At 46.5% G+C, this 104,042-nt stretch overlaps 1 protein-coding gene across 1 annotated transcript; it reads right to left on the bottom strand.

Moving 5' to 3' along the window:
• Positions 1-23,974: 23,974 nt before the first annotated feature.
• EHF (ETS homologous factor) lies at positions 23,975-103,439 on the bottom strand. The gene is made up of 9 exons (XM_048483256.1): positions 103,330-103,439; positions 50,149-50,248; positions 47,755-48,000; positions 46,215-46,274; positions 42,829-42,897; positions 42,666-42,734; positions 28,670-28,732; positions 26,654-26,849; positions 23,975-25,065 (listed from the first exon to the last, which is right to left on the bottom strand). Exons 2-9 carry the CDS (start codon positions 50,243-50,245, stop codon positions 24,966-24,968), a joined length of 900 nt encoding a protein of 299 aa, XP_048339213.1. The 5' UTR covers positions 50,246-50,248; positions 103,330-103,439; the 3' UTR covers positions 23,975-24,965.
• Between the last annotated feature and the right edge of the window lie 603 nt (positions 103,440-104,042).

Here is a 104,042-nt window from a genome sequence, read left to right as displayed (position 1 = left end):
GCTTATCTGTGTCTCTAATCCTGGATTAATTAATGTGAAATATTTGCAGAATATACAGTATGGATTGCTAATTCTAGTTCACAATAGATGATGTTCTGGTTTATTTTTTACTTTAAACAGAAGAAGAAGAAGAGTTTGGATTTATATCCCCCCTTTCTCTCCTGCAGGAGACTCAAAGGGGCTTACAATCTCCTTGCCCTTCCCCCCTCACAACAAACACCCTGTGAGGAGGGTGGGGCTGAAAGCTGTGACTAGCCCAAGATCACCCAGGAATAAAAAGGGAGTGTTAATGACTGATTTTAGGTATTTATGGCGCTAAAGGATTACAAAGCATTTTGTATAAGTGAAAGGTTAAAGGTACTAACTACTAATGCTTACTCAATTTTTTAAAAAGTCATGACCTGTGTATCCTGGCAGTAGCCTTGATATCTAGCTCTTGAATATGCCTATGCAGTAGGAATGGTCCATCGGATCCATGTTTAATGAATTTGTGTCTTAATCTAAAGTGAAAATTATTTTGAGTATTGAATGTATTAGCCCTTCAGAATATAGTTAACAAACAGTGGTGATGGTGAATCTTCATTAAACTGTAGTGACCACTCATGATTTCACAGTTAGCATAAAGTCCTGTTGTTTCCTATGTGGCTGGTTAGCGAAGGTAGGAAACGGGATAATTCTCCCTGTTGGGCTGTTTTAAAAACATGTTTTAGAAATATGGTAAAGTTCCTTGTTTAAGGAAAGTATCTTTCTTTTGATTTCAAGAAACAAAATTAAGTATTTGAAAGTATTAAGTATTTGACAGGCAGTCAATTAGAGGAGAAGTAGTTGTTTCTGTTGGCAGTAGACGATAGGACTTGCTATAATGAGTTTAAATTATGGACAGAAAGATACCAGCTGGAAATTAGGAACTTTTTTCACAGTAAGAGTTTTTTACAATAACAGAGAAATTATTAATTCCCTGCCCCCGGAATGCCCGGCCACGCCCCCGTCGTGCCCTGCCCAGCCCCATTGGCGCTACGCCACTGTTTGAATCCCACCACCATGGGAACCTGTTACTAAAATTTTTGGATCCCACCACTGGCTACACCCCTAAGGCACTTGTAGATACTTTCTGTTGCTGCATGTGTTTTTGTTTTGCCTTTCTGCAGATGAATAGCCAGCAGGGTGAAATCTAGGCCAGACCAGGATATGGCCGTTTTTAAATGGTTAAAATATCCTGGGGTGAGCTCGGAAAATATTCCTCCTCTGACAGCAAAATCTTATTTTAAACCATTAAAACACAGATCAATTTTTCCATTCCCACAGCACATACACAAAAACACCAATCGAGAGCAGACTAAGTGTATTGTTTCTGCCCAGTTGGCTGATCTCCCTTTCTAACGTCCATTCAAGCTGCCACACAAAAGCAACAGCCAATCAGAACATGGGACACTGGGCATGCTTAGAAATGCTTCCAAATACAGAAGTCTGGGTCGTGTGGAGAAAACTGGAGCATTACTAACTCTGCTCCTGGGCAGAAGCAGGGAACCATGTGAACACAGAAATATATGATCCTGGCTCTACCCCGGTGTAATTGGGCTGTGCAAAAACAGCCCTGGGACTTCCCCTGCTCCCATTCTGCTCAGGCTGCTGTCACGGCCTGCCTTATGAAGTTGTTCTGAGCTTGCTGCTTCTAGATAGAGATGCTGCTTTTATTATTTTGGGCAGATAATATCCCCTTTTTAAAAAGTTTACAGATGTTTCTGCACACCTGGTTTGTTTTTCAAAAGGATCTTCAGATTTAGCCCTGATTGAAGAGGAGACCGTGTGTGTGTGTGTGTGTGTGTGTGTGTGTGTGTGTGTGTGTTGTCATCTAAGTAATGCAATTAGTATAAGGCAGTATAGAAAGTGACATGGGCCATTTTTGCACGATCATAATGCCTCGGGGATCTTACACACCGAGGTGCTTTTTTCTCAGTTTTGGACTCTGCACGGATCCCAGTTCTTTTTGGGAGTTGAGGCAGGGCCAGTACATAATGCCCCTGCATGTCCCCAGGGCATGAGGCAGAAACCATGGATTTTATACTGGGGGGGGGGGGGTTGAAAGTGCCCCGAACGGGAGGGAAGCGATTCTCTCAAACGCACATGGATTTGAAACAGGTCTCTCTCTCTCTCTCTCTCTCTCTCTCTCTCTCTCTGTGTGTGTGCGTGTGTGTGTGTGTGTGTGTGTGGAAGTGCTCTGAGGGAAGTGTCCTGAGGAAAAGTGCCAGGAGGGAAGCAATTCTCTCAAACACACATGGATTTTAAACGAGGGAGGGGGCAGTGTTGAAACTGCCCCGAACAGGAGGGAAACGATTCTCTCAAATGCACATGTTTTTTAGACGGGGGTGGGGGTGGAGGGTGCCGATTCTGCCAAACATCCAGCACCTGTTGATTGGTGGGGTGTGCCAGAGTGACGAGGTGGGGGAAATGGCCCTGGTTCTGCTGCCGTGGAAGCACACAGAGGCAAGCAGAGTCACACAAGGGCATTTTAAAAAAAAACCTCAGTTTTTTAAAGCTGCGAGGAAAAGGGAAAATGGCAGTGCAATGGAGGGGCAGATCCAACACAGCTTCGAGAACTGTGAAGAATTCCAGGCTGCACAGGGATATTCCACGTGCTAACAACGGTGCAATTTGGCTGTGAAAAAACGGACGTAGTTTGCTAGATGTGACAATTTCAATCTGTTAAGGGTTTTAGGTATAAGAATCAGCATGTTGAATTGAAATTGGAAGCAAATAGGTAATGATTTGTTGAAGTCCATATATTATATTTTCAGTTGGCTAACTCTTAACAGTAGTCTGGCTGCTGCATTTTGTAGCAGTTGAAGTTTTCTGGGTTGTCTTTAAGTTTAGCTCCATGTAGATTGTGTTACAGTAATTCATTTAGTTTGGGCAGACACTTGTCTAGATATACACATTGGTCTAGAGTAGACAGATGAGCCGCACTGAATGGACACAGCAGGATAACTTATGAGCAAGATTACACTGAAAGGGGCATTCTTAGCAACAGCACCAACCTGTTCTTCTATCAACAAAGCTTTCCTCACATGGCTTTCTTCACATGAGGCAGCAATACCTTCTTAATAAAAATGTTCAATAATACATTGAAGGAACTTAGTGTACCTTTGCTATTTAATTCTAGCACCTGGACAAAAATATTCTGTAAAAAAATGACTAGGATAATTCTTCAAAAATTGAGAGTAAGCTCAAATAGTCCTGGTTACTACATAAACAGTGCCAAATAGTGTTGCAAACAAGGTGGTCAGATCATGAAATATGAAGCAGGGAAGGCTGAAACTCTCAGGTCATGAAACGAGTCAATTACCAATCAAACAACTTATTTGTTCTTTTTTAATCCCATGACAGGGCAAACACTTCATTCATTTTTTGCCATGATATTGTTTTGCTGTATTCATATTGTTAAAATAATTACAGGGTGTTAGATGGTCAAATAATCCTAAATCCAAATCTTTATAATAGTTCTTGTCCCATAGAGTTTATGATGAGAAAATAGAATCGTCCAGAGGGCAACTGCATTCCTCACCAGATTGAACCTGCAGGGGGGCCTATAACCTCATGTGAATTGAGGAAGAGCATGATGGGAAATGATCTTTCAGACACACTACAGGCATTTTGAGTATTCATTTGGAAAGTACAACTGAAACTTTAATCGTTGTTATCCACCTGAAACTAAGCAGAGCAAATTATTTGGAGTATAAGCCTATCCACAATCAAACTTGCACATGGAGTAGTCAGACAAGCTTCCTAGTCTGACAGCTATTCAGGAACTTTGTTGGCTAGTTTCATTTTCTAGGTGGTAGAAGGCCAGAGGGGCAGCAAGGAGCATGAGTTATTCAGCAGCTGTAGGACTGCCAATTCCAGGTTGTTTTTTGAGAAAGTATATCAAGTTTACTTGCCATAGTCAAAGCTAAGAAAAACAACACAAAACAAAATAACTGTGAAGTGCATAGATTTTTCAAAAAATCCAGTAGCCAATGAGGTTAAAAGCCTTTCAAGGAGAATACATAAAATTTGGATTTTAATTAGGCACGATGCTTTAAATAATCGTTTAAAATTTCTGTTTGCATCAACTCCCTAACAAGTTAAACAATTGTTTTCTGATAAAATTACGTGGGGTTTTTTTTAGCAGCTACTATTTGATCTCTGTGGCTTTCTTTGATATTTTAACTTTTCTTGTTACCCCACCTTGCCTCTTCCAGTCCTTTGATCACAAAAAAGCTGTAGCAATTCTTTTATTTTAGGCAGCTGCTATTTAAAAAAAATTAGTTGGCCTCTGTGCATTAATGGTATGTTAGTCAATGATGAGCAGAGTCTGGGCTTTTATAAAGCAAAACACCAAATGCAAACTTAGGTGGCTTCAGATGAATTCGATATGCTCAGGGCTGGGTTTAATTCCGGAACAGACACACATTTTCAGAACGGCTGTTCAACAGCAATATTTTTTAAATTGACATTTAAATGTTTATTCTAGCCACAACAGACAGTTCCACAGTGGAACTGGAACAGTGTCACAAGACCAGAGCAACCTCTTCCCAAAAAGTTCCACAACAGACAGTTCCACAGTGGTTGTCTCACAGTAATACTGGAAGAAAGTCTGCTATTGAGCCAGTAAGAGAACTAAGCAAGGACCCTTAACATATTTATTGGAGCCCAATGCAGCCCAAAGCAATCATTTATAGCATGATATCTTTATTAACCCTATATATTGATTTCAATCTTTCAGTACTTCATTTATTCAGTATCTTTAATGGTTCTGGATGTTTTTCTATTACATGTGAACTGAGGTTTTGGAGGATTGTTCTGTTTGATAAAACTTGCATTCTCTATGGTTCCTGCAGATTTCTGGAACATAGATTATAGGTAGGCAGCTTCTAGGTCTGTGTCTGCAGTCAAGTTAAATACAACAAAATCATTTACAGAATTTAGAACATATCATATTTCCCTATCCTTGTTTCAAGGACAAGAAATTCGATAAAACTTGTTCTGCACCCAATATTCTTCAGCTCTCATGCTCAATTCTATTTGTCACCTTTAAAAGGAACAAAGAATATTTGTATCCTTCCAGACATTTTTTCATTTCTCAATTTGGAAGGAAAAATGTAATGGAAGTTAGTGTCAAACGAGGACTGAAGAAATTCAGGTTCAAATCCTTGCTTAACCATAAAACTTAGTGGATGATGTATTGTCGAAGGTTTTCACTGCCAGATTCAACTGGTTCTGGTGGGTTTTTCCAGGTTGTGTGGCCGTGGTCTGGTGGATCTTGTTCCTAATGTTTCACCTGCATCTGTGGCTGGCATCTTCAGAGGTGTATCACAGATGTTACACACTGTGTCTAGAGAGAAGGTAATGTTTTGGGTATATATTGTCCATGTCTCAGGGTGGGAAACCAATCAATAAGTGTTTGGGTGGAACTTGTTATGCAAAGATGTGGTTGATAGTTTTGTATTGCGGTTGGGGCTTATCAATCCAGGGAGTGATAAGACCAAGAGAAACCCAGAGGACTGAGGAGAAACAGCCCACCACAGGAAAAATATTTCTACCAGACATCAAGGGAATCACTGATCAGATAGGGAACTGATGAGAAAACATAACCTACAAACCATCTTCAAACCTACCAGGAAAATACAGCAGATGCTACGCTCAGCAAAGAACAAGAAAGACCCCCTCACTTCTGCAGGAGTCTATTGCATACCCTGCAGCTGTGTAAAGGTCTACATAGGAACCACAAAACACAGCATTCAGACTTGTATTAAGGAGCATGAAAGACACTGTCGGCTTAACCATCCTGCAGTTGCAGAACATGTCTTAAACAAAACTGCAGTTGCAGAACATGTCTTAAACAAAACTGGAAATTACATTTTATTTGAAAACACTGAAATTCTGGACATTTCAGCAGGTTACTTTGTCAGACTGCACAGGGAGGCCATTGAAATTCACAAACACCAAGACAAGTTCAACAGGAAAGAAGAGACTCTGAGAATTAACAAAGGTGCTTTCCGCACACGTGCGGAAACGCACCTCCACCGGCATGAATTATGCTGTTGGAGGCTCAGGGACCGTTCGCATGCTAGCGTGTGAGCGGCCCCGACTTTCCCCTCAGCCAGAGAGGTGGCTCCATTTGGTCACCCCCCTCCACTCACCGTCCCGTCCAGCATCACTCTGGAGAGCTGCAGGACCTGCCCATGCTGCCCTCCGACCTCCAGGGGTCGGAGGGCAGTATGGGCGGGTCTCTGCAGCCCTCCACACTGGACGGGATGGTGAGTGGAGGGGAGGGGGAAAGCGGCGTCTTCCACCCAACTCCACCCAAACACAGGATTTACATTCACCAATACTGCTGCTGCTACAGGGCATGAAAAGGTGATGAAAAGGGCATGAAAAGCCCCACCCGCAATACAAAACTATCAACCACATCTTTGCATAACAAGTTCCATCCAAACACTTACTGATTGGTTCCCCACCCTGGGACATGGACAATACACCGCCCTGAGCCCTTTGGGGGTAGGGCGGTTTACCAAATCGAATGAATGAATGAATGAATGAATGAATGAATGAATGAATAAATAAATAAATATACACTGAAAACATTACCTTCTCTCTAGACACAGTGTGTAACAGACTTCCCTCTGTGATACACCTCTGAAGATGCCAGCAACAGATGCAGGTGAAACGTTAGGAACAAGATCCACTAGATCAGGGGTAGGGAACCTGCGGCTCTCCAGATGTTCAGGAACTACAATTCCCATCAGCCTCTGTCAGCATGGCCAATTGGCCATGCTGACAGAGGCTGATGGGAATTGTAGTTCCTGAACATCTGGAGAGCCGCAGGTTCCCTACCCCTGCACTAGATCATGGCAATATAGCCTGGAAAACCCACCAGAACCAGTTAGTGGATGATTTGGGAGCAGCAACTGTCTCTCAAGCCTAACCTTCCTTGCAAGTTTGTTGTGAAGAGAAAATATGGAGAATCAACCATATTTGCCACACTTCATTGTCTGAAGAAAGGAAAGGGTAAAAATGTTTGGCCTGAACACTCAGAATTTTTCGATTTTTTAAAAGGCTGACTTATGTAAACTTTTGTTTGGTCTGCTAAAATTCTATTCTTTTTCTTTCAATTTGAGGAAGGAAAAAAGGAAGTTAACCTGAACTTCAGGAAGCAAGAAGATGAAAAAAGTACTGAATTAATGAACTAACATTTCTTCCAAATGTTTGTGCCCATCCCTGTTCTTAATATGTAATGAGGGGGAAATCTGCTTTTTACCTCTGGCTTTTTCTGTTTTACAAAGTTCATACTAAAATAAGGATCTTAATCCCCTAGAAGCAGCAATATTTTTGCTGGAGAAAGTTGCACAACTTGTGGTATGGACCAATGCCATGTATTAGCTATGAAGCAAGGTTTGACGTAGCTAAAGAACACCAAGTACAATACTACATTTTATCAAAACCAAACAGCATAACAATGCACACAAGGCCCTTGCAAATATATCAGACCTTTCAGATTTCAACCAGATAAAGACAATATAGCGGAGAATTATCAGGTACACTGAGTGTTCCTAAAAGGCCTAGCAGTTCTATTTTGCCTCTCCACTAAAGTCTTGGTTCATTTGACAGAATTTCCCTCTTCTGAGGGAAAAGTAAATTTTGAAACATCTCCAAGATCTAGGGATTCAAACTCTGTATGTTTCTCCAAAATGGTGCAACTTAATCTCTGATTAGATGCAACTAGGCCTGAAGGAAGGTAGAATCTGTAGTACTACTTTTTAAAGTATCTAGAAACCCAAACCATTACTGTCTATTTCCCTTAATAACAAAGGACATATGAACAATACATATGTTTACATGCTTACATATGCTCTAAAAGCCCTCCCATATGCCACCTTTCCCTTGACCTTGTCCCACTTGCTGCCACTAAAACTGAGGGCAGACAACAAGACAACAGAATAATGGTTCTGGTTGTTATTCAGTGTTAGAAATTATTTCATTTAGATTAGTAATATTAAAAATGGATGTGACTTGGATCAGATTTTTATTATTATCCAACTGAAAATCCTTATATTACATGACAAGTAGTATCAATCTGTGATTTACATGGAACTTTATATATTCCAAATAGTCAAGACTACATTATCTAATACATGCAGTGTGGGTTGGGATACGACTGAATATGAATATGTTGACTGAAATCTCTAGCTCTCGTTTCCTTCCAAAGATCTCAGTGCAGCATGCATGTTTACCTATTCAGTCAAAAGTCACAAACATTGCATCATCAGAGGACTGACAAAGGGGTGTCACGACTTGAATTATGGGAGGAGAGGTAGCTTATACTCGATTAAAGCTACTAGCCCTGTACCCTGTCCCCTTACCAATTTTGTCCCCTTGGTAATTTCTAAAAATATTGAAAAAAAGTAATCACTTCCTCAATTAAATGACAAAAAACAACAGATTAATGCAGATTATGTGTTTGGTAGCATTTTCCATTTTATCACTCTATGCTTATTTTGTTTGTTCATGTCATACCCACTCACCAAAACGTCACTGCTATCTTGCATTAACTACATAAAAATATGACTATTCAGCCTGTACTTCTATAGGATTATGAAAAAAAATGGAGCTGTAAGTATGAATTACAATTCTGTGATAGTTTGGTTGGCCCTGGTACTACTTAATTGTGGATTTTGGATTTAGTCTGCCAACCAACAGAACCATTTGCACTGCAGCTTTTACTTATTTGGGGAATATTGAATTTGGCCACCAAACAGAAGGATGACTCAGCTGGAAGAAGATTGATCTTCATATGGATTTTGATTACGAGGATGGCTTGCCTCACAAGGCAATGTAACCCCCATTTGGCTCAAACTAACTCCATCTTTTAAAATACACAGGCAACCACATTTTTATATTGCTTTTTGCTTTACAACAGACCTGTGTTACTTATTTAGTACTGGAGAAAGATTTGACTGACTGCCACATTTTAATTTTCAAAAGGGAAATGTTATGGGTTTCCTTAGTCTCTGCAAGCTGGTGTCATTTGTAAAGCTATTTTGTACTCACCACTAATTCGATCCAATTTACAATGCAATCCTAAACAATGCAATCCTGCTAAGATCACTTAGTTCAATCACTTCAGAAATATGAAACTGTGTCTAGGGTTGCATTACTAGTCTTCCATGTGTAAACAAATCTAAGCAAGTCTATTCAGCAATAAGGTATCTGTTATCCAATGAAGCTTGCTTTTAAGAAAATGTCCTTAGGATGGCCTGTTTTCCATTTTAACACAAGTACTGACTTTGAATTTTTCCATGATGCCTCGAAACACATTCTTCCTCCTTTAAAAAATAAATATCCAACCCGAGGAACAGTTCTAGAGAACATGAAACTTTCATATTTGTGCTAATTATGTTGGTTCTGATAAAAATAATTACATAACTTTTTTTCTATCTATAACTATGTTCAACTGCCCACAAAGCTGCTCTATACTGAAGCAGATCATTCAAGGTCAGTACTGTCTACTCTGATTGGCAGGAGCTCTCCAAGTTCTCATACAGAAAACCTACTACCTTGTCCATTTAACTAAAGATGCTGGGAACTGAAACTGGGACCCTCTCCATGCAAATCAAATGTCCTACCAGTGAGTCATGGCTATTCCCAAATACCACAACATGAATGACAGCTTTCTGTATTTTTAGTAACACAATTCTATTACAAAGGTTGGCACACTTTTATAAGAATGTGAAGGTCTCTGTTGTGTGTACATATTCCATTTTCTATATTATGATCATGTGCTGTTGACAGAGTCCGGTTTGGGGACAGGATCAGAGAACCAGGTCTGAGGTGGTTCCAGTGCCACACCACCACCCTAGTCACTGAATAGAAGAAATAAATACTACAAACAGTCTTTGTTTGCCAAGATGGCAACACTGACTTGCAGCATATAATTAATGTTTGGGTTATTTTTTTTTACTTTTCATGGGAAAATGTTCATTCATGACCACTTAGCAAACCTGCATATGCTTGAATGTGGTATCATTGATGGAATCAAGACAACCATAATTAGACTAGTAAGTATAAAACACAAACACATTTGTTTTCATTTATTTATATATGGCATGACTAAATACAGAGAATAAGTGTAGCATAGAGACCTCAGTTCAAACTCCACTCCGCCATGTAGCTTGCTGGCTGCACTTTGGCCTCTCTCTCCATCTAGCCTATCCCATAAGGTTGTTGTGAGGACAAAATGAAGAAGGGAAAATACCATATGCTTATCTGAGCATCATGGAGGTACAGTGAAATAAAAATAGACGGAAGAAGAAAAGTTTGGATTTATACCCCCCACCCATCCTGTAAGGAGTCTCAAAGTGGCTAACAAATTCCTTTCCTTCCTCTCCCCACAAGAGACATCATGTAGGTGCAGTTGAGAGAGTTCAGAGGAATCTGATTAGCCCAAGGTCATGTACAGGCTTCAAGTATAGGAGGAGGAAAACAAATTCAGTTTACCAGAAAAGACTCTGCCGCTCATGTGGAGGAGTGGGGAATCACCTGCTTTTAACCACTACATCACGCTGGCTGCATACAATAAATAGATCTTACCATACAAACATATTATTTTACATGAAAGAATAAATCAAGCATACAAGTCATGCATGAAACTTGTGAAATGTGTAAACTTGTGAAACTTGTAAAACAGAAAGTGTTTAAAAACTGAACAAACAGAAAGGGCACAAAAATATTCCTTACTCTGGGGTGCCAGTTGGTCCTGCTAGGTCCAGTGTCAAACTAGGTCATCCCAGAAGGATTTAAAAAAGCTTTTCTCTTAGTCATACAGTGTTTTTTAATGGTTTGGTTTCTATCTACAGTTTGAAATGCTCGAAACTGGCTTGTTTCCCCCTCATCGTTCATTAGAAGCTTCTGCCTAACATTGATTCAATAAGCCTTTCACTGTTCAAAACAATACTCTTTTGCGATGAAAAGGAGAACTTGGGAAAAGGGTAGTGGAGGAGTGGCTCCAGTTTCTTTCTTCACAGTACGTTTGTGCACAAGTGTGCAGTTCAGTAGAATTCTCTGGCAGATTAAGAATTAATCCTATTAGCACATAAACTGCAAATTCACCTTTGATTCAAGGAGTGGTTTGCCCCCCCCCCCCTTCTTTCTCCGTCTATCCTCCTCTTCTTTGCTGTTCTGCAAACATCATTGCTCTGGAGTGGATGGCTTAGCTCCAAAGATCTGAGGGCCTTAGGTAGCAAAACTAAAATAAATCTTCAGATGAATGCAAAAGTGTTCCAGCTTTTATCAAAGAACGTTGTTAGTCTTATTGAAAATATGCAAATATGATGTTTATTTTGCTTACGTTATATTTGGAATATGTATGCTTTAATTACCAACTGAGTAATAGAGCACAGATTAATGGAATAGGCCATATGGGAAAATCTGCAAATCCAAACCAGCCCACACAAATGGTGACTGAAACTCATCAGACAGCAGAACATTATCTGTTTTGTAAACCAGGACCTGGTGACCAACCCAGCAATTTTCTTCACCATTTAATTCACTGTCAAAAGGAATGATCAACTGATTAGTCTGAGTGATATCTTTAAATTAAATATACATCACAAGCAACAGATCATGCTGCAAATATATTAAGACATTTGTCTGGGAATTCTTTTATAGTCATACTCTGGCCAGAACAAGAACATAACTTTCAGGTATCAAATGCTGTAATCATATGATCATGGATTCTCAGGCTGTGCTCTGGAAGTATTGCCTGCAGAACCAACAAAGCACAACAAACAGAACAACAGAGAGTGAGAATAGAGGTGAAACCTTCACAGGTTCTGTTTTAGGACATCAGGGAAAAAGCAATAAAGACCAGGACCTATGTGTAGTTCTGATTCTGCAGAATAAGGAATCCTGGAAAACAAAGGATCACCATAGTATATTCAGTGGAAACTCTGCATAGAGCCAACAACATACATACAAAATTTTGAACTTCAACTGAATGCATGGAACCTGTCCTCCCCCGATCTATAACGTGTTGAAATAAATTCCTTATAGAACTGTTCCTTCTGGGTTGGATCCAAAGCTGCTCTTCTGCTGGTCTAATGGTATTTACAGCTGTGGAATAGTACTTCCATTGGCAAAAGATTCTCCCCTTTCCAACAGACCTTCACTTTGCACCCCTGTTCCATTCTTATAGCTTCTAGAGCTCCTTGCAGCAAAATTGCAAAGGGTTCACTCCAGTGGGCTGAAGATGGACTTAAGGAGTATAGCTATAGTGCTTGCTGTTCCTTTTGTTCAAAGATAAATAGATGTTAGATGAGTCCAACTTGATTATCTACGCCAATCTGTAGCACAATAAACATATAGCTGTAAATCTGCCTGTACTAAGGGACAGAGAAACACATGCAAGTCGATCCATTTCAGCAGGGCTACTGAGCCAAAGTGGGCAATGTTTGTGTACATGAATATATTGCAGTTTCATTTGGCTCAGTTTGCAGCACTTACCAACACAAGCTAGCTAATATTACATAAACTGAGCCACAGCTCAACAACTCCTTTTGTGTTTTGGTTTCAGATGGTAAGCATTTCATGGAAATTATAGGAGTTTATGAGGGTAGGCCTCCAGAGAATATTCCTTCTACTCCTCAAGTCATTAGTATTATTTACAGTTCCAAATACTTCTGCTTAAAAGCTTTGACCTGTTTTAATTGCTAGTGCAAGCTGGAGAAAGTAAATCAAAGCACGTTCATCAAACTAGTTATATGGGTTTGGTGCAATACAGGAGAGGAGCCAATAAGAGATTCTATTTGTGTTCTTTTGGAGTCCTGTGGGATTTTGAATATATAACGATTCAAATGGGCTATTATCAAGAAAATCATGGTAGGCTATAGAACATGGTTTGAATGGTTTCAGCATTTTGTTGTGGATAGAAGGAAAACCAGAATGTTTTCTAATTTATAGAATCTGGTCTGCCTTTAGTAGAATCTTCCTTATTAGTTAGTTTGTTTATAGCCTGCCTTTGTCACTGACTCAGGGTGGCTTATGAAATACAGAAAACCTTTCAGATAGCAAAAGACATCCAGAAATAATGCAACAGGGCTAGGATTGCAGAAACCAGGAAACAATGCAAATAATCATAATGGGATGTCTAAGGCATGACATACCATAAACCAGGTAGAGAATGTATTAGAAAGACATTGCAATTAAAGCAAGATGATACATACAATACCCTTTGAAACAGACTTCAATCCTATTCCTTTATAAAACTCCCTCTTGGACTGAGCCATTATACTGCAATTCTGATCCTTTTAAAAAATGCCTGATGGTACATTTCTGTTATGCACATTCTGAAGAATGATAGAAGTACTTATGCCTTCCTGACCTTCTCAGGCAGGCTGTTCCACAAAGTTGGAGCCACAACAGTGAATAGATGTATTGGCAGCTAGATTGAAGTCCAGTAGCACCTTACAGACTGATGGGTTTTTCAGGGGATGAGCTTTCAAAGGTCAAAGCTCCCTTCATCAGATTTTTCTTTGTTGCTATTATTTATTTGACTTCTCAGCTTTCCCTCCCCACAGGGACTCAGGCCGACTTGCCACAATCCAATATTCAACATATTGAAACAATAACTCTATCAGATACATCATTTCTATAAACTCATCAAATACAATAAGTTAAATACCTTTAAAATCTAATGTAGATCGCAATAACAACTATTCCTCACTGAGGTTGGTTGGAATGGGGCGGCCAGGATGGAACCGTAGCTGCCTCAACCATATGCCTGATAGAACAGCTCTGTCTTATAAGCCCTGTGGAATTGCATCAGGCAGCTGCCAGTCATACCTGTTCTCAGGGTGGGACCCTCAGAAAGATTTTCTTAGAAGAGTGAAGCTATCATGGCAGCATTTAATGGAAGAGGTGGTGTTGAAAATATGTGGGACCAAGGACATTCAGAATTTTGAAGGTGATACCTAATGCTTTAGATCAGTGAGGGCAAACGTTTTCGAGACCGAGTACCCAGATTGCAATCCTAAACCCACTTATTTATCGCAAAGTGCCAATACAGCAATTTAACCTGAATACTGAGATTTTAGTTTAGAAAAAACGGTTGGCTCTGAGGCGTGCGTTACTCAGGAGTAAGCTTGGTGGTAGTCGTGGCTTTGCTTTGAAGCAACCATACAACTCTTCCAATGGATGAATCACGACCCTAAGAGGGTTTACTCAGAAGCAAGCCCCATTGCCAGCAACTGAGCTTACTCCCAGGTAAAGCATTGCGCTTTAGTTCTTCGCATGAAAATCAGTGGGGTTTAACAGCGCTTAACAGGATTACTTATATTGCTTCCCCAAAACTAGGTCTTAGGTTTAATGCTAATAATCAAGCCCAATGGCCCAAGCCAGCCTAGATGTGTGGAGGGGGGGCACTCTGTTTGTGCGTGCCCACAGAGAGGGCTCTGAGTGCCACCTCTGGCACCCGTGCCATAGGTTCGCCACCACTGATTTAGATTACTCAGGTGAGATGAATGACCAGAAATACTTCCACTCATAAGAAATACTCTGCTTGCAAAAAGTTAGAATGCTGGTTATAAAAGTACAGCGAAACCTCTTTTCTGCTATGTTTAAATATCTGGGTAGATATTTTTTAAGGGGGTAGCTGAGCAGTGAGGTCTTATGTAAGCTGTAAAATATTAATAATTTTCATCACCAACATGCTCTAGATTTGAACAGGTAACCTAGGGTGAATAGCTTCACAGATCATTAACTTTGAATAATCTAGTCCTTTGCTGATATTTTTCTTTGAAAGAAATTAAGCTTTACTCTTACCTGTGCACAATCAAATAAAAATAATATTATGTGAAAACAAAAGAGCCAGAACTGAATGTACTGGAAAAAGTCAAAAGCAGAATGAATTATACATAATTCAGTCATTATATAGATACTCATTGATTGACTAAATTTATTTAGCATGATTTATTGGATTGTTGTCAATTCCATGATTTCTGGAATGACCCCCTGATTTTTGGATTTTGGAAATTTATTCCTTATTTTGTAGGAGGAACCCTTGGTTATTTCACCTGGCTAGCTGTACTATGAGGTAGAGCTCACCCTGTGCATTGGAGCTGTCCTATTATGAATTACATTGTCTGTGCCAGAGTAGCCACGACTACCACCAAGCTTACTCCTGAGTAACTGTCATTTTCTAAGCTCCCCAGGTTCATGATTGTTTGTCTCTTGATGTGCTATAAACCCAAGTGTTAAGACCAATGGGCTTTTTCTGCTGTGGTCTGGAATCACTGATTGCTTGTGTATACAAGGCTGGAGATATCCCTGTTTGTTGAGCAAATGCAGGGGCAAATCAGGTATTTGGACTGGTTGACTAGTCTTATTATTTATTTTTTTAAAAAAATTAGTATTAGTATTGATTTATCAATCTGTCGATATGGTTATTCAGTTTTTTTAAATCTAAAGATTTAAAAATATGCAGGCCACTGGCCATAGAAGTGATATGGCAGGACAAGAAGTAGGAAGCAGTTGGCAACACTGAGGAGGGTGAGAGGAAGTATGCAAAGCAATGTGAGGGAGTGTGGGAGGGGGTAAGACCAATTGGACAGGCTGTGGGCAGAGGGAAGAAGTCTGGATCAAAGCTATGCCTGCTGGCAAATCTGTCTTGCTGTGGCAGCAAAGCAAAATTTAAATCGTGTTAAAAGTGGATTTGCTTGCTGTAGAGAGAGTAGAAAGTGAAAGCAAGGCTAGAGGAAATACGTCCATACAAGAAATATTGCCACAGTGGACATTTGCCATCACCACACAGAAACCTCCATGTGTGTAATCAGCCAATGTCTTTTAAGAACCCTGTCAAGTCCTTTTTTATTTGCCCAGCCATTTTCAAACTTTTTTTTTGTTTGTTTTGATACGTTTGACCAGAACTTTGCTACTGATGAATGTTGGTTGTGATTTTATTTTAAACTGATGATTGGATTCTACAGCTCTGGAAGGTTATGATTTCATAAGATATTATCGCTTTAATCTTACAAACATCTAAACAAATAAGGAGAGTGCATGTAAAGCAGGTAGCAAAATGAGATTTTAGTAATCCTTGATGCTAGTTGAATTTGGAGCAGTCTGCAAGCATATGATATTATAGAAACGGATAAATGTTACCCAAGTTTATCAGTTCTAATTAGGTGTATTAATTAGTGTGGGAAACAATAAGCCTTAAGTAGCTCTGGGCACCCAATAATAGGGTGAGATATGTGAATCAGACATTCCTTTACATAGTCTACAGCAATTACTATGATTATGTCTGCTGCTCAGCCTAGGTTATGCTTTCTAGTTTCTCCACGGGTGTTCAATTTGTACTGAGCTGGAGAATTGGAGCAAGGTACAGAAAGTCGATTGTGACATATACAGAATGTTGAGATCTCAACAGATAAACAATGTATCTGTTGGTAGATAGCACTGCTTCAGCTGGTACATTAGATGTTCCCTTGGACCACACAATTTAAAGCTTTTGTGACAAGGATAAAGTTAGGATAAAAATCTTTTTTCATATTATGCTAGGAAGAGTACTTTTTTTTTTACTGCTTTGTACTTTTCCAGTACAAATAATGATTATACAATGAAAGTAGGTGACTTTTAACATTCTTGTCCTTCATGGTTTTTTCCATTTGAAAGCAGCCCTTTGCATTTTGATAAGTTTTTAAATGGAAAAAAGACAAGTATTTATCTTCTGCCTGTGCTTTGTTCTTTAAAGGGGTGTAGTGCTTGGGCACAACTGTGCAGGAGTGAGAGTTAACTCTGCATATGGTTATAACTGGCCCTCTTCACACAAATCACTTAAAATGTTTGGAAAATGTTTTCAATACCCCCCTTTGTCACAATGTATGTCCATACACAACCCCTCGAAACGATTCATTGTTGCCATTACATGTTTTTCCCTTTACTTAGTTGAATGAATCAATGTTTCAAGTTTGATGTTATAGTTCTCCATACCCTGCATAATTCTGCCTTAAAGATTATCCCTCCAAAAAATAAAGAAACTCACAGAAATTATGGCAATAAACAGGCAAGAGGGAAAAGAGAATGAACTCAAAAATGGCACCAAGGAGGAAGTTTGGGAATGGCAGAGGCATGGGAAACAAAGATTGGATAGGAAGTGAAGCTGTTTTGAAAACGTTTCAGCCTAAATAATCATTTTTAAAGGGGATTCACCAAAAATGTTTTGATGCTGGAAATAAAATAATGTCAGTATCAAAGGTGACCGGGGGGGCAGAACTCCATGGAGGAAACATTTCCTGCCTCAAAACATTTAAAAAGATTTGTGAGGAAAGGGCCACAAAGTTGTACAAGCTGCTGGATAGCTCCAGTTACAGTGCTCCCAAAGTCTTATCTGTTTTGACCCTGAGATCTTTCAAGTTGCTGAGATTTGCTCTTTCAGAAGCCTTGTGTTGTACACATCATCCCTCTCTCCCCTTTCCCAATTTGTTAGTGTTTCATTCATTAGACAGCTGTAAAATAACAAGCCTTTCAGGAATTATGGCTGGAAGGAGGGAATCAATAAACAGTTTAGAAATTTCACTAGGTGCATATCCTTATCCAGAATTCCACAAACTCTCAAAGGCTTCATCATGGCATCTCCTTTCATTTTCATTCCCTTTTCTTGACTCGCAGATGCTTTCAACATTCTGTGCTCATCTGGCCACCCTCCCCCATTATTAATTTACATCATTCTCAACTTATCTGAATAATCTCTTGAGTATGTAGAAACCCTTGCATTGCCTATGGGTGACTGGTAGCCCCATCCAAGCAGTGAGGGAGGCAGTGGCATCACTGTGACTGTGCTGCCCCACCACTCCCATAAGCCACTTACCATATATCTCCTTTTGATGTCCAAAAGAAAAAACTATTATGAATACTGTCAATTTGGGATCTTCTCAAATAATTTTGGCAAAAGCAGTTGAAATTTTTTTGGGAAAAAAGAATTTTTATAGCTGCCAAAGGAATGATCCCAGTATGTCAGCTCTCCCAAGATAGTCCATATCATCCAAAACAAACCTGCTGAAAATGCTGAGGAATTTCTGGATTGGCCATCCATCCATCCATCCATCCATCCATCCATCCATCCATCCATCCATCCATCCATCCATCCATCCATCCATCCATCCATCCATCCATCCATCCATCCATCCATCCATCCATCCATCCATCCATCCATCCATCCATCCATCCATCCATCCATCCATCCATCCATCCATCCATCCATCCATCCATCCATCCATCCATCCATCCATCCATCCCAAAATTCTGCAACCAAAGTTCTAGAACACAGCTGTTTGAAATTATTCCTACTGTTTTTCAAATCACATGGAAGCTCCATGGAAATAATATATTTAGAATTATTATGTTTGTCATACTCAGTGACGTACTGGGCCTATAGGGCGCCCAGGGGCATGACCACTGCCCATGCACACACCCCTGCTGGCTGCCCTACTTTTTCTGTTCTGCCATATCTTTGAGGCAACTGTCTCTTTCATGAATATGTAACTGCCTTAGACATTTTCTTCCCCATTTGTTTCGCCTGTAATCCCTTATGTATTTCCCAAAAGCTTATGCTGAGGGTTGTGGAGACTCTTGTGAACAAAATATAATGTTCAGTAAAAAGGGGAAATTGGGCAAAACCATGCTAGTGGAGCAACCTTTTGCTGAAGGCCTTGTGTTCATGAAGTTTCATTAGCAAACACTTTTTAGGGCATATAGGAGGCTGCTGGAAAAAGGATGAGAAAATCCACTAACAGCACAGGTTCCAATCCCAAAATCTTATTCCTTTTAGACTTTTATTTTGGATGATGATACTGAGATAGATTGATCCACCAATTATGCCTTCCATTTTAGATTACAAATATGGAGGTTGAAAGTGAAGTACAGATGGCACACCATCCCCTCTTACATGCTCACTTGTATACTTCCTAGTTTTTCTTTTCTTTTCCATAAAGAGCACAAGGCATATGTTGCCGGAAAGGAATACAAACAGGACTCTGTTTTTAAAATACAGTCAGATTTCTATTAAACCTTCCCAAATGTCCTGCATGTAAAATGTCCTCAACTTACTGTATCTTCTATTTCTTACTTATCATGCCTTGTAATGTTTGTATCACTTTATTCTTGAGCAGGTGCTGGTGAGGGGATCCAGATTATTTAAAAAGCATACTGAAACCATTGTTTTAACTGACATTTATAGAACAAAAATAAACATAACGAGTATTTGGAATTTAGGGGCACCTCTGTGATGGTCTTCATTTTGAAATATTTATTTATTTAGTACACCACAAAATATCCCACAACATTTTGTATTGTGAAAAAAAGTAAAACACCAGAGATGCAGGAACAACCTGACATTATCCAATTTCAAACAACAATAAAGCTGACATGTAAGCAGACAGCTCTGGGGGAAAACCGAAGGGTGCAATCCTATGTATATTTACCAAGGCGGGAGTTCATTGAAATCAATGTGACTTACCTCTGGGTAAGCATGCATAGACGTGGGCTGTACTGCATATGTTAAAGAAATTGCATAGTATATCAACATATTCTTTTACACCATGATTTTGCTTGCAACTATATACCCATATAAATACAGGACAGTCTTTTATATAGGTTGTTTCTGCATGGTCCAAATATCCTGGGTTGAACAAGGGAAATATCCCGGTTTGGCCAAGAAGTTCGCATGGTCCCCAGTCCTAAAATGGAATTTTCAAAAATTGCCAATTTGGCAATTCTCTTCAAAAATCCTGGGTTGAATGCACTAACGTGCAAACACCACAGGAGCAGAACCAGTGTATTTTCCCCACCCAGCTGCCTGATCTCCCTGCCCCCCTGATCTCCACACCTCATGTCATGTCAGTTTTCAGCTCTGCTGAGACACCGACTGCTGCAGCTTGCCCTTCCTGAAACATTCCCCTAAGCACATTTTCTGCTCATGGTATCAACTGGGTGCTATTTTGCCTGGGTTAATCAGAAGTGGAGTCCCAAAATGTACCCGTTTTATTTTCTGTACATATACATGTTGCTCAGAGCACATAGCTAGGAAGACTTTGGGTCAAATGTTAGTGGACATATCATGGCGGGGAGGGGGAGTCTCTTGCTTTCCACAAAAATATGAGAATGTGAGTGGGAATGTGATGTGATGCTCCATTGCTTTTTGCTACTGCTTGCCATGGTGAGGCCTGCATCGGGCCCTGTCCAGAACGGGAAAGGTAGGGGGCTTTGTTTTCCCCTGCTAGCTGTGGGTCAACCAAACAGAAGCACCAAACAGAAGTGGGGGTGGCAACAGCCCAAAATAGACCTTGGGCGGGAAATGGCCAGTTTGAGTTCAGTGTTAAGGAAGGGTCGGCAGCAACTCCTGGTGTCGTTTTGAGCTATTAGCGTGCATGGACAACAATGGCTGGCACAAATGGCGATGCTGTTGCTTGGGTCTACAGCGGGAGCTCTGCAAAGGGACTAAGAAGAGGTGTTGCCTCAATAGGTTCAGATCTCCTTGCTCACAAAACGTGGTCCTATCCAAAAACCACCAAGCAGGTGTAAAGGCAGGTGCCAGCAATTCAAAAGGCAGGGTGGATACTTCATTCAAGCTGTCAGCCCAAAACAACAGCCTATCAGAATATGGGACACTGGGGATGTTTGAGTATGCGCAGATACGCTTGTGGTTTAAATACAAAAGACCACGGCTCGGGTCAAACAAACTGGAGTATTTTCTCCTGGTCTTCACTCGATTCCTTCACAGAAACAGGCAGCTATGCGAAGGGAGAAACTGGGATAAAATAGACCCGGATTGTAAGATACCAATTGTAACCCAGTATAATTGTGCCATGTGGAAACGGCCATACAACTTTATACATAAGAAAAAGTATACTACAATAAAAATCTATATAATCCTACCTGTGTAAAAAAAACACCTCAATTTTCTCAAACACATTAAAAGAACACTCAGAAATGCCTTTACATTTACACATCAATCTGATATAAACATTCATGTCTTCATTATATCCTGTTGGTTAGCACTGGTATAAGATTCACCTTTGGCTGAGACTCAAATGTGCTTTGGCAAGACCCACAGCAGTAACTAAATCTACTGTCTGTTTAAGGCAAAGTAAATGTTACCTGGCCTCTGTTAAAAAACCTGTGAAACTATGAAATTATATGACAAACTCACTGGAAAATACTTCACTGAAAAATATCTGAAGCTACAATCTGTAGACTTTGATTAACAAATAATTCATCAAAAGTTGAAACTGACTTTAAAAGAGAAATTATTTCCCAGATACTAAATATACACATTTTAAAACCATGCACACTTATATTGGTTTTACAACATTTCAACAGTTATGGCTTCCCCCAAATAAATATAGTAGGATAAAGTTGCAGAGAATTCCTAGGTCCTCTCCCAGCATTTTCTGGGGAAAAATAACAGTATTTGTTTAAAAACATACTATCTGCTTTTAAGGCTCTAGTGCTGATATGTTCTTAATGTTCACACAAGCTTTACAATGCAGAATCCTTACACTCTTCCAAAATAGAGAATTGCTGGTGATAGTTTACATATTGTAATATTGTCATTTCTGATGAGATTCCACAAAAAATAGCTTTTGCAGAAAAGTAAGAAGTTACCCCTCTTATCTATGTAACCTTGTCTGATAGTAAGTGAAATAGCAGCATCGTTCAATCAATGTAGACTACATCCATACTTTCTAAAGCAAAAAAAGATGTGGGCCAAAAAAAGGAAGGACTGCAGCTAATTCAGCCACTTGGGTGGATCCTAACCCTATCATCTTGCCCCAAAGATCAAAGTTTGAAGCCTTCCTGTATCTTAAGGGGCCTTCCTCCTAGTTAAGTGACTCTTTTGTTGGCAAAAAAAGCCATTTAAGGTAAAGGAAGGCCCCTTAGGATGGAAGAAGACTCTTTGGAGGATGGCTGGATCCTTAAATACTAATACAACTGCCTATCTTCATTTTCTATATTGTAAAGTCATTTTAATTATCTTTTCAGGCTTACAAAGAAGGCCCTATCAAGCTCTACTCTTTGATCCCCAGGAGCTGATTCATTAAAAATTTTTTAATGTAGCTCCATACTCAGAACAGCCTAGGCACAAGGCAATGATGGATTTCCCATTATTAACAGAGTTAATAATTAATTAGATGCCATGGTTTTCAGAAAGTTATAAATTGATGTGGGGGAAAGACACATTTTACAGATAACAGAAATGTCCAATCTAGAAAAAGATTCAAGAAGTAACTTGCTTGGAACTTTGGAGCTTTATGACTTCATCTGTAAATAAGATGAACCTGCCTCCACCCACCTTATGTAAAGTTAAAAATGTCACATAACTATAATGGATGGTGACAGCTTTGGTAGGAGCTGTACAACAGAAGGTGTTGCCTCCATGACATGCCTATATGTGTTTTTCAAAAGGGGGAGGGAGGAGTGGTAACTCTGTGTTTATGCTGTACCATTTTAAATTGCCAGTCAGAGTTCAGTGATTGTTCTTCCAAAAACATATTTCCTTGTTAACACAAAACTAGATGTCAGACAGAAGCTTTCTCTTCAATATGATAGATTTCTAACTGGATGGTTTTTTCCTATACATTGAACAGCATTTAATTTCATTACATTAAGTGGTACAGATTAAATATGTGATGACTACTTCAGTGAAACTAGGCCAATGTTAATGTGACTCACCCTTTGTATCAGACCATTGTTTTTTCTTCTGTATCTGGATTGTCATATTTGTCATACTGCTCTTTGTTCAAAGGGCTCAGAGTTCCATTTTACAGTTCAATCCTAAGGAGAATTACTACAGGCTAAGGCCACTGAATTAGATTGAAGTAACTCTCATTAGACTTGCACGGTTTCACAATGGTCATTTCTGCACGGTCCAAATATCCTGGGTTAAGAAGGGAAATATCCTGATTTGGCCAAGAATTTTGCTCAGTTCCCAATCGTGAAGCGGGTTTGTCCTGTGATATTTTCCATCATGTTTTTTTCAAAAATGGCTAAAATCAAGATCTTTTTCTGGGCTTTTCCAAAATCCCACCTTGAACCTGCTACCATGCAAACACCGTGGGAGCAAAACCATTTTATTTTTCCCACCCTGCCGCCTGATCTCCCTACCCCGCCACCCTGCCTGATCCCCCCATCTGATGTCATGTCATTTTTCATCTCTGCTGAGCTGCCAACTGGTGTGGCAGACCGAGTGCCATTTTGCCTGGGTTAATCAAGAGTTAATTGGGAGCAGAGTCCCCAAAACGTCCCCTTTTTCTTTTCTGTACATGTACTGGTTGCTTGGAGTGTGTAGCTAGGGAGATGCACAACTTCAGTTGAATGTTACTGGGCAGTGTCTCATTTTATGTAAAATAAGAGAATGAGAGTAGAAACGTGATGCTCTGCCCCATTGTTGCTTTATGATTTTGGCTACCACTTGCTGTTTCGTAGGCTGCACTGGCCCCTATCCAAAACTGGAAAAAGGCGGGGGGGGGGGAGGGCTTGGTTTTCGTGCAGTTGCTGTGGGTTGACCAATCAGAGGCACTGCTTTTGTGGGCATGAGAATGCCCTGAATCGACAAGAATTGCAGAGCATTCAAGTTGCCACCCAAAAAGAACAGCCAATCAGAACTTAGGGCACCGGGGATGTTTGCACATGAGCGGGTATGCTTGTGGTGTAAATACAAAAAACCTGGGCTAATGAGAAACAAACTGGAGCATTTCCTCCGGATCTTAACTTGATTCTTCCATGAAAACAGGCACCCATGCAAAGGGAAAAACCAGGATAAAATAGACCTGGATTTTACAATACCAAATGTAACCCGGTATAATTATGTCGTGCAGAATCGGCCAATGATCATGCAATTGTTAGCTTGTGAGATAGTGTGCTGATCTTTGTAATGGAACAGGAATTTAAAGCTGGCCTTACCACAACCTTTATTTTAGACTTATATCCTGCACCCACCCTGAGTCACAGGATTCAGTGTGGCTTACAACAGTTCAATAAATATCAATAAACACCCAAACCCTCAATAAATCTCCCCATATAATAGTTACAACATTGATTTCACCATAAAATTGACCTTCCCTGATATTTTTGGCACTATGTCTACTACTGATCTAACACACTGACAGTGACCATGACTGCAAAACTATATTGTGAACCAAAGCTTAGCGAAATATGGTTTCAAAAAGCCCTAAAAAGGTCCCTTTCATTAAAGTCATGGATCTCTAAGCGCACATGATAGCTACTTTAATGAGTCTTCCTTTCAAGAATCGAAAGATTCTGCCCATCCATAAATCACATTTGTGTGGGAGGGGGCGGGGAAGGCATAAATCAAGAAGCAGTATAGTACTATGTAGCCAACAAAAAACACAGTCCATACATTTCATTTGCTTCCTTCCTATACCTACTCAGTTATCCCTGAAAAGACAAATCTTTTGAACTAAGCCATTCTCTTCAAGCAAGCCTTGTAAAGAAATAAAAGAAACATGCTCATTTTTCTCATTTGATGAAACAATAGGCCTTATTTGTAAGCTCCTTAGTAAAAAATAATGCCCTTTGATTTCTTTCCATTATATCACATCATATATCCCATCTCTCACAGCATTGTTAAAAATCACATTTCTCCTGGAATACAACGTCTTCACAAGAAAGCAAAACCAAACACAATCATATAGCTCTATCATAAGTCACAGAAAACTGTGTACTCTTCCCAACAAAAGGACATATCAAATATAATAATTTTAACACCAATAAACTATAACATTCCTTTTCCCCTCTAGATGTAGATCCCTTCCATTCTTGTACATAAATAGAAGAAAAGAGTCTTTGAAATATTTACATCCACAAGCAATTCCTGTTTGTCATGATGTGGAGAGGGCTTTTTTAAAAAGATGTCTCTAGTTCTCATTTTCTCTCCATCCACGGGCATTCTTTCCAAACTTATATACCAATCTTCGACCATCAACTCGTTCTAGAATTTCTCTTTTGTAATAATATCTGTTAAACAAAATTCATGGTGTCAGACGTGTAAAAACAATCCAACTGGTTTAAATGAGGTTGACCCATCCCTAATACAGATCTCTAATATACCACACAGAGAGACAGTGTGATGTAATGGTTAAGAGTGTCATAACTAGCATCTGTGAGACTCATGTTCAAATCCCCACTCAAGCAATAACAGCTAGCTGTGTGACCTTGGGCAAGTCACACTGTCTCAGCCAACTTAACTCACAGTGTAGTTGTGAAGATAAAATGGAGAAGATGAGAATGACTGTAATGATTGTAAGCTTTGGGTCCCCAACAGGGAGAAAGATGGGGTTTAGTTAGTTAGTTAGATCCTCCCATGCTAAGTAGCATATCAGGCAACAAGTGACCTCCAGCTTTTCTGGGTGAGGGTTTCAGCTTCCTCTCAGGTAAATTAATTAAATGAATTAAAGACATAAATAAACAATATTTTCAGGGGTGCACACATTTAGCGTTTAGTCACAGAACCAGTTCCCAAGTATCATTTCACAGGGTTATATAGACTGCAACGCCACTATTCTCCACACTGGCACTTCATTAGAATTCCTTTGTGGTGGTGGAAAGTGCCATCAAGTCATAACTGACCCCGAAGGGTTTTCAAGGGAAGAGTGGTTCAGAGGTGGTTTGCCAGTGCCTGCATCTGCATCACAACCATGGTGTGATGGGGACTTCAAATAACAAACAACTTTATGTGCTGCAGGGGAACATAAGAGAGTGACACTCAGAGGTGGGGGGGCCTTCCATCAACAGAATTGCTTTGGCTGAATCCAGCCCTTAGATTTTTCATCTTATAATGTTATGCTGCCCTGACCTGCATGACCCAGGGTAGCCTGATCTTATCAGATCTCAGACACAGGCAGGGTTGGCCCTGGTTAATACTTGAATGGGAGGCCATCATGGAAGTACAGGGTGTTGTGCAGTGGAGGCAATGGCAGCGTGGTGCAGTGGTTAAGAGCAAGTGCACTCTAATCTGGGAACCGGGTTTGATTCCCCACTCTGCCACTTGAACTGTGGAGGCTTATCTGGTGAACTAGATTAGCTTGTGCACATGCCAGCTGCATGACCTTGGGCTAGTCACAGTTCTTAGCCCCACCCACCTCACAGGTGTGAGGGGAAAAGGAAAATGAGATTGTGAGTGGGGAAGGGAAAGGAGATTGTAAGGGGGGAAGGGAAAGGAGATTGTAAGCCCCTTTGAGTCTCCTTACAGGAGAGAAAGGGGAAATATAAATCCAAACTACTACTCCTCCTCCTCTTCTTCTTCAAATCATGTCTGAACATCCCTTACCTTTGGAAATCCCATCAAGGGCTGCCATAAGTCAGCAGTGGTTTGACAGCACTTTACACACACAATGTTACTCCTCATATGACTTTCATGTGGGACAGAAAACTTCAGGAAAATGAACCATATAAAAATACCTTTTGGTTTATTACATTTTAAACTTTTCAAGTTTACAGTATTTGATAATCCATCTGTGGTTATTATAGTTCAGTGGTCTTTTTACTGTATCAAACATCACACACTGAAGATTTTTAAACTAAGTAAAAAAAATTATCTTGTTACCTCATGGCACGGCTAAGTTTCTCATATGTCATGCTGCTATTGTTTTTCTTCTTCCCCCACAGTTGAGCCACCGCCTCTGATTTTAGGAATCTGAAGACACCTTCAGTCCGATCTTCCCATTTTATTAACCCTGGGTTCTTCTCTGGATGCAGGAGAATGTCTCGGATAAATTCCCACAAGTGAGTTCCTCGAGGAGCTAATATAAAATTATGTTAAAAGAAAACTTTACTCAGAAAAAAAAACCCAGTTCCATGTATGAAGGGAATTTTTGATACAATTTTAAAAAGGGAACAGTGTCTGCACAATTTTATAAAGATGTCTCTATAAAAGACTGGAAGAAAATGATCTTCCTAGTTTATGAGCATAACTATATATTCAACACAGAATCCAAATAGTTTATTTCAACAGCGCCATGACCCAGAACCATATCTTTCAAATCCCTCACTTGGCTGCTTTTTGATGCTTATTCCTTTGTACAGGAAACATGACTGTTGTGACTTCATTAAAATGGCTGCAAGATCACATGCAGGGGTTCCATATAGTGCTATTAGAGACTGCTTAAATAGTGGAAGAATGAGACCTTAAATTTTGTGAATTTTGGGTAAGTCGTCATTCCCTTATTTAGAACTATATGAGCAACACTGCAAGTAAAAACAAATTTTATCTTATTTGTTGCATTTCAACTGCTCTTTTCTGCTTTGAGATAATAAAAAACTATAAAACTGAGGGACTATTCAAATAGTATATTGTAGGAATAACTCTGTGATTGGTAAGATTTCCTTTTCATAGAAAAGAAGAAAAGAAGTAGGATGTACTATGTTAGTGTTTTAAATTGTTAGTTGGTTGCAGTAGAAGGATGGTGAAACAAAATGTAGTAAATAAAAAATCCTTTAGAATACAGATGATAGAAACCTGGAATCAAGGGTGTTAAAATTGACTGGCCAGGAAGCTGTTGCTTTCAGATAAATATGATCTAACTTAGTTCATTAGTTACTTTCTCACCATAGTGAGCAGAAAGAGCATATGCAAGCCCAGGACTAATACTATCTGCAATATAATGACTGAACAACAACAAAGTGTAATGGAGAGTAATTTAGTTTTGGGCATCATTTGAGTCCATAGACTTTACATTAAACTGTTTATGTTGTATTTCTCTTCTACTGCTGCCTTTGGTCAATTCCCCACCGGAAAAATGAATGTACATACTAACTGGTTTGGGAAAAAACGGGACCTTTTGAGCATGGTTTCAGTGTCCCCACTGCAGCTTCTGCCTCACAAACGATCCTTGTTCCCAGAAACGCAGCAGCAACGAAGGATTCCCCACTGAGGCAGACTGAACACGCGATCCGCTCAGGGACTATCCTGATTGACTGCTGCATTGTGTTGGGGAGGAATTTTTTTTTTATTTTTAACCTTGTGGATACACATCTGCACGAGCATGCGCAGAATGACTCTACGCGGAGATGAAGAAACGGGCAATTAAAGCAAAGCCTTGTTTCCGCACACCTCCATGTAGTCAGATCCACATGGATACGATGTGTAGCACTGCTTTGTATTGCCTTCTACTCAGTCAATCAGTCCAAATCAGTTGCTTCGTATCCATGTGGCACTCCAGTCTGCAAAAAAAAAAAAAAAAGGCTGCGTGTGCATCGCGCACAACCCAGTGCATTTTCATTGGATGGGAGGTTCCACGTCACTACTAGCAGCGGGAAAAATGAATCCGGATTCACCCCCACAACTTTCCCACCACTCCAGATTGCCCACACATTTTTTGAAAAGGTCTACTTTCTTCCAGGTTCTAAAATAACACGTGCGGGGGGGGGGGGGGGGGCACCAGAAACGGGATGAAAGCGTGTTCGGTGCTGGTGCAGTGGGGAGTTCTGCTGGAACCTGGATATTTTGTGTGACGAGCATGCATCTAATCTTCAGTGGGGAATCAACCTTTGTGTTCCATTCACTTTTTTCTGTACTGTTTGTAATCAGCCTCCCTGTAGGGACAACTCTGTATATACTTACTGTGCTTCTTGTTGTGGGATTTTGGAAGATGGTCTTGTGTTTTTTTAATATCGGCAGAACCTTCTGTAACAGAAAAAGGGGTCACCTTGTGTTAATTCTTCAACTCATAGTCTTGTAACCATTTCAGTGATTGTTTGTACAATATTAAACCGAAGGAACATTTTGCACCCAAAAGTGCATTTTATCAGGCTGTAATAAAAGAAAACTGAAGATCAAATTGATGATACAGATCTAATTGTCAGATTTTTGTACAAATCTATCATGACTGATGTGTATAAAATGACAGAGGATTTATTTATACTGGAAGATTTTTCATACATTAGAAGAAGAAGAAGAAGAAGAAGAAGAAGAAGAAGAAGAAGAAGAAGAAGAAGAAGAAGAAGAAGAGTTTGGATTTATATCCCCCCTTTCTCTCCTGCAGGAGACTCAAAGGGGCTTACAATCTCCTTGCCCTTCCCCCTCACAACAAACACCCTGTGAGGTGGGTGGGGCTGAGAGAGCTCAGAAGAGCTGTGACTAGCCCAAGGTCACCCAGCTGGCGTGTGTGGGAGTGTACAGGCTAATCTGAATTCCCCAGATAAGCCTCCACAGCTCAGGCAGCAGAGCTGGGAATCAAACCTGGTTCCTCCAGATTAGATACACAAGCTCTTAACCTCCTACGCCACTGCTGCTCCTGAATGATATCCATGGACAGACTTCAGGAAGGAAATCTCCTGCTACTCACTGCCACTCAGATAAGCAGCAGGAAGAAACTGGCCAGCAAAATAGTGGGAGGGGAACCGTCATCCCCTCATGATGATATAATATCTGGTAACAATGCTCTAGCTTTGGCCAAAACTTCTATAGTTTCCATAGTGCTTTCAGCAAGTGCTAGAGTAGTGGTTCCAATGTGGTGCCCCAGGGCATCATGGTACCCGTTAAAGCAAAGATATATCTTGGGGAGGCAGAAGGGTCACATGGGGGCACACTGGGTCGTTCCTCCTGCCCAGGAGCAAGAAGCAGCTCACCCACTGGCCACCTGCTTGCTCCCTGCCGCTTCTTCTGCCCACGCACGTTGTTCACACACATGCCACCCACCCACCCACTTCCCCCATCCTTTGCATGCCACTTGCATGCCAGCCAGCTGCCCACTTGCTCCCACTGTTGCTTCCCTCGTTCTCCCCATTCCCCTTATTTTGCTGGCTTTTCTCTCTATCACCCTTTTTCTCCCTTACCCTCATTCTGTCCCCCCTCACACACACACACTTCTGCCATTGGCCACTCATTCTCAGCCTAACCTACTTTGCCGGGCTATTATGAAGGTAAAATGGAGGAGAGGAGCATGATGTAAGTCACTTTGGTTCCTACTGGAGAGAAAGGTGGGTTGGGAAGTTCCAGAAGATTCAGATAATAAGTGGTGTAAGTGTGTGTTAGGGACAGGAAGGAAGCTGACCAGGAAAGCACTGTCATAGAGTTCATCCTCCAAAGCAGTCATATTCTCCAGGGTAACAGATCTCTGTAATTCGTGGTCCACCTGGAGGTTGGCAACCCTAATTTAATGTAATTTCTCTGAGTATAGGTAGCTTGTCCCAAGAGTGAAAGGACCTTCCAGAATCACTGCTGCTTTTGTGGATGCTTGTCAGGGTGGTGGGGGAGAGACAAAATTAGTTCTTGCCCTGGACTTCATTTTCTGTAGATACACCACTGCAGTTAACTGTTTTTAGGAACTGGGTGTGCCCAGATAGGGCTTTCATTCAGCAAGGCTTCTGAATGGCCATGCAGAATTTTTTACATGTTGTTTTGGAAGCAGTTGCCACCACAGTACAAGGATATGTGCTGTGTTATTCAAGTTAAACTGTGGCAATCATTTTGTGGTTGGTTCTGCCTCCTGTGACAGCCATTTTGTTTTTGTGGCAGTCATTTTGTTGCTGCATCCACCATGCCATGTCCAAATTCCAAATGGGACTGCAAGCTCAAAAATGTTGGGGACCCTTGTGCTGCAATATTGCATCCTGCACGGTAGAGGCATGCCGGGGGGAAATGGCGCCCAAAGACATCTGTTCTCCTGGTACCCTCCACCCCTGAGCTCCCTATTCATAGGAAAAAAACTGTACAACCAGCATGACATCCCACGATTTGTTACCATTTTAATATTCTGGGGTTTTAAAACAAATAACATTATTATTAAAATTTCTAGTCCACTTTTCAACTATATGTTCTTAAACAGGCTTATCAAAATTCAGACTTATCAAAACTCAGTAACAAAAATCAGTAACAAAAATCAGTAGCAGAAGCTCAACATTCTTGTCCATTAAAGCAGTACAAACTTTCTGCCTCTCTTCTGAGTGACTGTTTTGGCCTAATTTCATTATCAGAACATGTAATGTTGCCACCCGAGGATGGGACCACCCCTTCTCTGAGCCCTTTATTCAATAAACACACAACACTCATGGCTGGGGAAATTACTTGGCCATAGTCAATCATTTTATTACAATATGAAGCGTGAGGCGAAGCATGGGATTCTGATCTGCTTTGTAACACTGGGCAACCTCTCCGCAGGGGTGCCTTCTGGGCAAGTTGCTCTTCCTGCTGCCCTGCTGGCTGACGGATGCCCTTGCTGCTGCCACGGAACTCCAGTGGGCCATCGACCTCTTACTGGAGTTTTGCTGCGATGCTCAGCTGGGCGGTCAGCCTCTTGCCATAGCATTCATACGACAGTGGGGGGGGGGAGGTAGTTCCCTAATTTCTTTCCCCCCAGCCCCCTCAGATCAATTCCCATGTGCTAAACCACAGAATGGCTTTGACAAAGAAGCATGCATTAACACAACACCGAAGTATGCAAAAAAGGGGGAGAGATGGGTGGGCGAGTTGTTGGCCGGCCAGGGCGTGTGGTTGGAGAACAACGGCTGGCTTGGCCTTATGTAAGCTCCGGCCGGCCTCCCCTGCCCGGTGATGCGCCCTGCCCTTATGGGGTATGGCTGAGAGGCCCTTATTCGCCCTTACAAGAGTAGGTGCCAAAGGCCTCTTCATGCCCATCCTGGGCAGCAATTGCGGCTGCAGTGATTCCTGGCCGCTCTTTTTTTGTTACTCTGAATTAGCAATCCTGGGAAAGTATATATTTTAAAATGTCTTGTGGTTAGTACCATGCAAACATATGGACAGTGTAAATAGGAAATCTGCCTTGTAGGATGCCAGATAACTATTCATTTAAAATATTTCAATCTTATAGTCCTTCTGAGACTAACACAAACTACAAGCTGTAATAAAAATTAAAACAATGTAGCAGAGTTAAAAACATGCATAGACAGCCATAGCCAAGACATCTCAGCATCTTCTTTTCTACAGTTACTTTATTCTTCTCAAACTGCTATAAATGCATAACCAGAGCATGAATGTGATACTGCAAGATTTACTACCTCTGATGAGAAGGTGCCACTTAATGATGCCCTGTATACATTGCTCTGCATACAACTATTCATTTCTTCATGAATTTGTCTAATCCTTTTTAAAGCCTTCTAAGCCTGGGGCCATCACAATATCTTAACATATATTCCAGAAGTAAATCACATAGTAGTAGTAGTAGTAGTAGTAGTAGTAGTAGTAGTAGTAGTAGTAGTAGTAGTAGTAGTAGTAGTAGTAGTATGAGGAGGAGGAGGAGGAGGAGGAGGAGTTTGGATTTATAACTCCCCCTTTATCTCCTGAAGGAGACTCAAAGGGGATTACAAACTCCTTTCCCTTCCTCTCCCCACACTTTGTGAGGTAGGTGGGGCTGAGAGAGTTCCGAAGAATTGTGACTAGCCCAAGGTCATCCAGCAAGAAGTGGGGAAACAAATCTGGTTCACCAGAAAAGACTCTGATGCTCATGTGCAGGAGTGGGGATCCAAACCCAGTTCTCCAGATTAGAGTCCCCCTGCTCTCAACCATTATACCACACTAGCTCTCCACATGAATAAATTAATCTTTTTGTCAGTCCTACTTCCAATGGGCTTTACTAGGTAACCTCAAAACTCTAATATTACACATAGAGAACCTGAAAGGACTTATGGGGAGGGCATTTCATTTTCCCTTCCTACTACTTCCACTTCCCCTTCCCTGAAAGCCTCCATAGCCTCCCCCCTTTCCTGCTTCCTTCTCTCCTTCCCATCCACAAGCCAAGCTACCTTAGTTGCCTCCCATACAACTTTCTCTTCTTCCCTTCCCCTGGCAGGTTCTCCCTGGCTCAGATTTACTGTGCCAATTACCAGGCCTAGTTGTGCCACAGAATTTATGGGCGCCACCTCACTTTTCCATGTATGCTCCTTATCACACTATTGCTTCTTTCCATCCTCCTGGAAGCCTTTATATTCTCTCCCCTTTCTCCACTTCATTTTCTCTTCCCACCCATAAACTTACCTACATTTTACCTGCCCTAGATCTTCAGCTATTTCTCCACAACTAGGACCCAAAATAGCTTCCATAATTCTCCTCTCCTCTATTTTGTCATCACAACAACCCTGTGAAATAGATTAAGCTGAGGCTAGCCTAAGGTCACCTAGCAAGCTTCCATAGCAGACTGGGACTTGAACTTAGGTGTCCCAGTTCATATTTCAACATTCCAATAACTACCCCACACCACATTGACTTTTCTGCAGTGACTGCTATTGAACAGGACTAAACAGCTGTGCCTAAATCATGCAGATCTTGTAACAACCCACAGGCGGCCTAGCCCGAGTGAGTCCTCTCTGAAAGGCCAAAATAGCTCTGGAAAGGGTCTTGTTTTTTATCAAGGCTTCAAAGGTAATAATACTATTGTGGATGTTTAGCAACAACCACTGAGAGGGCACTGAAGCTACACTGCTGCTTCTATTAGTTTGGGAGTCTTTAACACTCCATTCTTTCTTTTTTTAAAGATCTGATTATTTTGCAGACCTCAGGCTTTTCATGGTCTTAATCTCTGAATCTACAGATGGGGCAATGTTGAGAATAAGATATATTGACAGGAGAAGGTGAAGGTGCTTGTGTTAGAACTAAATTCTTTGGATGGAAATGGTGGCCATTATGTTGTAAAAGGCAATAGACTATAAGATTATTGGCTCCCCGTATTTTTTTACTGAGCTATGTAGCTTCTATCCCAAAGACATTTAGAACATTTTTCTCATATGTTATAACAGCAGCCAGGTTGCTATTTGCTAAACTTCTAAATAGTAATGAATACCAACATGTAGTTTTTAAAAATAAAATTAAATAATGTTATTGACAAATAAAGTTATTGGCATTACAAAAAGCACAACACAAATAAGACTTCCTAGGGACACCTTAAAGAATGCCTCCTTCTAATTTTTTGTCCAGACAGCACAGACAAAAAAGGTATAAAAAGAGAAAGAGGCTTCCCCCCCCCCCGCCCACCATTTCTGCCTGAGTTTAAAGCTCTCATGGCCAACATTTTATGGTGCTGCAAGGATTCTCTGTGCCTCCAGCTATTTGTCCGATGTTTACTTCGAACTTTTGCTCTGCAGGCTCTGCTGCTGGGTGCCTTTTCAGCCCAAAAAGTACATGGTTGTACTCAGCTCCTCTTGCTGATTCCAGCAAAGTATAGTTTTCCCCTTTTTTATTTTCAGTGAGCTGTCTTCAAAGACATAATATGAAAACTGGCATGGATTCTGACATTGTGTCTGCATGCCATCGAAAATAAAAAAGGGGGAAACTATATATTACCAGAACTATATATTACCAGAATCTGCAGCAGAGCCTGCAGAGCAAACATTCGAAGTAAACATCAGCTAATAGAAGAAGAGTTTGGATTTATATCCTCCCTTTCTCTCCTGTAAGGAGACTCAAAGGGACTTACAATCTCCTTTCCCTCCCCCCCCCTCACAACAAACACCCTGTCAGTTAGGTTGGGCTGATGAGCTCCGAAGAACTGTGACTCGCCCAACGTCACCCAGCTGTGTTGGAGTGCACAAACAAATCTAGTTCACCAGATAAGTGCAGGCACAGAGAATCCCTGCAGCACCATACAATCTTGGGTGTGAGAAGTGAAGGAAACTGACAAGAGAGCTTTAATGGTCAGGTGAGAAAAATAAGATGTCAGCTTCTAAGCTCTGCACAGCAAAAAGAGAAAACTTGCAGATGACTTGGGAAAAATAGTTTGCTAGTTTTGCATCTTCAAGCTGAAATAAGGAGTCCTGAGGACATCTTGGAGGAAAAGCTGTGCAGAATTCCTCCCCAAGATGCCTTCCCCCCGCCCCAGACATCTTATTTGCACTGTCCATAATGGACCTGTGATTTTATTTAATCATCTGGTTTTAATCAAAGTTAATTATATCTATAATTTGCTTTAGAATTTTATTTAGTAATTAAGCTGTCTGGATTTATATATATCATTACTTGACTTTGTGCTACTAAAAACTGTGGGACTTTATGTACCATATTTACAAATGTTAAAATGAAACTAAAAAAATGAAATTAAGTGTTGCAACAGTGCTAGCCCTGCTACAATGAACACAAACTCCTGTATTGGCCCTTTATTTTTCATAGATTTTTTGAAGACTCTTATTCTCTTGGAACAGATATAATGCACACTGTTATGTAGTGGTATTGTGCTGATGTATATCCACCTGTCAGAACACATAACAATTTGGCAGGGGCTGTTTCTGAGAAAATGAAAATGCCAAATAATTCCAGGGAAAAAAGCCAACGTTGTCATAAAATCTTGGCAGTTGGGACTACCTGTTTTCTTGCCAGACTTATACTGTTCAATCCTAAACAGAGTCACACCCTTCTAAACCCACTAAATTAACTTGACTCAGAAGGGTGTAACTCTGTTTAGGATTGCACTGTTAGGGACATACTATTTTTTTTCACCTGATGCAAAAGCCGTGAAAAAATATCCAGTTTCAGAGTGATGGTAATTCTAAGCTTATGAAAGAAAATGCCCTCCTGTCATTGCTTATCCACTATGCTGAATTCTCACTTCTTTAGAACAAGCAAAAGACCCATTTGTCTAATCTACAGCAGGCAATCAGTTTTTCTTTATCTGTGGGACATCCAATTTCCAGGAACTCCTGCTGTGTCTGCCCTACAGGATATTTAATGCCAGGGAATCTTGAAGCCCACACACATACTTCCACCTACATACATGAATAAACCGTTACCACAGCTTGCTTTCCATGCAAATTACTTATTTGCATGTGCAAATGGCTTATAGTAAATGCCAAACTGTGTACAAACTTGCCTGAGGTGGGGTTTTTTTGAACTTTCAAAAATCAGTCCAGCAAATTAGTATAAACAAGAGCAGTCTTCCATTAGTTCCTGCTGAAAAACAGAAAGCATGTGGGTACTTTACTCACATCAGGAAAAATTATCTCATTATACCTGTACCATTTTCTTGTATTGCCAAATTCAGAGAGCACTATCCGGTGTCATAAGCCAGTCCCTGGACACTGAGGACTCCGATGCAAAGCCTGAAGATACTGTGGAGTCAGAGCTGGCTCCTTGCAAGGAGATGCAAGCAACAGAACCAGCTCCAAGCCCTTTCCTGTAAGCCAAAGCAGAGCCTGATGCAGTGCAGCTGGGAGAGCCATCAGGAATCTCAGTAGAGTGAAGGTAAGAGCCAGCTGCTCAAAGGAGGCAGAAGCTACAGTTGCAGGGTAAAAGGAAAAGTGCTCGCATTGCTGGTAGGTATGGCACAGGGGTCTGTAAAATGAAGGTATCTGCATCTGAAGAGGCCTGAGTCCTTGCAGGATCCTAGCCTCATTAGCCAAGACTTCCTATATAAAACCTATCTTGGACTTGGGTCTGTCTGGGTGCAATGAGTGTATTTCCTGGTAAGTTTCACATGCCTAGTCTTCCTCTGATTTTCAGCCTGCTTGCCTGACCTCCTGCCTGCACCTTTACTCTGGAATGCCTTGACCAAGCCTTTGCTTGCTGCCTGCTCTCACTCTGAATTGTTGTGATTACACCTTTGCTTGCTGACTGCCTTGACTCTGGGGCCACATTCTAGCTACCACCTGCCAACAGCACATTCTGTTGTATAATTAGCTGAGCTAGTGGGAAAGCCATGAAAACCAATTAAGGCCCTTATTGAAACAATAATTTAAAACCTCAAAATATTTAAGAATGAGAATTTCAGGAATTCAAAGTCCATTTTCCAGGAACGAATACCTTAAAGCCTAGATTAAAACAACACTTTTCTTGACTGTCTTGTCATTTTAATTTAAATCTGCCAAAATCACATCTTTTCTACTGAGGTACTGATTCCTGCTCATTTGTGTAAACAAGAGTTTATTACTTTTACAGAGTTGTTTTGGTCATGAGGAGTTCGTGAAGACAAGGTTTTGATAAATGATAATATCCCAATATATCAACATAAGTGTCCTGCAAAACTTAAGAGGAAAAAAGTCATAATATTTTAATATGATTCAGGAATAAGCCACTTCTTTTTACAAAATATAAGTAATTTCCACATGGCAAAATTATACCTGTATGCCACCAGGTTTTTTAAACCTGGCTCCATTTTATCCTAGTTTCTCCCTTCGCACTGCTGCCCATTTCTTTCCAGAAGCTGAGTTAGGACTAGGAGGTAATACTCCAGTTTCTTCCACACGAGCCGGAGTCTTTTGTATTTACACCACAAGTGCATCTACGCATGCACAAACCTCTCAATTGGTTGAGAGCGGTGAGGCGGGAAAAATAAACCATTTTATTCTGCTCCCATGGTGTTTGCATGGCAGCAGGGTCACTCAGGGATATTTAAAAAGAATAGCCAATTTGGCATTTTTTTTTTAATCCCAAGGGAAATATCGCAGGGCAACACTGGGGCAGGCCCACTTTAGCACCGGAAATCGTGTGGAAAACTTGCATGAACCAGGATATTTCACTTGCCCATCCTGGGATGTTTGGACAGTGAAGAAAGAGCTGTACATACTTAGGCCCCTTCTGCCAGGGGCATGGGGGGATGGCACCCAGGGCAAAATTGCACCCACCCCCATGCCCCCATTTACATTAGAGCAGCCCCAACCCCCTGGGGCCCCACCCCTGCTTCCCCCCCACTTACCTTAGTTCAGCCGGCTGCCACTGGTTGAACTTAGGTAACTGGGGGGCAAGCACCCCCATGTCCCCCCACCCACACTCTTCCCTCTGCCCCCCACTCCCGCTGTCCCCCACTTACCTTAGTTCAGCCAGACGCAAAGAGCAGTCGGCTGACAAAGCAGCCTGGCTAGGCAACTGCCCAGCCCAGTCCCGTGGCCCAGTCCCGCCAGGCTGCTCTGGGCCACGGGGCCTGGCTGGTGGGGTGGGGCTGGGCAGGGGTGCCTAGCAGCAGCTTCTGCCTGGCCTGCAACGGGGGAAGGATGTGGCGGCAATTTTCCGCCCCATCTGATCCTCCCCACCCTTTTGTAGCTATGTGATTGCCTTCCGCACATGCAGAATAATGCACTTTCAATCCACTTTAATAATGGTTTGCAAATGGATTTTGCTATTCCTCACAGTAAAATCCAGCAGCAAAGGAGATTGAAAGTGGATTGAAAGTTCATTATTCTGCATGTGTGGAAAGGGCCTTAGTTTGAATAACAGACGGTACCCTTAAGCACGCCATGTTCCCTCTATGCCCAATAATTAAGAAAATAAACACATCACAACAGGGCGTTTGATTGAACAGCACTATTGTCAGGATGATCTGAAGAGCTAATGGTCATTTCACAAAAATTAGGTGGAAAGAGGAATTAATACATACTATCAGGACTAAGAATAACATTTCTATTTGTTAAAGATTTTCTGTTACTTGGATCCTAAAGTGTAAGGATATGTTGCTGGCAACCAAAATAAAGATAATTCTTATTATAGCATTCCCCAGTGTGTAAGTTGGACAATGAAGAAAGCAGACAGGAAGAAATGATTCATTTGAAATGGGGTATTGGTGGAGAGTTTTATGAATACCATGGACAGTCAAAAAGACAAATAAGTGGGTTCAAGATCAAATCAAGTCTGAACTCTCCCTAGATGCTAAAATGGCAAATTGAGGCTATTGTACTTTGCTCACATTATATATATATAAAAAAACTTTCAGGTGAAAAAAGAGAAAAATGAAAGTCACTGGAAAAGACAAGAATGCTAAGAAAAGCAGAAGGCAACAGGAAAAGAGGAAGACCCAACATGTGATGAATTGATGTAGTCACAGACGCCATGGTCCTCACTTTGCAAGACTTGAACAAGGTTGTTAATGATAGGATGCTTGGAAGTCTTGAATTCATAGAGTTACCCTAGGTCAAAAGAGACATGATGGCACATGGCATGCGCGCACGCACACACACAGCTCCTGTGCCTTGACCAACTACAGAAAGAGGCTGAAATTAAAAAGTGTAGTATTCTCCAACATGGTAGAGTAGAATGGAGAAATCTTTGTCTTTGAACTGTAACCTTTCAACTGTAGAAATGTGAATGTGATTTAATGCTACATTCAAGAGGCACTTGTATAGCAATACCACATTACTAACTCTTCATCCTGGAAGAAAACAAACTTCTTGAATTTTTCCTAACATGGAGGCATTAAAAGGAAATATTTAAAACAACATTACAGTAGCAAGCTGTTTTGCATTTTAATAGCTACCTTATATTTCCCCCTCAGGTGTCTATCTTTGATAAGTATCTTTGCACATCAACATAATGAAATTAACTAAAGGAATTACAAGTAGTCTATTATCTTTTTTAGTTTATTCTCATCATTTTCTTAATCATCATCATTTTTTCAATTCTCTATTTATTTCCTTTATCATTGGTCCAGAATGGCTTGAATACTGGTACACTTCCACTGATGGAGGCATTTTTACCAGTTTCTCATTCCCACTGCGGACTTCTGATTGCCCTCTAATTCTGGTCTCAAGGGTCCACTATGTTCAAAAATGTGGGGATCATTTTGTGCTGCAATGGGTAGATGCTATTAAAGTCCTTTTTTTCAGTGCAGATTTATCATTAGATCAAAGACCTGTGTTCCATTGTCAACAGATAACACGAGGCCCATTCATACTTTTATATGAAATCTACCACAATCTCTCCAAATGCAATAAGGAGTCCAAGAACGACTTACTAGTGAACTTGCTTATATAAAAGACAGCAGCTTCTAGGTCACAAAATGGTTGCTAGAGAAATTATGTCATATAATGGCAATTAATGAAAAATAAATTGTTTAAGTATGCCACATTCTGAAAAGTGTCTTATTTTTATTCAGTGGCAACATACTATTGTCCTTAGTTTATGTTTGGCTAATCTGTTTATTAAATAAGTAAAACTAATTCAAACTAGTTTAAGGGGGAAAATTGTGCCAGCCAGGTATTAGCAGATAACAGGTTTCCTGATTTTTCCTAAGTAATAAGGCCAATTTTCACAAATGGGAATCAACTAGAGACTTTCAATTTGAATTATGTGCAGCTGATTGATGTGCAAGCTAAGTTTTACATAACTGCTGACAACGTGTTAGCCACAGCCTCACAATATTTCCAAGGTTCTAGCAAAATGCTAATGAGAAATGTTGTGTGGTGGCAGGGAGAATCTGCATAATGCAGCCTTTAAACTACTGATTCTTTCCAAGCAGCAGCCACCATGCAGAATAAATTGGAAACAAAGCTAAATCTTCCCATCAGCTACAGCTTGATGCAAAATATTTGCATATATAGCCTGTTTTATTTATTTTATTTTATTCAAGCAACAACTAGATGGAAAACTTCTGGTGTCCTTTTACCGCTGTGCTATAGAGAGTGTCCTAACCTACTGCATCTGTGTATGGTTCTCCAGTTGCACAGTGGCGAATAGGAAGGCGCTCCAAAGGGTGATCAATACTGCACAAAGGATTATCGGCTGCCCTCTCCCCTCCTTGGAAGAAATCTATAATGCCCGAAGTCTAAATAAAGCCCAAAATATTCTAAGGGACCCGTCTCATCCAGCACACTCTCTTTTTAAACTGCTACCATCTGGCAGACGATACAGGGCCCTCAGAACTAGGACAAAGAGGCTTAGAGACAGCTTCTACTCTAGAGCTGTGGCTATGCTAAACTCCGCTGCTTCATATTGATGTATTTGGGGCTATGTAGGGATGGGTGGAGGATGATGATGTATGAGTCTGAAATTGCATGAGTCTGAAATTGTATGAGTCTGAAATTGTGTGCATCGAGGAATGCTGCTGTAAATTTCGTTGTGCGTGCACAATGACAATAAAATGCTTATGCTTATGCTTATGCTTATGCTTATTTAGTATACCGCCCTATCCCCGAGGGGCTCATATCTACTTCACATATATATGCATGATTATGGTTGAGTATATGAACTGACTCTTCTGCAACACATTTGGTTTGAATGGTGTAAGGATATATAAAAGCTCTATCTCTGGTATTTTACCCATGATCTGTTTATTCAAGTAGGCTTGATACTGCAATCATCAGTAATGAAAAGCACCTGAGAATGAATGTCTCAAGAGTGTTGATACCTGAACCTGTGAAGCTGATAAAAGTGAATATTCATGGAATATTCCCATCAATGTCCACATTTTGATATCTAACCATTCTCCAAAATTAAATGAATCTACACATCTACAGAAGCAGAAGGCACCCACTTATAAGGGGAAATTGTTTTAGCAGCAGCATCAATCTTTATTAGGCATATAAAATAAACTCTAATGGATACTGTGACCAGGAAAAAAGAACAGAAGAATAATGATAACCAGAAAGATTAGATACAACATTCAATCACTTGTAAAATATGTTCTGCTACTTTTCCCAACCCTGCAACATCTGAATTATTTAACAGGAGCCCCACAGTGAAGCTGTCAGAGCAGCCTGCAGTTTTGTCTAAAAACAGACAATGAAAGAAATTTCTAATATTCACATATCTCAGACAATCGAGTATAATATGCACAAGAATCTCCGCTTGATTCTTGCAATGTGGACAAACCCATTCCTGGAAAGGGATAAATAGCGACCCTTCGTCACAGCAGATGGTAAAGTATTGCATCTAGCCTTTGTGATAATCCATCTCTGTTGGGGTTCAGCCAATAATCCAAGATATTTAGCTGTTCACCCCTGTTCAGGTATTATTACAAAAGAAAGGGGTGAGCAGGTTTTATTAGCTTGCCCCAATAAGAGATGGTATTCTTGTTCTAAGAGTCTGCTTTTTAAGGTTCTTGTTTGAAGTCTGCTTTTTAAGGTTTGGAATATCTCATTAGGTGAAAACATACATAGAACTTCAAATGATAAACCTAGACAGTGTATTTTGGATTTTAATAATTGACACCATTCGAATGCAAACAAGTCTGGAAATATATGTTAAACTACGCAGTATATGTTAAACTGCGATCATCACTGTTGAAACATAGTTTGATCCGGTACTACATTCAAGTGTTCAACCATACACTAGTTTCAAGTAGGTTCTGGCCGGATTCAAAGCATAGTGCGGCATATGGGACACAATGCGGTATCCCAAAGTTTTTGTAGAGGAAACCAGACTGAATTCTTTCAACAGATTTGTTCCAAGTGACTATCCATAAAGGAACCCCATATAGAAGTTGCTGAACTACCTTAGAATTAAAAATCTTTAAAGCCACTGGAACATATCCCTATCCCTTAATATACATTTTTTTACCACAGCAGCCAGTGTGATGACTTCCTTTTATAGCAATGTCTCTGTGCCTGGCCCAAGTGGCTTTATGATGAAAATTTAGGCCTAAATATTTAATGGATTTTGATTGCTCAATGTTAACCCCATTTATAAGCCATCTAGTGGTCTTAAATATGTTGGAGAAAACTACACTTTTAGATTTCTCAGGATTTAAGGTTAGGAAGTTAGATGTACAATACTCCATGCATTGTCTAAGAAGCCTTTTAAGGCCCACTATGGACCTAGAAATCAGTATCACGCATAATGACATGATTTGCTTAAGCAACTCCAAACATTTCTGTCCTGCCTCTCACAAAATATCTAAGAGGGGTTACAATACAATCTAATTATATGATTCAGAGAGGAATTTTCCCCATATCTAGAGAGACATTCTTACCAGCAGCTTGGTGAGTAGAAGCATTGATTGAAATCTGTGCTCGACAGTAGGCCTTGCTGTCCAGTAATTCTGATAATTCAAAAAGAAAGAATTTAATATAACAGCCACTTAAAAAGGACCCCAAAATTATTTTAAATGCTTCAATGCTTGTCAAGTTAGTTACCTACTGTGCCACCATATCCATTATCATAGAAATAATTATCTCCTTTCCATGACGACATTACAGATGAATCTTAAATCAAAATGTGAAAAAACAACAAATGTCAATTTTGCTTAGGAAAAAAACAGTTTTAATATGATTAGATAATGCGTATTATTGCTTTGCGAACATTTGAGCTAACTATAGTTTTTGGAATAACAATTCAAATCTATGTTGGTGCCAATTCATTGAAAATAAAACAGTTTAGTAGTGATCCTAACCAAGTCTATTCAGAAATATGTCCCAAGTCATTCAACGGTGCTTACTTGTAGAAAAGTGTCCCTACGATTGAAGCATTAATGTTTCTTTGATTGTAGTAAATCAATAACTGAACTCGATGAGTCCACAGAGATAAACTTTTAAAAAGTCCTGGTTGTTGTGGGCTTCCCGGGCTGTGTGACCATGGTCCAGAAAGTCCACAACAACCAGTTGAGTCTGGCCGTGAAAGCCTTTGACAATACATTTTAAAAGTCCTATTCTGGTTACGTCATGGGCCCCTTCTGCACATGCAGACTAATGCACATTCAATCCACTTTCACAATTGTTTGCAATTGGATTTTGCTATTCCGTTCAGTAAATCCAGCTTCAAAGTGGATTGAAAGTGCATTATTCTGCATGTGTGGTAGGGGCCTTGGATAAATGCCAGCAACCCCTTACCCTCTCTTTCTAGAGTCAAGCCAGTAATGGACAGACTGGGCTGTTTAGCTTTGGATGGCAATTCATCAAGGTGAAAATAATTTTGCACAGATCACATCTGCATCAGCTCAAAACATCTTTTCGGCTACTGTGCCAATGCCTATTTCTCAACTCCATTTTTGGTTCTTTTCATACAGTGCAAATGGCTGTACCTTCATTCCTTGTAGTAATAAGGGAAAAAAACTGTGATAGGAGTGTTAGACACATAGCATTCAATTGAATTCTGCAAAAAGTTATTAACTGTGACTCTTGATCTTTTATTTATAAAATCTTGGGCTCATTCCGCACATGCAGAATAATGCACTTTCAAACTGCTTTCAGTCCTCTTTGAAGCTGTGCGGAATAGCAAAATCCACTTGCAAACAGTTGTGAAAGTGGTTTGAAAATACATTATTTTGCATGTGCGGAAGGGGCCTTGATCTCCCAGCCTTCAGTAGGATTGGAAAAGGTGGAACATATTGTAAAAATAAAAATAAACGGAGATATCTGTCCTTTGGAACCATATGGGTCAGATAGAACCAAGCTCTCTCACTTTTTTGGCAACTGGTAATTTGGTTTCTGTTGCTTTTTCAGAATCCAAGGTTACTTTGGGGATCTATTTCTTCTTCTTAGTAATGGATGTGATTATAGCTAAAAATGACTTACTTGCTAAGTTGCCATGCTTGGCTAGTTTAAGAATTAGGGCATTTTAGCTGATCTTTTACTTACTGCCTATGTGTTTGGGCATCCAAACCAATGTCCTTACAATAGTACACACCCTCTAGTTATTTAGACACCTGATCTACTCATTGCTTTTTCTAAAAACAAGCCTCGCCCAAATGTTGTTTGGAATAGTTTTCATTTTTGCAGTCCCACAGAATAGAATCCACTGCAATAGCAATCTTGCTTAGCACAGCAGAATCTTAACACAGATTCAGGTTAGTATTTTTTTAGGCTACAAGAAAGATATACATAATTTGTCAGATGGAGGGAAATCCATATCTTATTGAAATCAATCAGCCACCTGCTGAAGATTTCAGGACATATTGCTTATAACTCAGAAAATCAGCATGAACATCCTAATACATGAGTATTTCTACCTAGATTATCAAAACCACTATAATCTTCACTTTAAAATGATACTGAACTGAAAGCCAGTGCAGTGTAGTGGTTAAAGTGTCAGGTTCAAGTTGCACTCTCAGCCTGACCAACTTGACAGGATTGTTGTAAGGATAAAACAAAGATGGGGAGGAGGATGTAAGCCACTTTGTGTGAAAGGCTGGATAAAATAAATAAATGAATATCTCTATCAATAATGGTAAAAAAGTGGAATCCCTTTGCACAGTTAAGACCACTCTGGTGATTGAAAGTGCCAGCAAGTCACGAACAACTTAAAGTGAACCCAAAGGGTTTTCAAGGCAAGAGATGCTTGGAAGTGGTTTGCCATTGCCTGCCTTTGAGACTGTTCTGAGAGAACTGTGACTGGCATGCAGTCAGTCAGCATGTGGAGAAGTGGGGAATCGAACCTAGTTCTCCAGATTAGAGTCTTCCACTCTTAACCACTACACTGTGCCAGTCTAAGCCCACTGACATCAGTATGGTCACTGGAATCAGTGGGCTTAGACTGGAGCAATTGCAATGTAAATTAGAGAAAGACAAGGAGGATGTTTTTCATTCTGCTTCAGAAAATAGCTATTTTCCTTGAGGTGATGACAAAAATACCTTTATAGAAACCTCTTTCATTTAAGAAGCAAGTACTTTTCTACTATTTTCTTTTAGATATTATGAATTTCTAAATAAAACAATAAAATAAAACAAATGCCATTTTAAAGACAGATTTTTAACTTGATCAGTTGTATAGCTCAAAACCAAACAATACACAGTTTGAGCACCAGGGAGCCAACAGCTGGCTTTGGGCAGCCAACACAAGTCCTTGGCGAGCAAGGTCAGGACCGCAACCCTGCCACTATGCCACCTCCAGAGGGTTTTCAGGCAGCGAGGGGAGGCAGCAGAAACAAATAAACACAACCCCCAGCTGTCTGAAAGGTCACTTTTGGGCTACATGGAGTTAACACCACTCTTTTGGGGTGGCATAAGTCTGAGAACCTGGCTGCACCATCCCTGGTTTGAAGGTCCAGGTGAAAGCCGACTACAGGCAGCTCCACCCCTGGGAATGCCCCAGCACGCCTCCCCATGTCTGCATTCTAGCATAGCTCCATGGCAGCACCCATTTCTGGGTTTTGTTGCCAGGAAGTTGTGGGGCACATGGATGCAGGCATTCTTGCTGTCTCAATCAGAGGAAGGGGCAAATGCACCAGGGTGGCACCACACTGCATCCAAGCAGCGATTCAGTCTCTCCTAAGCACTGGGCCGTTAGTCTCAGCGTTTTCAAAGCCATAAAGCTCCCTCAGTTGGGCTATATAGTAACAAGATTCACGGTGTAGTTTCTAATTTTTATTTAGATGTTATGGCTTAAAATATATTTATTGTTAGCCCCCTTGAAATGAAACGTGAAATATAAATTTCTAGAATAATTTTAAATTTATACAGAAAATCTAACTTGTTAAAATATAAATGTGGTTCTTTTTCTTCTCCAAGTCCTCTCCATTTTGTTACAAACATTCCCTTTGTTCATTGCTGTGGCTTGCCACATCATAATTGTTCTTATCACCCACCTGCTTGTTCTGTCTTAACAATGACATTGTGTGATGGGTACATTTCACTTCCACATTGACCTGCAAAAGAACATGCAGTGTACAATTCAGTATAGAGAAAGGAAAGATTTTAAGCAAAGACCTGCCTAACCAAACTAACATTGACAAACCATATTCAAATCAATGTGAGATCTAATAAAGATGTAGCAGAATGAAACAGAAAACTAGTTGTATGAAATACAGCTTCTAATTAAAAATGACTTTCCATATTGTTGTTTCTCCTGGCCGCTCAGCATACCCATATCTATCTTGTAAATAAAACTCCTTATCATATTAAAATATTACTCAACAGAGCTCTTTGGGAACACGCTGGTGAATGTAACTTTCAAAAAACCCCACTCTCTTATCAAGAATCCTAAGTCATTGTCATTTTCTCAGAGAAGAAAGTTTTACTTTAACCAGGGTTATGCAAATTTTTTTTGCAAAGTTATGGGTCAATAAACTGAAATATTCCAATGTCCTCTTCATCCATCCTACTTCTAGATATAGAGGAAACTTATTGGGGTGGGGAATTCTGGCAGTGGAACTCCCCAGGGAATTTGGTAAGTGCCCCTCCTTTTGTTAGTAATTTGGCTTCCTTTCCTGCTGAGGCTGGCATGTGCCTATTGCAGAGGTCTGGATTTTACCTAGGATGGCACTGGCTGAAAAAGGATTAATGCCTCTTCCCCCCCAAAAGAGATCTCTATCAGCTATTAGAAGATTTACCAAGTGGTTGGGAGCTTCCTCAAAGAATGAAAAGTAAAGAAAATAGGGAAACTAAGCAAAAATAGGAAAATTCATAATAAATCCAGAGGATTCACAAGATTCATTATACTGGATCTAAATGTATTTTATGGTAATTGGTAAAGTGACCGTTATGATTGTCAGAATGGCAATTTTTGTCAATACAAACTGCACCATATTAAAGAGGTGATATCTCTGCCTGCCACATGAAAGAGATGTTTTCACATACACAGCTGCTATTTCTGTCACCCTGAAGACAAGGCTGTGAGAAGCTGTCACATGTTAACCTGTCCATACTTTGCTAACTTGATGTGCTCTATGATGATTATGAAGAAGAAAAAGAGGAGTAGTAGTTTGGATTTATACCCTGCCTTTCTTTTTTGTAAGGAGCTTCAAAGTGGCTTCCAAGCTCTGTCCCTCCCCCCCCCAACAGGCACCTTGTGAGGTAGGTAGGGCTGAGAGAGTTCTGAGAGAACTGTGACTAGCCTGAAGTGACCCAGCAAGCTTCATGTGGAGGAGCAGGGCAACAAATCCAGTTCACCAGATTGAAGTCTACCACTCATACGGAAGAGTGGGGAATCAAACTGGGTTCTCCAGATTAGAGTCCACTGGTGTTTACTACACCATGCTTTAAAGGGATTTTATTAGATCATGAAGTTTCTTCCCACACACTAATTCTAAATTTCCCAGGTGTAGTGCTTTGGTCGATGCAAGAAATCTGTCATTTATGCTACAGTGCATCCTGTCCCAAGTTCTTTGCATATTAGGATGCATTTACCATTCCACTTCAGATGCTGAAGGTTGCTATAAAGAAGCTGTCCAGCTGTGCCAGCGGCTCGAGTGAAATCTTGCAAATTCATATTGCACAAGTGTTCTCCATTGATATCAAACTCCTGGAAAGGAATACAGGAGGCATCCAACTGATTGGTGTCCAAGAGATGCTGGAGCCATTCCCAGACCTGGTACTTCGTCCAATATTGAGGATGTATTTCATGCCACTGAGTTCCAAAAAAACTGCCTGCTACTGTAAAGAAAAAAAGGTTGAGGGATTTTTTTCTTTATCACCTAACACTAAACAAAACAGGTTATTTTCTTTCAAATGATGTGGTAAGATGATATCTGGATCTCTCGCCAAGATAATAAATCTATATTTTTGGATCATCATTCCTTTCTGACCTTTATGATTCCCATCCTGACAATCACAAACCATCCATATACATGTACAAAATCTAGACAGAACAGATTCTCTTTAAGGAGCATCAAACATTTAGGCACACTGGAAAAACCTATTTCAATTTCAAGACAAGCTTTCTATTGGTGAGCTTGGTGGGGGATAGAAAAAGAGCATGGAGTAAGCCCAGTTTCTGCCTGGTACTGTAACTGAAATTATGTATGTGCTTATCAATGAACTGACCACTGACTCAGAATCAGATGTGTCTCTCCTTTTGTGACGGTTCATTTTTAAAAAATAGAAACCGATATGTAGCAGTTAATGCATCAATCAATTCATTTACTGATACTTTTATCTGCCTCACTGGTTTAAAGTACGGGGTGTCTCTGGGTGACATCTCTGGGAAACAGCCAATCAGTGCTAAGCACTGCTAGCTTATTCAAACCTGCAGAACGAGCTGTGTATACCTTCATTTTAAAAACCGTGTGGGATAAGGTCCAATGGGGGGAAGTGTTTCATTATGGTTTTGTGTTTGTTTTTTGCAGACCCCCAGAATTGCCAGCTGCAGACTGGGAAACCCCTGGAGATTTGGTGGTGGAGCCTGGAGAAGGTGGAGCTGGGGACAGGAAGGCAGCTTGGCATAGATGTGATGTTACAGTTTGCCCTCCAAAAATGATGATTCCTTCAGGGAAACTGAGCTTTGTAGTCTGGAGACTAGTTGTAATTTTGGGAGAATTCCAGGCCTCATCTGGAGGATGGCACCTTCTCCTCATACCACCTCACACCTCATATAAAAGGAAACAACCATTTCTGATAAAACCTCACAGTCTATATAAAATTTATCAGTAAGAACTAATGTCACAATAAATACTTTGTATAGGTATTTTAAGATAAAGAGTTAAATTTTTCTAAAGTAATAATCAAGAGTTCTTTTAGAGAATGCAAAGCTGAAGACACAACTAAAGGACAACAGTTTGGACAATTTTTCAAAAAACGAAACTTTTCATAGAATATCTTTTGAAAATGTATTCACACAGAAAGTAATAGCATGGTTTGAAAATAAAGAAAACAGTAGATTGTAAACAGTAGAAAATACTTATAAATAACTACTGAACTAATGTTTTATCTATATGCATGAACCTAGAGTTAACTTTCAATCAAAGATGAGAGAGCTGAAAGTCAATATATGATGTGTAATCGGTTGTATTTTGTTTTTGCTTTTATATTTTTTGTTTGTGGTTGTGTTTGATTTATGTGTGAGAAAATAAAAAATAGATAGATAGATAGATAGATAGATAGATAGATAGATAGATAGATAGATAGATAGATTTTTTTTCACACATAAATCACACAACCCTAAAATACACACACACACACACACACACAAACCCAGAATGTTGGTTTGTGGAAAAATAACACCATGCTGTAAATTGTAGGAAGAAACTGATAAATAGAGACATTATGTGTTAACCAGATTTTAACTCAATGCTACAAAATTCTTTAAAATTGGGAAAATAATTTTTAATTGAGCATCTTTATAAGTTTATAGCCTTCATTCTGTCACAGTTCTACACTGAAAAATTGAGACTGACTTTAATTGCTTATTCTTTAATAAGGAGAGAGTCTATTATGAGGTTTCAATTACCTAATAGTTCAGTGGATATTTTGTTCAAGTGCCAAATGAAAAGGTTTTACACCTAATTCTACTTCTGGCAATAAGCAACATCCTTATTTTTGAATGTACTGACAATCAACAACGAGAACTGGAACAGAGAATTTCTAGTTACAGAGGTGATCTCCCAGATATCCAGAGTCAAATTAGAATATGCTATGCATTTGGGTGCAATTTATTTATTTATTTATTTATTTGTTACACTTTTATACTGCCCTCCCCCGGAGGGCTTATGTAATCATTACCTAACAGTATAATCTTAAAAATCAAGAGAAAAACATACAACTTCCAGATATAGCCACATATTACTGTTGGTAAATTCTTCCTACCATTACATGTGGGATACCCATCTGTCCAGGACGGTTGTTCATGGAGAAGACTTGTAACAGAATTAAGACTCATTCTGCCAGTTCCTTCTAAAATCATGATCTATAAATAAATCAGAGAACTTACTTAGCTTGCACTTGTTTTTTTTCCAGAAAAGTCAAAAATATCCCATTAACACTGAAGCAAACAATGCAAAATGTTTTCTAAGTAGACACAGCCCAGGTTAAGAAGACGTCACCACAGTCCCTTTTTGGCTGAAATAAAATCCTGTATTGCATGCATTACCATGCTTGATTTTCATAAGCACAAGACGTATTATTGTCACTCGTTCATAAAAAAAATCTGCAGTTGAGAATGAAGTAGAATAAAATGCTTGTTTCATAAATCTCTAGCATTTGAAATCTTTAAAAAGTTTGCTTTTTCATTACTTCTTTGGCTTAATAGTATAAATGAAAATGCTCTTCTGTTTTATTTCCCCTTTGTATTTAAAAAATCCTAGAACTATCTCTTTTTTAACTAATAAGGCACATATAACATTGTTCATCCATTTTAAATTCTCATAGAATCCTTATTGCTCCAGAAAACATAAAAACAAAAATACTACAACACTGGAATAAACAGTCATTAAATGGACAAGAACAACAGAGGGGAATGTTGGAAATGTAAAGCAGTGGATGGTATTTTTTACCATGTGTTGTGGATGCCCAAAAATATAAGCAAATGGGGAAATAAATACATGTAGAAATTCAGAAATTCCGAAAATAAGATATACAAACATTTAAATATAGATGATAATTGATTAGATTGCAAACTTGGCTGGATCAAACTAAAATCATTGGACATGAGCAAGCAGGATTTTGTAGAAATAAGTCAACCTTGGATCACTGTTTAATACTCTCCCATCTGGTAAATAAGTATACTACTACAAAGGCTTCTAAATTATTTGCTGCTTTTATTGACCTAAAAGGAGCCTTTGATACTGTGACAAGAAATCTCCTGTGGGACAAGATGAGGTCATTGAATGTTGACCCCAGACTTCTATTCCTGATCAAACAGTTGTATACCAACACTGTTTGTCAAGTTAGATGCTCCGGGGAAGGTCAGTTAACCAGCAGAATTAGTACTCCTCGTGGGGTTAAACAAGGTTGCATACTGGCTCCTACTTTATTCAATTTATTCCTCAATGATTTACCTCATGCTTTGGTATCTGTGAATGGGCATAGTCCTAAATTACATCTTACCCATGTTCCTTTAATGTTGTATGCAGACGATGCAGTATTATTGTCCTTGTCCAGTATGAATATGTTTTATGATTTCTGCTGGATTATAAGCATTATTTCATGTTTATGTCATTTGCTATTTGCAATAACAGCTATTATAATTAACTGTCCATTGTTTATCAGATTAGTGTGTGTGTGTGTGTGTGTGTATGTGTGTGTATATACACACACACACACATACATACATACACATTTACATGCACATTTACATACACATTTACATATACACATACACATATGTATGTGTGTGTGTGTGTGTATAAAACACGCAATTATATATATATATATAAAACACAATTTCCTTTTTTCTTAATCTTCCGAAAACACTGTAATATTTGTTTTGATTCTTTTTGTCTTTCAGTACTGTTTATATTTATAATTTAAAAAAATTAATTAAAAAGGAATAAACAGCCATTATAGAAGATTCTCTCTGGAATGTATTCACTTAAATATTTTATTATTCTTGAAATATCTAACTATGGAAAACATAAGCCAATTCAGGCTTCCAGAAATTGTTAAAGATTAACAATGAACAAAATCTAAGAATTCAGATGAATAAAGGAACCAGGTAAAAAACACTTTTTTTGTTTCAGGCTGCTAATATTCATACAGATTTCTAAAATTACAAGATTTTATCTCATATTCCAAAAGAGAAGGGATCAACAGTGCAATCTGGATGGGGGTGTGGAATGCACTGTGGGAGTGGTGTGGTTCCACTCCTACACATTTGCCCACCCTACCAACATAAGTGCCACAAAAACAGGGCAGCTGGTAGGCACTGCAGAGCTCCACAGCACCCAACTCATAAGAGACTTCCACCTCCAAAGCTGTGTCACTGTAAAGGAAGCTGCGGCCTTGCTGTGGGTGGACTAGGAGTATTCCCAGGGGTGGAGCAGGCACCGGCCACAAAAACACATGGAATAAGTCCCTTATTTCAACATAGTCTTCCCAACGGCAGTGGCGGGGGGGGAGTTCTGGTGGGCTGCCCAGAGCTCCATTGGAGGTAGCACATCGCCACCTCCCCCTTGCCATTTCCAGCCAATGCAGAGACCCCCCCCCATCTGAACTGAGCTGCCCTTCATATAATGGATGGATCTTTTAAGGTACAAAATTAAGGCCCTTTGCACACGGGCCATTTACAGCAGCCCAGGGATGGCAAAAACGCCATCCCTGGGCAGCTGTTCACACAGGAGGCCACCCAGGAGCAGCGTGAAGTGCAAACCGCACCGTCCTGGCCACCCAGGAGTGGCGTGAAGTGCAATCCGCACCGCTGGAAAGACGGCGCTTTCCCCGTCCCCTCCACTCACCTCGTCCTCCAGTGTGCTCTGGAGGCCGTCAGGGACCCGCCCACGCTGCCCTCCGTCCTCCAGGGGTCGGAGGGCAGCATGGGTGGGTCCCTGACGGCCTCCAGAGTGACGCTGGAGGACGAGGTGAGTGGGGGGGGATGTAGAAGAGGCGGCTCCATGCGAAGCCAACTCTTCTGCACCAGCTTCTGCAGGGCCGCTCCCATGCTAATGGCTCCCACCCCTCCATCGGCATAATTTCTGCTGGTGGAGAGGCGCCCTTTCTGCTGTGTGGAAAGGGCCTTTAAGAAAAGCTTCAAAAATTCCATGCAATAAGAAAATAAACCAAGCTAAGGATCACATGAGAGCCAGCATGGTATAGTGCAGTGGTGGCAAACCTTTGGCACTCCAGATGTTATGGACTCCCCCCCCCCCCCCACCCCCCCCCCCCCCCACCCCCCCCCCCCCCCACCCCCCCCCCCCCCCACCCCCCCCCCCCCCCACCCCCCCCCCCCCCCACCCCCCCCCCCCCCCACCCCCCCCCCCCCCCACCCCCCCCCCCCCCCACCCCCCCCCCCCCCCACCCCCCCCCCCCCCCACCCCCCCCCCCCCCCACCCCCCCCCCCCCCCACCCCCCCCCCCCCCCACCCCCCCCCCCCCCCACCCCCCCCCCCCCCCACCCCCCCCCCCCCCCACCCCCCCCCCCCCCCACCCCCCCCCCCCCCCACCCCCCCCCCCCCCCACCCCCCCCCCCCCCCACCCCCCCCCCCCCCCACCCCCCCCCCCCCCCACCCCCCCCCCCCCCCACCCCCCCCCCCCCCCACCCCCCCCCCCCCCCACCCCCCCCCCCCCCCACCCCCCCCCCCCCCCACCCCCCCCCCCCCCCACCCCCCCCCCCCCCCACCCCCCCCCCCCCCCACCCCCCCCCCCCCCCACCCCCCCCCCCCCCCACCCCCCCCCCCCCCCACCCCCCCCCCCCCCCACCCCCCCCCCCCCCCACCCCCCCCCCCCCCCACCCCCCCCCCCCCCCACCCCCCCCCCCCCCCACCCCCCCCCCCCCCCACCCCCCCCCCCCCCCACCCCCCCCCCCCCCCACCCCCCCCCCCCCCCACCCCCCCCCCCCCCCACCCCCCCCCCCCCCCACCCCCCCCCCCCCCCACCCCCCCCCCCCCCCACCCCCCCCCCCCCCCACCCCCCCCCCCCCCCACCCCCCCCCCCCCCCACCCCCCCCCCCCCCCACCCCCCCCCCCCCCCACCCCCCCCCCCCCCCACCCCCCCCCCCCCCCACCCCCCCCCCCCCCCACCCCCCCCCCCCCCCACCCCCCCCCCCCCCCACCCCCCCCCCCCCCCACCCCCCCCCCCCCCCACCCCCCCCCCCCCCCACCCCCCCCCCCCCCCACCCCCCCCCCCCCCCACCCCCCCCCCCCCCCACCCCCCCCCCCCCCCACCCCCCCCCCCCCCCACCCCCCCCCCCCCCCACCCCCCCCCCCCCCCACCCCCCCCCCCCCCCACCCCCCCCCCCCCCCACCCCCCCCCCCCCCCACCCCCCCCCCCCCCCACCCCCCCCCCCCCCCACCCCCCCCCCCCCCCACCCCCCCCCCCCCCCACCCCCCCCCCCCCCCACCCCCCCCCCCCCCCACCCCCCCCCCCCCCCACCCCCCCCCCCCCCCACCCCCCCCCCCCCCCACCCCCCCCCCCCCCCACCCCCCCCCCCCCCCACCCCCCCCCCCCCCCACCCCCCCCCCCCCCCACCCCCCCCCCCCCCCACCCCCCCCCCCCCCCACCCCCCCCCCCCCCCACCCCCCCCCCCCCCCACCCCCCCCCCCCCCCACCCCCCCCCCCCCCCACCCCCCCCCCCCCCCACCCCCCCCCCCCCCCACCCCCCCCCCCCCCCACCCCCCCCCCCCCCCACCCCCCCCCCCCCCCACCCCCCCCCCCCCCCACCCCCCCCCCCCCCCACCCCCCCCCCCCCCCACCCCCCCCCCCCCCCACCCCCCCCCCCCCCCACCCCCCCCCCCCCCCACCCCCCCCCCCCCCCACCCCCCCCCCCCCCCACCCCCCCCCCCCCCCACCCCCCCCCCCCCCCACCCCCCCCCCCCCCCACCCCCCCCCCCCCCCACCCCCCCCCCCCCCCACCCCCCCCCCCCCCCACCCCCCCCCCCCCCCACCCCCCCCCCCCCCCACCCCCCCCCCCCCCCACCCCCCCCCCCCCCCACCCCCCCCCCCCCCCACCCCCCCCCCCCCCCACCCCCCCCCCCCCCCACCCCCCCCCCCCCCCACCCCCCCCCCCCCCCACCCCCCCCCCCCCCCACCCCCCCCCCCCCCCACCCCCCCCCCCCCCCACCCCCCCCCCCCCCCACCCCCCCCCCCCCCCACCCCCCCCCCCCCCCACCCCCCCCCCCCCCCACCCCCCCCCCCCCCCACCCCCCCCCCCCCCCACCCCCCCCCCCCCCCACCCCCCCCCCCCCCCACCCCCCCCCCCCCCCACCCCCCCCCCCCCCCACCCCCCCCCCCCCCCACCCCCCCCCCCCCCCACCCCCCCCCCCCCCCACCCCCCCCCCCCCCCACCCCCCCCCCCCCCCACCCCCCCCCCCCCCCACCCCCCCCCCCCCCCACCCCCCCCCCCCCCCACCCCCCCCCCCCCCCACCCCCCCCCCCCCCCACCCCCCCCCCCCCCCACCCCCCCCCCCCCCCACCCCCCCCCCCCCCCACCCCCCCCCCCCCCCACCCCCCCCCCCCCCCACCCCCCCCCCCCCCCACCCCCCCCCCCCCCCACCCCCCCCCCCCCCCACCCCCCCCCCCCCCCACCCCCCCCCCCCCCCACCCCCCCCCCCCCCCACCCCCCCCCCCCCCCACCCCCCCCCCCCCCCACCCCCCCCCCCCCCCACCCCCCCCCCCCCCCACCCCCCCCCCCCCCCACCCCCCCCCCCCCCCACCCCCCCCCCCCCCCACCCCCCCCCCCCCCCACCCCCCCCCCCCCCCACCCCCCCCCCCCCCCACCCCCCCCCCCCCCCACCCCCCCCCCCCCCCACCCCCCCCCCCCCCCACCCCCCCCCCCCCCCACCCCCCCCCCCCCCCACCCCCCCCCCCCCCCACCCCCCCCCCCCCCCACCCCCCCCCCCCCCCACCCCCCCCCCCCCCCACCCCCCCCCCCCCCCACCCCCCCCCCCCCCCACCCCCCCCCCCCCCCACCCCCCCCCCCCCCCACCCCCCCCCCCCCCCACCCCCCCCCCCCCCCACCCCCCCCCCCCCCCACCCCCCCCCCCCCCCACCCCCCCCCCCCCCCACCCCCCCCCCCCCCCACCCCCCCCCCCCCCCACCCCCCCCCCCCCCCACCCCCCCCCCCCCCCACCCCCCCCCCCCCCCACCCCCCCCCCCCCCCACCCCCCCCCCCCCCCACCCCCCCCCCCCCCCACCCCCCCCCCCCCCCACCCCCCCCCCCCCCCACCCCCCCCCCCCCCCACCCCCCCCCCCCCCCACCCCCCCCCCCCCCCACCCCCCCCCCCCCCCACCCCCCCCCCCCCCCACCCCCCCCCCCCCCCACCCCCCCCCCCCCCCACCCCCCCCCCCCCCCACCCCCCCCCCCCCCCACCCCCCCCCCCCCCCACCCCCCCCCCCCCCCACCCCCCCCCCCCCCCACCCCCCCCCCCCCCCACCCCCCCCCCCCCCCACCCCCCCCCCCCCCCACCCCCCCCCCCCCCCACCCCCCCCCCCCCCCACCCCCCCCCCCCCCCACCCCCCCCCCCCCCCACCCCCCCCCCCCCCCACCCCCCCCCCCCCCCACCCCCCCCCCCCCCCACCCCCCCCCCCCCCCACCCCCCCCCCCCCCCACCCCCCCCCCCCCCCACCCCCCCCCCCCCCCACCCCCCCCCCCCCCCACCCCCCCCCCCCCCCACCCCCCCCCCCCCCCACCCCCCCCCCCCCCCACCCCCCCCCCCCCCCACCCCCCCCCCCCCCCACCCCCCCCCCCCCCCACCCCCCCCCCCCCCCACCCCCCCCCCCCCCCACCCCCCCCCCCCCCCACCCCCCCCCCCCCCCACCCCCCCCCCCCCCCACCCCCCCCCCCCCCCACCCCCCCCCCCCCCCACCCCCCCCCCCCCCCACCCCCCCCCCCCCCCACCCCCCCCCCCCCCCACCCCCCCCCCCCCCCACCCCCCCCCCCCCCCACCCCCCCCCCCCCCCACCCCCCCCCCCCCCCACCCCCCCCCCCCCCCACCCCCCCCCCCCCCCACCCCCCCCCCCCCCCACCCCCCCCCCCCCCCACCCCCCCCCCCCCCCACCCCCCCCCCCCCCCACCCCCCCCCCCCCCCACCCCCCCCCCCCCCCACCCCCCCCCCCCCCCACCCCCCCCCCCCCCCACCCCCCCCCCCCCCCACCCCCCCCCCCCCCCACCCCCCCCCCCCCCCACCCCCCCCCCCCCCCACCCCCCCCCCCCCCCACCCCCCCCCCCCCCCACCCCCCCCCCCCCCCACCCCCCCCCCCCCCCACCCCCCCCCCCCCCCACCCCCCCCCCCCCCCACCCCCCCCCCCCCCCACCCCCCCCCCCCCCCACCCCCCCCCCCCCCCACCCCCCCCCCCCCCCACCCCCCCCCCCCCCCACCCCCCCCCCCCCCCACCCCCCCCCCCCCCCACCCCCCCCCCCCCCCACCCCCCCCCCCCCCCACCCCCCCCCCCCCCCACCCCCCCCCCCCCCCACCCCCCCCCCCCCCCACCCCCCCCCCCCCCCACCCCCCCCCCCCCCCACCCCCCCCCCCCCCCACCCCCCCCCCCCCCCACCCCCCCCCCCCCCCACCCCCCCCCCCCCCCACCCCCCCCCCCCCCCACCCCCCCCCCCCCCCACCCCCCCCCCCCCCCACCCCCCCCCCCCCCCACCCCCCCCCCCCCCCACCCCCCCCCCCCCCCACCCCCCCCCCCCCCCACCCCCCCCCCCCCCCACCCCCCCCCCCCCCCACCCCCCCCCCCCCCCACCCCCCCCCCCCCCCACCCCCCCCCCCCCCCACCCCCCCCCCCCCCCACCCCCCCCCCCCCCCACCCCCCCCCCCCCCCACCCCCCCCCCCCCCCACCCCCCCCCCCCCCCACCCCCCCCCCCCCCCACCCCCCCCCCCCCCCACCCCCCCCCCCCCCCACCCCCCCCCCCCCCCACCCCCCCCCCCCCCCACCCCCCCCCCCCCCCACCCCCCCCCCCCCCCACCCCCCCCCCCCCCCACCCCCCCCCCCCCCCACCCCCCCCCCCCCCCACCCCCCCCCCCCCCCACCCCCCCCCCCCCCCACCCCCCCCCCCCCCCACCCCCCCCCCCCCCCACCCCCCCCCCCCCCCACCCCCCCCCCCCCCCACCCCCCCCCCCCCCCACCCCCCCCCCCCCCCACCCCCCCCCCCCCCCACCCCCCCCCCCCCCCACCCCCCCCCCCCCCCACCCCCCCCCCCCCCCACCCCCCCCCCCCCCCACCCCCCCCCCCCCCCACCCCCCCCCCCCCCCACCCCCCCCCCCCCCCACCCCCCCCCCCCCCCACCCCCCCCCCCCCCCACCCCCCCCCCCCCCCACCCCCCCCCCCCCCCACCCCCCCCCCCCCCCACCCCCCCCCCCCCCCACCCCCCCCCCCCCCCACCCCCCCCCCCCCCCACCCCCCCCCCCCCCCACCCCCCCCCCCCCCCACCCCCCCCCCCCCCCACCCCCCCCCCCCCCCACCCCCCCCCCCCCCCACCCCCCCCCCCCCCCACCCCCCCCCCCCCCCACCCCCCCCCCCCCCCACCCCCCCCCCCCCCCACCCCCCCCCCCCCCCACCCCCCCCCCCCCCCACCCCCCCCCCCCCCCACCCCCCCCCCCCCCCACCCCCCCCCCCCCCCACCCCCCCCCCCCCCCACCCCCCCCCCCCCCCACCCCCCCCCCCCCCCACCCCCCCCCCCCCCCACCCCCCCCCCCCCCCACCCCCCCCCCCCCCCACCCCCCCCCCCCCCCACCCCCCCCCCCCCCCACCCCCCCCCCCCCCCACCCCCCCCCCCCCCCACCCCCCCCCCCCCCCACCCCCCCCCCCCCCCACCCCCCCCCCCCCCCACCCCCCCCCCCCCCCACCCCCCCCCCCCCCCACCCCCCCCCCCCCCCACCCCCCCCCCCCCCCACCCCCCCCCCCCCCCACCCCCCCCCCCCCCCACCCCCCCCCCCCCCCACCCCCCCCCCCCCCCACCCCCCCCCCCCCCCACCCCCCCCCCCCCCCACCCCCCCCCCCCCCCACCCCCCCCCCCCCCCACCCCCCCCCCCCCCCACCCCCCCCCCCCCCCACCCCCCCCCCCCCCCACCCCCCCCCCCCCCCACCCCCCCCCCCCCCCACCCCCCCCCCCCCCCACCCCCCCCCCCCCCCACCCCCCCCCCCCCCCACCCCCCCCCCCCCCCACCCCCCCCCCCCCCCACCCCCCCCCCCCCCCACCCCCCCCCCCCCCCACCCCCCCCCCCCCCCACCCCCCCCCCCCCCCACCCCCCCCCCCCCCCACCCCCCCCCCCCCCCACCCCCCCCCCCCCCCACCCCCCCCCCCCCCCACCCCCCCCCCCCCCCACCCCCCCCCCCCCCCACCCCCCCCCCCCCCCACCCCCCCCCCCCCCCACCCCCCCCCCCCCCCACCCCCCCCCCCCCCCACCCCCCCCCCCCCCCACCCCCCCCCCCCCCCACCCCCCCCCCCCCCCACCCCCCCCCCCCCCCACCCCCCCCCCCCCCCACCCCCCCCCCCCCCCACCCCCCCCCCCCCCCACCCCCCCCCCCCCCCACCCCCCCCCCCCCCCACCCCCCCCCCCCCCCACCCCCCCCCCCCCCCACCCCCCCCCCCCCCCACCCCCCCCCCCCCCCACCCCCCCCCCCCCCCACCCCCCCCCCCCCCCACCCCCCCCCCCCCCCACCCCCCCCCCCCCCCACCCCCCCCCCCCCCCACCCCCCCCCCCCCCCACCCCCCCCCCCCCCCACCCCCCCCCCCCCCCACCCCCCCCCCCCCCCACCCCCCCCCCCCCCCACCCCCCCCCCCCCCCACCCCCCCCCCCCCCCACCCCCCCCCCCCCCCACCCCCCCCCCCCCCCACCCCCCCCCCCCCCCACCCCCCCCCCCCCCCACCCCCCCCCCCCCCCACCCCCCCCCCCCCCCACCCCCCCCCCCCCCCACCCCCCCCCCCCCCCACCCCCCCCCCCCCCCACCCCCCCCCCCCCCCACCCCCCCCCCCCCCCACCCCCCCCCCCCCCCACCCCCCCCCCCCCCCACCCCCCCCCCCCCCCACCCCCCCCCCCCCCCACCCCCCCCCCCCCCCACCCCCCCCCCCCCCCACCCCCCCCCCCCCCCACCCCCCCCCCCCCCCACCCCCCCCCCCCCCCACCCCCCCCCCCCCCCACCCCCCCCCCCCCCCACCCCCCCCCCCCCCCACCCCCCCCCCCCCCCACCCCCCCCCCCCCCCACCCCCCCCCCCCCCCACCCCCCCCCCCCCCCACCCCCCCCCCCCCCCACCCCCCCCCCCCCCCACCCCCCCCCCCCCCCACCCCCCCCCCCCCCCACCCCCCCCCCCCCCCACCCCCCCCCCCCCCCACCCCCCCCCCCCCCCACCCCCCCCCCCCCCCACCCCCCCCCCCCCCCACCCCCCCCCCCCCCCACCCCCCCCCCCCCCCACCCCCCCCCCCCCCCACCCCCCCCCCCCCCCACCCCCCCCCCCCCCCACCCCCCCCCCCCCCCACCCCCCCCCCCCCCCACCCCCCCCCCCCCCCACCCCCCCCCCCCCCCACCCCCCCCCCCCCCCACCCCCCCCCCCCCCCACCCCCCCCCCCCCCCACCCCCCCCCCCCCCCACCCCCCCCCCCCCCCACCCCCCCCCCCCCCCACCCCCCCCCCCCCCCACCCCCCCCCCCCCCCACCCCCCCCCCCCCCCACCCCCCCCCCCCCCCACCCCCCCCCCCCCCCACCCCCCCCCCCCCCCACCCCCCCCCCCCCCCACCCCCCCCCCCCCCCACCCCCCCCCCCCCCCACCCCCCCCCCCCCCCACCCCCCCCCCCCCCCACCCCCCCCCCCCCCCACCCCCCCCCCCCCCCACCCCCCCCCCCCCCCACCCCCCCCCCCCCCCACCCCCCCCCCCCCCCACCCCCCCCCCCCCCCACCCCCCCCCCCCCCCACCCCCCCCCCCCCCCACCCCCCCCCCCCCCCACCCCCCCCCCCCCCCACCCCCCCCCCCCCCCACCCCCCCCCCCCCCCACCCCCCCCCCCCCCCACCCCCCCCCCCCCCCACCCCCCCCCCCCCCCACCCCCCCCCCCCCCCACCCCCCCCCCCCCCCACCCCCCCCCCCCCCCACCCCCCCCCCCCCCCACCCCCCCCCCCCCCCACCCCCCCCCCCCCCCACCCCCCCCCCCCCCCACCCCCCCCCCCCCCCACCCCCCCCCCCCCCCACCCCCCCCCCCCCCCACCCCCCCCCCCCCCCACCCCCCCCCCCCCCCACCCCCCCCCCCCCCCACCCCCCCCCCCCCCCACCCCCCCCCCCCCCCACCCCCCCCCCCCCCCACCCCCCCCCCCCCCCACCCCCCCCCCCCCCCACCCCCCCCCCCCCCCACCCCCCCCCCCCCCCACCCCCCCCCCCCCCCACCCCCCCCCCCCCCCACCCCCCCCCCCCCCCACCCCCCCCCCCCCCCACCCCCCCCCCCCCCCACCCCCCCCCCCCCCCACCCCCCCCCCCCCCCACCCCCCCCCCCCCCCACCCCCCCCCCCCCCCACCCCCCCCCCCCCCCACCCCCCCCCCCCCCCACCCCCCCCCCCCCCCACCCCCCCCCCCCCCCACCCCCCCCCCCCCCCACCCCCCCCCCCCCCCACCCCCCCCCCCCCCCACCCCCCCCCCCCCCCACCCCCCCCCCCCCCCACCCCCCCCCCCCCCCACCCCCCCCCCCCCCCACCCCCCCCCCCCCCCACCCCCCCCCCCCCCCACCCCCCCCCCCCCCCACCCCCCCCCCCCCCCACCCCCCCCCCCCCCCACCCCCCCCCCCCCCCACCCCCCCCCCCCCCCACCCCCCCCCCCCCCCACCCCCCCCCCCCCCCACCCCCCCCCCCCCCCACCCCCCCCCCCCCCCACCCCCCCCCCCCCCCACCCCCCCCCCCCCCCACCCCCCCCCCCCCCCACCCCCCCCCCCCCCCACCCCCCCCCCCCCCCACCCCCCCCCCCCCCCACCCCCCCCCCCCCCCACCCCCCCCCCCCCCCACCCCCCCCCCCCCCCACCCCCCCCCCCCCCCACCCCCCCCCCCCCCCACCCCCCCCCCCCCCCACCCCCCCCCCCCCCCACCCCCCCCCCCCCCCACCCCCCCCCCCCCCCACCCCCCCCCCCCCCCACCCCCCCCCCCCCCCACCCCCCCCCCCCCCCACCCCCCCCCCCCCCCACCCCCCCCCCCCCCCACCCCCCCCCCCCCCCACCCCCCCCCCCCCCCACCCCCCCCCCCCCCCACCCCCCCCCCCCCCCACCCCCCCCCCCCCCCACCCCCCCCCCCCCCCACCCCCCCCCCCCCCCACCCCCCCCCCCCCCCACCCCCCCCCCCCCCCACCCCCCCCCCCCCCCACCCCCCCCCCCCCCCACCCCCCCCCCCCCCCACCCCCCCCCCCCCCCACCCCCCCCCCCCCCCACCCCCCCCCCCCCCCACCCCCCCCCCCCCCCACCCCCCCCCCCCCCCACCCCCCCCCCCCCCCACCCCCCCCCCCCCCCACCCCCCCCCCCCCCCACCCCCCCCCCCCCCCACCCCCCCCCCCCCCCACCCCCCCCCCCCCCCACCCCCCCCCCCCCCCACCCCCCCCCCCCCCCACCCCCCCCCCCCCCCACCCCCCCCCCCCCCCACCCCCCCCCCCCCCCACCCCCCCCCCCCCCCACCCCCCCCCCCCCCCACCCCCCCCCCCCCCCACCCCCCCCCCCCCCCACCCCCCCCCCCCCCCACCCCCCCCCCCCCCCACCCCCCCCCCCCCCCACCCCCCCCCCCCCCCACCCCCCCCCCCCCCCACCCCCCCCCCCCCCCACCCCCCCCCCCCCCCACCCCCCCCCCCCCCCACCCCCCCCCCCCCCCACCCCCCCCCCCCCCCACCCCCCCCCCCCCCCACCCCCCCCCCCCCCCACCCCCCCCCCCCCCCACCCCCCCCCCCCCCCACCCCCCCCCCCCCCCACCCCCCCCCCCCCCCACCCCCCCCCCCCCCCCCCCCCCCCCCCCCCCACCCCCCCCCCCCCCACCCTCGCCCCACCCCACGCCCCCCCCCCCCCCCCCCCCCCCCCCCCCACCACCACCCCCCCCCCACCCCCCCCCCCCCCCCCCCCCCCCCACCCCCCCCCCCCCCCCCCCCCCCACCCCCCCCCCCCCCCACCCCCCCCCCCGTCCCTCACCCCCCGCCCCCCACCCCCCCCCTCCCCCCCCCCCCCCCCCCCCCCGCCCCCCCCCCCCCCCACATTCCTTAACTGGTGATCAGCTATCCTCTCGCACTGAGGGGATTACCCTCCCGGGAGGTGGGGGCTCCTTGTAGGTGGGTGATTTGATCATCAGCAGGAATATAAGAAGGAGTTGGGTTTGTGACAGGCGTGATGACCGGGTGATGGTGACTTTGCCTGCCTGGTGCGAAGGTTGGCGGATGTCCACGCTACCGCCTTCTAGATAGGCTGTTAGACAGTGCTGGGAGATTGGTAGTCAGCAGTTGTGGTCCCACATTGGTACCAATGACATTGGGAAATGCTTGAAGGAGGTTCTGGGAAGCTAACGATTTAGGCTGCTAGGAAACAGGTTAAAATCCAGGACCCCCCAGGTGGCATTCTCTGAAATGCTACCTGTTCCACGCAGCAAGCCTGGGGCCGAAGGCTAGGCAAGCTGGAGAGGTTACAGGGTCTCAATGCGTGGATGAGAAGGTGGTGCAAGGCAGAGGGTTTCAGATTTGTCAGGAACTGGGGGAACCTTTTGGGATAAGGCAGGCCTGTACAAAAGCGGGACGGAGCTTCATCTTAACCAAAGAGGGAACCAGGCTGCTAAGGCGCTCAACATTAAAAAAAAGGTGGCAGAACAGCTTTTAAAGCTGATTCCTGGGGGAAAGCCCGACCCAGGAACTGGAGGTGACTTCGGTTCGGAATACAGAGTCAGCATGGGGATGCAGACAGAGAAGGAGGTTTTTTAAATCAACCACATACAGAGTGAGGAACATAGCAATGTGGATGAAAGTGATAGTGTTGTCTACAAAAGGCTAGGAGGAGCCAAAACACATAAACTTCCAGGTTAGGGTACAGAGACAGAGTATACAAGTGTCTCTATGCTAATAGTAAGAAGCATTCATTTGACCCTAAAAATGGGGAGCTAGAGTACAGAGTTTTGAAGGAGGACATTGATATAGTGGGCATCACAGAGGAACATGGTGGAATGAGGAGGGAACCAGTGGGATGCTGTTATCCCAGGTTACAGGCTCTACAGTGAAGGATAGGGGACAGAGAGGCGTGTGGGGTGGGGTGGCCCTCACCATCAAAGAGAGCATAGTGTCACATAAAATATAGACAATGCAGGGGAGCTGATTCCTCTACAGAAGCACTGTGGATATCAATACCAGGGTTGAAGCATAGTTTAACATTAGGAATATATTATACGTCCCCCTGACCAAAGCGCACAAGAGGATTCTGAGATGGAAAAGAAATTAGAGAGGCCAACAAAAGCAAAAATGTGCACCGTGGGAATGGGCGATTTTAACTATCCCCATATAAACTGGAAAAACGCATGTTCAAGGTCAAGTAGTAAGGAGAGAGCATTCCTGGATATGCTAAATGACTGTGGCTTAGAGCAGATGGTTGTAGAACCAACCAGGGGAGATGTGATCCTAGGATCTAATTCTATGTGGGACCTATAGGACCTGAGATGCGAGGAAGTCCCAGTGTTGTTGAGCCGATAGGGAACAGCGACCACAATGCTGTCCAGATTCAGTATCTCTGCATGCGAGACAAGTGACAACTACTAATGTAGTTACATTAAGCCTTCAGAAAGGGAAATTTCTCAAAGATGAGGGGGATAGTGCGCAGGAAGCTGAAAGGGAAAATAAAAGAGGAGTCAAAAAATGTCCAAAGATGCTTGGAGGTTATTTAAAAACTTACAGTCTTAAAAGCTCAACTGGAAATGTGTTCCACCCAGGTTAGGAAAGGCAGCGCATGACAGTCCAAAAGAAAGCCACCATGGTTAACAAAGGGACGTTGAGGGAAATTCATTAGGGAGAAAAAAAAGATGTCTTTTAGAAAATGGAAGTCCAACTTAACTGATAAAGAATACCAGAGAGAACACAAATGGTGGCAAAAAGAGAAGCAAGTTAGCTGTAAGGGAGGCAAAAAAGGATTATGAGGAACGCATGGCTGTGAAACATCAAGGTAACCAGCAACAAACAGTTCTTCTCCAAAGTACATCAAAAAGCAGGAAGCCAAGCAAGGGTGCGGTAGGCCCAAGTTAGATGAGACAAAGGAACAAAGGGTGTGCTAAAAGATGACAGGGAGATTGCAGAAAAGCTGAATGAATTCCTTTGCATCTGTCTTCACTCCAAGAGGAGGTGAGGAACATTCCTGCACCTAGAACCAAGCTTCTTAGGGAGGCAAATCCGAGGAACTAACTAAGATAGTGGTAGATAAGGAAGAAGTTCTGGCAGCCATTGATAAACTAAATGCTACCAAATCCCACAAGCCCAGATTGCATTCACCCAAGAGTTCTTTAAAAAAAGAGCTCAAGCATGAAATTGCTGATGTTCTCACTTTAATATGCAACTTATCGCTTGAAATCAGGCTCCATCCCTGAAGGAGCTGGTAAGATGGCCAATGTCACACCCAATCTTTAAGAAAGGATCTAGGGGGGACCGGGGAACCATTACAGGCCAGTCAGTTTGACATCTGTTGTTCCTGGTAAATTAGTTTGAGAATCTGTCAATTTAAAGATAAAATTATAAAACATGTACAAAAGCAAAACCTGCTGAGAAAGTCAGTCAGCATGGCTTTTGCAGAGGCAAATCCTGTCTTACAAACTTACTAGAGTTCTTTGAGGATGTAAATAGGCATGTGTGGATAAGGGGAACCAGTGGACATTGTCTACTTGGATTTCCAAAAGGCTTTTGACAAAGTTCCTCACCAGAGACTATTGAGAAAACTCAGCAATGAAGGAATAAGAGGGGAAGTCCTCCTATGGATTAAAAACTGGTTGAGAAACAGGAAGCAAAGAGCGGGTGTAAATGGGAAATTCTCCCACAATGGAGAGATGTGGGGGAGTAGGTGTCCCCCAAGGATCCGCTTTGCGGACCAGTGCTCTTTGACCTATTCATAAATGACCTGGAAGTAGGAGTGGGTAGCGTGGTGGCCGGGTTTACATATGATACCAAATTATGTAGGGAATTGGTGAGAACCACACAAAGGATTATGCAGGAGCTCCAAGCCGACCTTGATAAATTAGGGTGAAGGTGGGCTTAAGAAATGGCAAATGCACAGTTCAATGCTTAGCAAAATGCAAAGTGATGCACATAGGGGCAAAAAATCCAAACTTCACATACACGCAGCTACAGGGGTCCAGTGCTTTACTCTCAGTCACAGACCAGGAAAGGGATTTGGGCGTCTTAATTGATAGTTCCATGGGAATGTCAACTCAATGTATGGCAGCTGTGAAAAAGGCAAACTCTATGCTGGGGATAATCAGGAAAGGAATTGATAATAAAACTGCAAAGATTGTCATTTGCCCATACTAACAGCCGTGGTGCGAATTCACACTTGGAAGCATCTATGTTCAGTTCTTGGTCACCACATCTCAAAAAAAGGATATTGGAAGAGATAGAAAAGAGGTGCAGAGAAGGCAACTATAGGATGATTGAGGGACTGGAGCACCTTCCTTATGAGGAAAGGCTGCAGTGTTTGGGACTCTTTAGTTTGGAGAGGAGACGTCTGAGGGGGGATATGATTGAAGTCTATAAAATTATGCATGGGATAGAAAATGTTGACAGAGAGAAATTTTTCTCTCTTTCTCACAATACTAGAACCAGGGGGCATTCATTGAAAATGCTGGGGGGAAGAATTAGAACTAATAAAAGGAAACACTTCTTCACGCAACGTGTGATTGGTGTTTGGAATATGCTGCCACAGGAGGTGGTGATGGCCACTAACCGGGATAGCTTTAAAAGGGGCTTGGACAGATTTATGGAGGAGAAGTCAATTTATGGCTACCAATCTTGATCCTCTTTGATCTGAGATTGCAAATGCCTTAACAGTCCTGGTGCTCGGGAGCAACAGCCGCAGAAGGCCATTGCTTTCACATCCTACATGTGAACTCCCAAAGGCACCTGGTGGGCCACTGCGAGTAGCAGAGAGCTGGACTAGATGGACTCTGGTCTGATCCAGCTGGCTTGTTCTTATGTTCTTATGTTCTTATAAAGTACTGGCGCACAACACACCAGACATTGCCATCGCCGAGAACAATAAAGTGTGGATTATTGACATTGCAATACCCAATGACATCCGGGTTGAAGAAAAACAACTAGAAAAAAGGACAAAATATCAAGATTTAAAAACTGAATTGCAGCGTCCAAGGCACAAACCAGCAATGGTGCAGCGTCCAAGGCACAAACCCAATGGTGATTGGCGCACTCGGTGCTGTCCTAAAATCTCTGGGACAGTACTTGCAACAACTTAATATTAATATAATCACTGTCTGCCAAATGCAGAATGCTGCTCTACTCGGCTCTGCAAACATTTTATGCCGATACATCACGTCTTCCTAAGTTCCAGGGCGGGACTCGAAGCGGATAAAAGGCCAACACCAACCAGTGATCTGGCAACCAGAACTGAACACAGTACTCCAAGTGTGGTCGCACCACTGCTCTATATAAGGGCATGACAACCTTTGCAGTTTTATTATCAATTCCTTTCCTAATTATGCCCAGCATAGAGTTTGCCTTTTTCATAGCTGCCATGCATTGAGTTGACATTCCCATGGAACTATCAACTAAGATGCCCAAAGAATGATCAAAATAACATGTTGACATATTTTCTATTTATTTTTAAAGTTGAACAATATTACCTATAGCATAAAATGTATTCATATTTATAAATCCACCCAACCACCTAAAGCATTGTCATGATCCAGCCGCAAAGTTCATTATAAACCCACCACAATATATCATGATATCAAAGATAAACCAAAACAGAAGTAAAGCGATAATGTATGGTGGAATGAAAAAGAACCCAAGTCCAGTCAATAATCGCCAAAGTATCAGGAATCATACACATCGGTAAGCAAAAGTGCCACTACTTTTTAATATATCCCCCATTCTTGGCCAACACTCCCAGGAATTAAGACAAAATGTGCAATTGACAGTTAACTTTTACTAGGGACAATTTTATTAGCAGCTGATTGCTAATAAATACACTAATAAAATCCTAAATATGAGCTTCCATCAATATGATATTTCCTCTCCAATTTGAAGTATGAAAAATCTTCAGGTCAGTTTAGAGGTAAACTGTCATATGACTTCAAATGTAACCTCAACTTGGCTCAAAACTCAGCAGAATGGATTATTTATCTTTTTTTCAACCACTCATCAAATTAATGAGAGGGGCACAGAGGCATGCCAACATCCATGCTGATCAACCTTAGAATGCAATTATGTAATTTTGCCAGCTCCAAGAGAGGCTCCCATACCATTTCTCCTCAGACTTGTTAGCCAGGAGAGGATGATGTGGATACCTCCTTCATTCCTTTGGTGCCCCGGAGTTCTTGTCATGGCACCCTACAGGTTTATCCACAACCTACATCAGTGATGGCAAACCAATGGCACGGGTGCCAGAGGTGGCACTCGGAGTCCTCTCCATGGGCACGCGCACACAGAGTTCATTATGTGGGGGTGGAAAATCACCCCCCCACACACACACACACATCTAGGCTGGCCTGGGCCACTGAGCACGATGTGTGCACACCGCAGTAAGCAGGGAGGACTCGGCTGGCGGGCCTGGTACCTGTGCTCCGGGTGGCTGCTGCCCAAGGGGATGGGGCACAGAGGAGGCAGAGATGCTAGAGAGGTGCTGAGCGGTGTGATGGGGCTTGCTGGAGGCTAGAGCAGGCTGGCCCCTGCTCGAGCGGGTGGGATGGAGGAAGAGGGAGCCAACCAGTTTTTTCTAAACTAAAACCTCAACATTCAGGTTAAATTGCCGGGTTGGCACTTTGCGATAAATAAGTGGGGTTTGGGTTGCAATTTGGGCACTCAGTCTCAAAAAGGTTCACCATCACTGACCTACATCATTCCTGCCATTAGAAAGCATTAGTACCCCTTGCGCCACTGCCAACTAAAAAGTCCTGCAGGCCCTGCTGCAGATCATCTAGCAAAACAGTGAGCCTGAATCTAAGGGACTTGTATTTCTAAAGGGGCAAACAGTACTTGATGGCAGGGTGGAGGTTATTCTCCACTCACTTGCTATCAAGTTAAACCAATAGTAGTCTCAATAATTCCACTGGTGGAAGACAAAAAAACCCTAAACCATTAACAGTATTATTGTTAAATCAATATGGGCTTACTTTATTTTACATGCGTTTATTTTATATTTGAAATACTTCTACATCATAAATGTATTCAAAATGTTGAACAGTACTTTAAAGTCCAAATGCTGAACAGTTCTATTAACAGAAAATTTTACCATCTTCTGAATTGATATTACAATCCATAGAAAACCCTATTGTTTATGTTGTTTCAACTTAGATTGCTGGTTCATACTACCAATGAAGTCTAGGTTTTATTTAACTAGGGAGGCTTGAAGATCTGCTGGTTTGACTCATTTATTTATTTATTATATTTTGTACCCTGCCTCATACTAGCGTCTCTAGGCAGCTTACATGTCTTTTTCATTGGTTATAAACAGGTAGTTGATTTTCAGCTGTCTGTCCACCTGCTCCTGCTGTTGGGCAGGTCACTTCACTGTATTTCTCCCCATGCAATACAACAGAATTGACATTTCATGCACGTGCATTCTTAAACAGCCTAATTGAGTACTAGTACTTCCTGTTTCCTTGCTGCACAACTGCTTTGCTCAGCAGGCAATTGTTTAAATAGACAACAAAATCAATTAGAAATCATATAAATCAGGGATAAACAAATACTGCATTTTAATAAAATTCTACCCCTTCATGTTTGACTAAGTAGTCCCCAGTGATGTAAATGACTATTGATTGATTTGATCTGGCAGCATCCGTGCACATGTGCAAATCTGTTTTGCAGGCATTTTGTTCAGCAGGAACCAAACAGGTTTGGTGATCAGCTCAAGTGTGATTGATATCTCCAAACATGGTAAGTTTGACAGTGAAATACATTCATGATGAAATTTTAAAGCACACCGAGTTTAAATAAGTGAATTTCATTACATACTGATTCAGTTCATAGAGTTTGTAAGATAGTAGTATGAAAATATAAATAAAAAATGTCGCACACTTATGGATTTGGGTGCACTGAGATATACACTGAGGATAATATTCTACATGTATAATAATCAATATATATCTTATATATAATTGTAGGCAAGATTTTTTCTTTTTGGTCACATTAAAAATAGATTATAATCATTTGTGTCCCAGATAAAAGAAATTAATAAAGGTATGTGCTACATATTTTTGATAGCTATGAAATAGCCAGGGTCTTACTTTGTATTTTGTTTGTTAAAATTTGTTAAAATTTGCGTGCACAAAGTGTAGTCATGATGATCTCTTTTCAAATTAGTATAGTTGATGCACAAGAGCAATGAAGTGATTTTAGATGGCTACTAAAAAGAACATGAGAGGCATTGAAAGTTCATCCACCAGGTAAAAGAGGGTGTGTTCCATCTTATCGCAGATTGGGGACAGGAGAAGAAAGCACAATTCTCCTTTCTTCCCCATCTCCCCCAGGTTGGCATTGATCATGGACAAGCAGAAATGCTGCCTGGCTTCTTTATTGGACGGGCTGGTTGGTGTGTGATAGGAAATCTATCTAGGGGTTCTTTATGTTTCATAGGAATTAGACCTTGTACCTATAAATCATATATTCTTGTCTCTCTTGAAGCAAATTGCAAAAGCTTGCTATTTTTGCACATTGCATTTCACGCAGTTCCAACCAAACTTGCCAACCGGAAGCTAGAACAACAGACTGGTCTGCTGGACCGGGCAGGAAGGCTAAACTGCAAGATCTGCAAGATCTGGTGCTTGTGCCAAACTATGGCCCCTTCTGCACATGCAGAATAAAGCACTGTCAATCCACTTTCACAATGGTTTGCAAGTGGATTTTGCTATTCCGCGCAGTAAAATCCAGCTGCAAAGTATATTGAAAGTGGATTGAAAGTGCATTATTCTGCATGTGCGGAAGGGGCCTATGCCTGGGAAAGGTGTGTCACAAGTAATTATTGTTGTATTAACAAATTTGTAACTGATAAATTATCTTGCCCAGGGGAAAACCCACTGAAGAAAAGGACCTAGAAAGGGGACATAAGGCACAGCAGTGGGTGACCACATCCAAGTAGGTGAATCTAAGGGAAATGGGCATCTCCAAACTGGTTAAGAGACAGACCACCACCACCATCCTTCCCAAAGCTGGAAGAAGACGTGGAAAGTAGGGCAAAAGAGTCTGGGTGTCAGCACTGTTCCCAAGAAGGAATACTGTGGCAGAAGATGGGAGATGAATCCACTCCATGAGGACAAGTCACAAGTTCCCCTTGACTGTCCCATGGAACAGTGATGTACCCACAAGATGGGTAAAAAGATCAGAGTCTTCAGAAGCAGGGCAGACATCTCTTGTGTTAGTTTACTCCTGACTGGGCAGTTTTGTTCCTAAATTAGCAAAGCCTTGAGGCTTCTGAGTGTAAGGAAGTTGATTTGCAATGCACTGTATTTAATAAAACTCCAGCTTTGCATACTTGATCACATGGTCTCTGTCTTATTTCTCTGTCAGTAAACATGAAGTCTGATAAGGTGAACTGTGTGCTAAATTGTTGGGATTTCAACTGCAAAGTCTGATCAACTTACCTTTGATCACCAGAATCCTTACATTTTATTCTTCACAGGTATGTTTGAAGAGGCATATTTTTGCTTGGGTTAAATATCCTCACCTGTCTGCTAGAATTTAGCAAATGGGGCAAATGCATGTTACTCAGAAACAGCTCCAGAGCACAATATGGCAACTCGAGCAGAACTTTCCAAAACCAAGCCCACCCCCATCTCACACACACAGGCTGAGGGAGGAGTGAGTGCTGAGGTGAATTTAGTGCTGGAGTAAATCTGGTCCTCTAAGGCCCACTGAGAAATTAAAGGCGGATACAACCAGATTTCAAAAGAAACAGCATCTTTTCATCGCGGTTTCTCCCTCTCCACTGCAGCATGTGTCTAGTGCAGACCTCGATGTCTATCACGGTTTCAAACAACACAACATTCCACACAATTGCGTGTTTGCTCAGTGACTCTGTTCTTCCTCATCCTGATTGGCTGTTGCACTGTGTTGGGGTGGGAATTTTTTTAAACTTTTTTTGTGCAGCTTCATCACCACTGTAAGGAATTCCATAGAAGCAGAAATAAAAGGCTTTTTGGATGTAAAAGTCCGTTTATTAAGACATCTTAGAAAGCTCACGTACACGTAGTGGCAGGAATGACACTTCCCGCCAGAAGCACAGGTTATAACACCATTCACCCCATCCCTCCCGCTTCCCCATAGAACGGAGCCCTCATCTCCAAGAAAGATAAGGCCTCCTCACGATGCAGCTGGCCCATCACCCGGCTGTGGAACGACTAAGGTTACTTCACCATCAACACCATTGAATCCTTTTACACTCTGCCTCTTAAGAAGACCCTCCCCAGGTTTATGGAAAGGCGTGGAAAAGTAGAAATAAGGGTGGGGGCGCTTACTATTTTCGGAATAAACCCATTGATTATGTACCCAGAGGAATATCCCACCCAAGAGACTAACATTGCAAGCTGCCAAGGAATAAAGGAGTCCAGGATAGCGCCAATTGAAAGGCGCTTGTGGCCATCAATAATAGTCGGGCCTCTCCGCTATCGCAGGCATCGGAAGCGGAGCCTCCTTGAGCAAGCTGGAAATGGAAGACAGGATGAATGTTACTAAGAGAGTTAGGCAAATCTAAGCGGCAGTGACATCATTAATCACTTTGGTAATCTGAAAAGGTCCTACCTAATCTTTTGCCAAGTTTGGAAAATTCTATGCACGCCCCTGAGATTTTTTTGTAGATAAATACACCTAAGAGCCCACACGCAGAGGGAAATCCGAAATGTTTATCCGGCTGCAGCTTTTGGGAGTCCTTAGCTTGTTGTAAGGTCTGATCCGCTTTTCCATCCTCGCTAGGGATGAAATCCATTATTGAAACTCTGAGGGTCCAACGCTGTCATGGGTAGTTGTGGCAAACGGGCGGGAAGGAGCCACCAGACACAATTTCAAAGGGGGGTTTTCTTTGCACCGCTATGAACTGGCATTGTTATAGGCGACTGCTAAACGAATAAGCTCGCACTAATTGTCTTGGTGGTAGTTGTAACAACGTGAAATACTCGCTCTAGGGTTCTGTTCGCCCTCCGCTCCTCACTTTGAACGTGGTAGGCGGCGAGGAACAAGGCCCCAACAACCCCAAAACGCCTTCCAGAACTTTGAAATGAATTAAATAAGGGTCGAGACCACCTTAACGGGGCAGAAATGGAATTGCAAACATGTTGAATGAACAGCCGCTAACTCTAGGGAGCCGAGGGACAGCACATGGAATAAAAAAATGGGCTTGTTTAGAAAATAAGTCTACCACCACCTACAAAGTCCTAAGGCTGGGCGACTTCAAAATCGCAATAAAATCCATGGAGATGACTTCCCAAGGGGCGTGGAGGCCACCGAGGTTTCAATAGCCCATGGCTTCTCGATGGTTTTACTTGCACAAACCAGCAGCCCTTAATGTATGCCTCTAATGTCCTTGCAGACATGCCACCAGAACTGCCGGGCGGCTCAAATGCAGAGTTTTCTAGAAAGCCAAAATGTCCAGCCGAAGGCATCGTGGCAAGCTTCAAGAACTTGCTTGGCGGGGAGGCATCATCACTCAACATTCCCTCCGCCAAACCCATTCTCCAAACGCACTGGGAGTCGCCTCCGCTGAGGTTCTCGTGTGGCAGCCCCGCCTCCTCAAGTTCCCCGCAGGAAAGGAGAGACGAGACTAGGAATGGGGGGTGGAGGAGGAGTGGGATTGAGATCGGGTAGACAGCAGCCTAACTGGGAGGGGAGAGAACAAAGGAATGCTCGTAAGGCAGCTCCACCCTCCTCGGTAGGCTGTAGAGCTGGCCAGCCAGTTTATTGGCTTTCCGGGAAAAAAATGGACTGTAAAGAGAAACGAGAAAAGAAATCGCCCAACGGGTTGTTTTATGGACATCTGAGGGGTGGAAAGAGCTGCCAGGTTTTTTTGGTGGATCCCACCAAACCTGGAGGTGTTTAGGCCCTCCAGCCAGTGGCGGGAGAGGCACTTGATGGCCGCAGTCTCTTTATCCCCCTACAGTCCAGTTGAGTCTCAGCGGCACCAGAGAGAATTTCTAGACAAATAAGCACACGGAACCAGCCTACCATCTTTATTTTTCAGTAACAGGCTGCCCCAAGTGCTTTGGTCCGAGGCATCCACGAACCACAAACGGAGATCTGGGTCAGGGTGCTTTAGGATAGGTTCGTGGTAAACGCAGACTTTAAGAGTTGAAAGGTTGTCACACCTCCTTCAGACCAGGAAAGGGGCCCCGGCTTGGCGGACAGTGGATCTTTACCCTAGTGCTGCAGAGTCTGCAGAGGGAGAGCTCGTCTTCAGCTTAATTGGGGTATAAAGTCACGAAGTAGAAATTAGCAAAACCAAGAAAAGATTGGAGTTCTTTGCGATTGGTGGGGGCAGGCTATTGAGGACTGCGCCAATCTTAGCAGGATCCATTTTAAGCCCCTCACATGGTGATCCGTAAACCCAAATAGTCAATGGATATCTCAGGAAACAGCATTTGGAGAGTTTAAAGAGAGAATTGTTGAGCAAGCTGCTTCAATACCTCAACCAATGTTTCATGCTCTTCTATGGTTTGTGAGTAACTGAACGCCATCTAAGTATACCACAACCCTTGTACAATAAATCATGGAGAACTTCTGCTGATACAGGGCTATAAAAGCCCCGGGCCCCACTTAACCCGAATGGCATTATCAAGCATTCAAACTGTCCAAACTTTGTGTTAAACGTAGTCAAGTGTTCATAGCCTCTGCAATTCTGACTCTGTAGTGTTTTCTCTCAAGTCCAATTCTAGTGAAATGCCTTTGCCGAGTGCATCTAAAAGGTCCTTTGATCAAAGGCAAAGGATATTTATTGGACAGGGAGACCGCATTGAGACCTCGGGAGAATCTGTGCAAAGTCAGAAGACCCATCTTTCTTTTACAAACAAAACGGAGCAGCGCAGTGTGTTTGGTATTCATTGCATGAACCCGCTACGAGCCAGGTTCCGTCCAAGGCACGCACTCTCCTCATTGGACTCGCGCGTAGATTCTACCTTTGGGCAGTTGCCTGGTTGCATAAATCCATTTTGCAGTCAGTGTCTCTGGGCAGGGTGGGTAACTGATCGCGATTCTTGCTCCTGAAAGACTCTGGGCTGTGACTGGGCGATACGCAGGTGGGATGCCAATAGAATCGAGCAATCGCTGAAGAAGCCAGGGAGGGGTGTGTCAGGAGAAGTTGGGTTTCCCCAATTCATGTGTTCACCGCAGGGAGGGTCAGTGAATTTAAGATCCGCTTTTCCAAATGAACTTTGGTTCATGTAACAATAACCATGGTACCTTAAAACTATGGAGGTTTGGCCACTGTTAAAATAAACTAATTTTCTCCCAATGGTCGGCGAACAGAGGAGAACCGCTGTGTTTTGAACTGGCCGTCCTTCGCTCCCAGGGGCTGCCGGCCCATTTGGGTGAATGGTATGGGCTTAGCTAGGGGAATTTGGTCCATTCCAGCTCCTCCGCCACCTGGGCCGCGATTACAGTGGGAGCGTTTTGTGAATCCACAAGGGCCGCAGGCTATACGCGAAAGTGTGTTTAGCTGGGCCGGGCCAGTAGAAACGCTTGACAGTAATAACAATAACAATGGGAGCCGCCACTTCACCAAGGCCAGAGTCGGGCCCAGGTCCATGGGGGCTGAAGAAAGGCAACAGCCGTTTCCCTCCTCTGGTCGCCGATGATCAGCTTTAGACGAGTCCGGCTGAGGCGCCCGATTCATGGTGGCTTGGCAGATGGAGTGCGCCGTAGCTGAGCTGCTGGTTTTGCTCTAGGACAGCGCTAGATGACCTGGCCTCCTATAAAGACACAATCCCAGTCGGCACGGCGCGCTCAGAGGTGGTTTCTTCGTAGGTGGCTAGCTTGGCTTGGTGGGCGAAAGGGTGGTTTTGGCGCATGGCCTCGCACGAAGCGATTCCAAACGACGCTTCACCTGGGGACCCTAACTGGATCCAATCCGCATTAGGCACGAGGAACCAATTAAAAAATACCGCCGTTTTGTTTGCCGGCCCACAGCATCCGAGAGCGCATTCGTGATTTGGCGCGCTCAGGCCACTCAGGAGGAAGCCCGAGCAGCCGCCGCATGAAATTCACGGCAATTCTGCAAAACGGGCGGGTTGCCTTGCTGGATAGTTTTGATGGTGCGGATAGCTTCCATTCTCGGGCGCCTGGATCTTGGAAGGCCTTAAGGTTTGGAGGAACAAGGGCACCGCGGCGAGAGTCTTCATCTTGCAAATCCAAAAGAGTCACGAACTGTCGGGCTGCTGCCCACCAGACTGGAGCCGGTCCCGTATTTTTCGCTGGGCCAGAGCTGCATAAATCATCATAGTCTTCCAAGTGGGCATTGAGTTGCAAAATGAAGTAGGGAAGTTTGGAAGCGGGTCCCATCAAACGGCTGGTATCGGGGTCGAGAAAGCCCTGCCCACGGTTCCTGGCGCCTGCTGGGCGGTGGTTGCGAGGCGAGCAGGCTGGGCAGGCAGCTGTAAATGGGGTGCCGGACTGGGCGCCATGCAGTACGCTGGCGCTAGTGGTGGTAATCGCAGGTACGCGTCTCTGGCCAGCCGCGATCAGTACCGCATAGACTTCCAACTTGGGGCTTCCTGGTCTGCTCTTAGCTCCCCTCCAACGCAGCCAGCCCCCTCTCCCGCGGTCAATGCATCCTGCGCGCATGCAGAGCAGCTTTTCTCGCTCCACCAGCCAGTTCGTCCCGCTTTAAGAGCTTCAGTGAGCTCGCTTTATGCAGAGGGCCTGAACGCTGCCGCTGTAAATCCAGTCTGAGTGTTCCAGGACTTTATCATGACTGACAGATTCTGGGCATATTGTTGTTGGAGCTTATCTTTGCACGGTCCAACTCGAAGCCACTTTTATGCTGCCGCTCCCGGTCCCTCTGCAGGTTTCGCCTTAAGCTGCAACTGTGCCTGCTCCTCCTCCCATAGCTGACGCTCCCGGTCCAGTTTTGGGCATCTCGGGTGAGTTGCCCCACTTCCTCATCCCAGGTCCTTCACATGGGAGAGGGAATAGATCCGCTGGGAGTGCAGGCTTTCTTCGACTCTTCACCGTTCGGGAAGCGTAGACATCGGAGACACCGTGAGCCACCGCGGTTCCTGGCACCTCTGTAGGTGCGCTGGTCTGACTGGGGTCCGATTGAAGACAGTGCACGATACCCCCCCAATCCCAGGTTTAGTCCCAGTATCCTTCGGACGGCCCCAGTACAGCACGGTGGTTCTTGGGAGCATCACCAAATACGAGTCCAGGAATCGCTCAATGATTCCTGGGTTGCCGCGATGAAAGGTGATCAGGCCCGCCTCCATGACAGGTTGCATCTGAGGTTTGTAATCCACACGAAACGGTAGAGATCCGGATCCACAGGCCGATCCATAGACAGCGCCTTAAACGGGCTCATGGAAGTCCCCATGGTCACTGCCACGCCCCTCGCTCCAACGGAGTAGGAAGACTCGTATGATACGACGGAAAGAGCCACCAGCCAGGCCCGCTCTCCCGCCGGGTTCCTCCAGATCCAGAAGGGAAAGGCCTGGAGCTCCTCTTTGGGGCTACCGACCTCGCGAGTAACATTCAACCTTCCATGTCAAGACACCCAGAGGTCCACTGTACCAGGAATTTAGATGAATTAGGATCCCTGCCACAATGTAAGGGAATTTATAGAAGCAGAAATAAAAGGCTTTTTTTGGATGTAAAAGTCCGTTTATTAAGACATCTTAGAAAGCTCATCGACACGAAAGTGGCAGGAATGACACTTCCCGCCAGAAGCACAGGTTATAAATAATTCATTCACCCTATCCTCCTGCTTCCCATGGGAACGGAGTCTTCATCTCCCGCGCAAAGATAAGGCCTCCGCCGATGCAGCTGGCCCATCGCCCGGGCTGTGGAACGCACTCAAGGTTACTTCACCATCAACACCATTGAATCCTTTACACAGCTGCTTTTTGCGCTAAGCTATGTTTATGCATGGCTTCGACATTTTCGGCACTCTTTACCTATGCAGCTGCGCTGGCATGAAAATCTAATTTTAGTTTACAGTTGGCACAGAAATCATGTTCCACACAGCCATGTTTCAACGTAACCACCACCTTCACGAAACAAAAAAAAGGGCTGTGCACACATTGCGCGCAGCCCACTGCACTCTGATTGGCTGGAAGGCTCCAAGTCGCTTCCTATGGTGGGAAAATAAACCTAGATTCTGTCCCCTGATCCTCCCCACTGATCCAGCTTCGGCGCATGTTTTTTTAAAAAGGTCACTTCTATGCAGGTTGTTTTAAAAACACATGATAAGGGAGAGAGGAAGCACCAGAACTGGGGTGAATCTGTGTTCGGCAGTTAAGCAGTGGGGAGTTCTTGCTGAAACCTTGATATTTCGCGTGAGCATCACGCGATTAATTGACCGTAGGGAATCGACCTAAGAAGTTGGCTCCTTTTTCCCCTTTATCCAAAAAGAATCAATCCTTTGACAAAGACTTGTAACTAAAATAAATTAAACAAACATAAGTCTTGTGGTACCTGAAAGCTTATCAAGTTTTTGCCAGTGTAAACCTTTGTGAAGCTTTTAAGGTGCTACAAAAATCATGTTCAATTTTACCAGCAACATTATTTACCTCAGTTCTGTGTAACAGGTATTCCCATGTACACAGCAAAATCCTTGTACTCCTACAACCTATCTTTGTCACTCTTCACTCCCCTCTTCATTTAAAAGTAAATAAAAGAAAACATTCATTCTAGACTTCTCACTTTTCTCTCTGTGGAATGGAGGAGAGAGCACCACAGTTATAGTGCCCAAAGTAGGGTCTTTCTGTGATTTCCCACTCCTATTGAGAAGGAGGTAAATTTATGGACCGCTGACTTGTGAAAAACGTATTGGTGCCATCATTCTTGCTTTCTCTTTAAATCAAATATCAGCAGAAAGTTCTGTTTGGTTATCTTGGAGTGCTGCTCACTTCAGAATTTCCTGAAGAGCAGCTCTGTATAATTTAAAAGCTTGTACATCTTTTGAAGGCACTGGTTAGCCTCATGAAAGCTACTATATTGTCATTATGGATTCACAGAGGTGTGTGTCTCTTTCTGCTCCCAGAAACAATACACTAAATGTGCTTGGACTGCACAGATGGGAGAGGGAATCTCTTTTATCCTTTCCTGTTTTCTGCCACTAGAGCATAAAAATATTATATAAACATACTTAACTTTTACTGCTTTTATATCTACACAATAACAGGTTTAGGGGTGAATTTATATTGCTGTGTGTGATTGATACCCTTGAAGCATATGATTCCCAAAGTGGGCACCACTGCCCCCTGGTGGGTGCTGCAGCAATCCAGGGGGGCGGTGATGGCCACAGGTAGAAACATTAATTCATATATCTTTCTGTTTAATTGCTATTAAAAATTTTAAAAAAATTAATTTTTCAGGGGGCGCTAAGTGATATTTTTTCTGGAAAGGGGGCGGTAGGCCAAATAAGTTTGGGAACCACTGATATAACATATGCTTAAAGTCAAATATATTTTTATTAGTTCTGCAATCCTTTGGATGTATCTAATTATTTGTGCTAGTTTGTAAGAGATATTTAGCAGCACCATAAGAGCACACAAAGGAATTAAGTTCAACTGAGTGAAACCTGAAATCAATACAATTTTCTAGGTTTTATTTTATTTAAAACATTTTATGCCACCTTTCCACCCAACTTATGATTCTAAGATTTAAAATACATACATATGAACAATTAAGCAATAATTATAACATATAAACAGGAAAGAGGGTCAGTGAGAGAATGCCAAGCAACACAGAAAAGTTTTCACTCACTGACAGAAAACAATGATGGAGAGATACAGTTGAAGGCATTCCATAGCTTTGGGATCCCAACAAGAATCTTTTCTCAGGTTGCTTACCCATCTGGCCTCAGATGACAGGGTCACCCAAAACATGGCTCCCAAAGATGACAGTAGTGTGGTGGCGAACCTATGGCACTCCAGATGGCCATGCTGGCAGGGGCTGATGGGAATTGTAGTCCATGAACATCTGGAGTGCCATAGGTTCGCCACCACGGGATCATGTGGGAATACACAGTCCTTGTTAAAAGGAGGAGATAAGCAAGCATAGCCAGACAGTGAATAGGAATGGCAACATTACCACAAGTATCAGAAAAATGTGCTTAGAAAAAAGAAGAGTGAGGACAACAGAGATACATGTTGTAGGCTGGCATAAATTAATAGACAGTTGATGGAAACAGGAAGTGAATTTTGACAAGAGAAAAAGCTAATTTTGGAAAGAAGTTTAAGTTGCAATCAGACATGACACTGACTATGAGCTGGTTGCTACCAACCCATGTAGCTATCATAAACAATAAACACTTTGTTCCATTTGAAAAGATTAGCATTTTCAATGGAAATATCAATCTACTTTTATTCTTATGAGAACATCTGAAAGATGACTTGGAATGAATACTGTGACTAAACATTTACGAGAAGTATTATGAAAGTAGTTGAAAATAAAACAGTAGCATGCATGTGTTTTTGTTTTGTTTGGTGATTCCTTCTTCTTGTTTGTGTATTTACAGGTGCTTATATGTTTTAATGTTTTTAAAATTTAAAAGGTGCTTTAATTGTTGCTGCCTTGGGGAGCCTGACTTGGGTGGAAAGATGGCATAGAAATGTTTTAAGTAAATAATAATAATGTGTATATGTAAATTATGAGGCACCCACATTTCAAAAAATATATAGTACAGCTGGAGGGCATACAGAAAAAGAAGACTAAAATTATTATGACTGGATCACAAGGTATGAAGAAAGGTTTAAGATGACATTTTAGTTTAGAAAAAGATGAGAATGTAGAATCATTCAGTTGGAAGAGATCACAAGGGTAATCAAATCTAACCCCCTGCCATGCAGGAATATACAATCAAAGAACCCTTGACAAATGGCCAGCCAGTCTCAAAGTCTCAGCCCAAAGAAGGAGACTCCACCATACTCTGAGACAGTGTACTCCACTGTCAAACAACCCTTACTGCCAAGAAGTTCTTCCTTATGTTTAGGTGGAATCTCTTTTCTTGCACCTTGAATCCATTATTCCTTGTCCTAGTAGTCTTTGGAGCAGCAGAAAAGAAACTTGCTTTATCATCAACACAATATCACTTCAAATAACTGCTGACTCATGTTCAGTTTGTGGTATACTAAGACCCTCAGATCCCTTTCACATGCTATGTTATCAAGCCAATTGCCTACATCCTATATCTGTGCATTTCACTTTTTCTGCATAAGTGTAGTATTTTACATTTATCTCTGTTGAAATTCATTTTGTTAGTTTTTGCCCAGCTCTCTAATCTGCCCAGGTCATTTTGAATTCTGACCCTGTCCTCTAGGGTATTAGCTACCCCTCCAAATTTGGTGTCATCTGCAAATTTGATTAGCATGCCCTCTATTCAATCATCCAAGTCACGGATAAAAAAACATGGCAGAACATGGCAAAAAAATTCATAAAATTATGAACACTGGGAATAGAGTGAAAACAGACAAATTATTCTCTTGGAGAAACAGAGAAAATTGGGAATATCCACTGGAAGTGATGGTCAATGATGGTTGGTCACACCTAAAGATGTCCACTAGTCAAGACTGCCTTACAAAGGATTAGACAAATTGATGTTGGAAAGGGTTCTATTGAAAGCCAACAGACCAACTTGCAAGTTTCTAATCATGTGCCTACCACAAAAGATTCCCTTCCTGTTTACACAGGTCAATTGCCCACCAATGCTGGGGCACGCGGTGGGAACAGAGACACATTGGGGCAAGAAATCTTGTCCTGATGCACTTCCTCTTTGGGGCACATCGAGAGACATGTTGGGGCAAAAAATCTTGTCCCGATGCGCTTTCTCTTTGAAGCACACTAAAAGAGGAGGCATGTTGGGGCAAGATTTCTTGTTCCCTGTTGCCCCATGCATGCTTCTTCCTTTCCAGAGGCGGAGCAAGGGGAAACCCTCCAGGGCCCTCCAGGATGGGCGGTATATTAAACAAACAAACAAACAAACAAACAAACAAACAAACAAACAAACAAACAAACAAACAAACTGCACCTGGTGCCCAAACATGCCCTGTACCCCTGCTGTGGTGCCGCCTGCCCCTACCCTGCACCAGAACACCCCCGCCATGGCCCGGCCATGCCTCTGCTGCAGCTCCACCTGGGGCATTGTGTCCCCACTGGCACTACGCCACTGTCGCTTTCCACAGGGAAAGCAAGAGCACTTCTGGTGTGACTCCAGATATATCTCCATATTGTATTAAACTGAAATAAAATATTTAGATATTATCTCCTGTAGGTATCCTTACTGGAAGCAAAATTTAATTTAATTTGTATGTCTCTTTATCATTTTGGTTGAAATGCATGAGGTGGAACACAGAGAATACCCTGAGAAACTCCAGTGCCTCTGCTGTAGCAGGCTTGTTTCTTGATAGGATTTCCATACTGGTAGTCCTGACATAGGGTTACCGGCTCTGGGTTGAGAAATACCTGAAGAATTTGGGGGGTGGATCCTGGAAAGGGTGGGACTTGGGGAGAGAAGGGATTTTAGAAGTGTATGTTATAGGGTCCATCCTCCATTTGCTCCTGGGAAACTTTGGCCATCTGGAGATCAACTGTAATAGCAGAAGATCTCCAGGTGCTGGTAGATCACATCCTGATGCTACCTATATATGTTTATAGTTTGGCAACATGGATTTAAGAATTGATTGAGAGATGAGTTGCACACTGTTTATCCAAGTACTCTTCTCACATGAGCAGTATACCACCATACACTACCAGCTGAATCTCAGGCACAGAAAGCCTTTCCAGAACCTGCTACTTGAGATCCTTTAACTGGATCCTTTGAAAAGAATGAGGGTTTATTCCCGATGGTAATGTTGAGGGGTACTCTTATTTCTTTTAGAATGATTGAATTCCTTCAAGAAAATCTTTACTCAATTAACATGTACAGTATGAAAAAACTGAGTTTCCCAGGTTTTCTGATATTAAAAAAATCAGTAACTTCTGGGGGAACTGAAAAATGAATAGATTCTTTTGGAATAGACATTTTTTAAAGTTAAGGTTTTATTCAGAATGTAAAACATGAAAAAGTCTAAGAGCTCTGGTTGTGGTGGGTTTTCCAGGCTGTGTGGCAGTGGTCTGGTAGATCTTGTTCCTAATGTTTCGCCTGCATCTGTAATTGGCATCTTGAGGGGTGTATCACAGAGAGAAGTCTGTTACACACTGTGTCCAGAGAGAAGGGAATGTTTAGTGGGGTATATATTGTCCATGTCCCAGGGTGGGGAACCAATCAGTAAGTGTTTGGGTGGAACTTGCTATGTAAAGGTGTGGTTGAGTGCACTGTATTGTGGGTGGGGTTATCAGTCCATTTATATTTGTATTCACATTTGCATTTCCTGCAGCAGCAGCAGTATTGGTGAATGCAAATCCTGTGGGTGGAGTCCATTGTCCATGAATTTAGCATGCCCTTGGTCTTTGCTTCTGGTGTTTTTAAGTACTGGTAGCCAAACTTTGCTAATTCTCAGAGTCTCTTCTTTCCTGTTGAAGTTGTCTTGGTGTTTGTGAATTTCAATTTTCGCGGCCTCCCTGTGCAGTCTGACTTGTCCAGAATTTCAGTGTTTTCAAATAAAATGTTATGTCCAGTTTTGTTTAGGACATGTTCTGCTACTACAGATTTTTCAGGATGGTTAAGTTTCGTACGGTGTTCCTTTTCATGCTCCTTAATAATGAGTCTTGAATGCTTTGCAAGTTTTGTAGGTCTCCTATACAAACCTTTCCACAGTTAGCAGGGTATCATGCGATAGACTCCATGCAGAAGTGAGGGGGTCTCTCTTGTCCTTTACTGGGAGCTTAGCACATCTGCTGTATTATTTTTTCCTGGTAGGTTTGAAGATGGTTTGTAGGTTATGTTTTTTTCATCAGTTTCCCTATTTGATCTGTGATTCCCTTGATGTATGATAGAAATATTTTTTCTCCAGTGGGATGTTTCCCCTCAGTCCTCTGGGTTTCTCTTGGTCTTAAAGCTCTTCTGATTTCTGTTGTGGAGTAGCCATTAGCCTGCAGAGCCCAGTCTAGATTACTGATTTCATCAGGGAGGCGGTGAGGTTCACAAATTTGTTTTGCATGATCTGTCAGAGTTTTGATTATACCCCTTTTTTGTTCTGGGTGGAGATTTATGTAGATAGCGGTCTCTGTGTGTTGGTTTTCTGTATACTGTGTGGCCCAATTGATGATTGGGTCTGCGAAAGATTAAGACATCTTAAAAAGGCAATTTTCCTTCTTTTTCAGTTTCTGTGGTAAATTGGATGTTTGGGTGGATGCTGTTAAAGTGGTTCAGAAAATTCAGCAGTTCCTCCTCACCCTGGCTCCAGATTGTAAAAGTGTCATCCACAAATCAGAACCAAGTTGCGGGTTTCCTGGATGCTGTTTTGAGGGCTTTTTTCTCAAAATGTTCCATGTAAAAATTGGCTATCACTGGGTTGAGGGCCCTTCCCACGGCTACCCTATCTGTCTGCTCATAGTAATCATTGTCCCATTGGAAGTAGCTGGTTGTTACACAGGTTGTTTTCAGGTTTTTTTGCTGAAAGCATCAAAACATTTTCAGGAGCTCTGAATGAGTGAAATCTACTCAGGCAGTGTAGGTTGCAGCAATTTGCAGCTTTCACTTACTTTAGTATTGGGTACATTTACTGATTTGCTTGTAGAAAACTAAGGTGCTTGCACATTTAAATTCCATAAGTATGTTGATTAGCTGATACAGTTCTGGGAGCATGCTGTCTTCCGGGTCGGGTAACACTGCCACGTAGCACCCCTGCTGACCCACCCACCCACCCCCATCCAAGTTTGCCCTTCCTGCTGGTATAAGTGATACTTATGTTGGCAGAGAGGGCCAAAGCACCAGTGCAACTTTTGGTCAGCTACAACAGCCCATCCCCACTCCCCACAGGTTTGAGCTTCCCGGATAGTATTGCATATATTTCAATTTATCCCAAAACCTTTGATTTTTTTCTCAGTGAAAAACCAAAAAGGTGTTTCAAAATTTCCAGAAATGTTACATCTTTACCTTTAAACTCCTAAATAACCATTTAAAGATTGCCTGCCCTCACAAGAATCCTTAACTCAATAATTAATCATTAATTCAATCAGCTTCACAGACCTTTCTCTGTGTGTCCCTCCAACTCTGTACTGCCTTACTTGTAGAACTCTCTTCCCACAGAAGTTTGCTAGATTGTTCGTCTTCTTAAATATTTTGGCATCTTACAAAAACTCTCAATGAAATAGATTTACAAATAATTAATTCAATATAAAAATCCAATCCCCTAAAAAAGGAGAAAACATATAATGAATCAGCCTGAACAAAGAAACTACACGTTCTATCTTATAAAATAATGCAGAAGTTCTGTCATATAGGAATGACTTGGGGTGCTTCCGCATTGTCGTTCTCACCCAGACTACCAGTCCCACCCCAGTCCTCCGCGACAGACGTGAAGGCCGACTCCGGGTGGTTCGACTCGACTCACCTCCCTCTCGCCATTGAATTTCTCGACTCTACTGGGGAGTTGAGTCGACTGGCGGACTCGGGTTGCACTCGGTCGGGTCGCATCGGAAAAGCGGAATCTCCTCACACTGACTCTGCCATGTAGCCAATCACAACTAAGTATTTCTGCCTACGCAGAAGGGGAGACTCGCGGGCGCAAGCCGGTGCTTTGGCACAGTGCAGAACGGGGACACAGCAACCAATCGGAACGAAAGCATTGCGGGAGGTGGTCCCGCCCCTCTGAGCTCGCCTCCGGAGACACGGTGAAATGGGTTGCTGTGCGGAGGAACGGGAGGACTCGAAGGCTTCAAGGTAAGATCTACCGGCTGTAATGTTCTGAGTCGACTCGTGTGTCCGGAAGGGCTCTTGGGGTACTTCCGCATTTAATAGTACTTTCGACGAGATCGACTGAAGTCCGAACCAAAGAGTCCTCGCTGGGCGTGGCGTCGGACTTTCATTATGCGGCACAAATCACCTCCCTCTGCGCCATTGAATTTCATCTACTGGGGAGTTGGAAATTAGAGCTGGCTTCGGGTTGCACTCGAACCCGAAACCCGGCAGATCGCGGAATCTCCGTCACTCGGCTCTGCCATGTAATAATCACAACTAAGTATTTTAAGCCCCATGCGCGGAGACTGCATTAGCCAGCCTTGCGAAAGCTTTGGGCATGCGCAGAACGGGGACACAGCAGTAATAATCGGGCATGGCACAGGAGGTGGTCCCGCCCTCTAGGCTTTCGGCTCCGGAGACAGTCGGCTGCTGTGCGGAGGAGCAGGAAGGACTCGAGTCAGGTAAGACTCCGCCCATTTCTGAAGTCAAGCCTGAGTGACTCATTGTGTCCCGGAACTCTTAGGAAAGATGCTTATGAAGGCTTGTGGGGATGAAGTTTTTTTCACTTAGATAAGGAACCAATTCTACAAAATAGGGCTAGAAACAGAGAAGGCTCTTGAATGTATTGATACCAAGTGAGCCTACAACAGAGAGGGCTCCATCAGTGGAAACAGTTCCACTGACTGGAGCTGGTCCTATGTTTACAGGCCAGCCAGTCAGGTCTGGAGCAGTGCTCTGAGGTCTAAATAGCAAGGCTTGGGAGCATCAGTAGATGCTGGCAGATAGGAGCTAAAGGCAAGGAATTGGAGACAAGGAGCAGCAACTGGAGGCATGGAACGAGAGCTGGCATACAGGCTTGAACCTAGTGGACCAGTTGATCCAGTAAGGCTGCCTTCCCAAGCCTCAGCCTAAATAGGCTAGGTAGTAATCAGGTTCAGCTGTACTGCTGGGAGGAGCTGAAGCACCTGTGGCTGTGCTGTGACCAAGGTCTTGTGAATAAGTGTCATCCTCTTTGATTGGCTCTGAGACCATGTTGTACACAGCTAGTCTGGCACTTTGTCTCTTTGGGCTGATTTGGCCCAGGACTTCTCTCACTGCCATTTCTGTATACAAGGGGACAGGTCCTGGGGAATGGAGTACAGTGGAGGCATGGTAGCTATCTCAGAGGCTAGTGGAAAAGTTTCACTTGCAGGTTTTGAAAGGGTGGCTTTTGACACATGGTCTTCTGGCATCTGTCATGTCAGGCCCTTTCTGCCCCCAACTGTCCTCCTCAACCAGTAACCTTGGTTCTTCAGTCTCTTCCACTGAGGACTCTGTGTCTGAGTTCCTGGGCTGGTTGGAGATGGTACCAGGCCTTGTAGAGCTTTAGGTAATTACCAGGACTTTGAACAGGGCCTGGAAGCAAACTGGCATCAAAATTAGCTGTTCAGCATTGGTCTGTTATTAATGTATCAGCTGGACCCAATTAACAATAGGATGTCAAGTTTTTCTTAATAGAAGCTTATGAGTTTTCTTCAAGCGACGCCTCAAATGGAATACATTAGAGTCATCTAGCTGAGAAATTACAGTTTAGAAGGCAATTTCTGAGTAAGATGAATATCAAAGAAAGTCAGTTCTGATCTGTGGTTCCACCAACAATGCTAGGTCCAGACCCTTCAACTGATTATCTACAAAATCTGAACACTATCTAAAATTAGTAGATCAATGACATCTGGGACATTGGCTTTCCCCACAAGCATCACCTTCCCATTGTCTGGTTTAGATAAAGCTTGTCTATCCTCATTCACTTGACAACAATCTTCAGAAACTGATTCAGGCCAAAGATAACTGCTTCTGGAGGCTTGAACTTAAAAGTTTGGAGATCTCATCCATTATCTTGAAAAAATATTTAAAGATAATTGAGCAGAGCCCTTGGAAACTCTACATTTTAAATTCCAAACTAGTAACTAGAATGTGCAAGAGATAGAAGGTTCAGTCCACAGAATGGCCCCTGCAAAACATCAGAGGAGATGTGTAGTCATGGTTGGGGACTCCCTGCTGAGGAAAAAAGAAGCAGCAATTTGCAGGCCTGATAAGACGTCATGAGAGGTATGCTGTCTCCATGGGGGGAAAATCCGTGATGTCACTGACAGGCTGACAAGGCTTGTTAAGCCCACTGACCATTATCCTTCCTTTTGATCTACATGGGAACAAATGATAGAGCAAGACATAGCTTTCAGGACATCAGAAGGGATTTTGAGGCTTTGGGAAGGAAGCTGAAGGATCTGGATGTAAAGTTGTCATTTCATCTCTACTCCTGGTTGAAGGACGTGGCCCATAGAAAGAAGAATAGTGGAGATGAATAACTGGTTTTGCAAATGGTGCCACCAGAAATGATTTGGGTTCTTGGACCATGGTCTGTGGTTTCATTAAGAGGAACTGCTGGCAATGGATGGGTTACACCTCACACCTGTAGGAAGAAACATCCTTGCTAGGAGGCTCACAAACCTGATTAGAAAGACTTTAAACTGAGATATGTGGGGGAGGGCAACAGTATTCAAACAGATAGGAGTTCAACAAATGGTAGTGATGGTAGTCCAAAGGTTATAAAGAGAACTGAGAGAATAGGTAAAGAAGGGAACAGGGGAGGGGAAAAGCCTTAAAGAAGGAGCCAGAGGAAATGCACCATGGCCAGTGGTGGGATCCAAAAATTTTAGTAACAGGTTCCCATGGTGGTGGGATTCAAATTGTGGCGTAGCGCCAATGGAGATGGGCGGGGCATGACGGGGGCATGGCCGGGCATTCCAGGGGCGGGGCATTCCTGGGTGGGGCTGTGGCAAGGATGCAGCCGCTGCGCTGGTCCTTGGGTGGGAAACAAATGCACGCAGGCGCAGGCTGCCACGCACACCGGTGCACCTCCTGTTAGACTGCTTCAAGTTCTGTGCACTACTGCTGAGAGGAGGGGCGTAACTAAGGCTAAAATCACGTGGCAAAATCACCAATTAGTAACCCCCTCTCGGCACACACAAATAATTAGTAACCTACTCTCGGGAACCTGTGAGAACCTGCTGGATCCCACCTCTGACCATGGCCTTCAATGTCTTTACACCAATGCACAGAGTATGGGAAATAAACAAGATGAACTGGAAATCTTAACATAGCAAAACAAATACGATATTATAGGCATCATTGAAACCTGGTGAGATGAGTGTCATGATTGGAACATAAGAATTGAAGGGTTTAACCTATTTCAGAGAAACAGATCAAATAGGAAAGGAGGAGGAGTAGCATTATACGTAAAAGATTATTACAGCTGTGAGCAGGTCCATGACTTAAATCCTGCAAGCCAGGTTGAGAGCATTTGAGTAAAACACTGAGAGAAACACACTGATCTCAGTCTGAAAAGATGGATGATGCATTCTTGGAACAGATGACCAAAATTGCACAAAGAAGAGAAATAGTAGTAGTGGGAAATTTCAATTATCCAGATATTTGCTGGGAGACAAACTCTTCCATGGTCCAACAAATGTCTCACTTGCCTTGCGGACAGTTTCATGGTCCAGAAGGTGGAAGAAGCAACAAGGAGAACAGCTATTTTAGATCTGCTCCTAACCAATAATGATGACCTGATTATTGGAGTGGAAGTGGTAGGATCCTTAGGTGGGAGTGATCATGTTCTTATGGAGTTTGTTATACAGTGGAAAGGGGATGCTAAGCACAGTCATATACGCATTCTAGATTTTAAGAAAGAAGATTTCAGTAAGCTTAGGAATCTACTGGGTGCAATCCCTGTAGTCAAAAATACTAAAAGAGAAAGGAGTGCATGATGGCTGGGAGTTTCTTAAAAGTGAGATCTTGAGGGGACAATTTCAAACAGCTCCAATGAGGAGGAAAAATGGGAAATGTCTCAGGAAACCAGGATGACTGTCTAAAGAACTTTCAATCAAGCTAAGATTTAAAAAGGACATGTACAAGAAATGGAAAAGGGAGGAAATCACCAAAGAGGAATTCAAACAAATATGCAGGATGAATAGGGAGAAAGTCAGAAAAGTTAAAGCTCACAATGAGCTGAGGCTTGCCAGAGAGATTAAAAACAACAAAAAGGGCTTTTTTGGTTATGTTCGTAGCAGCAGGAAGAAAAATGATAAGATAGAGTCACTGCATGGAGGAGATGGCAAAATACTTACAGGGAATGGAGAAAAGGCAGAACTACTCATCACCTTTTTTGCCTCAGTCTTTCCCCAAAAAGGAAATGGTGTTCATCCAGGGGAAAATGAAACAGAAGATACAGCAGGAAAAATTCAGCACAAAATAAATAAAGAGGTAGTGCAGGAATACCTGGCTACTTTAAATGAATTCAAATCTCCAGGGCCTGATGAGCTACATCCCAGAATATTAAAAGAACTGGCAGAAATAATCTCAGAACCACTTTCTATAATCTTTGAGAACTCCTGGAGAACAGGAGAAGTCCCTGAGTGGACTGGAGGAGGGCTAATGTTATCCCCATCTACAAAAAGGGGGAAAAGGAGGACCCTAATAATTACCGTACAGTCTGCCTGACATCAATATCAGGGAAGATTCTGGAGCAAATCATTAGATAGTCCGTCTGCCAGAACTTTGAAGGGAATCCTGTGATCGCAAAAAGTCTGCATGGGTTTCTGAAAAACAAGTCATGCCAGACTAATCATAGAGTGACTAGCTTGGTAGATGAAGGGAATGCTGTGGACGTAGCATACGTCCTTTTTAGTAAAGCTTTTGACAAGGTGCCCCATAATATTCTCACAAGTAAGCAAGTGGAATGAGGACTAAACAATCCTACTATTAGATGGATTTCTAATTGGTTGACTGATTGAACTCAAAGGGTGCTCATCAATGGCTCATCTTCATCCTGGAAATAAATGATTAGAGGGGTGCCACAGGGTTCTGTCCTGGGCCCAGTGCGATTCTATATTTTTATCAACGACTTGGATGATGGAATAGAGGGCATGCTAATTAAATTTGCAGTTGACACTAAATTAGGAGGGGTAGCTAGTATTTTATTAATAATTTACAGTTCACAAAATTAAATACTACTGGTATATTTGACTGTTAGCAGTTCCATTGACCCTTTCTGCTTGCAAATCAATAAAGTACCAGGACAACCAATGCTGTCTCAAGTTCCTAACTAGATCTGAAATCAGATTGGAAAGGGTCAAGCCAAGCTGAGTCATCCAAGAAACTCTGAAGTTGCTCACTCAGTTCCTTCCTTAATCATCTTGCCCAAGAATGGGAGAAACAGGTTTGTAATTGACAAGATCGTCCTTCCTTTGACGAACCCAGCCTTTTCAATAATGGCCTCACAACAGCTTCTTTCAGTGCTCTTAGGAAATTCCCTTCCACAAAAGATGGGCTTATTATTTTGACAAGTTGAGCAGCTAGTTTATTCCTGCAAGATTTAATAATCCAAGAAAGGAAAAGATCCAGCTAGCAAGTGGTGACCATCATTTCTCTCAGAATCCTATCTACACAACATATCAGCAAGTGCTTCTTGCAGGTTCCCTAATTTCTTAGTGTATGTGTCTCCAATAGTATCCATGACAGCCACTGACACCTTTCCTGGTGCCAGCCAAGGATTTTTCAAAGGTGGGTGGGTACCCAGCTCCTGTTTTCAGCTGCTGCTTTACTGACTGGCGGAAGAAAAAAATGTAAAGAAAAAAACACCAGCATGATGTCACTTCCAGGGGAAACCCAGAAGTTATGCCAATCACTAGAAATGACCAAAGAGCACTTGGAGTGGGGAATGTCCTCACCAGGGTCTTGGCAACCCTATGTCCAAACAAGTGGATTCATCTTCAACACCTATTCTGTCCAGCCACCATACCTTTCATGCACATGCACTACCAAGATGTTAGAATAAGCTCCATTATGCTTGGTTCTGCATGTTACACTCAAGTCAGCTAACTAGTGGGATCTTTATATGGCCCATTTATATGTCAAACTAAAGTACAGCAAACAGCTCAAAAAACCCCACCAACAAACACCTTCCCTTCACAACTGGGAATATTAGTCCAGATGTTATGAAGAATATAACTTTCATTCATTATAATGGAACAATATTGTTCAAGTGAAATGCCTTTACATGGCTCAACCATGGGTGCATGATTTCTTCCAACTGAGGGTAACATGACATAAATCTGATTGTAGGCTCTGGCTCACACAAGTGTTTGCTAGTCTTTAAGATGCCACAAGGATCTTCCTCATTTTACCCTGTAAAAGAAGTTCTACAAACATACACGCAAAATGTGAACCAGCAGTGCCCTTCTCACATAATGAAAGAAGATCTGCTTCCTTATCAGCTCAACAAGGACAGGTAGCATCTCTCACCCCAAAATGTTTCTCCTCATTTCCGCAGCAGGGAATAGCTCCCTCTCCTGCCTAAGAATACTGTAAGTGGGAACTGCTGCTCAAAAATACAATGGACCATTTATATGTCAAAGCACTGGAAGTAGATTGTCAACATAAAACATACCGTAAATAGAGCTGTTAATTCAGTTGTTGGCATGCCTTTATGTTATCTTCTCAATGCCTTCCAGAGGGTATTTTTGTTTGAGTTGGCAGCAGGCTATTTAAAAAAAAATTTCAAAAGAAAATCCACCTGCTGTTCAGTTCCAATAACAGGTCAGGCCAAGCTGGGATATTAGCAAAGAATGCATCTGTCTCAACAGTCTGAGCTAGTTTGATGTTAAGAGTGTTTCCAGTGAACTTTCTTGGGGAAATGAAGGTTTACCATCAGTGCTGTTGATTCTCACAAAGACTCCTTGCACAAAAGCCCACTGAAAATTAGTGCCAAACTGCCAACAGTTGATATTTGAGGTTGAACTTTTGATATAACCAAAACTGAAGCAGCACATTTGGGTTGGAGAATACAGTCTGGTAAATAGTCCTGATAGGAGCAGTGCTGTGCTGGGAGTGTGAAAGAGTGCAAAGAAGGGTAACATCACAATATGGCACACGTGCAGTTGCAAGCAGTACTTGAATTGTGGAAGCCACTTCCCTTCCTCTTTCCCCTTTGTTCTGGTGCCTTTGAGCAACAATAAAGTAAAGCCTCTTGAAGGAAAGTACTGGAGTGGCAGTAGTTATGCTTTGAAAATACCTGTTCTACAGTTCAAGCACAGGCTACCACAGGGTTTGCAAACAGTGGCAGAAAAAGTGCCTGTCACTCACAACTAGAAGTCTTGTCTAGGCATCATTTGGTAGCTAACAGCAAGTACCAGCAAAGATTGCCACCCACACAATAGGAAGAATTCCACTTTGAGGTCAGCAGCTGCATCTAACAGGCCCTGTACAAATACAAATTGCCCTTGTGAACTCCTTTGAAATCATGTCTTTTATATTTGCCTCCCATAATTCTCAATATAGAGAACAAAGGGAGGAAAAAAGAGAGCCAATATGGCATAGTGGTTAAGAGTGGCAGACTCAGATCTGGAGAACCAGATTTGATTCGCCACTCCTCCAACTTGGGCTAAACACAGTTCTCTCAGAATTCTCTCAGTCCCACTTACCGCATAAAATGTGTATTGTGGGGAAGGGAAGGGAAGGGAAAGGAAGGCAACTGTATGCTGTTGAGGCTTCTTAAAGGTAAAGTGGGATATAACAGCCAATTTTTCCACTTTTTCACATGAAGCCTGCTTTAGGCCAGTCAGAATTCTCTCAGAACTCTCTCAGCCCATGTGGAGGCAGGCAGTGGTAAAGCACCTTTGAACATCTCTTGACTTGAAAATTCTAGGGGGTCACCATAAGTCAGCTGTGACTTGATGGCGCCTTCTTCCACTGAAGTGAGGAAAAATATGTTTTTGGGACAGTGAGAGAAGGGTGAATTAAACTTCTCAGTCATTTCAACTAATAAAAATGATAATAGATAATTTGAATAATGACTAAATTGAATAAGAACAATGTATTGTCGAAGACTTTGAATAAGAACAAACTCCCCCCCCCCCCCACATGAGGTTTATCAATGGTGCCCTGGAATCTCACAATGGCTGCTTCCAGATGGGGATTTTTCTCCACATGGGCACCAAGAATTCCTCACAGGAAATGGAACCATTCAGATGACACTATGCCCAACTCATAGCTGGGCATAAGGAAGGAGAAATGGAAGGGAAGGCAGGTCTCTGGCTGTGGTGGTAGGGCCCAATCACCACTGTGGCTGTGTTTTTCAACAGGTGCAACAGAGTAAAAGGAGAGGAATAGGGTGGTGGTGGTAATGGCAGCAGTTTAGAGTGGCATATGCATGCTGAGGCATACGCACATTGTTTCAGCCCCATTCCTGTACCACATTTTCACACAGTGTGAGACTTTTTGCCACCTGTTTTTACTCCCACATCCTATAAGTAGAGCTTGTGGATGGCAGACTCTTTTTAAATATCCAAAAGGTAGTTTTTAACTTTAACATAAGGTAGCAATTTCAATTAATACTGTCTCCATATCTATATAAATGTAGCTGTTCAGCTTTATCAACATTTTCTGGGGGTATATCAAAAAATGAAATGGATTAGTTTTGGATCACTTTGTGTTGTTGTGTAATAATGATTATGTGTTTTTGGTCAAATTCATTAAGAAAATTTTCTAACCTGATTTTTATATAGTCCTTATATAACATAAGAGAGTAATTAAACTGTGTAACAACATTATGTTATAAAATAGTTACTTAATTCAAGTTAGTTTTAAATAAAAGTTAACTATTTTGGAAGGCATGAAAATGCAAAGTTGTATCTAATAGCAGAAAAGTCAATTTTACATTCAGTTGTAGTTCTCCAGGTATCATTAAGATTATAAGAGGCAGGATCTAAAGCACTCTGCAACCATATGCCAGTATCTAGCTATCAGGACACACTAAATTAATAGCCTATTCAAATCTCTTGCTTGCTGAGAACATTATTGGTTTATTTTTTAAAAACATGTTAATACCACATTTCCACCTGATCAGGGTTTCCAAGGTGGCAAACAAAAACAATCAAAACATTTGAACATTATAAACAGCATCTAAAATTATAAAATACTTCAATAAAATACAGAAACATACAACAAAAATCAGGAAGGAGGGGCAGTTATAGCTGTTGGGTTTTATGCCAAGTGAAACAAAAAAGTCTTCACCCATTAATGGAAGACATCAATAGAAAGAGGCATATTAATCTCCCTGGGAGGGAATTCCAAAGTTTCAGTGCCACACCTGAGAATGTCCTTTCTTGGGTTGCCACTTGTCTAGCCTCAGGTGGTGAAGGCACCCAAAGCAGGCTGTCAAAGATAACCAGAGTGGGACAGCATAAAGTCCACCCTGTATTTGGAGACCTATAGTTCCTGCAGTTTGGAGATCAGTAATTCCAGGAAAACCTCAGGTTCCAAATGGAAGTTGGCAACCCTACCTGAGAATGATTCTTCCACTGATGCCTTTGATTGACTGAAGGCCCTTTGCAGAGCCCCACATGAGAGATTCCATGTGATCTTCAGCTAATCAGAAGCATCTGTGATATAGCTGAAACATGACAGATGCTGCTGTTTCGCACTTGGTCTCTGTTCCTTTATGAGGAGGGAGCTGGCAAGAACTGCCAACAGGTCAATATTCAGTAGCAGTGATCGGAGAAGGGATGTTGATGTCTGTGAAAATTTCCATGTCTGGTTTGGTCTTGAGGGAGGCAGAAAGAGCAATTTCTAATATCAACTCTGACGTGTTTTTAAAACCTGAAAATATTTTATATGTGCAACACAGCTTAGATTCCCATAATGCTATTTTTATTTTCAATCCCTTTCGGAGAAGTTATTTTGTATTTTCCTTTTTTTTAAAAAACTGATTGTGTAATAGTGGTTTGGAGAACCTTTTCCTCATTGAATTTTTCACTGTCACAACATAATCAATATTTTCGGTGGGATTTCCACAGTGACTTCAAGGTCCCTTCTCCTGTTGTTAAAGCCAATTTAGATTCCATCAGAACCTACTCCTTGACCAATGTTTTGCATTCACCCACATTTCCAGGAACTGTCTGTATTTGCTCCGTATACATTTTCTTAGATCATGTTTGTTAAACATTCTCTGAATAAAAGTCAATTTGTTCTTATTGATAATTCTTGTTCCTGTTCCTCCTCTCAGTACTCTGATTGGGGCTATCTTCCCCCTTATGTAAAAAAAAAACCTCATTGCCCCACTAGCCTCCATTTTCTCCCCTCTTGTTTGTGCACTGTTTTTTCTATGCTTCTCCATCCTGTTGATCTCTGCATCTCTGTCAACACCACTTCTTCTCCCCAACCCTCTTTTCACACTTCTCTCTTCCCTCCAACCCATCCATCTCCACTTTTTTCTCTCCCCTTCAGTTCTGCTTTCACCTCTCAGTCACTCAGTTTTTAGGAAAAGTAAATGTTTTTGCTGTTATATCCTGCCTTTTTCCCCAGTGCGAACCCAGCATGGCTTACATCATTCTGCATTCCTCCATTTCATTCTCACAACAAATCTGTATGGTAGGTTAGGTCAAGAATGAATGTCTGGCCCTATAGCATCCAGAAAGCTTCCAGGACAGAGTGAAGATTCAAACCTGGCTGTCTCAGATCCTATTCCAGCACTCTAACCTCTACAAATCATATATACTCAGTTTATACCCCACTTCTCTTCCAAAGTGGCTTGCAACATTTTCCTCTTTATTTTATTCCTTATCTGCCACTTAAATTTGCTGGAAAAGGGCTGTTTCTCCACAGCACAATTATCCCGGATTACAATCGGTATTTTATAATCTGGGTCTATTTTATCCTGGTTCCTCCCTTTGCATGGCTGCCTGTTCCTGTGAAGGAATCGAGTGAAGATTGGGAGGAAATACTCCTGTTTGTTTCGCACAAGCCAGGGTCTTTTGTATTTACACTGCAAGCGTATCCGCACATGCGCAAACATCCCCGGTGTCCCACATTCTGATTGGCTGTTTTTGGAGGCAGCATTGGGGGGAAACGAAGACCCCCTTTTCCAGTTCTGGATAGGGCCTGGCGCAGGCCTCAACACAGCAAGCGGCAGTAAAAAACAATGGGGCACAGCATCACATCACATTCCCACTCATGTTCTCATATTTTTGTGGAAAACGAGACTCCCCCTCCCGTGATATGCCCACTAACGTTCAGCCCAAAGTGCATATCTCCCTAGCTATGTGCTCTGAGCAACCAGTACATGTACAGAAAAGAAAACAGACATTTTGGGATTCCACTCCTGATTAACCCAGTTTTGCTGATCATAAATTTCACTGATTATATATTAAAGCAAATTAAAATCCCATTTACGCAGTCTACTGCTATGGTATCTAAGATATCATAGTACGGTGAAAATGAGTAAGGAGAAGTTATTAAATAGCAAGGATACTGGAGTTTTGTGAATAATATTGTCCAAGTTTGCAAGTTGTATACTTCTTTTAAAATACACTGTATCAAAAATACTGTATTTTTCAGATAAAAAGTGAGAATATTCTGCAATACCGTATAACATAGAAGTTTCAGTTCTGTTCATTATAAACCGTGACAACATTAAATTCCTTGAAATTGCCTTTGGCTCCCTATCAATGAAATTCTACATAAGCAGCTTTCCTACCAAACCAAACTTTTTTAATATAGATCTTTAGATTGTTTTAGACGATATGGAAGATTACACTGCACATTTCCACTAGCAACTGAAATATTAGTGCTGTATTATACACAGACAGCGCAAATAAACAAGCTCGTAGAACTGCTGACCAGAGGCGTATGGGAATGAAATGGTGCCCAGGGGCAAGGCCTTGTTTTTGAGCCTTCCCCACTGTGCTCCTCCCCCAGGTTCTGATAGAGGTGGGGGGCAGCAATGGCCAGCACTGTGCCAGGACCTGCTGCAGGCCTGCCAGGCAGGGCTGCCCCACCTCCATCGGGTACCCCCCCCCCATGGCCTGTACACCTCTGCTGCTAATCCAGGAGATCTACAAAAACCAGTGGTCAATTTGCTATTATGAGCAAAGTACACCCAAGTCCATAGAAAACAATAGGTTTAAACATTCCCACACCTACATAGGACTGCAGCCTTACATATATTTCATTCTTATACCACTAGCTGGCACATCAGACCTCAGCCTTTCAGAGCTGAAAAAAGTGACCCTAGTCAGTCTTTGAAAGCACTCCACAATGACATGTTTCTCTGTGGCTGAAGCATCCTAAACAGTATTATAGAATTTTTATATTTCTTCTTGAGCGTATCAATATTTTTCAAGTCTATTTATTTGCTATTTTTTCACAGTGGAAAAATTCCCACCTCATATAAGTGCCTAAGAACAGATCTGTCACCTCAGTCAAGATGATGTTAAGTGTGTATGTTTCACATGTATTTTCAAAGAGACAAATTTGTGAATAATAAAATCTATGGTCCTTTATTTCAACTGAGTTTAGGGATGATGGCTATGAATGAAATCAAAGAAAGAACTAAGTAGTGGGAAATAAACAATTGAACATACATCATTTACAGCCTTCAAACCCATAGACAAACCCATAGACAAAACAAAATGAAAACCGAGGCTTCAGGAAGTTTATATTCATTTACATTGTGTACAGAAAGAATTTTATTTGTTTTTAAGCACAGTCTTCAGCAACAAAGTTGTATAACTTTGAGATTTACTGTAACATTTCAACTTCATATCTATTATGTTTAATGTTGTTTACTTTCTGCTTTCAAAGACTGACTGCATCAACTGACTACTTAGAGAAAATCTACACTATTCTGGAACTGGAGACACAATGTCTCATAATATTTATTTATCAATACCTGATATATAGAATGCCTGTTGATGTAAATGGAGAGAGCGGCTTAGTATATGAAAGGGAAGTTCACTAATTTTGAAATAAACGAAGACTTTCTTCCAGAAAATTCCAGGAGATTCTGTGTCAAGAGATACCTATTGATTAGAGCTTAATACTGCAACCCATGAGCCAGTTACAGGTGCTTAGAGTATATTTGTTTCTATGAAACTTAAACTTGCATAACTGGGAACAGGAATAGAGCTTTACAGAATTATCCTAAGTATGTCTACTCAAAAGAAAATTGCACTGAGCTCAATGCTTCCTAAATTGCAACTTAATTCTTTCTAATTCCTCTTGACCTCATACACTCAACCCACATATGTCAATGTGTCCTAGTAGGTAAAGATTTAGATGTGGAAAGCTCAGGGTGAAATCCTAACCCATCTATGGTTACTAAGCAGCCTTGGGCAATTTGATGTCTGTCAGCTCATCTTTCCTTCTCCAGTCCCCAGAAAGAAGGATGAGATAAAAAAATACAATAATCATCAATATATCTCTCAATAAGGCCCCACCTGTGGAAACTTAAATCCAGAGATTAGGGTCATGGTCAAATGAGACATATATTTCTATAAAGCTGAGAAAAGCTCCAAATGTGCAGGCAAATCTGATTTAAAAAAACAACAACACTGAGGGTTCAGCAGCACAATCCTGATCACCACAGCAGATGGAGGCAACATGGCAAAGGAAGCATCACACCACTTCCCAAGGGCCTTTTGAGTGGTGCAGCAAGGAGAGAAATGTGAAATCCCTCCCACTGCCCCAATTATCCCATTGACTCAAATGGCTTACACTGTACATAAGTGCAGCATTATCTCCAAAAGCCCAAAGGCTGGTATTCCCAGGCTGAAATGCTGCTAGAAGCCAACTAACTTTGGCTCCACCCTTGGGAATGCCCCAGCATTGCTCCCTACACTGGAATCTACTCAAGACACCAGTGCAGCTCCCAGTGCCCTGAACTTTGGTGCTGTGGAGCAGAGGGGCAGCCAGCCACCACATTTATCCCTGCGCTGGAAGGACTACCCCTTACATGGCAGAGCAGGCAAATATGTCAGCATGGCCCTCCGCCATTTTCTCTGCAGATTCGGGTTGTAAACCACTCGAAATGTTAGAAGACACTCTTGTAACTTAAATAAACTAATACCCTCAATGGTCATTGTTAGGCAACCTCAATGATACGGCTACTCTTCTGGCTTGATTCTGTCAGTAAAAGGTTAGGAGCACTTTCTTAGGCTAACAGCCTTTGATGGAGGACCCATCAGAACCAGAACCAGCAGCAATCACTGGGTAACTTGATATTACACAGTCACATGACTTACTCAGGCCAAGTTGCTTGAATTGTTCAGCAGCAACCATACTACAGAAGTGAGTGTGATATAGAGAATAGAGTAATTTTTGCAACCAGGCTAGACTTTTCCCAGGGAGATGGTTGTCAGGGGGATTGAAAGAGGGAAAGTTGAAGATTGGCTAAAGATAGGTTGGCTGATTAATGGGAAGGAAAGGAGAAAGTAGGAAAAGATTAAAGATTATGTGGGCTTCCTGGGCAGGGAAAGATAAAATAGTGGGGTAGAGGATACAGGGAACATTAGATCCTGCAAGTGCTTGCAGATCTCCCCACTTGTAAATACATAAAACCATGCTCATCACTGACCACTAAGCGCATGTTCAATTGCATGGTCCAATCCAGCTTTTGTTGGTCCTTTGGAAGAAAAGGGTTTAAGGTTGGGGTAGATTCTGAGACTCATCCCCTCACTGGCACCCTTGACACACTATGTAGCAGCGTTGGAGCCACTTTCCTGTAGTACAGTTCCAGGACACTAGTGTCTGTATATAAAAATGTCAGTGATGGGCCATTCATACATATAATGAGAACTACTGAAAAACCCATATAATCCCCCCCCACTTGGTGTTAATATTCATATATTCACACTCACTGCCCAGCAGTATGGCGTATAACTTAGGGATGCAGTTCATGTGTGCTTTGTGTGTGAGAGACTGTGAAGGGAGTCACACATCAAGTTCACTTATGGATAACTGTCATTCAGTGGGTAACAACATCAACCAACAACACACTTATCACTCTAACTCAGACAAGGGCTAGAATGGATATTAATTTAGATATTCACTGGAAATGACAAAAGCTAAAATAAATTTTAGCATTTATACCTGAAAGTTTGGACCTCATATATTTCTCAACTGACCGCTGCCATTTCCACATATACTCTCACAAAAGGTCCACTATGCCCCTAAGATTACAATGATGTGTCACGACCATTTTCTTTAACATGGAAAGGCCATCACCTGTCCAATAAGTGCTCTACCAAGTGACCATTCTCGCTCTGGAACTACTGTGTTCGTACTGTGAATTCACATATCAATGTAAGCTGCTCCTTGGCATTTTCCTCCCTGTTCTCAAAAATTATACTTGTGCTATGTTTAACCTTTGGAAGCAATTACATATTTGTAATTAAATGTGTGCTAAATGTACTGTAAACAAGGGCTGTCTATTGAATGCAAAGATGTTGAACTTCTCAACAGATAGAGAGGTATTTTACCTTGAAAACATTTACTTCATTTTTTAAAAAATTTCAAATCCTTGGGAGGGTACAGAGAAGGACAGCACTATGATACTGCAATGATTCCAACTGTATTTTAAAATTTCAAATTTTTTATCCAGGTGTGTAAAATGTAAATATAAATTCTCAAATAGTTTGCTATTTAAAATACCCCAAACCAGGAATCAGCTGCACAATGTTATTTTCCTTAGAAAACGGGTTACTGTCAGTCTGAATTACAGTTCAAGCCATTCTGTCCCACTTAACTTTTTTTCTATGACCAACAAACATTCCTTAATTTATGCTCCTTGATGCAAATTTATTCTTAACTATCAGTACATGAAAGCAGTATATGAATACATGAGAGTACTGAAAACCGAGGGATAGTATTAAAATGAAAATGAAAAGTTAGGTTAAAGCATTAATCACCAATTATATACATACAGGTAGCGGTGGGATTCAGCAGGTTTGCACCACTTCAGCAGAACCAGTTGTTAAAATGGTGCTTGCAAACAACCAGTTGTTAAATTATTTGAATCCCACCAACAGAACTGGTTGTTAAATTATTTGAATCCATACAGGCCATGTCTTCAATACATTCAGTACTACAGTCTAACCTTCTCAAGCACAAAAGCAAAAATAAACAAAATTGTACACATAACAGCATGTAATTTAATTCATAAGACTATTGACTGAAATTATCAAGTAATAGTTAATGTTGATTTTTGTATATATGCTGCTTATAATAATAGCATTACTAAAATAGTGAGTGTAAATATGTACATTTCATAAATTAGGTGTGTGCATGTATGTATAGAGAAAGAATATTGCTTTGATGCAATTTTCCATTGAAAATCATAAAGAATAATCGAACATACTGTTATTTTATTAAGCAAAATCTTGACGAATGTTATGTTGACTTTTCTGGAGTTATTCAACTAAAAGCTGGCAGAAATGACCACCCAAATATCTCCAGATTTAATTTTTGAATCTCTTTTCTCTTCTTCTAGTCTTAGAATCTCTTAAATCTTGTGAACATATTGTATAGAAACAGAGTCTCTGGATCAGCCCCACAAGGAGAAGCTTAATGACATGCAAATATTAATAACTCCTAGTGTTGCTGTAGTTTGGTAATGCATAAAGTTCACTGCCGAAAAACTTGAACATTTAAACCAGGGCCCCAATTCAGGACCTCTAAATGACAGTAGAATTTGAGAAAAAACTCTTTTCACTACAAACATACATGCATGCATATATTTGGGGATTATCACTGTTCAGCAGGTCTTTGTCATTAACCTGGAACAATTAGTAGCTACTTGAAATGTTTAAAAAATAGCAAGAGGAAAGAATTAGGATGCCCAGCCCTGAATTTAACTGAGCATTTTGCACTATTTCACATTTTTTCCTCAATATCCTAATTTGAGCATTTCACATTTTCCCCCTCAATAGTATCCTAATCTCCCTGGTTGTCAAGGCTCACTGCACACTGATCAGGAAGCAGGGAGAGCAAATATTAAGCTTATTCAAAGGCACGAGCACATATTGTAATTTGTTTAAACAAAAAGACAGCTGTTACAGCTTCCTACCAGTAGTGCTATAATCTTACACATAGGTAAGACAGTTTAAACAACCTTTTCAAATAGGATTTGAGCTGCCAGTGTGCAAGATTGTCTTCGATGTCTTTAGTGAGAACTTCTCAAAAGCTTTAGATCAAAAGATTAAAGTTTATAGTTGCATTTTCAACTACAGGCTGAGACTTTGACATCATGCCCAAATCTAGCTCATACCTGTGAAACTCTACACCCCCCCCCCCCTCAAAACGTAGTTTAAAACAAAGTGAGAAATCCACAGAGATCAAAAGCCCTTACCTCATTAAGCTGCTGGTTCTGTTGGGAAAATCCTTTAGTAGAGGCAGTGGAAAGTCTAATCAGACTCTGCCAGATGTCAGGTAAACATAGGTGGCAGGCTATCACTTCAAAAAACCTCACAGCAATGAAGATATAAGTGGATGAGATATTAATTTTAAAACATTTCTTAGAATGTTTAGCTAACCAATTGTGGGAAACCTTAGGTCACTTCCTGTTATTCTGATTGGGTCTGCTAAAATTAAACTTTAAAAAAACCCACAGGGATGGCAAACATTTGCATACAGCCAACTCACACCTTCACGCATAAACAAAACAAGTCTAACCAGGTTACACTTGTGTCCCAAGAACAAAAGAGAAAGAGCCTTGTTAATGGTTGAGGCACTGGTTTCTTGGAGACTGTTCTTTCATAACTAAAAAAAAGACCTTCCTATATGTTTTTAAAGCAAGTCATTTCAGGTAGTTAGCAAAATATAATTGAGAAAGAATGGACTGAAAAAATGAGGCTGAAATCAGGGTGGGGGGTGGGGGGGCAAAACCAGAGAACAAAGTGCATGGAATTTTATACTGGCAGCAAGCTGCGGCAAATGTCCCAGGGCTAAAGGATTCCTTTTCTTCTCAGCTTTCGTATACCATCACTGAATAAAATCAGATGGTGCACTTGTGGAATCATTTGCGTCTCTCTCTCTCTTTCTTCCCCACAAAGCAAAACAAAA

This window comes from Sphaerodactylus townsendi, linkage group LG02 (assembly GCF_021028975.2).
Source record: "Sphaerodactylus townsendi isolate TG3544 linkage group LG02, MPM_Stown_v2.3, whole genome shotgun sequence".
In the NCBI taxonomy this organism is placed as follows: Eukaryota; Metazoa; Chordata; class Lepidosauria; order Squamata; family Sphaerodactylidae; genus Sphaerodactylus; species Sphaerodactylus townsendi.
The sequence above is the reverse complement of the archived record's forward strand: the minus strand, read 5'-3'. Positions and strand labels throughout refer to the sequence as shown.

Bases quoted from the DNA above. Each gene is read 5' to 3' on its own strand.
- EHF (XM_048483256.1), bottom strand. From the start codon at position 50,245: ATGATTTTAGAAGGAACTGGCAGAATGAGTCTTAATTCTGTTACAAGT. The intron at 28,733-42,665 runs GTAAGAATGTCT...TTTCTGTTACAG, and splicing joins TTCTACTCACCAAGCTGCTG to AAGGTTCTGCCGATATTAAA. The intron at 25,066-26,653 runs GTAACAAGATAA...TTTGTTTAACAG, and splicing joins AAACTTAGCCGTGCCATGAG to ATATTATTACAAAAGAGAAA.